General features: G+C 37.8%; 4 protein-coding genes, 3 long non-coding RNA genes and 2 pseudogenes across 13 annotated transcripts; 1 reads left to right on the plus strand and 8 right to left on the minus strand.

Moving 5' to 3' along the window:
* Positions 1 to 35,072: 35,072 nt before the first annotated feature.
* Positions 35,073 to 35,787, plus strand: LOC147506090 (uncharacterized). Its single transcript, XM_086605695.1, has 2 exons — positions 35,073 to 35,573; positions 35,713 to 35,787. Exons 1-2 carry the CDS (start codon positions 35,073 to 35,075, stop codon positions 35,785 to 35,787), a joined length of 576 nt encoding a protein of 191 aa, XP_086461821.1.
* A 2,058-nt stretch (positions 35,788 to 37,845) lies between these two features.
* LOC147506091 (cytochrome P450 94A2 pseudogene) lies at positions 37,846 to 39,874 on the minus strand (annotated as a pseudogene). The gene has a single exon (XR_015193575.1). The product of XR_015193575.1 is annotated as a cytochrome P450 94A2 pseudogene (transcript).
* A 1,532-nt stretch (positions 39,875 to 41,406) lies between these two features.
* Positions 41,407 to 42,914, minus strand: LOC147506092 (uncharacterized). The gene is made up of 2 exons (XM_086605696.1): positions 42,175 to 42,914; positions 41,407 to 42,061 (listed from the first exon to the last, which is right to left on the minus strand). The coding sequence occupies exons 1-2, from the start codon at positions 42,703 to 42,705 to the stop codon at positions 41,540 to 41,542; spliced, it is 1,053 nt and encodes a 350-aa protein (XP_086461822.1). The 5' UTR covers positions 42,706 to 42,914; the 3' UTR covers positions 41,407 to 41,539.
* A 5,163-nt stretch (positions 42,915 to 48,077) lies between these two features.
* LOC147506093 (uncharacterized) lies at positions 48,078 to 53,340 on the minus strand. The gene is made up of 2 exons (XR_015193578.1): positions 51,993 to 53,340; positions 48,078 to 48,554 (listed from the first exon to the last, which is right to left on the minus strand). It is a non-coding gene; the product is annotated as an uncharacterized LOC147506093 (long non-coding RNA).
* A 2,453-nt stretch (positions 53,341 to 55,793) lies between these two features.
* LOC147506094 (uncharacterized) lies at positions 55,794 to 75,255 on the minus strand. 2 transcript variants are annotated; one of them, XR_015193577.1, is made up of 2 exons: positions 75,061 to 75,255; positions 55,794 to 58,839 (listed from the first exon to the last, which is right to left on the minus strand). It is a non-coding gene; the product is annotated as an uncharacterized LOC147506094 (long non-coding RNA). The 2 variants fall into 2 exon arrangements; XR_015193576.1 differs by lacking the exon at positions 75,061 to 75,255 and adding an exon at positions 59,878 to 60,029.
* On the minus strand, positions 62,522 to 63,606 carry LOC147506095 (uncharacterized). Its single transcript, XR_015220735.1, has 3 exons — positions 63,188 to 63,606; positions 62,911 to 63,088; positions 62,522 to 62,553 (listed from the first exon to the last, which is right to left on the minus strand). It is a non-coding gene; the product is annotated as an uncharacterized LOC147506095 (long non-coding RNA).
* Positions 70,176 to 74,123, minus strand: LOC147506096 (cytochrome P450 94A2 pseudogene; annotated as a pseudogene).
* A 5,618-nt stretch (positions 75,256 to 80,873) lies between the features above and the next one.
* On the minus strand, positions 80,874 to 85,479 carry LOC147506097 (uncharacterized). 5 transcript variants are annotated; one of them, XM_086558404.1, is made up of 2 exons: positions 84,111 to 85,479; positions 80,874 to 81,274 (listed from the first exon to the last, which is right to left on the minus strand). In XM_086558404.1, exon 1 carries the CDS (start codon positions 85,290 to 85,292, stop codon positions 84,120 to 84,122), a length of 1,173 nt encoding a protein of 390 aa, XP_086414530.1. In that variant the 5' UTR covers positions 85,293 to 85,479; the 3' UTR covers positions 80,874 to 81,274; positions 84,111 to 84,119. The 5 variants fall into 5 exon arrangements, with proteins under 5 accessions (XP_086414530.1, XP_086414529.1, XP_086414528.1 ...); XM_086558403.1 differs by having other exon boundaries at positions 80,874 to 81,283; XM_086558402.1 differs by having other exon boundaries at positions 80,874 to 81,348.
* Positions 85,480 to 101,117: 15,638 nt separating this feature from the next.
* Positions 101,118 to 101,895, minus strand: LOC147506098 (T-complex protein 1 subunit eta-like). Its single transcript, XM_086604210.1, has 3 exons — positions 101,676 to 101,895; positions 101,278 to 101,401; positions 101,118 to 101,188 (listed from the first exon to the last, which is right to left on the minus strand). The coding sequence occupies exons 1-2, from the start codon at positions 101,808 to 101,810 to the stop codon at positions 101,300 to 101,302; spliced, it is 237 nt and encodes a 78-aa protein (XP_086460336.1). The 5' UTR covers positions 101,811 to 101,895; the 3' UTR covers positions 101,118 to 101,188; positions 101,278 to 101,299.
* Positions 101,896 to 128,979: the final 27,084 nt, after the last annotated feature.

The following is a 128,979-nucleotide window of genomic DNA, read 5'->3' on the forward strand; positions in this document are numbered from 1 at the left end:
ATACATGTAAGTCTACTACCTAACTATAATGACCAACCAGTTTTTAGTTAAAAGAAGAAGGTTCTTTTACCTGTGAACTGAAAAAACCAACACTCTATTATCCTCCCAAAACATCTGTTGGGTTCCATTCCTGTGATGGACATCCCAGTCCACAAGGAAGATCTTATTAATGTCATCATGAAATTTAGTAATATAAACAGTTAGTATAGATACTTGAAACTAATAAACATAAATCTTTGTTTCTGTGTAGAAATCCTAACCCTCTTGAGAAGATTCCTTGCAGCTACAGCTATATTATTAAAATAGCAAAAACCCATTGCAGCTTCGGGAGTTGCATGGTGCCCTGGAGGCCTCACCTCAGCTATAGCAGAGTTCCAATGCTGATCCACAACTTTTTGACATGCCGAAAAAAGAGAAACCATATGTCCATATTCATGACTGTATGTACTAGATAAAACCTTATTCACTTTCCGAACAAAAGTAAGTAACCAAGGATTCAAGGAAGAGGAAAAAAACAGACTATAGTATAATACAGTAGGAAATAGATTGCTGATAAAATTGACTCGTCATTTAGACTACAAAGTTGAAGTAATAACCCGTAATCAATATCTAGTGGATCCGGCCTTCCCAACGTGCAAGAAGTATATTACAGTCTCTACTATACCGCATGAGGGTTTAAAGCACTTAAAAGCAGTGTGACCCCTTTTCTTCTTCAACACTCAGCTCTACCATTAGTCCTAAAATTCCGATTCATGGCTGCTATTTTGAAATCACAACCAGTTACATGTACATGTACAACATATTATATTATACCATAGGAGAACACTTTATATCTTTACAACTGTCGCACGAAAGGTATAGATGGTTATAGGGGGTGAGTGTGGGGCAATGCGCACCTCCTGAGATTACAAAAGTTCCACTACTACATCGCTAATTGCCTAGAAAAATCTTCAAACTATAAGGACTCGCACCCCTCAATTTTTTTTGCAAACTTACACGCACCTCCAAAATTTTCACAACTATATTGAGAATATAATTAACAAAAAAAAAAAAATAGTATTAAAAAAAAACTAATAAAAAACATTTCAATAAACCGGCCAACTGTTTTTTTTTTTATTTCTCTTTTTACCTTTACAAAATTATCATTTATCATTTATTTTGAGTCCAAAACCATTAAAGAGAGACAAATCTGTATTTGAATGTTTGATTGGTTAATGAGACTAAAATAAAAAGCCAAAGGTCCAAAACCCAACCAGTTAGTTTTATAATTATAATCATCCATAACAAACTAAGTTCTCCCTCCTTTCTTTTACTCTCAATTCTTAAACAAGCGTCATCAACCAAAAACAAAAAACAAATTAAAAAAGACTTTGTGGCGTAGCTGTTGCACACTTGTCCTAATTATTTGTAAAACTCGTTATTTGTAAAAACTCCTAATCATTTCCACTTAACAAAAAAAAAAAAAACAACAACAATATAAGTTTTTACTTTTAATTAATGTTAATCTTTTATAGTTTTCTCTACATGATAGTAGGATTATATAGACTTATAGCATTATAGTAAGTTAATAATTTGTTGAATTGTTGTACACTTGTGGACTAGATTATATATATATATAATATATATATATATATATATATATATATATATATATATATATAGCATTATAGTATCAATTAATTGCTTAAGTAGTTAACTTCGTCAGTCCATATTAAATTCTTAATAGTCAATGCACTCTAGTTTTGTGAATTAAAATAAATGTATAATTTTGTTAATCTTTATTGTTTAGACTTTCTGACAAAAAAAATAAAAAATAAAAAAAAAATTGCCCCATATTTATTTTTTTGGGTGGGGTGGGGTGTGCACATAATCTCGCACCCCCTGGCATAGAATCCTGGCTCCGTGCGCTGGTGAATAGCATAAGGCGCAATCACTTTTCTTAGATATATTGAGTTGTATTTGTTTTCTAAAGGTTTTCCTCTCATTGTAACCCATAGAGGGAATCTGTTGTATTTCTTCAACATATTTTCTACTACGAACGAGGAGTAAATCATCCTTGTTTGCCGTTTGCCCAGGATTGACATCACATCTGCTTAAAAAAAAACGTTATCATGTAAGACACATACAACCAAATTAAACATGGAGTAGCAATAGTAAAAAACATAAAACCTTGATACTAAATCATCTTTGAGCAGTCTATTCCATATTGCATCCTAACTAGTTGCTCAGGTCATTCTATCTCGCCGCTTTTCTTATGTTCTAACATAACAACATCATACAAGATACCCACAAGCTTAGGCACATGATCTTCAACAATTCAGTCAAGATGACCTTAAACATATTCTTCCATAGCTGAAAATTTTACAAAACATGTTACAATGTTAATGCTGCGTGATGAAATTATGATTTATTTGAAAATAATATTCTTCTATTCATTTTTGCCAAACACAATAACTGATTCTGGGAGAAGATAACCCTAAATCCCCAAGTTAGAGTATTACAAAAATTGGAAGTTCGTTTAAAATCCTAAAATTAATTGCAATAATTGAATCAAAACAAACGTCTAATCAAAGTTTTCTTGAAATCAAGAAAATTGCTCTAAACCCTAGAACAATAATGGTTCATTAAAAACAATCGAAGTAAGAAATTCTACCTCCTAACTGCTGAGATTCCATTTAAAAAGAAGAAAATACAGCAGAGAAGGTGATCTTGGAGTAAAGAAAAGTGTTGATTCAAAACCGCATAAGCTTACTAAACATTATCCAATCAATAATAAGTACAACAGTTTCAGTTTGTTATAAATACTAAATATTATACGGCTGGGTACCCTTGATCATCTGAACCAAAGATTCATCATCTAAAAGCTATTTGTAACTACCACTGAGATCCAAAAACCTAAGAAACCACACAACCGACAAGAGCTGAAAAATCCAAAACCTTTGTCATTTCTATGAGTAAAAAACACAAAACTGACAAGAGATGAAACTGTCATTGATACTCTCAATCTTTTGGCTTTTGGTTTATAGTTAGAACACAGATCGGCTGTGCAGGGGCATCTAAAGTTTTGATTTACCATCTTTAAAATGAAAACCACATCAGCCAAAATCCTATGACATCTATGGAAAAAAATTGTGTTAGATGTGTGTATTTGAGAAGCTGTTGTTTAGCTGATAAGTAGTATTATAATTTCAGCTGAATATGAAAAATGAAGGACTCCTGCATTATGTGTAGGTAAAGATTAAAGTTTTTCTTTTGGACGATCAGTTACTGTTGAAGAATTCATAATCAGTCCACGCACGCATAAAGTTTGGTTTTATTTTTATATGAATTGATGATGTTTGATAATCGACCATGAAAGAATAGCTATTTTGACATAACGTACAGTGGTCTTGATATCACAACGTATTGTTAATTACAAAATTCAAGTTTACATATTGTTTGTGGTTACCACCGGTTCGATTCGGCGGTTTTCTGGCGATTTGGGTTTCTCATTGATTGTTTGTTACTATTATGTGATGGCGATGTCCATTGGTTATTAAAATTTTGGCACCTTTGGTGATTGGTGCTCTGTCCTTTGACATTTCGCATTTTTTAAAATCTATGTATAGTTTTTCGAAATAAAGGTCGCAATAAGAGTCTCCTTTTCTGTTCGTTAAAAATTGTTCGTTAAGTAGTTTCCTATTAGAAGTTGTTTTCGTACATTCCCTGAAAGACATGTTCTCTATTCATTAAAATTATTAGAAGTTGTTTTCGTACATTCCCTGAAAGACAAGTTCTTTGAAGCAAAAGTTGTCCCGCTTCCAACCATTCGCCACAAAATCACAAACCAACCCAAATTTCAAATTTTCGACATCATAGCTGACCATCTTCTAATCACTATAAAGGAAAAGAACTCAAGGATTTTGGGCGTGAAAAGTCATTATTTGGAAATTCAGCAATGAACATATGTTCGAGTATAGTTGCAACGGAATTCGGAATTCGTAGACTTACTTAACATCAAATACCAATCTCTTTTACATATATTCAAAACAATTGGGATTTGTAGTAGTTCCCTTAGTTGTATACAACACTCTAAAAAACCCACGTTAATACGAATTAGGTTTTGCTATTGCCTCGTGAAAAATCTATAGAGTTTTAGTGGAGAGATGAGTCTACAGGACAATTTTAGTAGATCCACGTAGGAGAGCTCTGTTATAAGAAATTGCCACCTAGGATAGTGATTGTCCACTTCAGCTGTATTCTCTTTTTAATATAAAGAGAGGTGATAGGTGATATATACAGATAGATTACCCATGGTTTATCTGTTACTTGGGCAGTAGGTGGCAACCACAAGAGAAACCGTCGGGTAAGATTTTATTTTATTATTATTATATTTTTTGTAGATTCACATCCACGCGTTTTGACCGTGGGCTTAGGGCTCGAAAAATTGGTCGGGCAAGCACTGTTGCTAAAACATACACTCAGTCGATCAGTTTACTGTATTCTATTTTCTTCTTTTTCCTTTTTAGGGTTTTGTTTGACAAAATTAGGATAACTAATTTTTCAATTTTTATTTTCAAATGATTTACTGAACGGGAAAGGGATTACAAGCTTTGTTTCTCATCTCCGAACACGATGATTCCCACATTACAAGTTGAAGGTGACGTAAAATCACTTATTATACTATTAAAGATTTTTGTTTTTTTTTTTTTTTTTTTGCTTTTAATGTAGCCCTGGGTTACTATATCACCATCTATGCTTATAGAATGCGCTGCCCACACTCGTTTCTAGCTCTTTTCCTTGGCTTCTGTTTAATTCGGCTTGAGGTGGTTCCACGGTCCAATATAATTCCCTACGCGGGGTTGATGAGCTGATCTATTATTTTGTTTTTGAATTCTATTGGGCTCCTTTGTTTTCGGCGTCTATTGGGCTTGGGCTTCATCCTCTGGCCCAGATGTAAAGATTGTAACCGGTTGATGGAGATATGTGCAGTGAATTTTGAACAGTGGATGGAACCGGTTGTAGATATCAAATTCCTACGACCAGGTTTATTCAATCTATTCTCAAACTGTTAGTTTCCGGGAAGTCGAAGTACGTGACATTTAAGTACGAAAAGGTAACTGTAATAACTGTAATAAGAAGTAAACTAAAATTGGTACTTCAACCCCCAAAACAGAAGTCACAGAACACACAACCAAATATAAAACCCATCCTCGTTCTGGCTACAATAATTTGTATTTATTATTTATTGTTAGGTAGGATTTGGAAGAAAAGGTTGATCAAGTGTGACTAATAAGACAAACTTTGTCTGTAAGTTGTTTTATTTTGAAATGATGCATCATATTGTATTTTTTTGTTTTTTTTTAAATAAATTTTGTGTATAGATAGTTTTGTTAAGGGTTTATTAGTGAAAACCCCCATTTTATGACATGTTTTTGTGTTTACCCCCCAAATTTTGAATCATCACAAAGTCCCCCACTCGTCCCTACCGCTTCGAAATCATCTATTTTTGCTCTATTGGCTAAAATACCTTCGGGAGTAAACACAAACTAAAAGAAATTGGCCCAAGCCCAACTAACTAAATTAAACAACGATCGGGTGTATATGATCACCATCATCCTCATCCACCAAACCAGCAAACCCTAAGCACTAACCCACCGATTTAATATATTAAACTTCATAATCACCCCCTACGAATAACAACCGCCCATCGACATTCGCAGAACCCAATCAATGACCATCACATCCTCACAAATAGGATTCACAATCCCTTTAACAACTCCCATATGTTCGGGTGGTTAGAATAATTAAACAACTCTTGTTTACTTGCATACCTGCCATGTAACATGTGAGTGAAGTCATAAAGAAGATGAACGGTTTTATAAATGGGCCCAAATTTGATGATAAGTGGAGTACATGGTCAAATGAGTTCAAACTGTTTAAGGAATTGATCATGGTAGTTATATTTTTGGTACTATTTGTTTGCAAGACTATGTGTTCTATATGACTCATTTTGATTGTTTGTGAAGATGAAGAAGAGGAGAGGAGAGGAGGGAGGAATTTGAAACAAAACCACTAACAGGGACCTTTTACTTTGCTTAGGATGTCAAGTGTGGGAACAAAACCCCTAAACAGTTAGACTAGGTACAATATATCCACCCAACCACCTCGATCTCTCACCTCTTGCTTTTCGAGGATGTCCATGATCAAATATCCGATATATCCGTAAGAACTACTTTGTAGTCAACAATTCAATTTTTTCAATTCACAATTTTATCTCTTTTCATCCTATTCTACTATACTTTCACCATTCCAATCATTTTAATTGAGTACTTTTTTTTGATGACCTCACGCTTTGGAATCACTATTGGAAAACCGAGTGATTGTTTTGGGCTCTAATGGTGTTCTTTTTCTTTTTGGGTTTTAATTGGGGAAGATGATGAGTCGACTCAATTTTCGGAATTTTGATGTTAAAAGATTTTGAAATTTCATTTGGGATATGATCATTTGGTGACATACATTTGTGTTTACCCCCAAGGGCATTTTAGCCAATAGAGCAAATATGGATGATTTCTGAACGGGCGAGGATGGAGTGGGGGGACTTTTGTGATGATTCAAAATTTGGGGGGTAAACACAAAAACATGTCATAAAATGGGGGGTTTTCACTAATAAACCCTAAAACACCCTTTTGTTAATGTAGTTTTGGTGATTTTGTTGCTATAGTTTCAATATTTGTTTTGTTGAGCTCTCTAATAGTTGTTTGATTTCTGCTTAAAGTTGCAATATTTATTGATACTGTGAGTATGGTTTTAGTTTAGTTTGATTTGTTTACCACTTTCCTTCTCCTTTGTGCCTTCATTCGGTGGTTTGCTGTTTTGTGCTACATCAAATTGCAACGAACTATCCCCTGATTCTGCCCATCACTTAATTTAAGATAAGTTTGGAAGGAAATTATGTTTGAATTTAAGATGACTTGTCACATGCAAATTGCAGCCAATTTTTAAAAAATATAGAAAAAAGTGTCATTGTAGCCATTTTCCCTGCTGCATATTATAGAATTTTCATTTCTATTTGTGGCCTCCAGATAATGTCAAAGGCTTCGTGCGTATTGTAGGGGAGTAATATCCTCATTAAGGAATATTGCACACGCGCAAAGCATAAGCGAACTCAGGACATCGACCTCCAAGACCAATCTGTGAGCAGCTCCCTTCATGTAGGTGGTATGCTTAAGCTCATTCAAGGATATCGCAGGACGAATAAACGACTGGAGACAGAACGCCTCAGATAAAAACACCACCAGGTGTAATCATTACCAAAATCTTACTTGTACTTCTCACCACCGGGAAATAGGGACTACCGCACCAACTTCCAATCAGCACACAACTCCTACTAAAACCAACCTAACACACATTCATAATCTCCATCCTACATGTGTACAAGAGGGTACATATGTCTCAAAGATCAACACTCCCTTAGGCCTATAAATACCACCTACTTGAACTACGTGAGACCTGATTCTTCTCTCCCCTCAAAATCAAGAGAAGATACGTAGGCAGCTTGCTCACTAGCGAACTCGGTCTCTCCAAAACCCAAACCCATCCTCCTCTCTTCCATTGCATGTAAAGTGAAACCAAAACCCACCTTTACATTGGCACCGTCTGTGGTCTCAATTTCTTGAGAAACCACCTAACAAATCCAAACTCCATAAACTAAAAGTCTCAAGCCCACGAAGCATGGCAAGCCTCGAAGCTCAAGTCCAGAGTTTAGTCAGTCACCTAGGCACAATGAACGGGCACATTACCCTGCTCCAGCGGGAAAAGTCTCCAAGTTAATAGTTTTTTGTTCTAATTTCTTTTGGATATTAGCTCGATCTAGTGCAGGTCAATCAAGCTCCGATGCACACTGGGGGCTAACCACAACCATATCCGGACTGGGGCTCATTGTTGCCATCTAAACAAGTTCAATTTTGTTATTATGATCCATGCATCTCCAAAATTACTACTGTTAGGTCGTACTAACTCTTTGGTGTTAGCTCGCATTTTGTACAGCTCGCATTTTGTATAGGTTCTTCAAGCTCCAAACTAGGGGCTAGCCACAGCCATCTCCGAACTGGGGCTAGTCAATGAAGCTCCAAAACTGGGGCTAACTATAGTCATGCCAATTCAAGGCTAGCTATTGACGACGATCTCCAAAGCAGGATGCCCATAGACTTACTCGGGTCACAACACCCAGCTGAATATAACGCTCACTTGAGCTCGAACGCTACATAGCGTCACCACTTCTCTCCCATTGACGAGACCCCAGAGGTCGTCTCAGCTCCTGTTGGCAAGACCCCAGAGGTCGCCTCAGCTCTTGTTGTCAAGACCCCAGAGGTCACACCAACTCCTGTTGCCAAGATCTCCATTCCTCCGGTTGAGAAACAATCACCCGAGACCAGCTCCGCTGAGGTCGCTTCATCTTCTACAGCAGTTCAGCATGAGGAAACCACTCACAACTCGGTCTCTACAGAACAAAACACTCTCAGGAGTTCAAACATGCTCAAGCACAAAACGCTCTCTTGAGCTCATACGCTCCAGAGCCTCTCCGAGTCTCGCTAGTTGAGGACCTATACTTCTAGGATCGACTCAGCGAGAACGCTCTCAGTGAGCAATACGCTTTCATAAGCTAACACACTCTCCGTGAGCATGCTCTCTTGAGCTTACAGGCTCCATAGCCTCTCCGAGTCTCGCTAGTTGAGGACCTATACTTCTAGGATCGACTCAGTGAGAACGCTCTCAGTGAGCAATACGCTTTCATAAGCTAACACGCTTTCTGCGAGCAGAACGCTCTCTTGAGCTTACAGGCTCCATAGCCTCTCCAATTCTCGCTAGTTGAGGAGTTACATCTTTAGGACCAACTCAGTGAGAACGTTCTCCGTGAGCAATACGCTTTCATAAGCTAATACGCTCTCCGTGAGCAGCACACTCTCTTGAGCTTACAGGCTCCATAACCTCTCCAATTCTCGCTAACTGAGGACCTACATCTCTAGGATCAACTCAGTGAGAATGCTCTCCATGAGCAATACGCGTTCATAAGCTAACACACTCTCCGTGAGCAGCACGCTCTCTTGAGCTTACAGGCTCCATAGCCTTTCCAATTCTCGCTAGTTGCGGACCTACATCTCTAGGATAAACTCAGTGATAACGCTTTCCGTGAGCAATATACTTTCTTAAGCTAGCACGCTTTCTGCGAGCAGAATGCTTCCATAAGTACTATAAGGTCCCTTGACCTACGCTTTCCGCGAGCAGAACGCTTCCATAAGCGCTACAAGGTCCCTTGACCTACGCTCTCCGCGAGCATAATACTTCCATAAGCGCTACAAGGTCCCTTGACCTATTGGAGCAACACACTTACATACGCTAGAACGAACACTCGAGCTCTCTAAGGGTCCCTCGACCTACGCTCAACTCAGTGCAGAACGCCCTTTACGAGCCAACCATTTATTCGAACTAAAAAACTCTCAGGAGTTCCAACGTTCTCCAGCACCATACACTTTCTGTAGCTCTAAGGCTACTTAACTCTCGCGCGCACTCTCAAAAGTTATGCTAAACACGTGCCAATCACGTGTTTGCTTCAATCCACCACTAGTTTGCTATATAATACAAAACGATCTCTCCAGCACGGTGAATATTTCTGTTCACATCCGTTCGCCTCCTCACATATGCTAAACACGTGGCACCATTCTTTCTCAGCAGATCACTTCTCCGTATAAAGCGACCCATTGAGAAGGGGCTGTGTAGGGGAGTAATATCCTCATTAAGGAATATTGCACACGCGCGAAACATAAGCGAACTCAGGACATCGACCTCCAAGACCGATCTGTGAGCAGCTCCCTTCATGTAGGTGGTACGCTTAAGCTCATTCAAGGATATCGCAAGACGAATAAACGACTGGAGACAGAACGCCTCAGATAAAAACACCACCAGGTATAATCATTACCAAAATCTTACTTGTACTTCCCACCACCGAGAAATAAGGACTACCGCACCAACTTCCAATCAGCACATAACTCCTACTAAAACCAACCTAACACACATTCATAATCTCCATCCTACATGTGTACAAGAGGGTACACGTGTCTCAAGGATCAACACTCTCTTAGGCCTATAAATACCACCTACTTGAACTACGTGAGACCTGATTCTTCTCTCCCCTCAAAATCAAGAGAAGATACGTAGGCAGCTCGCTCACTAGCGAACTCGGTCTCTCCAAAACCCAAACCCATCCTCCTCTCTTCCATTGCATGTAAAGTGAAACCAAAACCCACCTTTACACGTATTACTTTATATATAAACAGTGAATTAGCATGTTCTTGTATGGAGGTGTATGCGTGGAGTTAATTACAATCTTACACTGTCAGGTTTCACTCGAGTTCCTCATTGTTTAGCATAACATCTCTTTCTTTTGTGCATCCTCCATTGATGGCGTATATTAAGCGATCTAAGATCTTATATTAGTTTTGATTTCTTAACCCTTTTTTTTCATTATTTGTGGACTTGAGCTGATTTGTTAGTTTGTTTTGTTTGTTTACTGTCAAACTAGCTTGTACGCCTGTGTATATGCATCGGCTATATTGAAATTATTATTATTATATTATTATGAGGCCAGATCTTCTCCGCCCGGGTGGAATACTTAAGGTTTTACACCTCACAAAAATATATTGACACCTGTCCACTCATTTAACCCCAAAATTAATGCAACAAACAGAGTTAGATGAAAAAAAAAACACCTACAAATTAGGAAGATTCCTTACGTGGGTAGATAAAAGTAAAATGACATTGACGCCTGAAAGCAGCTTGGATTCCTCAACCAAAATATTAACTACAAAACTTCCCAAAATGTTAATAGAAAGTGGTGGCAAATAAAGCTTGACCACTCAAGTCAAACTTGCATAGATAAGTTTGTGTCATACTTGATGTTTGTTACCCTCACAGTCGTTATATTCCCATAGTTGGTTCTTTTTCGACCACCTTTATTTTGCTTTGAATCATGAAGATCTGTTTCATTGAACAAGTTGGTACAATTATTAGAGTCGGTCTAGCTGCAATCGCTTTTTTCGTTACCTTTTTCTTTTCTTTAAAGATTGTGGCCTTCAATTCATCAACTATTATTTCTTGATGGACTACAGGAAGATTCACAGAGATGTGGTATTGTGGATACACTCGTGAGTTAGACAAGACCTTCAAACTTATTTGGAAGTTTTGGCAAACTGTTCTTATTCTCATACTCTTTCCTTATTTTTAGTGATTTGTTTTTTGATTGTTTAACACCGTTACTACCCTTCAGTTTGGGTGTTAAATGAGTGGACATGTGTCGATTTATTTTTGTAAGGTGTTAAAACTTGAGTTTTCTACCCGGGCGGAGAAGATCTGGCCTCTATTATTATTATCTTAATAGAAACTTGTTTTAGTTGGAAGCTTTAACAAACCATTTTAATAGGAGGAGAAATCCTGTTTTAGTAGTTGACTTAATTTAGAACGAACTATGATTCCACTTTTACTTAATTTCCGTTTTCAATAGGGGTAGAGATTTCCGTTTTAGTAGGAGACGATGTGGATTTTTAATAGAGCTTGAAAAATACAATGAGTGTAAGCTTTAGTATTAAAACGTATAGATATATAGATTTGTGTTGATTGCATATTGTTTATATATTCAATCTTAGAGTAGGTCTTTCCAAATTGTTGTATATTGTTATTATTTATTGTGGATGAAGAGAGCAACAAAGACCCAGATCTGAGATTCCTGAAGGAGATGAAGAGTATGAGATTAGCTTGACACTTTATTACCTTCCGTAATATCAAGAAATTGGTCCCAAAATGAAGTCTAGAGGACACGGTTTTTTGTGAGTAACTCACAAGGATAAATTTTGGGAAAAAGTAACTCCCGAACCCACTATTTCAAAATTAGTAACCCTAAAAGACAAAATAAGTTGGCCCCGCCTTTTTACATTTTTTTAAATACCAATTATACCCTTCCGTGAAAATAACCCTCAAAGATAAATGACCCTGATTTAAAATAAATATTTTCCGATTTTATCCTTTCTGTCATTTTACTATGAACAATGAGTGTTCATACCTTCTGCTGGTGATGAACAATGATTGTTCATATTCAAATAGGTGAATGTACCTTATACAATATATTGATGTATGAACATTGAATGTTCATACCTAAAGGACTATGAACATTGAATGTTCATACCCAAAGACTATGAACATTGAATGTACCTTATACAATATATTGATGTATGAACATTGAATGTTCATACCCAAAGACTATGAACATTGAATGTTTATACCTAAATGACCAAGGACTATGAACATCGAATGTTCATACCCAAAGGACTATGAACATTGAATGTTTATACCCAATTAATGTTCATACCCAAGGACTATGAATATTGAATGTTCATATCCAAAGACTATGAACATCGAATGTTCATACTCAAGGACTATGAACATTGAATGTTCACTATGAACATCGAATCTTCATACCCAAAGGACTATGAACATTGAATGTTCATACCCAAAGACTATGAACAATCAATATTCATACCTACCAATTGAAGAAAATTTAAAAGTAGTCATGAACAATGATTGTTCATGTTTGATGTATGAACACTTTTGATGTATGAACAGTGATTTTTCATACTCCCAAATAGGTATGAACAATTCATGTTTATAACTGGATCAATGTTTATACCTATTGGACCATTGTTCATAGCTCCAATAGGTATGAACACTTAATGTTTGTAATTGGGGGTATGAACAATGAGTGTTCACACTTGCTTAAAGGTATGAACAATGAGTGTTCATACTAAATACACTAGGTCGTTTCGTCTGGTTAGGCCGTTAATTATTTCATGTTAGGGGTATACTTGACATTTCATCTACCCAATCCGTTTTTTATTTCGCGTCAAGTATACAAGGGTATACTTGACCTTTCATCTACCCGGTCTTTGTGAGTTACGGGAAAAAAAAAAAAAAAAAAGTGTCCTTGAGAGTTACTTTTTCGGCAGTTTTGTCCTTGAGAGTCACTCCCTGCCGTAATATAGTTTATTACTTAGAGGTTGTCTCGGTACATGGGATGTTTTTCCTTTTTTCGTGGGGAGGGAAAAAGGGGGGGATTGGTCATTTTGTTTATATAATTTGAGCATGAATGTTAGTTGTTGTTTTTTTGTCTTTTCCTTTTATCCTTTGATCCTAACATGTTTACCTGGCGTGCTTATGTCACTGCCCGAATTTCTAAACAATAACAAAGTGAATATTTGAGATAAAGAAAATCTCAAACATCACTAGGTTCACTTGTTTAAAAAACCAGACTATGACAGGGGATACTACACATACAAAACCCTAACAGCCATGTCATAAAAGAATCAACTTAAATAACAAAAATCCCAACAATTATCCGCAATTTCTTTATTAAGATAACATCCTTCCAAATAAAACATCAAACAAACTCTCCAAATAAATTCCTCACTTTATATGTTCTCATGCCATGAAAAAGATAAACTACGTTATTACATTCTTCCAATAAAGAATCGGACCTAAAAGAAAACTAATTGATTTGCTCCGGTCTTCTTTCTTCCCAATCACATCCTCCATTGATGACCTATGTTCCCAAGAACACACCCATATTTTTCAAAGCAAACATTTTTTTCATTAAATGGAATTTGATGGTATGAGTTAGACTAACTTTGTTTGTAAACATTTCAAACTTTACTTATCCAACTAACACTTTAAATCTATCATCACCTTATCATTCTCGGCATTGGAAGAAGCCGGTTTCATATCATCTCAACCGGCATAGTTTCTTCCCAAGCAAAACTTCCATTTTATTAACTCATTCTAATAACTTCTTTTATTATCTAAATAATTGAATTACACTTACCGATATCCGCAATTTGTATAAGGGTAGGACCCATCCAACCAAAATATCATTAAGTCCTACCTCTCCGCAAAAAAAGTTAGAGCTTGTATATATAACATATGTAGATATTCTATATGTATTCAAAGGTAAACCCAAGCATTTCATGATAAACAAATCAATTTCTCTTATCAATTAATCAATTACTTTTCTTATACACCCACCCTTTAGTACTACTCCACGATTTGCATCCACACATTTTTGCCAAATCAACATTCCCACATGCCTTCCCACCAATACCACAATATCATAGCCATCTCACGGGCTTTTTCATACACATATTTCTTTTGGGCACAAAACTTCGAGGTCATTCATGGCACATTCAATGAATACCTTAGGTCATTCCATACATTCAAGGAATACATATCATATCAAGCGGGCCATTCATGGCACATTCAATGAATGCCCCGGGTCATTCCCCGCCACATTCAAGGAATACCCAATCCTACATTCCCCACACACTCGAGGAATCTGACTAACCCATAAGGATTAATACCTTAGTTCCTCTTTAGGCATTTTTACAATCGGTCATTCATGGCACATTCAATGAATACCCTTCTATTCATTCATGGCACATTCAATGAATACCCTTATATAACACTAACGGGCCATTTATGGCACATTCAATAAATGCCCATTCTAACATATGACTTCATTACTCATAAATTCAATTCAAAACTAGAGAGGCGTGAGAGTTCTAAAAGGGTGCGGTAAAGTTTTGTTTCGTCGTTCTTTATTTTATGAGATTATTTCAAAACGTAGGAATATCTTGATTCAATTATTTTTGGTTTACGCGTTATTAATTTCATGAATGTATAAGTGTCATAACGCGATGTATATTTTTTGAAAATCACAAAGCAAAAATACACGCATTACGTAAGAGTATATTTATAAAGGTCCTAGCCTAAGGTCAAACACGTTAATAGTCCTAGACTTATCCTATTAGACCGAATCATAATTTTTAGGAAAAAGTCACATTTTTCAACTTTTGGTCAAAGTCAACCAAATGGTCAAAGTCAAATCTGGTCAACAATCAAAGTCAGAGTCCACTCTAGTCAATATCAAAGTCGAGTCCACTCGGTCAACAATCAAAGTCGAGTCCACAAACTCTTCTAACCCAAAGGCCCAAAGTCTAAGGCCCAAAAAATAAAAATCCAAAAGTAAAAGATATTAGCCCACTCGATTTTGGCCCCAACAAATTCGCTTTTTGCTCTTGTTCATCTTCTTCCCTCATTCAACTTCCAGTTCATATTCAAATAGGTGAATGTACCACCACCGCCATCCATGACAAAAGAACCCGGTGGTTTTATCCTCGCAAAACCCCTACACACCTATCCTAACAATTCATGATTATTATCTTGTAAAAATCACATCCCACGCCATTAACAACCTTTGGACATTCTCCTCTCCAAAGACCCAATCCACCTAACATATTCACCTCAACCCAACAACCATGTCCCAACAAAATCCAACAACAACAACATTCAAATGTTCATTACAAATCCGGACGGTTTGGGGTTTGGTCGAACGCCATTAATGGTCAAGTTTCAAGGCTTCCTCACCCGAATCAACCCAAAACACCAATTCGATACCCAACTCTTCATTACCATAACCAAACATCATCAATAACATTCAAATTTAACACTTCAACATTTCCACAAATCAAAAATGAAATATCATGTTTCAACCACAAAAACAGAATGACGGTTTGGTGCTTTTGGTCTTGATGGCGGTATTACCCACCGATGTCGGACTTATTCCTTTAAATGCCAAAATTAAGTCCTAGTTATTTAGCTCGCGGTGTTTCCAAATGGTATCTAACATAATGTTTGACACCATTAATAATCGGCACCCTTTAACAGAGTTTACCGGATATAAAAAAACCAACATTATCAGATACTAAATAAATATTTAAAAGATCGTCGGACTACTCCCGTATTAAAACCGAAACGGTATACTTCGACATTTCATCTAAAACCAACGCTTTTTATTTACGTCAAGTAACAAGACGATCTTTCTTGTTCAAACCCCCTTTTTTTCTCAAAAAAATAAAAATCTTTTTTTTTCTAAAACTCCCGTTTTGTTTTTCCCTAAAAACTCTCGTGAGAAACCCTATTTTAGGTTTTTAAAACCTCCCGAAAACAACGGTTTTAAACCTATCTACTTACTTTTTGCTTTTATCCAAAACTACTTTGGATATCTTATCTCTGTTATTTATTTACATTATTATTATTATTAATATTATTATTATAGGAAAAGCAAATAAAAGCCGGGGTGTTATAGGTTATGTCGATCTTCTCTCAGTACTGTGATTTTTGTTTTTCAGTCCGATTTTTTTTTTTTTTTTTTTTCTTAATATTGTTTCCTCTATTAACTATTACCAATAGCCATCTCTCTCTCTTCCCCAACTGTAATTATAAGTATAATGTTATCCATAATAATCTAGTTGGCTCTGCCTATCCTTTTGTATTAGCTTGTGGTCTAGTCTTGACTATATGTGCTCTTGTTTCCTAGTGATTTACGCATTTGAGATATTTTTAATTATTTTTTCCAAATTTAAGCACTTAGGGACCTGCTCATTCTTGATCGGTTTTTGTTTGCAGGTTAGAAATCGTGGTAATGCTGACAACTTGCTATATACAATCAGGTTCATATATAGGTTGTGCGTAAGAATGAGGAAAGGAAGAAGTACAATTTGTCAACGGGTGACAAAGATCAAAAGAAGAAGAACTTTGAAGGAAGAAGTGAGAAACTGGCTTGATTTGCCTCAAGATGTTATGATTATGATTTTTATGAAACTGGGTGTAGTTGAAATTCTAGTTAATGCTCAAAAGGTATGTTCTTCATGACGGAAACTTGCCAAAGATCCCCAACTCTTTCGTTCTATAGTAATCAGAGATCCAGAAAAATATTTTAGGTATCAAGGTCATTTTACGAAGTTTGCCAAGGAAGTAGTGGATAGAAGCTGCGGACAACTGGTAAAACTCTCGTGTACTTATGCGATTACCAAGGGGCTTGTGCATTACATTGTCGATCAATCGAATCGGTTGAAATCTCTTCGATTAGGGTTTGAGGCGGGTATCACAGGTAATGGATATATTGAAGTTTTCAAAAGACTTCAGCATCTGGAAGACCTTGAACTGTGCCTATGTGTTTTTAATAGCCAAGTGATTGAAGAATTAGGTCGTTCTTGTCAGAGTTTGAAGTATTTTCACTTAAATTTGAACAGAGGAACAAGGCATTGGAATGGCAGTTGGGATGAGGAGGCATTTGTTATTGCAAAATACCTGCCTCAGTTACGTCGCCTTTGCCTGGTTGAAAGTGCACTGTCAAATAAGGGATTGGAAGCCATTCTTGATGGATGTCCCCACATTGAATATCTTGATCTTCAAGACTGTGTTTACATGGATCTGAAGGGAGATTTGCTCAAGAGATGTGTATGGAGAAAAAGAAAATTGAAACATCCGGATGGAACCACTAAATCTTGCATCACCATCTTCAGAGGTAACCAAAAATTAGTTGGTAAGGTTCTTTTACCTTTATCATTTTCTGAGAATGGACTCGAATGAGTTCTCCAGCAGGTCTGTCTTTTTAGTTTATGATGTATTTTTATTTTTTTAAATTATCGAATAAAAATATTATGTATTTTTAAGGATGGTGATAACAACTTCTCATTTTACATTATCTGGTTATTAGATTATTTTCCATTTGAAGGAACTATTGCATAAAGTAATATATGGGTTTAAATCTTCCGCTTTCTTCCGTGCACTTATTTATTCCTTTATTTTTAAAATCTGTGTGCATTTCCCCCCTATATTTATGTGCATTAAACCGCGGATAATAAAGTAGTGAAGCAGCGGCAGTACACGATTGCCATTAAATTGGAACACATCGTTTTTAATTTTGATATATACGTAAATAATAACTCTATATGTAAGCTGAACATTTTATCCTAGATATCTGAAGTCTGAACGTATTAACTGATCAAGTGTATGAGTGATTAGCCGGCGAGTCCGGTCCCTCTATAACTGCGTACAGAGATGGGTTCTCTGTAACTGTTGTAAACTTTGTGCCACCTGTATACTTTTAAGTTTTAACAGCCCCAATAACTCCGTTATTTTTTCTTCTAATTTTAGGTATATTTTTTTTTTCCTTTAATATCTAACTAAGAAAAACCCACGTATCATAACTTAAAAAAAAAAACAGAGAGTGACTCTCCAGGACAGATTGGGGCAGAGAACCAATTTTTTTTTAATCACTCACAAGTACGGTATATGAAACTTGATGCGAAATTAGAAACGGCTTGGATAGATGAAATGTCAAGTATATTACTGATGCCAAAATAACCAATGTTTTTACCTACTGTGAGACTATTGTTCTCCTTTCCATCCTCTAATGGTGCTCTGTCCTTTGACATTTGGCATTTTTTAAAATTTATGTATAGTTTTTTGAAATAAAGGCCGCAATAAGAGTCTCCTTTTCTTGGTGCGCATCGTTGAAGATCTCAAACTAAGGTTTGTCATCCTTGTCTACTTTTTGCTTGTCAAGTCTAGCGATAGACTTGATTATGACATTCTGAGTTTGGCTCTTTCGATGATAGTCTTTGTAACTACTTATGTAGTTCTTATTCTTATTTCGTATGTCAATGTTGCAGACATTTATAAAAAATGTTATACCAGAAATGTTTAGATTCACCAAAAAAGTAGGCATGTTGAATTCATTCGTACCCAACAAATCTGCAACATTCCTAGCATATGAGTTTTATGTTATGGTGTTACTTAATTTTCACTAGGATGCAAGTATTCAGCCTAACTCACATGAAACAAAGACTCGTTTCAGCTACCTATGCTGTTTGTATAACTCATTCATTTCATCGTCTTCCTTAGTCTAATTACTCCATTCATCACAAACCTTCAACAACCACATACTGATCCATCTTTTCCAATTTATACACTGTCAATTGCACGCAACCTGTATCACAGAGTTGATTGCAAGCCTACAATCATAGCTCATCTTCCTAAGCTTGAATTCCTCAACATTGTTTATTCAACGATGGGATGAAGCTGTCCTGGTCATGCTGGGGAAGGTTCCGTTCTCCGGACCTAATGGTGATGGCTCGACATCCTGTTTGGTTGAATACAAGAAAAATGATTCGTGAACAACAGACAATGTACTTAGCGTTTAGATCTCCAATAAGTAAAACACCCTATTCGGTGAAAATTAAGTGATTGAATGGTTTTAAGTGTAAGCTTAAGTGTGTGACCTGTGAACTTGCCAGAATATTGAACTTTTATACATGGTTAAGATTCTTGCAAGTGATGCACATTTTTTACATAGGAGTTTGGAGAACCAAATCATTCCTTGTTTTTTCTTCGTCATTCACTTATACCAATTGTAAAGGTGTGATATGGTTTTCCCTTACAACAGTCACTGGGGGACTGGAATAGATTATTGGATGAGACCGAGTTCGACTTGAGAGCGAACGGGGACTGGAATAGATTATTGGATGAGACCGAGTTCGACTTGAGGAGCTTAACCCCCCACGATCTTATTCAGGTTGTATGGGGGAGAGTAGAATCAGGTCTGGCGTAGTTCATAGGAGAGGTATGTTAGAAAAATGATTTGCTCAAATCCATTTAAATATGAATGAGTTGCTCAAAATATGATGCCTTGGAATAGAATTGAAGTGCTAGCTTTCTATAGAAGGAAATCCGTTCTATCTTGGGAGATAGTTTCCCATCAACCTTCAAGGTATTTATAGAGATGGAGAGTGTATCCTTGCTCACCACGTGTAAAGGATGTCTCCAACGAGGGGTGGAGATTAGGATCACATGTGAGAACCGCCTCCTAGGTCCGGCCGAATGATGTGGAGTGGCACAGTCTGTACAAGTAGCTTGGCGGCCATGACCCGGTCGATTTGTCAAGATATGTGTAAGTACACCTTTAGTCATGATTGCTTCCGGATAAGGAACCCGTCACTTCCTCGTGTAGTTCGCGCGGATATCGCTGACCGGCTGCAGAGTGTTCTACTAGCTCATGGAGGCGACCTAGATCCATAGGTCGATGTGTCATTCCCACCATGTTAGGCGTGTGCTGGATAGAAAATATCACTCCCCTACACAGCCCCCTCTCAGTAGGTTGTGAGAACGACTGCCGAGAGATTGGTAGCGCGCGTGGAGTGTGTTAGAGGTGGAAATCTCCAACGACCTGTGAGGAATGGCTCGTGTTAACCATGTGAGCTAGTGGGTGCGAACGTTTGACGCGTGTGCGGCCGACGTGATGTGATCCGAAATTCTTGCGAGAAGAAAACGTGGCGCCCGTTTTCTGGATGTGAAAAGACATGACCCTTTGGTTGGAAGTCGTGGGCAGCCTAGGGCTAGGTGTAATCATGATGCCTTGAAACCGAGCGGGTTGCTCAAAAAATTTCACTTGCTCTGTTGAGACTTCATTTGGCTGCTTCGTCTGGTAGACAGAACTTTATTACCGCATCAACCTTTAGGTTAGTTCTCTGCCATTTTTGAACCTCTTCTTCTTGTTTAGTGCTAAGCCTCTGTTCTAGAGTTGTTAGGATACCCTGTTAGATACTAGTAGCTAGATTTGTTAGGGTTAGAAGAGAAAATGTCGGACTCGATGACACTTTCGATCTAATGAGGTTCGCCAAGTTTCTCTTTATTTGGGATGACGGCGCGATGAGAAAGATGAGTCTGTGTGTGAGATGGGTGAGAGTGATGATGAAGGCGAGGCGACTGAGGGGGGCTAGCAGTGAAGAAGATGTGGTAGCACTTCAGGTCGCGGTGAGGGTCGTCGCCGTCTTCCGCCCGCCGCCTAGAGGGCGTGGATAGACATGCTTTGAGGGCGCTCCCATATCTGAGGAAGAAATATGGGATAACCATAAGCGATCCGGATATCCATAAGCCCGACGTAACGCCTCGGTTTTTAGTGATAGGTACACCCCACCAAATCATGGGGTGATCATCCGTGAGGGATACCGAGGGCACATGACGATACCGTTCTCCAAGCCGTTTTGCGAAGTTCCCGAACCGCCAGGGTAAAGGCTCGCTCAGTTTGTGGGTAACACGTGGCGATTATTTAAGGTTTTGACCTCTTGAACGCCCCGATGGTGAGTACCAAATCGAGGTCGCCGATGTTATCGAGCACTACCTCGTGAAAGCGATCTAGGTCATCAACTTTAGCCTCAAAAAACTCGAAGCTACTGCTGTTGGGCATTCGATGGTAAAGAGTAACGAAGTCGTGGGACAAACGACCGCGCTTTGTAGGACGCCATCAGTGCTTAGCGGGTTCAATGAACCATAAAATATGCAACTTTATCGCGGTGGGTAGCAAGGGCGTTGTCCGACAGTCAATTTGGTTTTGTTGAACTTTTATCAAATCCGTTGTCTTGTTGCCTATCGCAGATATCCGCCAAAAAGGAGTCAAGTCGACAATTGATCAAGAAGTTCGCTAGCCCGGTCGCGAACTGAAAATGCAGCTGCTTACCGGAAGTCATGCGATTTCTTTAAAGAGCGGAGGACCCACGCCATCCGGGAAAAAGAGTAGAGCGTAATGCCCGAGCTGGGTAACTTGAGGGGAATACGCCGAAGAAAGCCGCGATGGAGAAGCGTAGAGCCGATCCGTGACGCTGGAAGACAGCAACGAAGGCCGCATCGCGAAGCGACCGTTGAAATGCCGGGCCTCTGGGGTCCGAGCGCGGGGCAAGGTCGAGGGACGCCCCTTTTGATGTGGGACGTTCTCTTCGACATTCCGTGAGTATCGACCGCTGGCTGGCGGTGGTGGCTGAAACCGCGACCGGGTGGTGAAGTCGCGAATCGGGAAGGGCGCTCGCCAAAACGAGGGCAAGGCCGATGCCCGACTTCAATGTCTAGGTGAGGGCCGAGGTTGCCCCGAGGTCGCCGACCTGGTTGTTGGAGATCCCTTGGCAAGATGAAGGGAAAGGTTGGTGCAAGAGATCGGTAAGGGCACTCTAGTCTTTGGAAAAGACGAAATGAGTGCAACCTGATGTACATCGATGATGTAACTGGGAAAAAACGCTATGTGAAGAGGTCGGACTGCAGCTACAAGTTTGCACCCATAGCTGCTTGCTTGTTGGAGGGGATGACCCTGGACGATGATAGGAAGGACCTGGATGGTAAGGAGCTGGAGTCGAACCTGAGGGGGATGGACAAAGCAATGTGCCTGGTGAGTAACCCTTTCGCTCTACTTTGATCGCGGTTATCGAAAGTTACATCCGCTTTGTTTGGTAATAACGTGATATGTTGTGTGATCTGTCGCAGCTGATCGCTGGGTACCAGAAGCTAAAGACGGCTGCGCAGATCGCTGAACTGGAGAAGGCGGACGTTGAGTCATTAAGGACGAAATTATCCGACCGCGAAATGCAAGAAAGAGGTCGGTGAAGGTCGAATCGATGCTAGGAGGCCTCACCACCGCCTTTGACTCGGGCGAAGACCTCTGCTGTGAAACGACTTCGATCGAGTTGAAGCATGAGGTGGAGGCGCTGAGGGCCAACTAGCAGCGGCTAACACTTTATGCCGAACGATGTAAGACTTCCACTCGCGCAAGCAAAAGAGGCCTATCTCACCATCCGTGTCTTTGAGGTGGAGGAGCCGGAAAGGAAGATGGACGACCCGCAGGAGGAGAGCGGAACGCCGGACTTCGAAATGAAGCTTGAAGCGCGAACTACCACCAAGATGCCGCCTGCTCCTCGCGCAGTCGTGTCACCTCCCTCGCCGGTTTGATGAGCGAAAGCAGCCTCGTGGGTCCAAATGATCTCCATGTGGTTGGTGCCGGCCGAGCGCCAGTGGCGCTCTTCCGTGATCCAAGCTCCGCTCTTTTTGAATGTCACTTTTGTGGAAGAAGATTTAGGCGAAAATGTTTAGAACATTTGTTTATTACACGCTGTTAGATCGGGCCTTCGGCCTTAAACAATAGAAATTTGGGTTTCTAGGTCAACTCGGTAGCTCGCTTTTTCTTTTTGTTATTGATTATGATACTAGATGTTTAATTCTTACCGGATTTCCGAAAGCATTCTCGCCAGAAGACGGTTAATCTGTGAACCGGGCCCTTCTTGTCGTCGTTAGGTCGCCCTTTGTATGAATGAATCTTGTTGTTCTTTCCCTTTATACTTGGCCTTGTGTATGAGAGGAATGTTTATATTTGTAAGCGCAGCATGCCGTTATGAACTAAATGGTGCAGTCGCTCATCTCGGTGAGGGCGGCGTTCGCACTCTCGCCGCCTGAAGCTATAAGCGCGTCGTGGCGGGCACGGCCGATGAAGGCGGGGGTATGAAATGATGGCCGCCAGTTATTGGCGCGTTTGGTCTCGATGTCATAATGGTGTGCCTTTGAGAAGAGACGCTTCGCGGGTATAAATACGACCGGTCTTCGGGAGAGCAATGGCATTTGCTCTTCTTGTTCTTCCTATCGCGTCGCTCCTCCTTCCTACTTGCTTCGCTCTCGCTTCTACTTTCGTGCATGTTTTTCTTGCTTTCGTTTAGATTGTGAGCGTAGAAGTTACTGGCCGCTCTGACCATCTTTGTTTTGTTTTCTGTGTGCAGCTTTCATTATGGCGCTGTGTTTGCCCTACGCCGAGGAGAAGCGGAGTGTAAGAGCGAGTTCCTCCCCTTTCATGGAGGAGATGGAGTTCCGGCCTCATGTGCATGGGGACCACGGTAAGAGGAAAGCTCGCTGTGTGCCGTGGCAAGAAGAGCAAGTGATCCAAGGGATCGCATATTTCGATGGCGGCATTGTGTTCCGTCGCCGCCGAAGGCGGAATGCTCCCATCGTCGCTTGATGGAAGTGACGACTGGGCAAGGTCGCCACGCCGCTAGTGAGAGTTCGCCCCCGTGTTGGGGACGTGGGAGCCGAATTCTACTACGGGGAGAACGGGAAGAAACGCGGTCAGAAAACGCTCGATTTAGCGCTTCCACTCGGCCCCATAAATGACTAGCCCCCGGGGGGATCGTGGTTAGATGGGGACCGAGCCGGGTCGAGGATGAGGACATGGACACGCTGGCGGGGACCATGGATATGGCGAAGTTGTTTGGTGAGTATTTCTCTGTCGGCTTTGTCGCTTTGTTTTTAAGTGATTCGATTATGACTTTGTCCTTGTAGTTTCGGGCCGGGTATGATAAACTCAAGAACGCCAAAGGTAACGGGCCGATATCGATGTCAACTCCCGTCGAAATGGATGCTTTGCGAGTCACCAATGACAAAAGGAAACTTGACGCGATGACGGGCGGCAACCGCGGTTCTTTGATGATGAGAATGCTAGCCGGTTGCCGCGATGGCGAGCTGCAAATGGAGGTAGCGTGGTCACCGAGTACGCTTAAGCGATGTCGGCGGGTTGCTCGCAAAGCTCAAAGCGCCGATACCACGGCCTCAGAGCGCAGTATGCCAAGCCGGACGAAGTACCGTCGGTGACAAAAGGCATATGGGCCTCGGGACGGCATGCTCGCCGCTGTTCATTACGCTGGTCATAGAGACATGTTCCTTCGACCCGAAGATCGCCCTCGGGACAAACATGTGGTTGGTGCCCCGCGATGTTGATTTCTCTTCTAAGAAACTTCGGTTCATGTTTGTAATGATCATGCTTGTTCTTTGCCCCTACGAGGGTTAAACATTGGAGCCGCGTTTTGCCCTTGCCCGAAGCGGTTCACCTTTTGATCTGAGAACCGGTGTCCACGAAAGTGGCGATTCGTTAATCCCCCTTTTTGTTGTTCATCGGTCCGACCGATTTCGGTAAACCCAGCCAGACGCTGGTTTGAACCGACACCAAACCGGTCGTAATTCGACGCGGTAACTTTATGCTTAATGTTTATCTTTTTCTTGGATCGCTTGTAGCTATTACTCTTTTACTCGCTCATTTGGTTTGTTTTCTGGATGTACTCTCGTGAAAGCCGCTATACTTGTGTAGTATTGCTTGGGAGAGCGATCTAGAGATGTAGGTGTCCGATTAGTGTAGACTTAGGGGCTCGTGGGCCCCGCGGATTTCCCGAAGCGTGTTGCCGCTGAGCCGTTCTACGTGAGTTGATTCTAGGAGTATAGGTTCTCAACGAGCGAGACTCGAGAGGCGATGAGCCCCGTAAGCTCCCCGAGAGCGCTCGCCGCTTGAGGCGTGTGTAGCCCCCGAGTCTTTGCCTCCCCCGGTAAGCTTTCGCCGAAGTTGATCCTAGGAGGTAGGTCCTCAACTTAGCAAGATTCGAGAGGCGATAAGCCGTAGCGACGCAGCGGCATATGGAGCTTTGCGCGAAAGGCGTGGTTTGGAGATGCGAAAAAACCGTAATTTATGATAACAATCTTGAGTGTCTTACACTTGAGATTGTAGTGAATGGAAACATGAATTACAATACATAATGCAACTATTGGTAAAACTGCTTTAGCAAGTATGTGTTCCAAGGTCGTGGGCGCAACAACTTCCCTTCGGGTTTTAATCCAATACGCCCATTGCCAACGACGCTGCTCCACTATGTAAGGGCCTTCCCACGCTGGCGCTTAGCTTAGAGTCATCTTGAGTTTTTCTTCAAAACTAGATCCCCGTGTTGAAAAGATCGAGGATGTACTTGTTTGTTGTAGGATCGCTTTAGGACTTGTTGGTAGGATGCTACTCGATAGTCGCTAGATCGCCCGTTCCTCGAGGGAGGTCGACCTCTCGAGCTAAAACCGAAATATTAAGGCGACTCGACAAGCTCGATCGGGTTGTCGGGATTGTCGTACCGGTGGGGATGACGGCTCGCATCTACAAGCATAAGGAAAATGGTGATTCACGGTGCCGGAGCTTTGGAAATAGAAAGCGATGAGCCCATAGTATGTTCTCGAAATGATTTGGCCATCGGCTCTTGTTCTTTTCAATTTTCTTCTTCGATTCTTTAGAATGGCTTTGTTGTCGGGCCTCCGCTTTGTCCATTGCTTTGGGGCGATCATCGCGCGAGAAGGCATGAACGATCTTCCACTTGGCCGTAAACTCTTTTGGTGCTTTGCCTTTGAATTGAGCCATTGTCCATCACCACCGCGTGGTAATCCAAACCGGTGATGATATGAGTCCAAATGAAATTCCCGACATGTGATTCTTTGACGCGTGCCAACGGAATTGCTTCACCCACTTAGTGAAATAATCTGCGGGCGCAAGAGCGACGGCGGAAGCCGGTGCTCTTCGAGGGATGAATGGTCCCATAATGTCCATGCCCCACATGTGGAACGCTAAGGGCTCGCGATGTTGATGGGTCACAGTTCGGCCAGATGATGTTGTGACCAAATGTTTGACATTTGACACACTTCGAGACATACGATTTGGCATCAATCTGCATAACGGGCCGAAGTATCTTTGGGAGATCACTTTGTGGGCCAATGAGCCAATTCCCAAGATGATTGTCACACTCTCCTTCATGGATCTCAAAAAAAAATTAACCGACCTTTGCTCGATCGATGCACCTCGGATGAGGTCCTCCCCGCAGACTTGAATAACCTCGTCATTCACCAAACAATAGCTACGTGCCCGGTGGGAACCTTTCCGGCTTTGGTACGCTTCATCCGAGTGTGCCGCGGCCGGATGTATCAGATAATAGGTTGCATCCATGTTTGACTCATCCGATCTTCGTGAGAGCCGGGCAATGTGTCGCCGACACCAAGACATGGTCCGCTTGGTAAGTCGGGTCGATCGACCACTTCAATAGTCGGTTGTCTAGGGGCACAATTCGATCCGAGTGGCTAGGTATGCTTGAAATTTATCTGCGTGGACGGTTCTCGCCACGCAAAAATGGTGTAATCGTAGCTCGCTTAAAAGAAGGAAGCAAATCATTAACAACTTGAAGGTACTTTGGAAATGTTACCTTCACCGGTAGTGTACTTTTTTGCGATCCGCTGAACGACCGGCGAAATCACTAAAGATTTGATCTCCCTTACGCCGAGCTGGATTGCCGCACGCATTCCCATTATTAGTGCTTCGTACTTTGCTTCGTTATTGGAAGTTGTGAAGTCTATGCGGACTGCTTTCTCTATCATAGCTCCCTCGGGGGATACTAAAACGACTCCGATACCGCTACCTCCTGGGTTGCTGGAACCATCGACGTAGAGGGACCAAACTGTTTTTATGTTCGCTTTTGTGGGTGCGACCTCTGTTTCTGACTCCCAATTAGGGTTGTCGACTGGAAAATCTGCGAGGAAATCTGCGACGACCTGACCCTTCTGCGACGTGCGGGGGACGAAGTCCATGTGGTGCTCGCCCAATTCTTCGGCCCATATTGCCATCCTAGTGGTCTTATTTTCTTTATGAAGGATCCTCTTCAACGGGAGATCGCTAAGTACTTTGATTGGATGGGCTTGAAAATAAGGTCTGAATTTTCTTGCCGAAAGTATAACAAAGCAAGGATCGCTCTCTATGTGGGAGTAATTCCTCTCCGGAGTGAAAGGTCTTACTTGTGAAGTAGATCGGCTTTTCTGAATCAGGTTCCTCTTTGAATAGAACCGAACCGATGGCGGTCCAATCACGCGATAGAGCCCCAGAGTTTCTCCTCCGCCTCATTTAGCTAAGACGAGGGTGTTTCAATGAGGTATTCCTTAAGAGTGGAGAATGCTTGGTGGCATTGATCGCTCCATGAAAACCGCCGCCTTTTTTAGTATCTGTAGAACGGGTCGACACTTATCCGATGCTCGATATGAATCGGTTGAGTCGCGTGACCATGCCCCGACAACTTTTGTATCCGTTTTTTGTTATGGCTCGGGCATGTCTAAGAACGCCTCGAATTTGATCCGGATTTGCTTCAATACCTCGCCATGCGAGACCCGATAATCGAAAATTTTCCCGGAGGACGCCCAAAAAGGCACTTCTCCGGGTTCAACTTCATTCCGGTTCGTCAGAGTCCGGAGAACGCTTTGCTCGAGGCGAGTAAGGTGGTCGCCGCTTTGCTTTTGACAACCATATCGCCGATGTAGACCTCCATGGTATCTCCTAACATGTCCCGAACATGTCGCCACAAGTCGTTGATATGTCGCCCGCATTCTTCAACCGAATCGGAGAACATTGTAACAATAAATTCCTTGCTCAGTGATGAATGGGGTCTTCTCCTGATCTTCTTCAGCAAGTGGTATTTGGTTGTACCCACTATATGCATCCATGAATGATAGCAGCTCGTGCCCACAAGTCTGGTCGACAAGTCGGTCGATTCTGGGTAGTGGGAAGCTATCCTTTGGAGTTTCTTGGTTGACGTTGGTGAAGTCGACGCACAGGCGGACTGTACCATTCTTTTTCGGAACTGCCACTATGTTTGCGACCCACTTTGGGTAATTGACCTTTCGGATGAAACCTACTTGTTTGAGTTTATCTACCTCATCGTTGACTGCTTTTTGAAAGCGTAATGACAATCTTCTAGGTCGTTGTCGAACTAGTTTGGCACTAGGGTTGACGTTTAACCGATGGCATGCAACGCTAGGGTCTATACCAGGTACGTCGATATACGACCAAGCGAACACATCTTTATTCATGGACAGAAAATTTACAAGATGAGCCTTAAGTGTGGGGTCGAGGTTAGCCCCGACATAGACGAAGTTTAGTGGTCGCCTTCGTTCCCGTGATTCACTTGCTTTTCTTTTCTTGGGTGCTTGATTCTATCGCGAGCGTGCTCTCTGGAGGATTGCATTTTGCAGATGCTGTGTTGGTCTGATGACTGGCTGGAGTAGCCGTAGGAGCTGGAGCGCGTTTTACGTGGTTACGACAAATGGTCGAGGGTGATCGCTTTCTTCGCGACAAATGTAAACCGGGTGGTTTCTTTACAACTCCCGGGGTTGTATGAGAGCTGGTGATGCGATCTCGATGCTTTATTTGTACGTGACGTTCTCCACTGGGGTGACCTCAAGGATTTGCAATGCTGGTACGACAGTTGCCTTGGTGGAGGTCGGGATCCGGGCTGGTGAAAGGAAGTTCTTGTTGGAGCCCCCACCTTCCGCTTTGAATTGCTACTGGCTCTCACCTCGCCACCAAGTCTTTGGCCATTGTATAGTTGGTGGGCTCTCGTTCTTCGACGGTGATGGGAGGTTCAGCGATCTTGTTTGTCGCGATGATCGGTTACAATGACGGGCCTCGAAATGGTTGCTTCAAGCTCCATCATTCCCCTCGAGTCTCAAAAAATGGATCATTTGGTACAAAGTGGATGGTAATCGCCTCAGATTTGATGGATCCACCGTCGCCCTAGAATGGCGCCAGAAGACGACTTGGTATCTAGGACGCCGAAAGACGGTTGAAGCCGACCTTTGTCTTATCGGGGAGCCCACCGAGATCGAGTATGATGTCTCCTATTGGGTCGGCCCCGGAGCCATTGAATCCAGAAGAGGGTGCGATTGGGTCTATGAAGACCGACTTTGGCAGTTCATCTCTTGGATCGTGTGGTAGAACAAAATATCGCAGAGCCGCCAGATCGATCAAAACTTCGCTTTGACGGTCCGGTCGCTGATTTTGACGTGGACCACGAGCGCCATTGTCGCGGGGAGGCAAACCTTTGTTGAGGTCGACCTCGAGAAGGTGATGTCTCCTATCCCCTCCTGGCCCGAATCGCGGCGCTGCAGTGCTTTTGTGAAGAAAAGTTGTAAACTTCATGAAGCGGCTTCAACGCTTCTTTCTCGCTAACTTGAGACGGAATCATCCCGAAGTGTGATCATGTGGATGGTTCTGTCATGCTCGTGACCTCTTGATGGCTGACGGCGATCTTGACGGGAGCGTTCTCTGGAACGTCCTCTGCTGTGAGGACGACTTTGGGACCGCGGATCGCTCCATCGGGGTGGGGATCGGCTTCGTATTTTGCGGGCCATGAGCTTGTGGCGCAGGTCGTCATCGGGTATATTGGTGTATTGCTTGATGTGGCCGGCTTCAACCAGGTCCTGCAAATAATGCTTGAGCCCCCAAAGACACGCCGGTCTCGCGGGCATCTAGCACGTGAAACGCACAAAGGTAGGGTCGGTCGGCGATCGGGTCGCCTTTATCTCCGGTTGGTAGAAGGCGTTCCGCGATCTTCTCTAGTATGTAGCTAGGAGATCCGGTGAGCACGGCTAATTCTCGGTTATTGCTTGGTTTGGGTTTGGAGGATTGCCCTTGTTGTTTCTGTCGCTTTTAGAGGATGATGTTACCTCGTAAACCTCTCCTTCTTTTTCTCCTTCTTCTTGGTTATGATCTTTCAAACCTTCTTGCGGTTTGATGTATTTATCAACTCGAAGCTGAGATACCGGCCGCTTCGGGTCGGTCTTCGAGAGCGATCCGGTGAGTCGCGCGGTATTGCGGCGCGGCAAAGCGGTTGTGAAAGCCACCTGCGAAAATGACTCTTTGAGGCCGCTTTCCATGTCCAAAAGTTCTGTTTTGAACCGGCTTAGAAAGGAGTCGTAGGTTTCGTCCCTTACCAAGAGCGAAATGGAAGAGTGAATTGAGATCACCCTTCTTACGCCCTGTTATGGACGATTGGCTTCGCCGAACGATCGGTGAGCCGCTCGCTTTTATTGAGTCTGCCTCGAGGGAGAAGAACCAATCGAGTGGGCCATCTTTTAGACTCACCGGAAATAGTCTGCAATGGAGATGGTCGAACTCTGGTGCACTGTAGAGTGCAAGACTTTGAACATATCGGGCTATATGCTGGCCTGGGCATGTGCGGCCGTCGTACATCGGGAACCGTGGTTGGACAAAGTCCGGAGGAGAGACTTTGTGAAGTATTTCAAAGAGAAATGGAGATGCGCCAGGTTTTTCGGCATCTTTTGCACTAACCGGGTGAAATCTTTCTTTACCGCGTTTTTGTCGAGCCTTTGGTTCACCGGTGATCCGTTGACGACGCTGATGACGCCGTCCCTCAAGCCAGTGACACCTAGTGGGTTCTGGTGGTATCCACCATTGCGTACGGAGTGTGACGCTTTTCTTGCCCGAGCTCGGCTATTTGCTCGCTCACCGTCCCCTAGTTGGCCCGCTAAAAGGTGGAGTTGAGCTTCGGGGCTTGCCATGCTTCGTGGGCTTGAGAGTTTTGGCTACTGATTTGTTTGGAAATGGTCCGGTTTCTCAAGTAATCGAGACCACGACGGCTTCAATGTAAAGGTGTGATATGGTTTTCCTTACAAATACCACCGGGACCGGAATAGATTATTGATGAGACCGAAGTTCGACTTGAGAGCTTAACCGCCTACGATCTTACTCGGGTTGTATGGGGAGAGTAGAATCAAAGTCCGGGCGAGTTCATAGGAGAGGTATTTATAGAGATGGAGAGTGTATCCTTGCTCACCACGTAAAGGATGTCCCCAACGAGGGTGGAGATTAGGATCACATGTGAGAACCGCCTCCCAGTCCGGCCAGAATGATGTGGAGTGGCAGTCTGTACAAGTAGCTTGGCGGCCGTGACCGATGGTCGATCACAAGATATGTGTAAGTACACCTTTAGTTATGATTGCTTCGGATAAGGAACCCGTGTCACTTCCTCGTAGTTCGCGTTGATATCGCGATCCGTCTCAGAAGCGTTCTACTAGCTCTCATGGAGGCTTACACGATCCATAGGTTGATGTGTCATTCCCACCATGTTAGGCGCGTGCTGGATAGAGAATATCACTCCCCTACACCAATGAAGATTTTCTTACCCTCTTGAATCGACCTTGGAAGTTTTTTTGGACAAACCTTGAGAAATATTGCAATATTGAGTGATCATGGTGTTCCGAAATGCAACATTATGAAATTGTTCATGAAAAATCCTTCAAGTTTGTCGTTGAGAAGTGATCGGTTTCACACAGTTGTTCAGGAGATTAAGGAAATGGGATTTGATTCGTCGAGTTCAATGTTTATTAATGCAATTGTAGCGATGTTGTCCTTGAGTAAATCAACCTGGCAAGAGAAATGGGAATCTTTTCGGAAATTGGGATTTTCTAATGAGGAGACTCTTTCAGTGTTTAAGAACCAATCCACTTGTTTGATATATTCAAAAGAGAAGATTCAGAGCGCGGTCGAGTTCTTCACTGTAAAGCAAAATTTTGAACTGTCATATATTGCTAAACATCCAGTGATACTTGGTCTTAATTTTTGACAAAAGTGTCATTTCTAGGTGTAATGTGTTGGAAGATTTGTACTCAAACTGTTTGATAGGGAGGCCGAATGCAAATTTAGTCAGTACAGCGTTGACAGTAAATGAAAAAAAAATATTGAAGTTTGTCATGAAGTCCCTGAGATGGTAAATGCATACAAAAGTAAGATTGGGCTTGCAGAATTGAAACAGAAACGGCGCTTTAGGAGATGTGGAAAGGTGAGTTATGTATTGATTTTCGTTTGTTCTTACCAACCAAATGCGTCACCTTGTTCAAAATGCTTTCTTCCATTGAGTTTATGTTACAAGAAACAAAGATGCATATACACTATACCAATCCATCAAACCCTAGTGATTTGAGTACCCTGCAGCTGCTTTACAGGTATCTACGAAATATATATATTTTCCCCCATTCTAATCTCCTTGTCGTTATGAATTTTGATGATATATCTTTGCAGAAGTGGTGGCGTCAATTACTGCATCATACAAATATCAATTCTGCTAATGTGTAATATCTTCTGCTGCCTGTAAGTCAGATTCTACTGATGTGTGGCTGCACTAATGCATTATGCTTTTGTCCTTGATCACAACATCAATTCTACCAAATTTTTGCATACAATAGCAGTTTTAAAAATAGAAACATGATATACCAGATTCCTGGGTAAAGAAAATTTAAGAGGTCCATTCGATCTAATCTCTTACAGAATTTTACATTTTTAATCTTTTGAGGAGATCTCTCACGGATTTATAATTTCTCCGGCTTTCAGCATCATCTTTAGCAATCTTGCACAAGACCATGTTATCAGCCTGCATAGAAACAAAATAAAGAATAAGATTAGCTACAACTAATGAAGAAATGGATGAGGTCCACCCTACGATCCTAGACAAATAGTCACAAATCTAGTTTGGAATAAAATTTTCTTTGATTCAGTTAAAAAATCTGCTTCTACAAACATGTCAACAAATAAGTAATACCTATGTCAGAAGCAACTAAGAAAGTGATGCGAGGCGGTTTAGCATACGCATATGCTCATTAAACAGTAGTATGGTTGAAAATGCTCCAATCAAACCACTTTGGAATATGAAAGCAGGTATCGGCTAATGAATCAGTCTCAAAACATTAAAAGATTATGAAAATTTGTTGTATTGAATGTAAATTTTCTTACCACCAATCCTGATCCACGTTGTACTATATATTCATGCATAATCCAATCTGTCTTTTCATCACCACTGTGCCTCCTCTATAAAAGCCGGAAGGGCTTCTTGTAATCCGACATTCCCATCTTTGCCATAAATTTTTGAAGTTCTTCCACTTATCTTCCAATATCCACCTTCACCAGCCCCACGAACTCGACGAAGTGATAATGGAAAATGTCGATGTCTTGGTGTGAAAAAGTATAATGCGTTATTTTTCCTCCCCTGCCATTTGGATCGCTCTACAAATTAACATGACACAATTTTTAATAAAAATTGTATATATACTTATGTTTTTTGTCAAAAATCATTCACCTAGAGCAGCCTAACTCAAAAGTTGCAGGAAGGTTTATTCCTCCTCATGGCCCATTGGTGATTGGTCTAAATCGTGTGCAGATGATTCTTTTTCTTTTTCTTTTTTCCTAATTCCCCTTAATATTGTTTAGTTAGATATATAATCGAAAGCGTCCAGTTGCTAATGACTGCAGGTTTACAGAATTGGTTTTTATGCTAAAAATACAAAATAACCAATGAAGCCGTTGAATATAAGAAATCGCATGCCATTAATCGTAGAACAAGTGAACTTTCTAAGACTTATGAGGCAACTAAAATTAAACGTACCTGCGAGGTCTTCAGGAGTATGCTTAGTAATATCCACATCTTGAATATTGTTAGTTGGTACTGGACGGTTCGAAATTTTGTTCATGAGATATCCTTCAATTAGCTCTTTGTCGCATGGATCAAAATCTTCATCACTATCATTATCAATATCCATGTCTAAGTCCATGTTTGAAGTTAGAAGAAAAAGCTGATCGAAGAAAACAACGAGCTTACTGAAAAAATCAGATGTTATATTCTTATATATTACGTGAGCAAAACTCTATTGTTATTAGGATTTCTACAGAGACTAGTTTTGGCAAAGCATAGTTCTTTTAGGGCTGTCAATGGGCTGGACTGCCGACCCTATAGATTCTACGGTTCTATCCACAGGCCCATTGGGCTATTAGTGGGCTTCTAACAATGGGCCAGAGGAATGCTTAAAAGTCCAAACAATCAATAGCCTGTAACTGTCTAAAACCCTGTAACTGTCTAAAACCCTTGTTTTATTTTCTGCCAATTCAAGCTGAAGTCTCTCTCTGATTTCAAAATCTATTCAAGGCAAATCCTCAAAACTATTTCTCACTCCTAAGTTCTTCTAACACTTGAACCTCTTTTCTGTTGCAATGTTGCATGCACTTGTTTATAGAACTTTGCAACAAACTAAACCAGTAACTACTGTACTTCAGCTTCAGTTTTACTGTCAGGGTTTTACATCAAGTTCATCAAACCCCAACACGTCTTTAACAGTAGAGTATCTTATGAACTCATGTGGATTACCACTTAAAACGGCTCTTATGGCATCCAAGAAACTCAACTTGAAAAGTACTGAAAACCCAGACTTAGTCCTGACTTTGTTGAAAAACAGTGGTTTGACTCAAAAACGCCATAACTAAACTCATTTCTAGATTGCCCACTATGCTAAAAGCTGATGTCAACAAAACAATCAAGCCCAAGATTGATTTTTTAACTAGTTTGGGTGTTTCTGGTTCTAGGCTAGTTAAGATTGTTACAAGTGATGCACAATTTCTACATAGGAGTTTGGAGAACCAAATCATTCCTTCTATCAATTTCATTAAGAAATTCACTGATACCGATGAAGAATTTCTTACCATTTTGAATCAACCGAGTAGGATTTTTCAGATTCAGCTTGAGAATGTAATGGAGCCTAATATTGCATTATTGAGTGATAATGGTGTTCCCAAACACAATATTATCAAGTTGTTCATGCTCAATCCTCGGACATTGGCTTCTAGAAACGATCGGTTTAGGACAATTGTTTAGGAGATTAAGGAAATGGGATTTGATTCGAGGAGTCCAATGTTTATTCAGGCAATTGTATCAAGGTCTGGTATGAGTAAAACTAGGTGGGAAGAGAGATGGGCTTTGATGCACAAATTGGGATTTTCTCATGCGGAGAGTCTTTCAATGTTTAAGAAGCATCCCAGAGGTTTCGTACTTTCAAAAGAGAATGTGGAGTGCAGGGTCGAGTTTTTCACTGTAAAACAAAAGTTTGAACTGTCGGATATTGCGAAAAATTCAGTGATACTTGCTCTTGCTCTCGAGAAGAGGATCATTCCTAGGTGTAATGTGCTGGAAGTCCTGTACTCAAACGGTTTGATAGGGAGTCGGAATGCAAGTTCAATCACTTCGGCGTTGAAACTAATTGAGAAGAAATTTGTAGAGAAGTTTGTCACTAAGTACCAAGACGTACTCCCTCAGCTTGTGAGTGCATACAAAAGTCAGATTCGGCTTGCAGAATTGAAAGAGGAAGATGGGATTACAAGATGTAGAAAGGTGAGGTTCGCATTGATTTTCTTTTCTGGTTTTTTGTCCTTCCCAACTAATATCATCCTGCTTTTTTAGTCTGGATAAATGTGAAGAATGAATGTCATTTTGTGTAATTGTACTTTCTCAAGTTGTACTTTGTTTGCAGTGTGATTATGTATCTCTTCCCTTCTTTATTGCTTATGTATTTCTTGTTGAACTGAAATTTAAGAGTCACCTATAGTAAAAAGAGGGCCACTGAAAACCACTAGGTAACAAAAAACCCGCAGGGAACTCGTTTGCAAAAGCCACATTTGAAAATCTCAAACTGAGGCTTGGCACTCTTGGTTACCTTTAGCTTGTCAAGTTCTAGTAATCGGCTTGATTATGAGATTCTGACTTTGGGTCGCTTTACTGATAGTCTTCGTAACTACTTCTTTAGTTCGTATGTCAGATATCAGTGTTACGGGTGTCCATAAGAAGAGTTGTACCAGAAACGGAAATAAAGGTCTAGATCGACTTACAGAAACAGGCCTATGCATTCACTCCCACTCAACAAGTTTGCACTTCTTTGCCTATGAGCTCCAAAGTATGCTGCTATGTAAATTGTCAGCCTAGGATGCAAGTCTTGAACTTACAAGTAAGAATGTAGTCCAGCTACCTCTCTTGTTTGTAAACCCTAGGATGTCTTGAACTTACATATAACTAAAACCCTAATCACGTATATGTTAAGTGATTGACACTTGACAGAATGAGTGTCTGTTGATGATGGCATAGTTGTTAGTGCAGGCATTACTGTGGTACTCGCCAGAAAATTGAACTTATGTAGAATTAGATGGTTGTGTTGTAACAAGTACATGTCTAAATGTTACTTACAGAAGATAGTAGCATTTTTTCTTAATGAACATATAACTGCCAATGCATGGCAGGTTGCTTTTGTATAGCTTCTGGGGAAATGCATTGTTCTTCTTTACAAGGTTTGTTTTCATGCTTTTCCCTTGTCACATTCTTACCACTTAATTCCATCAATTCAATAGTAAAAGCCGCAATCTACAGTAACTTTGCGGGATAACAGTATATTAGTTTGTCATTTCTTTTAAAGAAAATCTTTAGCTTCTTTCTCATTCGAATACTTAAGACAAATATAGACACAAATCTTCCTTCCCCCTGTAGGAACTATACTCAATTTATAGATATAGTTTAGAAATGGTTATGGACTTATGTTTAAAAGTAGAAACCTCAATTCATCTTGTAAGTCCACTTTTAGGAGTGGAGTAACTTTGGAGTCACGATAAGGTGGAGTTCATATAACCATTCCCGTTTTTTGAATCCTTATATTCTTCTCTTTTAGAGGAGTAGCTTAAAGGGTTTGCTTTAAAGGATTTGTGTGGTAACCAATAAAACCTTTCATCACAGTTTCCATCAGTGGTTAAGAAACTCACAATCATTGTAGAGAAGAGCTGGATTCTACAGAAATATGATACTTGTAGCAACTTGTTAGTAGAACAGATTGAAGTCTCTGGAGCACAAGTGATTCTCAATACCCAAAGATTCCAGTCTGCAGAAACGTATCCAATGATAGCACCTTGTCTTAGAAGCCACACTTTGAGTGCTCCCGCCAGCAAAATCACCAGGAGTCCCATCAATTCGCAGATGACTATTTTAATTTTAATTTTGTATATGCATAGTGCGTGGTAGGTTCACCAAGGCATCCTGGACTTTCTCGTTCTCCTTTTCCCTGTTAAGAGCATATTTCCCTTGTTGTCATCATCAATTTTACTCCATATCCATCTACGTTAAACTAAGAATCGTTGACGAGGCTTCATGGAAACCTATGTTTGTATGGAATCAAATGATCTTTGAATCTGAAAGTTTTCACAAACAAAAACGAAAAGCTTTCTTCTCTTTTATTTTTCTACACAGACGTGGTCCGACCAAATGGGACAACTATTCCTTCCCTGTAACAAAAGGATCATGGGTAACTATTACATTCAGAACGGCTCTACTGGTTTACGTAATTAAGCTCCCCTTTTTATAGTAGCAGATTTACTTCCCAGGAGAGCCAGAAGTGTTATGTGAACACTATGAATGAGGCAATTGCTTCCTTACATAGAACAAGTTCTTTCTACTCTAGTTGCACAAAGCCACAAACTAGTTACTGGTAAGTGAGAATACTTTACTTAGTACTAAGTAATACAATTGGGCAATGGAGGCATGTAGTGGAGAATGATAGAATTATATCTTCTAGTTTATCTTCCTTTTTAACTAGGTGTACTTCTGATATTTGTAATAGTAAAGCTAATGGACTAGCCAATGAACTGCAGAGTTTCATAAAAAATAAACGTACTAAGTTATATGTGTGACAGTTTAGAACTTTAGAACAATATGTTCACTCACCATGTCAACTACAACTCATTGACTTTACTACCCTCCCTAACCTCAATCCTCACTGGAAAACCACCTTTCATCTTAGAGGTCAGATGAGAAATGAACACAGGCTGGAAACCTTCACCTAACGCTGGCACTACTCGAAATTGACGCAAAACCCCAGCTACCACTCTCTTCATTTGCAAGAATGCCATCTCTTTACCGAGACAAATTCTAGGCCCAGCTTGGAACACTGGATATAGAAAATTATCCCTCCCTACAAATTTCAATTTACCTTCACTTTCATCCCTCTCCAGCCATCTCTCTGGCTTGAAATCTGCCCAGTCTTTACCCCACAAATTCTCCATTCTCCCCATTGCATAAGGATGATATGTGACCCTCATCCCCTTCTTTACAACAGTTCCATCTGGTAAAACATCGTCGCCTGTTGCCTCTTTCGTGTCTGCAGGGACTGGTGGGTACAGTCTCATGCTTTCGCATAGTGATGCATGAGTGTAAACCATGTCCTTTACTTCATCGTACATTGATCCTTTCAGGTTCTCCATCATAATCTCGTTAAGTATCTCTTTTTCTACATGAAAGTTGCAAGAGATTAACCAGAAAAACCATGTTAAGGCCGCTGAGGTTGTATCACGACCAGCTATAATGAAGCTTATAACCATATCAATCGCAAAAGCATCATCTGAATGGCCGGAATTCATGATCCTTGAAAGAAGATTGACGGTTTCTAGAGAGGACTTGTCTTTTAGTTCTTGCCTTCTTTTCTTTCACAATGTTTTGTGCAAACTCTCTGGTTTGAGAAATTGCTTGCTTCAGTTGCTTTTCAGATCCAAGGTTAAGTGCCCTTTTCAGCTTCCAGGTTGCTGGAAATATATAACCAAACCGTTCACTGCTAATCCTCACAGCATCCTCAAAAGCAGCTGCAAACGCTGGTTGTGGGAGTGATGGAGACAAGTACTCAGGGTCAAACCCAAAGGCAATCTTGCAAATGTTGTCAAAGGCAAATCGTTGGAGAATATCTTGAAGATCAAGTACTGAATTATTGGCTGCCGCGTCTGAGAGAATGGGGATAAGGCGATTGGAGAGCTCTGAATCAACTACAGTCTCAACAAAATTACGGAGGGACTTAGTGTTGAACTCATGGCTTGAAATTTGTCTTCCGAACTTCCAGTTAGCACCATCAGCATTGGATATGCCATTGCCAAGGAAATCGACTAAAGTAGTAGTAAAGAAGTCTCCTTTGGGGTAAAGAGAAAATTTAGTCTTGAGAATGTGTTGCACATTGGAAGGATTGGCAGTAACAATCTGACGTTTACCAAGAGCCCGATGAAACACAAATGTCCTAGTAGGACACTGACTCAGAATCTCTGCAAACCATTGGCTGTATCGCCCTTTATTCGCGATGATAGCAAGTGATGAGCCAATCAACGGGTACGACCTCGGCAGCTTAGAGACCCAACCGGAAGATGATTTTGGACAAATCCTTTTATTCTTGATGAAGATGAAGAAGTAAAGTGGAAGGATGAAGAGAAGAATAATAGCTAAGACCACAAAATGGAACATGATTCGTAATTTGGCATATACCAAGTTAAGTGGTTGTACTGTACTTGTACCTTTGTGAAATGTGTGCTGTTTGTCGTTGATATGGAATTGATAATGCTGGAAAGTGTATTTATATAGCTTATTCATTGCGTCTATTGACCCATAGAGCAAATACCGATAGAGAATTTTCTTTCCAAATGAACTGTTGCCCCTGGTACGCGGTTTGAATGTGCTGTTTGGCACATTCCTAACAGTACATAAGGGGCGGCTATTACTCCAGGCATATTATTCAAGATGGCGAATGTTAAGGTGACCAACAGAGATTGCCTGTCAGTAATAATATGAATATGAAGTTTCTTTGCCCCTTCGCCCCATCCCATACAATTGAAATAGCCTACGATGATGATTGTGATAACGATGTCAGCTTCGAGATGCTTTTAGACAATTGGCTGTTGCAGGAAAATGTTGTGTCAATTATATGTTGCAGTAAAGATGAAAGGAGATTGTCAGGTTATATTCGCTGGTGTAATCTCCTTGCTAGTGAATATGCCGGTTGCTATATGCTAATATGCAATTTCCACCTGGTACTATTTTTCGTAATTTTGTACTTAATAACAGAATTCTTTGTCATACAAGATTACAAGTTGAACACTGGAGTCTGGAACCCGTGATCATCTACAGTAAAAACAACTTACGTAATATAAAAAATATGCTGAAACCCCTATCAACTATCAACTATATGCCTATAACTATGCATACTTGTGTTCATTATACATAAATTTTGGTGGTTCTTCCATAAAAAAGTTGGTAAGTAAGGTTTCCTAATTTGTCTAAGTTCAAATGGGCCTCCAATCTTCTTGGATGAACTGATGAAGCCAGCATCAGGAGTATTTCAGCCACAATTTGGAAGAAGAATTGGAATTAGAAATGGTTATTTCCATTCAACAGTTAAAGCACCTAAATGGGTTCAACTTCATGACTTCTGCTGAAATTTCAATGACGCACACGAAGAAAGGAGACTAATATATGTGAGGATAAATTCTGGTTACCTCACAATCCCTGGACACCACTTCAAAGCAAAATGCACAAGTGCACACCTGAAGAAGAAGAAGCGAGCATTGGAGACCTAAACGAGATTAGGGTGGGAACAAACTGGGGAGGAATCACTACCTATCCTCTTGTTCGTAGTTCAGTGGTAGAGCCTTGGCCTTTAATATAGGCAGTGATCCTCCTTCCTATTTAGTTGAGGATCACTACAAATCAAGAAGTCTCTTTCAAAGAAAATATAGGATCGGACCTCATTGCCTACTTGAGCTGCTAGACTTCCATTGAGAGTCTGGTCGATGAGGAATAAGTCGGAGATTCTAATTTCAAGACACCTTCTACTACCTTAAGATTGTGTCAACCTAGTAGTGGATCTGTTTCAGCACTCATTGACTCAGTTCCAGTTCCTGCTAGGTTAGAATAATTAACCATCTCTCCTAGCCGTTAAGGGGCCTACCAGGTACATGGAGTCACTCGGACCACTTCCCGGTGTTTCATTGCCTATCAGAGAGCACATCTTTAGCGTTCATACTCTATCAAGTGTCCAAATGGGCACTGACCGAATAGTGCACAACTGCACACAAACCTAATTTTGCAACTTTTGTATTCAAATAATTATCCACCCTTAAGAAAGTTTATTCCTATATCCTCAAAGAGCATAAATGTCAAAGTCAAGCACCATATGAAGATGAAAAACAGATAACATGTCTTGCCCATTTACTGAAATGCTAATACTACATTTTTGTATGCTTCGAAAACCATTCCAGAAAGTGAGAATTCAAAAGAGAATTTCAGGGCCATTGATTATAAACACAATAAAGAAGAGGAGATAGTGAGACACATAATGACACTGCACACAAATTGCATAGCTTAAAAAATAATGTACAACTTGTGAAAGTAACCAAGTACGATTACATTAAATCACATTCATTCTTCACATTTACCCTAGCAACAAAAGTAGGATGGATATAGTTGTCAAGGACAAAAAACCACAAAAGAAAACGAATACATACCTCAACTTTCTACATCTTGTAAAACCCATCTCCCTCTTTCAAATCTGCAAGCCCAATCTGGCGTTTGTATGCATGTACCATCTCAGGGACTGTCACTTGATACTTAGTGACATACTTCTCTATGAATTTCACCTCATTTAATTTCAACGCTGTAGTGACTGAACCTGCATTCACTCTTCCTATCAAACCGTTTGAGTACAGAATTTCCAGCACATTACACCTAGGAATGATCCTTTTCTCAAGACTAAGAGCAAGTATTACTGGATTTTTCACAATATCCGACATTTCAAAATTTTGTTTTACAGTGAAAAACTCGACCCTGCTCTGCACTTTTTCTTTTGAAAGTCCGAAACTACAGGGATGCTTCTTAAACATTGAGAGACTCTCCGCATGAGAAAATCCCAAGTTGCGCATAAAAGCCCATCTCTCTTCCCAATTTGATTTACTCATATAAGACATTACTATAATTGCATGAACAAACATAGAACTAGACGAATCAAATCCCATTTCCTTAATCTCAGAACTATTGTCCTAAAACGATCGTTTTTTCAAAGACAGCGCCAAGGATTGGTCATGAACAACTTCAAAATATTGCATTTAGGAACACCATGATCCCGCAATATCGCAATATTAGACCCCATTACATTCTCAAGCTTATTCTGAAAAAGGTTCATAGGTCGATTCAAAATGGTAAGAAACTGTTTATCGGTATCAGTAAATTTCTTAATGAAATTGATAGAAGGAATGATTTGGTTCTCCAAACTATAATGTAGAAACTTTGGATCACTTGTAACAATCTTAACTAGCCTAGAGCCAGAAACACCCAAACTAGTTAAAAAATCAATCTTGGGCTTGATTGTTTTGTTGACATCAGCATTTAGTATAAGGGGGTTCCTTGAAATGAGTTTAGTAATGTAGTTTTGAGTCAACCCATGGTTTTTTAATAAACTTAGGACTAAGTCTGGGTTTTCAGTGGTTTTCAAGTTGAGTTTCTTGGATGTTAACAGAGCTGTTTTAAGTGGTAATCCACATGAGTTCATAAGATACTCTACTGTTAAAGACGTGCTGGGGTTTGGTGAATTTGATGTAAAACAATGGCAATGGAAATTAAAATGAAGTACAGTAGTTACTGGTCTAGTTTGTTGCAAAGTTCTATGAACAAGTGCATGCAACATTGCAAAAGAAAAGGGGAAGAATTGAACAGTTAGAACAACTTACAAAATATAATGAGTTTTGAGGAGCAGCGTGAATTGGTTTTGAAATCGATAGAGACAGTCCAGCATGAATCGCAAGACAAGAAGCCAACGAGGGCTTTACTGTAATTTTATAGGGATAGGGGTTTTGAGTAGGGCTGGAAATGGTACGGGATGCCACCAGAATCCGACAATATCCGAATCCATTTAACCGATATGGTTTCTATGTTTGTGACTAGAATCCAACCCGAATATCCGAAAACCCGAATCATTTTAACAAGATTTATATTTTGATGCCTAAAAATTAATTTATATCTTACATTTATAAATGAAAATCATTAAAATAGTGTATTTTTTAGTATTTTTTAATGGATATGGATATTCGAAATCCGGATGGATCTAAATATGGTAAAGAGTTTTGAATGAAAATCCGGCCCGAACCGGCTCCATTTCCATCCCTAGTTTTGAGCACCCCGTGTGCAATTTACTACCAAGAAATTGGGTTGCTTCAAAAATAAAATTACTTTTAAAGACTTGGAAATATTATTTTTGGGTTTTAATACCATTTTAGTTATTTTCATTACTAAAAGTCATTATTTTTCAAAATGTTTTCGAATTTGGGGATATGACTCGAGACCGCTGCAAAACCTTTTTTTTTTCAAACTTTTCCGTCTTCTCTTTTTACCCTTTAACCGTTTTTCAAAAAAAAAACACACAAAAAGTTTTGGTGGAAGCGTTCTATGGTAAGATTGTTGCTGGTCTTGAGAGGGAGTTTGAGTTATCTGCTTGTCAAAAAGCAGTCATTGGATGCTTGTAGTCAGAACACGCAAAAAAATTTCTACTTGTTATTCCGATGGAGGGACTTGGACAGCGTATGTCGCTGGTGGAGTATCGTTCTATTCTCTGGTACCGTCTCATGATTCCTTTGTACTCTGATGGTGGTCTATGCCCTGTTTGCAAAAAGAGTAGATTAGATGCTTTCAGGGATCATACAGCACATTGTTGACACTTCCCAGATTTCAAATATCGACATGATCATGTCAGAGATATTTTATGTGATGCATTTTAGAGGGCTGGGGTACAAGTGAAGAAGAAGGCTCTCGTCAATTTTCTCACTGATCCGAATGAGGGAAGATCGACACTTCGGCCTGCAGATGTATTGATTTACAGTTGGTCTGAGGGGAGGCATGCGTGTGTTGATGTAACTGGAGCCTCTTCATTGGTAGGGATTGGGAATGGAGTCTTTGGGGTGGGTGGCACAGCTAATAGAGCAGCGGCAGGAAAGATTGAAAAACACGAGGAGGCTTGTAGGGCTAACCAGCATTGTTTCATTCATTTCAGTTTCGACACATTTGGTTTCTTGGCACAACAGTCTGTTGAGCTCCTTAAGAGATTGCAGAAAGTTATGGATTGCAACGTAATGACAGCTGGTTCTAACGAGTTTGTATTTAGGAGGATAGGATTTGTCATTCAGAAAGGACTTGTGGCGCAGCTTGTTGCACGCTTGTCCTAGTTTCTAGTGGAACAATTTACAGTAATTCCAAACTTTCAAGTTCACATACATTATAAACTAAACTTGAAATCCAAAATCGAAACACTCAGTTTCAAGTGATTCATGCTTCCTTTCCAATCACCGCATTTTATTCAGGCTTTAAGCTCCAACTTCTTTTCTTGTCAGACAGGATCTTGTATGTCAACTTTGCACGAGCTTTTTGAATTTTTTCTCCACAATTGCTTGTTGTGAGACTGTGAATAAGAACACATTGTTTTGTTTATACGACTATTGCATGGACTTGCATACATAAATTGAACAGTCCACCCTAAAATTATAATTGATATTAGAGTCCTCATAATGAGTCAATAATTTACATAAACTTTAAAAGTATTGGGACTATAGGCATATGATGATTCTTGTTGGGGGCAGTCCATAACTTGAATCGGCGAATCAGTAGGCCACAGTTTTTTGCCTTTTTTACTACGATATTTGTTAACCAACTCGATCACTTTATTTCTCTGTAAATTCAATCATTTAGTTAGACTAGGGAAGAATAGCAAAGGCAGATTAACAATCAAGAAATTGGGTCAGGGAGCCTCTTTTAGAAAAGTTAACAAATAATTAATTATAACCATCTATTTTGCATTTTTAAATGCATATGCACAAATATACACCACCAGCATAGTAAATTTATTTTAAAATATTAATGCATTTTAAAATGTATATGCGTAATGATATGCATTTTTCACAAAATGTATTTTATTATTTAGTAGTTTCGACCAACTATTATGAAATGCAATGAGTTGGTTTAGGGTTTAGTGTCTAGAGGTTTAGGGTTTAGGCTTAGGGTCTAGTTTATAGGGGTTTAGGATTCGGTGTCTTGAGGTTTAGGGTTTATGCACTTAGGGTATAATGTCTAGAGGTTTTTAGGGTTCAGGCTTAGGGTCTAGTTTATTGGAGTTTAAAGTTTATTCTTAGGGTCTAATTTACAGGGATTTAGGGTTTAGTGTGTAGAGGTTTAGGGTCTAGTGTCGACAAGTTTAATTTGTGATACACCATATGCAATTTAAAATGCAAAGTCATTGTCAGCACTCTAGGGAAGGCAACAAAAATGAAATATGCATAATGCAAGCCCCCTTATATATAATGTGCCAGAACCAACACAGGTTGCTATGGAACTCCTATATACAATTTTTTGAAAAAAAAATAAAAGTTCTCCTATATACAAGGGGTTAAAAACATGTTTCTAGTGTGCCTCAAACTAACAATGAAAGCCCAATAAAACAGGCAAAGAACCGAGCCAAACACTAATATGTGCTACTACCTGCTGGACAGTCAAACTCTAGGTATGTTTTGAGCTAAAAAAACAAATTTTTTGAAAAACAATCAAAAACATTTTCAGCTTTCTGGTGGAGGGTGCCCCTGATGCATGTAAACAAAAGTGGAATCAATGGGTAGATGAAGATTGCTGCGTTGATGAAGACATCAAAGAACCTGATCGATTAACCAACTAAGTAGCAATTAATGAAGCATATGGTCAACAATTTTACTAAATGGTTTTGCAATACTGAAGCAATTATTACCAAACAGTGTAAAGAGTTTGTTTGTCACTTTATATTGGTGTTTATATTTTGAAATGCAAGTATTTGTGATGCATATAAAATCAAAGTCATACCATTGTTTCAGCATCTCTTATGTACTTGTTTGATCCACTTCTTAGCTTCACTGAATTGAAAACGAGCCATTCCCAAGTATCCCAATCCAATCTGAGTAGTGTCCAATGGTAGCCCTCTTTTAACTTAATGGTTTTCGGTGTGTTCATTGGAAAGAAACAGATCGAATATTTTTTCGTAGAACAACATGAAGAAACTCTCAAAAGGTGTACCTCTAAATAAGTACAAGTGGTGCTCATTGATTTTGTCCTGGATCCCATTGATTAAGTCGTATAGTCCCTTGAGATTGCATTGATATTCCCCAAATGAGCTACTTTCCGTATCTTCTTCAACTGGTTTTGGAATCTCCTTTTGAACTTTATGTTTTGGATCATCTTCAAAATCTGAGTCAGAGTTTTTCCCATCTGCACTGCTAAAATGAAATACAAAATGAATTTGCATTTTGAAATGTATGACCAATGAAGAGATTTTACATTTTTAAATGTTGCCATAGATTTCACATTTTAAAAAGTTGGCATATGCATTCCTAAAACAAATTGAAACCTTTATTTACTAATTACAAAGTAAGCAATGCTTGTAAACAATTAAGTTCTTTTTTTTTTCTCAATGACAGTTAATGTTAACCAATCAAATAAAAGCTTTATAAGGAAAGTGAGAGAAACATCTACCATATGCTCAAAAATGTTTTCGAAAATATGAATTCTGATTTTGGAAATAAATGAGAAATTAATGGAAGATGCTATACGTGGAATTCAGTAATTAATGAATTTCTATATATGATAATATTAATCTCTGTTAAAATTGGAAACAAATTTATTACATACCTTTGACCACGATTCGCAATTGAAGCCTTCTTCATTTTTTATCTCTCACAAACTTAATTTTCTCGAGAATTTAGTTGCCTAAATTGATCAACTTTTTATATCTAAATTTTTTGATTCAATTTCATTTTTTGTGTGAAATTCAAATTTTTGTTTTGCATCTCACTACGTTACTGGGTAGATAGTCGGTTCTGCTTGTTTCCAAGTGAGGATATTTTCGTCTATTCCTGGTAAAGTTGGGTAACAGGTGTTAGTTCCATATTCTGGTCAAATTGGAGTATTAAATTCTAAAAATATTTAAGAGGAGTCTTAAAACTACTAACTATTTATAACTAAGAGCATCTCTAGGTCGTAGTAGTATACTCTTCAAATTTGAAGAAAATTTTTAGAGAATTTGGTCGCAAATTTCGACCAACTCTAGGTGGTCACAAATATGGACCGCAAATGCAATTGTAGACCCTACCACGCCATTGGTACCGACGACGCCAAGAGATCAATGTCGCTAACATTACCAATCAATTGCCCCAAGTTCAAAAAAACTCACGCGATTTCCCATCGCCGCAACAAATTGAAAAAAAAAAAAAAAAAAAAAAAAAACTTACGCGACATTAGTAGTGGTGTGGTAATCGGGCGCTGTCTTTTGGTCAAAGTAAAAAAAAAAAATGGGGCGACATTACCAATGTCGCTCAAGATCTCCAGATTCAAATTGCCAAATTTATAACAAACAAAAGGTGATGCAAGACCAATTTGAGGCCACCTAGATATGGAATTCCCAGAAATTTCGAAGTTTTTCTTCAAATTTGAAGAATTTGAGCCTAGAGATGCTCTAACTCCTCTAGCCTAATTTTATGGTATTTACTACAGAATAAGTTTGTGGACAGGAAACTGTTTGCTGTCCACAAGACCTCAGCTTCTGATTGGTGAAATGGCTGCCCAAAAAAACTGTGTTACTGCCCAAAAATGGATTTAACTAATAGAAATGTACTGTTTGTGGACAAGTCTGTCCACAAATTCGGACTCTATTTACTACCCAGGTCTATATTACTACCGAGGATTTTACCCTTGTCCACTATGCAAATTTGATAGCCATTTTCTCATGTGTTCGAAACTCTTCAATGAAGAGCAAATAACAAACTCAAGCCTTTAGTTGATCCAAATTCTGAAGGGCATCATTTTGAACCATTGGCATCCCTAGAGACTTGAGATAAGCTTCAGTCAAGAGCATCAAAGACTTCATGTTACTTTCCTCTTCTTGAATATTTAATCTTGGGATTCCAACAAGGTGCTAGATATACTAGCAGTATTAGCAGTATTCGTCAGCAAAAAACGGACCATGGCCAGTGCCTTCAGGCACAGATCACGCTATTTTGTAAGAGTTCAATAAACTATGCTTTCATCAAGACAAAAGAATTACAAAGGTGATTTCACATGTACAAAAACATAAACAATATACGTAAGTATAGAAAAATCACAAACGCTACAGATGTAATACATTAGCTGCAGGCTCCTGCCCCAATCTTCTTTTACCATTTGATCCAGTAAACATAATCATGGCTCAAAGGGTCTGCAGCTATAGAGATACACAAGTTTGTTGACACGCATGAAAATGTCTCACATTTATTTTCAGTACCGCGAACCCAAACAATATCATACCATGACCGACTACTGCTAGCAAAGTTTATCCTACTTTAGGAGATTGGACAATCACTTCCATTCCAGTTTGAGCCTGCAGAAAAAGGAAAATGCCGCTGCTAGACATCTTGTGTTCCTGCAAACACTGTTGCTTCTTGTAATGACAGATTAGTTGGAATAATCAGCAGTACACACCATCCAAATCTGTTGCTAAAAAAAACCAGGAAGAGATGGTTTATCACCCAAGTCCAAATCCAATGCCTATAGCAAATCTGTTGCTAAAAAAAACCAGGAAGAGATGATTTATCACCCAAGTCCAAATCCAATGCCTAGCAGGTGTGATCCGAATATAAAATCTGACTCAAGTATCAACCAAGGACAAACATATTAATCTGACTTGAGTATGAATCTTACCCAACTCGTGCCCATAGGATGAATCCCAGTCGCCGAACTAAGGTGAGACACAAGAAAGAAGACAACTCATTGAAATTTAAAAACTGGGACGTGTATCATCAATTTGACACATGGCACATACCAAGCTGAACCCTACTAAAAGTCAGACACGAGGACACAACATATCAAAAAGAAAATTATTACTATTTTTTAGTTGCACTACTAATTTTTGGGCTGAAGACCTTAAAAATCTTCTCCTTACAAACATATAGCTACGAAAGTGGCATATCATGGAGTTGTAACTATGTTAATTGATTATATTCTTAGGCTTCAAAAGTGGCATATTAGGGTATCTGTGTTGTATGGGTACGGGACGGAGTGTCTGGTTTGGACACGGGTACGACGATTTGGACACGGCAAGATCTGAGAATTAGGGTACTGTTTTGCTTGTGTCCGGTGTCCAGTCCGCCAAGATCCGTCCAACGCACGACACGGGTAATGCAAATACGAGGAAATTAGGGCGTACCTATACAACAGAGCAGGATATAAAAGAAGCCTTAGTTAGAAATGGTATATGTACAATCCTTGAGCATTTCAAAACTCGTTTGTGTTAAAAGACTAGTGGTTACTCACTGATTTGTCACTTGGGAGACTCACTTTTCTGAGGACATTTATTATTAAAAAAGTCAATCTAGCATCACACAACAAACAGAGAGCAACTTCTTGTAACAAAATGTTGTTGCACCCACTCAGGGTTCAACCTTAGTAACAGGGAGACAGATAAGTGTGTCGGTGTCTGACACGACGACCTATATAAGTCAAACACGAGGACACAACATATCAAAAAGAAAATTATTACTATTTTTTAGTTGCACTACTAATTCTTGGGCTGAAGACCTTAAAAATCTCCTCCTTACAAACATATAGCTACGAAAGTGGCATATCATGGAGTTGTAACTGTGTTAATTGATTATATTCTTAAGCTTCAAAAGTGGCATATCAGGGTATAGAAGAAGCCTTAGTTAGAAATGGTATACGTACAATCCTTGAGCATTTCAAAACTCGATTGTGTTAAAAGACTAGTGGTTACTCGCTGATTTGTCACTTGGGAGACTCACTTTTCTGAGGACATTTATTATTAGAAAAGCCAATCTAGTATCACACAGCAAACAGAGAGCAACTTCTTGTAACAAAATGTTGTTGCACCCACTCAGGGTTCAACCTTAGTAACAGGGAGACAGATAAGTGTGTCAATGTCTGACACGACGACCTATATAAGTCAGACACGAGGACACAACATATCAAAAAGAAAATTATTACTATTTTTTAGTTGCACTACTAATTCTTGGGCTGAAGACCTTAAAATCTCCTCCTTACAAACATATAGCTACGAAAGTGGCATATCATGGAGTTGTAACTATGTTAATTGATTATATTCTTAGGCTTCAAAAGAAGCATATCAGGGTATAGAAGAAACCTTAGTTAGAAATGGTATATGTACAATCCTTGAGCATTTCAAAACTCGTTTGTGTTAAAAGACTAGTGGTTACTCGCTGATTTGTCACTTGGGAGACTCACTTTTCCGAGGACATTTATTATTAAAAAAGCCAATCTAGTATCAAACAGCAAACAGAGAGCAAAAGCTAAAGCGACGAGAACAATCAAACCTAATTACGTCCATATGCTGAAACAAAAATCATAGTGTACAATAAGAACTCAAATTACACTTAACAAAATGCAAACGTGAATCAATACGAAATGATCTGAGGTTCGATTTTTGCTGGATATAATCTCCTTGCTAGTCAAGTGTTCAAAATAGCAGTCACCGCAGTATAAAGAACAAAACCATACATACGGTGGTTGCTATTTTATAATATACAATTCCGTCTTCAGGGGCTAGTTTTTGTTATTCTTGTACTTAATAACATAATTATTTGTCATACAAGTTGAATACTGGAACCCGTAATCATCTAGAAAGGAAACAGCTTACCCGTAAAATCCCCATCAACTATAGTCTATAATCCTATACTATGCATACCCGTGTTCATGACTTCATGGAGCCTATACATTAAATTTTATTTCAGGAACTTTTCACTGAAGCTCTATTTGGGCTTTGCGCCACAATTTGGAAGAAGAAATGGAATTAAAAAAGGTTATTTCCATTCAATCGCCAAAAACACCTAAATGGGGTTCAACTTCATGACTTCGTGAATTTTCAATGATGCTACCAAGAAAGGAGACTAATGTGAGGATAAATTCTGGTTACCTCACAATCCCTGTACACCACCTGAAAGCAAAGTGCACAACTGACGAAGAAGAAGAGAACATAAGAGACCAAAAAGAGATTAGGGTGGGAACAAACTAGGGAGGAATCACTACCCATCCTCTTGTTCGTAGTTTAGTGGTAGAGCCTTGGCCTTTAATATAGGCAGTGACCCTCCTTCCTATTTAGTTGAGGATCACTACAAATTAAGAAGGTTCCTTCAGAGAGAATAGAGGATCGGACCTAATTGCCTACTTGAGCAGCTAGACTTCCATTGAGAGTATGGTCGATGAGGAATAAGTTGGAGATTCTAGCTTCTAGACACTTTCTAATATCTTAAGATTGTGTCAACCTAGTAGTGGATCTGTTTCAGCACTCATTGACTCAGTTCCAGTTCCTGCTAGGTTAGAATAACTAACCATCTCTCCTAGCTGGTGGTGCGTGCCAGGTACATGGAGTCACTGAGGCCTGATTCCAGTGTTTCATTGCATATTAGAGAGTGCATCTTTAGCGTTCAAACTCTATCATGTGTCCAAATGGGCACTGACCGAATAGTGCACAACTGCACACAAACCTAATTTTGCAACTTTTGTATTCAAATAATTATCCACCCTTGAGAAAGTTTATTCCTATAGCGTCAAGCACCATATGAAGATGAAAAACAGATAACATGTCTTGCCCATTTACTGAAATGCTAATAAAATGCTAATACTACATTTTAGTATGCTTTGAAAACCACTCCAGAAAGTCAGAATTTGAAAGAGAATTTCAGGGCCCATTAATTATAAACACAATTAAAGTAGAGGGGATAGTGAGATACATAGTGACACTGCACACAAATTGCAGAGCTTAAAATTTATAAGTACAATCTAGTGAAAACAAAGTAAGATTATATGAAATTACTTTCATTCTTCACATTTACCCTGGCAATTAAAAGTAGGATGGATATAGTTTGTTAAGGACAAAAAACCACAAAGAAAATGAATACATACCACAACTTTCTACATCTTGAAAATCCCATCTCACTCTTTCAATTCTGCAAGCCCAATCTGGATTTTGTATGCATTTACTATCTCAGGGACTGTCATTTGGTACTTAGTGACATACTTCTTTATGAATTTCTCCTCATTTAATTTCAACGCTCCAGTGACTGAACTTGCATTCAATCTCCCCATCAAACCGCTTGAGTACAGAACTTCCAGCACATTACACCTAGGAATGATCCTTTTCTCAAGACTAAGAGCAAGTATCACTGGATCTTTCGCAATATCCGACAGTTCAAAATTTTGTTTTACAGTGAAAAACTCGACCCTGCTTTGCACATTCTCTTTTGAAAGTACGAAAATACCAGGTTGCCTCTTAAACATTGAAAGACTCTCCGCATGAGAAAATCCCAATTTGCGCATAAATGCCCATTTCTCTTCCCAATTCAATTTACTTATACCAGACATTACAAAAATTGCACGAACGAACATAGAACTTGATAAATCAAATCCCATTTCCTTAACTTTGTAAACTATTGTCCTAAAACGATCGTTTTTCAAAGACAACGGCCAAGGATTGATCATGAACAGCTTCATAATATTGCATTTTGGAACACCATGATCCCGCAAAATCGCAATATTAGGCCCCATTACATTCTCAAGCTTAATATGAAAAATCCTACTCGGTCGATTCAAAATGGCAAGAAACTGTTCATTGGTATCAGTAAAACTCTTGATGAAATTGATAGAAGGAATGATTCGGTTCTCCAAACTATAATGTAGAAACTTTGGAACAGTTGTGAGAATCTTAACTAGCCTAGAGCCAGAAACACCCAAACTAGTTAAAAAATCAATCTTGGGCTTGATTGTTTTGTTGACATCAGCATTTAGTATAATAGGGTTTCTAGAAATGAGTTTAGTTATGGAGTTTTGAGTCAACCCATGGTTTTTTAATAAACTTAGGACTAAGTCTGGGTTTTCAGTGGTTTTCAAGTTGAGTTTCTTGGATGTTAACAGAGCTGTTTTAAGTGGTAATCCACATGAGTTCATAAGATACTCTACTGTTAAAGACGTGCTGGGGTTTGGTGAATTTGATGTAAAACAATGGCAATGGAAATTAAAATGAAGTACAGTAGTTACTGGTCTAGTTTGTTGCAAAGTTCTATGAACAAGTGCATGCAACATTGCAAAAGAAAAGGGGAAGAATTGAACAGTTAGAACAACTTACAAAATATAATGAGTTTTGAGGAGCAGCGTGAATTGCTTTTGAAATCGATAGAGACAGTCCAGCATGAATTGCAAGAAATGAAGCCAACGAGGGTTTTACTGTCATTTTATAGGGATATATGGGTTTAGAGCCACCCCGGAAAAATGGAAATATTAAGAGCACCCCAAAAAAATCAAGAAATTAGCCCGTAGGCCCAATTTAGTTTCAAAACGACTCTAGAGGACATGTTATTTTTTTTTTATCCCTTACAAACCCAATTTCCACGTTTAAATAGTCAACAAAATTTTTAAATTTTAATAACCCTTAAAGACAGAATAAATTGGCCCGACCCTTTTTATTGTTTTTAAATCACTTTGACACTTTCTTGTTAATAAACAAAATTACCGGTGGAAAAACCCAAAACCCCTTTCTTGCATGTGGAAATGTAAGTTGTACCTTAATCATAGCCAGACCAACTGCTACACAACTATACAATACATGAGTAATCCCAAGAACAAACAGAAAACGATGAAGTTGTTCCAGAACTTCTTGGGAAACAAATGGTTTGTGACCCTGCAAGAAGAAACTAGTAAACCAAGTGAAACTTGCTTAATTGAATCAACAACCAACTACAGTAGAAGGAAGCTAATAGTTACCTCTCCAAAGATGGGATGGCAAATTCTTGGGAGCAAAGGTTGTAGCCGTACAATTTGAACTAGATAACTTTGAATTAGTAATAAAGAAATGTTCAGTAAGGCCAAAATCCTCCTCTGAACAGAGATAAAATCAACTATTGAAAAGAGAATAATCAATGCAAATCTCATAAATCGATTTTGTCCATTGTCCCAACATTAAAGATATAAGTCCAAGCAACATCAGCTCTGAAATCCAAGCAAAGCAAGTTTCAACTTTCTCTACTAAAACTTCTTAAGAGCTATGAATATCGGGGAGTTTCCAATTGAGCTATGAACAATGAGATATTAGACTATGAACATTGATTTTTGGGAGTTCCTTTTGAGCTATGAACAATGAGTGTTCATAGTCCATACTGTACTATGAACAATGAATATTCATAGTCATGAACCATAAATATTCTTTGTTCATATTACAATTGGACTATGAACAATAATTGTTCATAGCTATGAGTTATAAATAATGAGTGTTCATAGTCTATACGTATTGTACTATGAACAATCAATGTTCATAGTCATAAGCTATGAATATTCTTTATTCATATCACAATTGGACTATGATTGTTCATAGTCATGAGCTATGAACATTTTTTATTCATATCACAATTGGACTATGAACAGTGATTGTTCATAGTTCGGTAGCTATGAACACTTGAGTGAATGGTGTTGTATTTTGCGGTTAAGTTGTCTTCAGAAAATGTTTCAATTCGAGGAATGAAAATACCATCGAAGTTCACAATACCAGCTAGAAGCTATCTTAATTTCTAAGAACACTTGTGCTATTGTGCATAATATAACTTGACCCGTAGTTTTCAGTTGCAACCTTTTTCTTTATACCAATCGGGGGCAATATGTTTAAGAAGAAAAGTGGCATATTGTAGCTTGTAGCCATCGTAGGGGACTATTGATGGCTATTGTCACATCCAATCAGAAAAGGAAGCAACAACAAATATTACAATACCGTGGACTCTTGAAGTGGATTTTGAGAAATTACAATAACGATTACCAGCTTTATCGAAATATTACGTGGTTAACTTGAACGCTACGTGGTTAACTTGAACGCAACCACTGGTTTTAGAGATACAAACGTCTGGAGAAGGAACTATCAACGAATTACAGTATCTTAGGGGCTGAGTGTGCAGTATATCAACACACAAAGGAGTTTGGGGTGGTAAAAGCGTGCGTGTTTAGCTCTCCTATGGACGTTCTACGCGTGAAAGGGTATAACAGAAAAAGAAGATTAAATCAGTTTGAAATGATGGAGCTCTGATATGTATTAAACCCAGTGATAAAGTGTCAAAACATTTTAAAGGTCAATCGTTATTGTGGAAGCAAAAGATGACCCATTAAGAACAAGCCACATCCTGAAAACTCTTATTTTGAACCACCAAGTTCAAGTTTTTGATAACCGTTCTTTTTGTGTTGTGCGTTCATTTTTTTTGGGGTGTGATCTCGGGTTTTTTGGGTTGTCTGTTTTGAGTGTTTTCTGAAGAACGAAATTGATGGTGGGCGCGGGTTCTTGCTTACAGGGGTAAACTTGAACTTTCACTAACCTGTCCTACAGAGGATTTTACCCTTGTCCAGTAAGCAAATTTGATATCCATTTTCTCATGTATGTTGAGGGAATAAATGACCATTCCCTCAGTGTTCGAAACTCTTCAATGAAGAGCAAATAACAAACTCAAGCCTTTAATTGATCCAAATACTGAAGGGCATCGTTTTGAACCATTGGCATCCCAAGAGACTTGAGATAAGCTTCAGTCAAGAGCATCAAAGACTTCATGTTACTTTCCTCTTCCTGAAAATTTAATCTTGGGATTCTAACAAGGTGCTTGATATACTAGCAGTATTCGTCAGCAAAAAACAGACCATGGCCAGTGACTTCAGGCACAGATCATGCTAGTTTGTAAGAGTTCAATAAACCATGCTTTCATCAAGACAAAAGAATTACAAAGGTGATTTCACATGTACAAAAACACAAACAATAAACCTAAGTATAGAAACATCACAGACTCTACAGATGTAATCTTCTTTATCATTTGATCCAGTAAACATAATCATGGCTCAAAGGGTCTGCAGCTATGGTGGTACACAAGTTTGTTGACATGCATGAAAATGTCTCACATTTATTTTTAGTACCACGAACACAAACAATAAGTATCATACCATGACCGACTACTGCTAGCAAATTTTATCCTACTTTAGGAGCTTGGACAATCACTTCCACAAGTTCCATTCCATTTTGAGCTTGCAGAAAAAAGGAAAATGCCGCTGCTAGACATCTTGTGTTCCTGCAAACACTGTTGCTTCTTGTAATGACAGATTAGTTGGAATAATCAGCAGTACGCACCATCCAAATCTGTTGCTAAAAAAACCCAGGAAGAGATGGTTTATCACCCAAGTCCAAATCCAATGCCTATAGCAGGTGTGATCCGAATATAAAATCTGACTCAAGTATCAACCAAAGGACAAACACATTAATCTGACTTGAGTATGAATCTTACCCAACTAGTGCCCATAGGATGAATCTCAGTCGCCGAACTAAGGTGAGACACAAGAAAGTAGACAACTCATTGAAATTTAAATGTGTCATCAAGCCAATTCTTACCAAAACTGGGACGTGTATCATCAATTTGACACATGGCTCATACCAAGTTGAACCCTACTAATTCCAGTCCTTTACATAATCAATCAACAATTCATTTGTATCAAGCACAGCCAAGGATGTAAAATTAACTTCTTGTAACAAAATGTTGTTGCACCCGCTGAGGGTTTCAACCTTAGTAACAGGGAGACAAATAAGTGTGTCAGTGTCTGACACGACGACCTATATAAGTCAGACACGAGGACACAACAGATCAAAAAGAAAATTATTACTATTTTTTAGTTGCACTACTAATTCTTGGGCTGAAGACCTTAAAAATCTCCTCCTTACAAACATATAGCTATGAAAGTGGCACATCATGGAGTTGTAACTATGTTAATTGATTATATTCTTAGGCTTCAAAAGTGGCATATCAGGGTGTAGAAGAAACCTTACTTAAAATGGTATATGTACAATCCTTGAGCATTTCAAAACTCGTTTGTGTTAAAAGACTAGTGGTTACCCGCTGATTTGTCACTTGGGAGACTGTCACTTTTCCGAGGACATTTATTATTAAAAAAGCCAATCTAGTATCACACAGCAAACATAGAACAAAAGCTAAAGTGACGAGAACAATCAAACCTAATTGCGTCCATATGCTGAAACAAAAATCATACAGTGTACAATAAGAACTCAAATTACACTTAACAAAATGCAAACATGAATCAATACGAAATGATCTGAGGTTCGATTTTTTCTGGATATAATCTCCTTGCTAGTCAAGTGTTCAAAATAGCATTCACCGCAGTACACAGCTCAAAACCATACATATGGTGGTTGCTATTTTCTAATATACAATTTCCTCTTCAGGGGCTAGTTTTTGTTATTATTGTACTTAATAACAGAATTATTTGTCATACAAGTTGAACACTGGAAGCCGTAATCATCTAGAAAGGAAACAGCTTACCCGTAAAATCCCCTTCAACTATAATGTATAGTCCTATAACTATGCCTACCGTGTTCATGGAGCCTATACATTAAATTTTATTTCAGGAACTTTTCACTGAAGCTCTATTTGGGCTTTGCGCCACAATTTGGAAGAAGAAATGGAATTAAAAAAGGTTATTTCCATTCGACTGTTAAAAAGCACCTAAATGCGGTTCAACTTCGTGACTTCTGGTGAATTTTCAATGATGCGCACCAAGAAAGGAGACTAATGTGACGATAAATTCTGGTTACCTCACATTCCCTGTACACCACCTGAAAGCAAAGTGCACAACTGAAGAAGAAGAAGAGAACATAAGAGACCTAAAAGAGATTAGGGTGGGAACAAACTAGGGAGGGAATCACTACCTATCCTCTTGTTCGTAGTTTAGTGGTAGAGCCTTGGCCTTAATATAGGCAGTGACCCTCCTTCCTATTTAGTTGAGGATCACTACAAATCAAGAAGATTCCTTCAGAGAGAATATAGGATAGGACCTAATTGCCTACTTGAGCTGCTAGACTTCCATTGAGAGTATGGTCGATGAGGAATAAGTCAGAGATTCTAGCTTCTAGACACTTTCTACTATCTTAAGATTGTGTTAACCTAGTATTGGATTTGTTTCAGCACTCATTGACTCAGTTCCAGTTCTTGCTAGGTTAGAATAACTAACCATCTCTCCTAGCCGTTATGGTGCATGCCAGGCACATGGAGTCACTGAGACCTCATTCTGGTGTTTCATTGCATATCAGAGAGCACATCTTTAGCGCTCACATTCTATCATGTGTCCAAATGGGTTAGTGCACACATAACTAATTCTGCAAAATTTGGTCTTCAAATAATCATCCACCCTTAAGAAAAATTATTCATATATCGAAGAAATGTCAAAGCACCAACCACCAATATGAAGATGAAAAAATAAGTGTGTCTTACCCATTTAATGAAATACTAATACTATGTATGCTTTGGAAACAGCTCCAGTCAGAATTTGAAAGAGAATTTCAGGGCCCATTAATTATAAACACAGTTAAAGTAGAGGGGATAGTGAGATACATAGTGACACTGCACACAAATTGCAGAGCTTAAAATTTATAAGTACAATCTAGTGAAAGTAACAAAGTAAGATTATATGAAATTACTTTCATTCTTCACATTTACCCTAGCAACAAAAGTAGGATGGATATAGTTGTCAAGGACAAAAAACCACAAAAGAAAATGAATACATACCTCAACTTTCTACATCTTGTAAAACCCATCTCCCTCTTTCAAATCTGCAAGCCCAATCTGGCATTTGTATGCATGTACCATCTCAGGGACTGTCACTTGATACTTAGTGACATACTTCTCTATGAATTTCTCCTCATTTAATTTCAACGCTGTAGTGACTGAACCTGCATTCACTCTTCCTATCAAACCGTTTGAGTACAGAACTTCCAACACATTACACCTAGGAATGACCCTCTTCTCAAGACTTAGAGCAAGTATCACTGGATTTTTCGCAATATCCGACAGTTCAAAATTTTGTTTTACAGTGAAAAACTCGACCCTGCTTTGCACATTCTCTTTTGAAAGTACGAAAATACAGGGTAGCCTCTTAAACATTGAAAGACTCTCCGCATGAGAAAATCCCAATTTGCACATAAAAGCCCATCTCTCTTCCCAATTCAATTTACTTATAGCAGACATTGCAAAAATTGCACGAACGAACATAGAACTTGACGAATCAAATCCCATTTCCTTAACTTCGTAAACTATTGTCCTAAAACGATCGTTTTTCAAAGACAGCGGCCAAGGATTGGTCATGAACAACTTCATAATATTGCATTTTGGAACACCATGATCCCGCAATATCGCAATATTAGACCCCATTACATTCTCAAGCTTAACATTAAAAATCGGACGCAGGTCGATTCAAAATGGTAAGAAACTGTTCATTGGTATCAGTAAAACTCTCGATGAAATTGATAGAAGGAATGATTCGGTTCTCCAAACTAATATGTAGAAACTTTGGAACACTTGTGAGAATCTTAACTAGCCTAGAACCAGAAACACCCAAACTAGTTAAATATTCAATCTTGGGCTTGATTGTTTTGTTGACATCAGCATTTAGTATAAGGGGGTTCCTTGAAATGAGTTTAGCTATGGATATTTGAGTCAACCCATGGTTTTTCAACAAAGTCAGCACTGAGTCTGGGTTTTCAGTGGTTTTCAAGTTGAGTTTCTTGGATGCCTTAAGAGCCGTTTTAAGTGGTAATCCACATGAGTTCATAAGATACTCTACTGTTGATGAACTTGATGTAAAACCATGGCAATGGAAATTGAGATGAAGATGAAGTACAGTAGTTACTGGTTTAGTTTGTTGTAAAGTTGTACGAACAAGTGCATGCAACATTGTAACAAAAAGGGGATGAATAATTAAAACAACTTACAGAGAAACTCCAGCATGAATTGCAAGAAACTGTAACGAACAAGGGTTTCATTGTTTTTTTAGTTTTAACTTTTGAGCACCCCCGGGTAGATGGAAATATGTTAAGGGCACCCCCATATATACAACACTTGAAAAGTGACTAGATTTACACTTTCTTTATTCTTAGTAAGAGAGAACTAGGAGAATTGATGAATAAGAATATCTATATACTAAAGCAGGGACCTTCAAGTGACTAGATTCACACTTTTTTTTATTCTTGGTAAGAGAGAATAATATCCCACTTTCAAACGTCATTCAAAGCAACGTCTACAATTATCTTGACTATCTATATAAAGCTAAAGTGTGTTGAAGACTTTTTAGTTAAAAGGAAGATTTTTTATTAACTAATATGTGGACTCTAATACGATAGTTAGTTTTTTTTTTCTCTCCCATGGAGATGCCCTCAAATATAAAAGAATAATATCTTTTCTAATAACCTACAATCCCACCTATATGGAACTTTTTTCTCTCCTATGGGAGAGTTTGATGTGGCACTCAATGTATTTTTCTAATTTTTATATTTGGAAACTTTGAATTTGAATATTTTCAATTCTTATATATTTGAATCAAATAAAAAAATTAAAAAATACTAAAAATAGGTGATTTGTAAAATGTCCTATTACTTAATCAAACACTTTTAGTGTTCAAATTCTTATATATTTGATCAAATAAAAAAATTACTAAAAAATAGGTGATTTGTATAAACTAATTCTCTATTACAAATAATACAATTTTAGTGTCTATGATAAAACACTAACTTATTTCGAATATATCCTTAACACGGCCTCAAAACATAGTTAAAAACAATTATACAAAAAATAACATCACAAAATATATAATAGAAAATGAAAAAAATAAATAACGACAAAGCAATAATGATAAATATTTTAAAAAATATATAATACTGAATGAAACTAACGTCAAAAAACAATTAATATGAAACCGAAAACTGGATGCAAATGTATCGAACTAATCTCAAATAATATTTAACTAGAAATCGGAAACTAGATGCAAATGCAAGCATTAAACTAATCTTAAAAAGTAATTAATAGAAAATTAGAATATGGATACAACTGCATTAAACTAACATCAAAGAATAATTAACGGAAAATCAAAACTTGGATGCAAATACATCAAACTATTATAAAAAAATAATTGTCAGAAAATTAGAAACTGGATGCAAATACATTGAGCTAACCCGCAAAGATTAAATTAACGGAAAATCGAAAACTGGATGCAACTGCATTGAACTAACCTCAAAGAAATATTAATTATAAATTGGAAACATGATGCAAATGTATGGAACTAATCTTAAAAAATAATTAACGGGAAATCGGAAAACCGGATGCAATTGCACTGAACTAATCTCAAAAAATAAACTGGATGCAAATGCATTGAACTAACCTCAATAAATAATTAAAGAGAAATCGAAAACTGGATGCAAATTCATTGAACTAACATCAAACAATAATTAATAGGAAATTAGAAACTATATGCAAATGCAAATTTATCAAATAATAAACGAGAAATCAGAAACTGGATGCAAATACATTAAACTAATCTCACAGAATAATTAACATGAAATCAGAAACTGGATGCAAATGCATTTAACTAACCTCAAAGAACAATTAATAGGAAATTGAAAATTGGATGCAAATGTATTGGACTAACCGAAAAGAATAATTAATGAGAAATCAAAACTGGATGCAACTGCATTGAACTGATCTCAAAAAGCACTACACCATAACATGTTATTTGCAACGGCAAAAAAGTGTTGCTAATAATTTTCGCAATGCTTTTTAAACGTTACAAATATGGCGTGGATAAAGTGTTGGAAATATTTACAACGCTTAAAAAGTGTTGCAAACAGAAATTTCCAACGGTTATTAACCGTTGCAAGCGGAACTTTCCAGCACTTATTATAACTATTTTGTGCACAAATTTAAAATCTTTGCAATGGTTTTTTATTTCACAAACGCTTTTTAAGCGTTGGTAATTTGTTAAAAAATTTACCAACGGTTTGTAACCGTTGCAAAAATGTTAGTTAATTTAAAAAAAAATAATTTAAAATTCGTTTGTAACGGTTATAAACCGTTGCTGATGGGTTGCTAATAAAAAAAAAATTATCATATTTTGTAGCGAGACCAGCTAAACTTACAATAAACAATGAATACAAGAATACAATAAACAATGTATCATCGTTGCCAATTGAAATAACTAAGTTCACAACCATAGATGTGAAAATTTCTTTTTCACCACCAATCAGCTTTGAAGAGAGTGAGGTCTTTCCTATAATAAAAAATAAAAAAATAAAAAAAATGCTTTGAAGAGAGTGTGGTAGCAGCACACTTTGCCAACAAACTCTTCTTTTCTTCCATACTTTTCCCCTCTATACCTGCAAAGAAGTTCCTTAATTTTGTTAATTGCACCAAATACAAGTAGCAAACTCATGGCTTCTAGAACAATTTGTCATGAACATATCCATCCAATCAAACCAAAATATCCAAATTCCTTACCAAATTGGAAGCATCTCAAAAACTACGATAAGACTTTTGAGTGGACACCATCCTCAAAAAGGCTTGACCTCCTTTAAAAACTCTCCCACAAAAAGAACTACTCTAGTGGTTCCATCACCAACCTGTAGACAATAAATCCGATCATTAAAATTACAAGTGAATTCCAAATTTATCCCTAAAACCTAACCAATACAATTATTAATGATACCCTCTCAACTTTCTCTTAGACAATGTCCTTGTTAATGTCATTATCTTCTTTAAAGTATAAGTTGTTAAATGTTGTAGTAATGCAACCATCATAACCCACTCTAAGATAAATATAAACTTTAACTTAAAAATTTCACTCTTTTTAGTCACCAATCACTAAAATTAGTAAATTTGTTTTCTATTGTATACCTCGAATCTTGAGACTTGGCAATATCGACAAGAATCTTAGCAATCAGGATGAACAACATCAAGAAGTTTCATAATAGTAGCACCATCATTAGAAATAGTAGCATTGCCCTTGTCATCATGAATCAATTTATCCATTCCTCTCGGACCCAGTGTTGTTCGGACGACATCTGCAATTCCTGTACTAGCATTTATATTGCTTATTATTTGTGGCTTTCCTTGCGATGTGTCTGTTCCTTCTTTCAATAATATTATCTGCGGTTGCTGTATTCAGATTCAAACTTAACATTAGTACTCCACACAGTTCTCATGCAACATAAATAACCATGAGATAAGCACAACCTAGGACTTGTCAGAGGTTACCTTATTAGGCAAATAGGAAGGATCACATACAACTTTCTTACATTTAGCAGTTTCCCCTTCAGATGTCACCCCAAAGGCTTTACCATTTGCATCAAACTCCACCTACAGCCATAGAAGGTCAATGCAATTCATCTAAAAATCGCATGACTTATTACGACAGTAATTGGAGAACATCACAGTTCAGTTGTTTAACTAAATTTAGTGTTAAGACTTAGCAGATTTCATAAAGCTAGAGGTGAGTCAAGTATTACTAGCATAAGAAATTTAGGGGATTGAGATGCTAATGACGTCCTAAATTCGACTTGGATGAAAGTGAGCTACAACAAGTAACATAGACTTGCTAGATTTGTGGACAAACAATCACCTTTTTTCTGTACAGAAAACTACCTAAAAGGATAAGGCCACTCAAATCTGCCACTATCCAATCCATCTCATTCAAGTGGGAGCAATTTGCTAAACATACTCCACATTGATTGCTAGTGGATCTCGATGAGAGTCACAGGAGAGTGCTTTGAGTTAAATGTCTCCCAAGAATCTAAGGAAACTTCGGGCTATGAAAAATGTACCATACTCAGCCTTGATCGGAGACTTATGTCTGCATGTTGTGTACAAGGCCGGACATCTGCTATGCGATTGGGTTAGCAATATCAAGGTTCCAAACAAATCACAGGTCGCATGGAATCGGAAGGTCCAAGAAGATAATGAGGTATCTAAAAGGCAAATGGACTACTCAATTTGTCTACCAAGGAAGATCTTAAGTCGATTGGGTACTCCGATGCGGTAGGGTTGGAGGACCTTGATGAGGAAAGGAAGTCAACTTGGGATATACCTACATAATGAATGGAGGTGCTATATCCTGGGCGGCAAAAACAAACTTCCATAGCTTTCAACCATGGAAGTCGAGTATACTATGATTGCCGGTTCTGCCACCGCGAGGGAAGGTATGTGGCTCGAGCAATTCATCAAACACTTCCCGATTGTTCTCAAGAGTCAACGGTTCAATATCGGATGGACGGATGGGCACTCTGCATATGCTAAAGATCCAGTACCATGGAAGAACCAAGCGTATAGAAAGTTAAAATACCACTACGTCACGACAAATGATGCGAAAAGAAAGTGGTTCTCTGACATATATCCACCGTGGATGGTTTAGCGGATCCACTGACCAAAACCTATTCCAAAGGAACTTCTTCCCTTGCACATGTAAAAATGCTTTAAGTTAAAGAGGATGTGGATTATGTTAAGAACAACTTTGATGGTTTTAATGAATAAAAGTGCATTCTTTCCAGATCGATTGCATTCTCATTATCTTTGTTTATCATCTCATATGTATGTCGTTAGGGTTGATTGGTTCACTCACATGAACAGTCAACTTCCATTTTAAATAGTGGGAGTTTAGCCTTGACAAGTCACTAAACCTTATAGGAAGGGTGGACTGAGTGCGAGTCATACCCCTTCTTATAATTGGATAAGAAGAAACAGAACTCATAGGGGAAGATTCTGCCTAAAACCTACAAATTGTTGCCAGTGGGAGCATAGTATCCTTGAATTGTCATTAGGGATGACAACACTTGCATGGTATGGGGACATACAGATATCTATTGTTGAGTAAACAAATTAGATATTCTTGCCATGACATGTTTTTCACACAAACATGTGTATAGTTGACCACGAGAGCAAGAAAAGAAATATCCCTAAAATTCTTGCTATGTGAGCTCTATTGATATATTTTTGTTTAAAACATATCGAATGGTACCTCCTTGAACTTTTGACCTTGTCAAGAAAAATAAGAGGACTACTCGTAACTTTGGTTTGCTCCCCCACAAGCTCTTACTAAAAGCGTCAATTGGATGCATCTTTGGGAAGTTAGTAGAGAACTCGGCGAATAATGACTTAAGGTCGGAAAGAGGGTAAAAGAACCCGAAGGTTTATCACACAATCAATCGGATTCTACCCGGCCAGACAATTGATGATAATTGTGAATCATGTGATACGTTTTGACTTTATGGTGTGGACTCATAGGGATGAGTGCTATTTTGTCAAAGTGATGAAACAAACAGATCTTGGGGGTATACACACACTCTCGGATATTAGGTTTTCGGATTCATCTTCTTTAAGATCACTTTTCATGGTAGATCAATGGCGTATTTGTGCTTTTCATTGCGACTTTGCTACTTTGAGATATCATGATACGTGTGCTGTGGTCACACGAACCATTTGCCGTGTGAGACACACAAATGGCTAAAGCATTCTACTTAAATGCTTCTCTTAGAAACCTTCTTCGTTGTGGGGCGAGTGGGAGATGTTGGAAATAAGGTTGGATAGGCGTAATGAGATAAGGATAAACCATTGAGTATAGGACTCATCCTATCGATATTAGATGAGTATAGGACTCATCTGTCGGATATTAGATGAGTATAGATTCTATCTATCAGATATTAGATGAGTATATGACTTCTATCCTATCCTCGATATTAGATAGTATAGGACTCTATCCTATCGGATATTAGATGAGTATATAACTCTATCCTATCGATATTAGATGAAGTATGGGGCTCTATCCTATCCATTATTGAGGAGGTGGGAACATATAAATAGACCCCCCCTCTCACATATTAATCATCTCAACAACAAAAGAAAAGCTCTCTCTCCTTTAATGGCACCTCCAACATTTTCTAAAGTAGAAGCCCGGTAATTTGTGGAGATTCCATAGGTGGTATCCTCCCTAGCCATTATCGATTCTTGGTTGCCCCGTGAAAAAAGGTTGCTTCCCGTTAAATTGGTTGGAACTTGGCTTTCGAAACCAAAGTTAAGAAGAAGAAGATCTTGAGTGTGTCAAGAACATCTTCTCCTCAGATCAAAGCTTGGAACTTGAAATTGAAAACTTGACCCGATCTTCTGTCTTACATTTTTCGCGCTATTTTATGCACGTGGTATAACGTAATTGTATATATCATAGGAATCATGCATGTGGATAAAATATACCAATGTAGGATTTTATCGATATCCATGCATGATTCCTATGATATCATAGAATTAGCTCTTTGTCGCATGGATCAAAATCTTCATCACTATCATTATCAATATCCATGTCTAAGTCCATGTTTGAAGTTAGAAGAAAAAAGCTGATCGAAGAAAACAACGAGCTTACTGAAAAAATCAGATGTTATATTCTTATATATTACGTGAGCAAAACTTCTATTGTTATTAGGATTTCTACAGAGACTAGTATTTGGCAAAGCATAGTTCTTTTAGGACTGTCAATGGGCTGGACTGCCGACCCCTATAGATTCTACAGTTCTATCCACAGGCCCATTGGGCTATTAGTGGACTTCTAACAATGGGCCAGAGGAATGCTTAAAAGTCCAAACAATCAATAGCCAAAACTGTCTAAAACCCCTGTAAACTGTCTAAAACCCTTGCTTTATTTTCTGCCAATTCAAGCTGAAGTCTCTCTCTGATTTCAAAAATCTATTCAAGGCAAATCCTCAAAAACTATTTCTCACTCCTAAGTTCTTCTAACACTTGAACCTCTTTTCTGTTGCAATGTTGCATGCACTTGTTTATAGAACTTTGCAACAAACTAAACCAGTAACTACTGTACTTCAGCTTCAGTTTTACTGTCAGGGTTTTACATCAAGTTCATCAAACCCCAACACGTCTTTAACAGTAGAGTATCTTATGAACTCATGTGGATTACCACTTAAAACGGCTCTTATGGCATCCAAGAAACTCAACTTGAAAAGTACTGAAAACCCAGACTTAGTCCTGACTTTGTTGAAAAACAGTGGTTTGACTCAAAACGCCATAACTAAACTCATTTCTAGATTGCCCACTATGCTAAAAGCTGATGTCAACAAAACAATCAAGCCCAAGATTGATTTTTTAACTAGTTTGGGTGTTTCTGGTTCTAGGCTAGTTAAGATTGTTACAAGTGATGCACAATTTCTACATAGGAGTTTGGAGAACCAAATCATTCCTTCTATCAATTTCATTAAGAAATTCACTGATACCGATGAAGAATTTCTTACCATTTTGAATCAACCGAGTAGGATTTTTCAGATTCAGCTTGGGAATGTAATGGAGCCTAATATTGCATTATTGAGTGATAATGGTGTTCGCAAAACACAATATTATCAAGTTGTTCATGCTCAATCCTTGGACATTGGCTTCTAGAAACGATCGGTTTAGGACAATTGTTGAGGAGATTAAGGAAATGGGATTTGATTCGAGGAGTCTAATGTTTATTCAGGCAATTGTATCAAGGTCTGGTATGAGTAAAACTAGGTGGGAGAGAGATGGGCTTTTTGATGCACAAATTGGGATTTTCTCATGCGGAGAGTCTTTCAATGTTTAAGAAGCATCCCAGAGGTTTCTGTACTTTCAAAAGAGAATGTGGAGTGCAGGGTCGAGTTTTTCACTGTAAAACAAAAGTTTGAACTGTCGGATATTGCGAAAAATTCAGTGATACTTGCTCTTGCTCTCGAGAAGAGGATCATTCCTAGGTGTAATGTGCTGGAAGAACTGTACTCAAACGGTTTGATAGGAGTCGGAATGCAAGTTCAATCACTTCGGCGTTGAAACTAATTGAGAAGAAATTTGTAGAAGTTTGTCACTAAGTACCAAGACGTACTCCCTCAGATTGTGAGTGCATACAAAAGTCAGATTCGGCTTGCAGAATTGAAAGAGGAAGATGGGATTACAAGATGTAGAAAGGTGAGGTTCGCATTGATTTTCTTTTCTGGTTTTGTCCTTCCCAACTAATATCATCCTGCTTTTTAGTCTGGATAAATGTGAAGAATGAATGTCATTTTTGTAATTGTACTTTCTCAAGTTGTACTTTGTTTGCAGTGTGATTATGTATCTCTTCCCTTCTTTATTGCTTATGTATTTCTTGTTGAACTGAAATTTAAGAGTCACCTATAGTAAAAAAGAGGGCCACTGAAAACCACTAGGTAACAAAAACCCGCAGGGAACTCGTTTGCAAAAGCCACATTTGAAAATCTCAAACTGAGGCTTGGCACTCTTGGTTACCTTTAGCTTGTCAAGTTCTAGTAATCGGCTTGATTATGAGATTCTGACTTTGGGTCGCTTTACTGATAGTCTTCGTAACTACTTCTTTAGTTCGTATGTCAGATATCAGTGTTACGGGTGTCCATAAGAAGAGTTGTACCAGAAACGGAAATAAAGGTCTAGATCGACTTACAGAAACAGGCCTATGCATTCACTCCCACTCAACAAGTTTGCACTTCTTTGCCTATGAGCTCCAAAGTATGCTGCTATGTAAATTGTCAGCCTAGGATGCAAGTCTTGAACTTACAAGTAAGAATGTAGTCCAGCTACCTCTCTTGTTTGTAAACCCTAGGATGTCTTGAACTTACATATAACTAAAACCCTAATCACGTATATGTTAAGTGATTGACACTTGACAGAATGAGTGTCTGTTGATGATGGCATAGTTGTTAGTGCAGGCATTACTGTGGTACTCGCCAGAAAAATTGAACTTACGTAGAATTAGATGGTTGTGTTGTAACAAGTACATGTCTAAATGTTACTTACAGAAGATAGTAGCATTTTCTTAATGAACATATAACTGCCAATGCATGGCAGGTTGCTTTTTGTATAGCTTCTGGGGAAATGCATTGTTCTTCTTTACAAGGTTTGTTTTCATGCTTTTCCTTGTCACATTCTTACCACTTAATTCCATCAATTCAATAGTAAAAGCCGCAATCTACAGTAACTTTGCGGGATAACAGTATATTAGTTTGTCATTTCTTTTTAAAGAAAATCTTTAGCTTCTTTCTCATTCGAATACTTAAGACAAATATAGACACAAATCTTCCTTCCCCTGTAGGAACTATACTCAATTTATAGATATAGTTTAGAAATGGTTATGGACTTATGTTTAAAAGTAGAAACCTCAATTCATCTTGTAAGTCCACTTTTAGGAGTGGAGTAACTTTGGAGTCACGATAAGGTGGAGTTCATATAACCATTCCCGTTTTTGAATCCTTATATTCTTCTCTTTTTAGAGGAGTAGCTTAAAGGGTTTGCTTTAAAGGATTTGTGTGGTAACCAATAAAACCTTTCATCACAGTTTCCATCAGTGGTTAAGAAACTCACAATCATTGTAGAGAAGAGCTGGATTCTACAGAAATATGATACTTGTAGCAACTTGTTAGTAGAACAGATTGAAGTCTCTGGAGCACAAGTGATTCTCAATACCCAAAGATTCCAGTCTGCAGAAACGTATCCAATGATAGCACCTTGTCTTAGAAGCCACACTTTGAGTGCTCCCGCCAGCAAAATCACCAGGAGTCCCATCAATTCGCAGATGACTATTTTAATTTTAATTTTGTATATGCATAGTGCGTGGTAGGTTCACCAAGGCATCCTGGACTTTCTCGTTCTCCTTTTCCCTGTTAAGAGCATATTTCCCTTGTTGTCATCATCAATTTTACTCCATATCCATCTACGTTAAACTAAGAATCGTTGACGAGGCTTCATGGAAACCTATGTTTGTATGGAATCAAATGATCTTTGAATCTGAAAGTTTTAAAAAAAAAAACGAAAAGCTTTTCTTCTTTTATTTTTCTACACAGACGTGGTCCGACCAAATGGGACAACTATTCCTTCCCTGTAACAAAAGGATCATGGGTAACTATTACATTCAGAACGGCTCTACTGGTTTACGTAATTAAGCTCCCCTTTTTATAGTAGCAGATTTACTTCCCAGGAGAGCCAGAAGTGTTATGTGAACACAATATGAATGAGGCAATTGCTTCCTTACATAGAACAAGTTCTTTCTACTCTAGTTGCACAAAGCCACAAACTAGTTACTGGTAAGTGAGAATACTTTACTTAGTACTAAGTAATACAATTGGGCAATGGAGGCCTGTAGTGGAGAATGATAGAATTATATCTTCTAGTTTATCTTCCTTTTTAACTAGGTGTACTTCTGATATTTGTAATAGTAAAGCTAATGGACTAGCCAATGAACTGCAGAGTTTCATAAAAAAAAAACGTACTAAGTTATATGTGTGACAGTTTAGAACTTTAGAACAATATGTTCACTCACCATGTCAACTACAACTCATTGACTTTACTACCCTCCCTAACCTCAATCCTCACTGGAAAACCACCTTTCATCTTAGAGGTCAGATGAGAAATGAACACAGGCTGGAAACCTTCACCTAACGCTGGCACTATTCGAAATTGACGCAAAACCCCAGCTACCACTCTCTTCATTTGCAAGAATGCCATCTCTTTACCGAGACAAATTCTAGGCCCAGCTTGGAACACTGGATATAGAAAATTATCCCTCCCTACAAATTTCAATTTACCTTCACTTTCATCCCTCTCCAGCCATCTCTGGCTTGAAATCTGCCCAGTCTTTACCCCACAAATTCTCCATTCTCCCCATTGCATAAGGATGATATGTGACCCTCATCCCCTTCTTTACAACAGTTCCATCTGGTAAAACATCGTCGCCTGTTGCCTCTTTCGTGTCTGCAGGGACTGGTGGGTACAGTCTCATGCTTTCGCATAGTGATGCATGAGTGTAAACCATGTCCTTTACTTCATCGTACATTGATCCTTTCAGGTTCTCCATCATAATCTCGTTAAGTATCTCTTTTTCTACATGAAAGTTGCAAGAGATTAACCAGAAAAACCATGTTAAGGCCGCTGAGGTTGTATCACGACCAGCTATAATGAAGCTTATAACCATATCAATCACAAAAGCATCATCTGAATGGCCGGAATTCATGATCCTTGAAAGAAGATCGACGGTTTCTAAAGAGGACTTGTCTTTTAGTTTTTGCTTCTTTTCTTTCACAATGGGTCTGAGAAATTGCTTGCTTCAGTTGCTTTTCAGATCCAAGGTTAAGTGCCATTTTCAGCTTCCAGGTGCTGGAAATATATAACCAAACCGTTCACTGATAATCTTCACAGCATCCTCAAAAGCAACTGCAAACGGTGCTTGTGGGAGTGATGGAGACAAGTACTCGGGATCAAACCCAAAGGCAATCTTGCAAATGTTGTCGAAGGCAAATCATTGGAGAATATCTTGAAGATCAAGTACTGAATTATTGGCTGCCGCGTCTGAGAGAATGGGATAAGGCGATTGGAGAGCTCTGAATCAACTACAGTCTCAACAAACTTACGGAGGGACTTAGTGTTGAACTCATGGCTTAAAATTTGTCTTCCGAACTTCCAGTTATCACCATCAGCATTGAATATGCCATTGCCATGGAAATCGACTAAAGTAGTAGTAAAGAAGTCTCCTTTGGGGTAAAGAGAAAATTTAGTCTTGAGAATGTGTTGCACATTGGAAGGATTGGCAGTAACAATCTGACGTTTACCAAGAGCCCGATGAAACACAAATGTCCTAGTAGGACACTGACTCAGAATCTCTGCAAACCATTGGCTGTATCGCCCTTTTATTCGCGATGATAGCAAGTGATGAGCCAATCAACGGGTAATGACCTCGGCAGCTTAGAGACACAACCGGTAGATGATTTTGGACAAATCCTTTTTATTCTTGATGAAGATGAAGAAGTAAAGTGGAAGGATGAAGAGAAGAAAAATAGCTAAGAGCACAAAATGGAACACGATTCGTAATTTGGCATATACCAAGTTAAGTGGTTGTACTGTACTTGTACCTTTGTGAAATGTGTGCTGTTTGTCGTTGATATGGAATTGATAATGCTGGAAAGTGTATTTATAGCTTATTCATTGCGTCTATTGACCCATAGAGCAAATACCGATAGAGAATTTTCTTTCCAAATGAACTGTTGCCCCTGGTACGCGGTTTGAATGTGCTGTTTGGCACATTCCTAACAGTACATAAGGGGCGGCTATTACTCCAGGCATATTATTCAAGATGGCGAATGTTAAGGTGACCAACAGAGATTGCCTGTCAGTAATAATATGAATATGAAGATTCTTTGGCCCTTCGCCCCATCCCATACAATTGAAATAGCCTATGATGATGATTGTGATAACGATGTCAGCTTCGAGATGCTTTTAGACAATTGGCTGTTGCAGGAAAATGTTGTGTCAATTATATGTTGCAGTAAAGATGAAAGGAGATTGTCAGGTTATATTCGCAGGTGTAATCTCCTTGCTAGTGAATATGCCGGTTGCTATATGCTAATATGCAATTTCCACTCCGGGTACTATTTTTCGTAATTCTTGTACTTAATAACAGAATTCTTTGTCATACAAGATTACAAGTTGAACACTGGAGTCTGGAACCCGTGATCATCTACAGTAAAAACAACTTGCGTAATATAAAAAAATATGCTGAAACCCTATCAACTATCAACTATATGCCTATAACTATGCATACTTGTGTTCATTATACATAAATTTTGGTGGTTCTTCCATAAAAAAGTTGGTAAGTAAGGTTTCCTAATTTGTCTAAGTTCAAATGGGCCTCCAATCTTCTTGGATGAACTGATGAAGCCAGCATCAGGAGTATTTCAGCCACAATTTGGAAGAAGAATTGGAATTAGAAATGGTTATTTCCATTCAACAGTTAAAGCACCTAAATGGGTTCAACTTCATGACTTCTGCTGAAATTTCAATGATGCACACGAAGAAAGGAGACTAATATATGTGAGGATAAATTCTGGTTACCTCACAATCCCTGTACACCACTTCAAAGCAAAATGCACAAGTGCACACCTGAAGAAGAAGAAGCGAGCATAGGAGACCTAAACGAGATTAGGGTGGGAACAAACTGGGGAGGAATCACTACCTATCCTCTTGCTCGTAGTTCAGTGGTAGAGCCTTGGCCTTTAATATAGGCAGTGATCCTCCTTCCTATTTAGTTGAGGATCACTACAAATCAAGAAGTCTCTTTCAAAGAAAATATAGGATCGGACCTAATTGCCTACTTGAGCTGCTAGACTTCCATTGAGAGTCTGGTCGATGAGGAATAAGTCGGAGATTCTAGTTTCAAGACACCTTCTACTACCTTAAGATTGTGTCAACCTAGTAGTGGATCTGTTTCAGCACTCATTGACTCAGTTCCAGTTCCTGCTAGGTTAGAATAATTAACCATCTCTCCTAGCCGTTAAGGGGCCTACCAGGTACATGGAGTCACTTTCGGACCACTTTCGGTGTTTCATTGCCTATCGAGAGCACATCTTTAGCGTTCATACTCTATCAAGTGTCCAAATGGGCACTGACCGAATAGTGCACAACTGCACACAAACCTAATTTTGCAACTTTTGTATTCAAATAATTATCCACCCTCAAGAAAGTTTATTCCTATATCCTCAAAGAGCATAAATGTCAAAGTCAAGCACCATATGAAGATGAAAAACAGATAACATGTCTTGCCCATTTACTGAAATGCTAATACTACATTTTTTTGTATGCTTCAAAACCATTCCAGAAAGTGAGAATTCAAAAGAGAATTTCAGGGCCATTGATTATAAACACAATAAAGAAGAGGAGATAGTGAGACACATAGTGACACTGCACACAAATTGCAGAGCTTAAAAAATAATGTACAACTTGTGAAAGTAACCAAGTACGATTACATTAAATCACATTCATTCTTCACATTTACCCTAGCAACAAAAGTAGGATGGATATAGTTGTCAAGGACAAAAAACCACAAAAGAAAACGAATACATACCTCAACTTTCTACATCTTGTAAAACCCATCTCCCTCTTTCAAATCTGCAAGCCCAATCTGGCGTTTGTATGCATGTACCATCTCAGGGACTGTCACTTGATACTTAGTGACATACTTCTCTATGAATTTCACCTCATTTAATTTTAACGCTGTAGTGACTGAACCTGCATTCACTCTTCCTATCAAACCGTTTGAGTACAGAATTTCCAGCACATTACACCTAGGAATGATCCTTTTCTCAAGACTAAGAGCAAGTATTACTGGATTTTTCACAATATCCGACATTTCAAAATTTTGTTTTACAGTGAAAAACTTCGACCCTGCTCTGCACTTTTTTTTTTTGAAAGTCCAAACTACAGGGATGCTTCTTAAACATTGAGAGACTCTCCGCATGAGAAAATCCCAAGTTACGCATAAAAGCCCATCTCTCTTCCCAATTTGATTTACTCATATAAGACATTACTATAATTGCATGAACAAACATAGAACTAGACGAATCAAATCCCATTTCCTTAATCTCGTAAACTATTGTCCTAAAACGATCGTTTTTCAAAGACAGCGTCCAAGGATTGGTCATGAACAACTTCAAAATATTGCATTTAGGAACACCATGATCCCTCAATATCGCAATATTAGACCCCATTACATTCTCAAGCTTATTCTGAAAAAGGTTCATAGGTCGATTCAAAATGGTAAGAAACTGTTTATCGGTATCAGTAAATTTCTTAATGAAATTGATAGAAGGAATGATTTGGTTCTCCAAACTATAATGTAGAAACTTTGGATCACTTGTAACAATCTTAACTAGCCTAGAACCAGAAACACCTTCAAACTAGTTAAAAAATCAATCTTGGGCTTGATTGTTTTGTTGACATCAGCATTTAGTATAATAGGGTTTCTAGAAATGAGTTTAGTTATGGAGTTTTGAGTCAACCCATGGTTTTTTAATAAACTTAGGACTAAGTCTGGGTTTTGAGTGGTTTTCAAGTTGAGTTTCTTGGATGTTAACAGAGCTGTTTTAAGTGGTAATCCACATGAGTTCATAAGATACTCTACTGTTAAAGACGTGCTGGGGATTGGTGAATTTGATGTAAAACAATGGCAATGGAAATTAAAATGAAGTACAGTAGTTACTGGTCTAGTTTGTTGCAAAGTTCTATGAACAAGTGCATGCAACATTGCAAAAGAAAAGGGGAAGAATTGAACAGTTAGAACAACTTACAAAATATAATGAGTTTTGAGGAGCAGCGTGAATTGGTTTTGAAATCGATAGAGACAGTCAAGCATGAATCGCAAGACAAGAAGCCAACGAGGGCTTTACTGTCATTTTATAGGGATAGGGGTTTTGAGTAGGGCTGGAAATGGTACGGGATGACACCCGAATCCGACCATATCCGAATCTATTTAACGGATATGGTTTCTATGTTTGTGACTAGAATCCGACCCGAATATCTGAAAACCCAAATAATTTTAACCAGATTTATATTTTGATGTCTAAAATTAATTTATATCTTACATTTATATATGAAAATCATTAAAATAGTGTATTTTTTAATATTTTTTAATAGATATGGATATCCGAAATCCGAATGGATCTAAATATGGTAAAGAGTTTTGAATGAAAATCCAACCCGAACCGGCTCCATTTCCATCCCTAGTTTTGAGCACCCCGTGTGCAATTTGCTACCAAGAAATTGGGCTGCTGGAAGTATTATTTTTGGGTTTTAATACCATTTTAGTTATTTTCATTACTAAAAGTCGTTATTTTTTAAAATGTTTTCGAATTTGGGGATATGACTCGAGACCACTGCGAAACTTTTTTTTTCAAACTTTTCCGTCTTCTCTTTTTACCCTTTAACCGTTTTTCAAAAAAAAAAAAAAAAAAACAAAACAAAATTTTTTGGCGGAAGCGTTCTACGTTAAGGTTGTTACTGGTCTTGAGAGGGAGTTTGAGTTATCTGCTCGTCAAAAAGCAGTTATTGGATGCTTGCAGTCAGAACACGCAAATAATTTTCTACTTGCTATTCCGATGGAGGGACTTGGACAGTAGAGCAGGGAATCATGTCGGGTTTGACCCGAATCGGACTCGACCCGAACCCGAATAGTTTGAGTTCGGCTCGATTTTTATATCTGTTTATTTATTTGGGTCGGGTTTGGGTCTATCGGGTTCGGGTTTGGATATATTTTTTGGGCTTTTTTGAATTTTTAGTGTTATCCGATCGGGTTAGTCGGGTTCGGGTCAGGTTCGGATATTAAATTTCGGATATAATCGGGTTGGATATTATGAAACTATTCGATTCAATATAGCCATATCCGACCCGATCCCCCGCCTATTGGACAACCGTATGTCAACGGTGGAGTATCGTTTTATTCTTCTGCATGCGCCTCATGATTTTTTGTACTCGGACGGTGGTCTATGCCCCGCTTTGCAAAAAGAGTAGACTAGATGCTTTCGGGACCATCGCGCATTGTCAACACTTCCTGTTTTCAAATATCGACATGATCATGTCGAGATATTTTATGTGATGCATTTTGGAGGTCGTGGTACAAGTGAAGAAGGAGGCTCTCGTCAATTTTCTCAATTGATCCGAATGAGGGAAGATCGACACCGGTCTGCGGATGTATTGATTCTGATTGGTCCGAGGGAGGCATCGTGTGTTGATGTAACCGGAGCCTCTCCATTGGTAGGGATTGGGAATGGAGTCTTTGGGGGGGTGACGCAGCTAATAGAAGCGTGGCGCAAAAGATTGAGAAACACGGGGAGGCTTGTAGGGCTAACTAACATTGTTTCATTCATTCGGTTCGACACATTTGGTTTCTTAGCACAACAAATCGCTGAGCTCCTTAAGAGATTGCAGAAAGTTATGGACTGCAACGTAATGACAACTGGTTCTAACGAGTTTGTATTTAGGAGGATAGGATTTGCCATTCAGAAAGGACTTGCGGTGTAGCTTGTTGCACGCTTGTCCTAATTATTTGTAAAACTCGTTATCATTATTAATAAAATAAAATTAGAAAAAAATAAATAAAAAACAACTAATTCACATTTTATGTGATTCATATTCTTCACTTAAATTCCTTCTTTTTATTTCTTCCACAATCTCAGTGGTCAGAAATTCCGTCAGTACTCCGGTATTAATAAGGTCAGATTCTTTTCTCATTTTAAAATGCATTATATTGTTATTTCACTCATATTTCATATAAGTGCATATTGTATTGAAATGGAATTGTTTTGAATTGTTAATTCACTCATATTTCATCTGGACATAATAAGAACGTTTTTTTTTAAATCGCAAGGTTGAAATGGAAAATACTTAAGGGTTTACCGTGAATGCATTTTAAAATGTGCAAGAAAAATGTGAATTGCGAGCATTGTCTAGGTGTCTTTGAAGGGTTTATTGTTTACTAGGTTTAGAGTTTAGGATCTAGGTTTTTAGTTGGTTTATGGTTTAGTGTTTAGGATTTATGGGTGTTTAGTGGGTTTGGGGAGTAGTAATGGCGTTGTCATGTTGCTTAGCATTTTGAAATGCATAGCTTGTTTTGACCTCCATTACTTTTGATTTATAGTTTGAATTGCATCCGAGATAAAAATAAATAAATGTGAACCTTTTCAAAATACTGCAAATCGATATTTATAGGTATTATAAGTAAACATGTATAGTTTTAACGTATGTAGCTTTGGAATGTAGGATATTTTCTCATTGAGTTAATTGTCTTCTTTGTGTATATTAGCTAACTATATGTTGGTAGTTTATAGATTATTCAAGAATGCCAACAATTATCTTTTAATTGCAAAAAAATGCAGCAGATCCTATATAAACAATGACAAAGTCCGCGGCAGATCGAAATGATTCCCTAGTATAACAGCAAAGTGTGTTTTTGTCAGAAGCATCGATGTAGGATTCAAATTTCTAGTGGAACAATTTACAGTAATTCCAAATTTTCAAGTTCACATACATTATAAACTAAACTTGAAATCCAAAATTGAAACACTCAGTTTCAAGTGATTCATTCTTCCTTTCCAATCACCGCATTTTATTCAGGCTTTAAGCTCCAACTTCTTTTCTTATCAGACAGGATCTTAAATGTCAACTTTGCACGAGCTTTTTGAATTTTTTCTCCACAATTGCTTGCTGTGAGCCTGTGAATAAGAAGGCATTGTTTTGTTTATACGACCATTGCATGAACTTGCATACATAAATTGCACAGTCCACCTTGAAATCATAATTGATATTAGAGTCCTCATAATGAATCAATAATTTACATAAATTTTAAAAGTATTGGGACTATGGGCATACGATGAATCGGCGAATCAGTAGGCCACAGTTTTTTGCCTTCTTTACTACGATGTTTGTTAACCAACTCAGTCACTTTATTTCTCTGTAAATTCAATCATTTAGTTAGACTAGGGAAGAATAACAAAGGCAGATTAACAATCAATAAATTGGGTCAGGGAGCCTCTTTTAGAAAAGTTAACAAATAATCAATTATAACCACCTATTTTGTATTTTTAAATGCATATGCACAAATATAAACCACCAGCATAGTAAATTTATTTTAAAATACTAATGCATTTTAAAATGTATATGCGTAATAATATGCATTTTTCACAAAATGCATTTTATTATTTAGTAGTTTCGACCAACTATTATGAAATGCAATAAGTTGGTTTAGGGTTTAGTGTCTAGAGGTTTAGGGTCTAGTTTATAGGGGTTTAGGATTCAGTGTCTTGAGGTTTAGGGTTTATGCACTTAGGGTATATTGTTTAGAGGTTTTTAGGGTTCAGGTTTAGGGTCTAGTTTATTGGGGTTTAAAGTTTATTATTAGGGTCTAATTTACAGGGATTTAGGGTTTAGTGTGTAGAGGTTTAGGGTCTAGTGTTGACAAGTTTAATTTGTGATACACCATATGCAATTTAAAATGCAAAGTCATTGTCAGCACTCTAGGGAAGGCAACAAAAATGAAATATGCATAATACAAGCCCCCTTATATATAAGGTGCCAGAACCAACACAGGTTGCTATGGAACTCCTATATACAATTTTTTGAAAAAAAAAAAAAATCTCCTATATACAAGGGGCTAAAAACATGTTTATAGTGTGCCTCAAACTAACAATGAAAGCCCAATAAAACAGGCAAAGAGCCAAGCCAAACACTAATATGTGCTACTACCTATTGGACAGTTAAACTCTAAGTATGTTTTGAGCTAAAAAAACAATTTTTTTGAAAAGCAATCAAAAACATTTTCAGTTTTCTGGTGGAGGGTGCCCCTAATGCATGTAAACAAAAGCGGAATCAATGGCTAGATGAATCCTAAGATGAAGATTGCTGCGTTGATGAAGACATCAAAGAAACTGATTAACCAACTAAGTAGCAATTAATGAAGCAATCTGGTCAACAATTTTACTAAATGGTTTTGCAATACTGAAGCAATTATTACCAAGTAGTGTAAAGAGTTTGTTTGTCACTTCATATTAGTGTTTATATTTTGAAATGCAAGTATTTGTGATGCATATAAAATCAAAGTCATACCATTGTTTCAGCATCTCTTATGTACTTGTTTGATCCATTTCTTGGCTTCACTGAATTGAAAATGAGCCATTCCCAAGTATCCCAATCCAATCTGAGTAGTGTCCAATGGTAGCCCTCTTTCGACTTAATGGTTTTCGGTGTGTTCATTGGAAAGAAACAAATCGAATTTTTTTTCGTAGAACAACATGAAGAAACTCCCAAAAGGTGTACCTCTAAATAAGTACAAGTGGTGCTCATTGATTTTGTCCCGGATCCCATTGATTAAGTCGTATAGTCCCTTGAGATTGCATCGATATTCCCCAAATGAGCTACTTTCCGTATTTTCTTCAACTGGTTTTGGAATCTCCTTTTGAACTTTATTTTTTGAATCATCTTCAAAATCTGAGTCAGAGTTTTTCCCATTTGTACTGCTAAAATGAAATACAAAATGAATTTGCATTTTGAAATGTATGACCAATGAAGAGATTTTATATTTTTAAATGTTGCCATAGATTTCACATTTTAAAAAGTTGGCATACACATTCCTAAAACAAATTGAAACCTTTATTTACCAATTACAAAGTAAGCAATGCTTGTAAACAATTAAGTTTTTTTTTTTTTTTTTTTTTTTTTTTTTTCACAATGACAGTTAATGTTAACCAATCAAATAAAAGCTTTATAAGGAAAGTGAGAGAAACATCTACCATATGCTCAAAAATGTTTTCGAAAATATGAATTCTGATTTTGGAAATAAATGAGAAATTAATGGAAGATGCTATACATTGAATTCAGTAATTAATGAATTTCTATATATGATAAGTTTAATCTTTGTTAAAATTGGAAACAAATTTATTACATACCTTTGACCACAATTCGCAATTGACGTCTTCTTCATTTTTTATCTCTCACAAACTTAATTTTCTCGAGAATTTAGTTGCCTAAATTGAACAACTTTTCATATCTAAATTTTTTTATTCAATTTCCTTTTTTGTGTGAAATTCAAAATTTTGTTTTGCATCCCACTACGTTACTGGGTAGATAGTCAGTTCTGCTTGTTTCCAAGTGAAGATATTTTCGTCTATTCTGGTCAAATTGGAGTATTAAATTCTAAAAAAATTTAAGAGGATTCTTAGGACTACTAAATATTTATAATTAACTCTTCTAGCCTAATTTTCTGGTATTTACTAGCCATGTCTGTATTACTACCGAGGATTTTACCCTTGTCCAGTACGCAAATTTGATAGCCATTTTCCCATGTGTGTTCGAAACTCTTCAATGAAGAGCAAATAACAAACTCAAGCCTTTAGTTGATCCAAATTCTGAAGGGCATCATTTTGAACCATTGGCATCCCTAGAGACTTGAGATAAGCTTCCGTCAAGAGCATCAAAGACTTCATGTTACTTTCCTCTTCCTGAATATTTAATCTTGGGATTCCAACAAGGTGCTTGATATACTAGCAGTATTAGCAGTATTCGTCAGCCAAAAACGGACCATGGCCAGTGCCTTCAGGCACAGATCACGCTATTTTGTAAGAGTTCAATAAACTATGCTTTCATCAAGACAAGAATTACAAAGGTGATTTCACATGTACAAAAACATAAACAATAAACGTAAGTATAGAAACATCACAGACTCTACAGATGTAATAAATTAGCTGCAGGCTCCTACCCCAATCTTCTTTTACCATTTGATCCAGTAAACATAATCATGGCTCAAAGGGTCTGCAGCTACAGTGATACACAAGTTTGTTGACACGCATGAAAATGTCTCACACTTATTTTCAGTACCGCGAACCCAAACAATATCATACCATGACCAACTACTGCTAGCAAAGTTTATCCTACTTTAGGAGCTTGGACAATCACTTCCATTCCAGTCTGAGCCTGCAGAAAAAGGAAAATGCCGCTGCTAGACATCTTGTGTTCCTGCAAACACTGCTGTTTCTTGTACTGACAGATTAGTTGGAATAATCAGCAGTACAGACCATCCAAATCCATTGCTAAAAAAAACCAGGAAGAGATGGTTTATCACCCAAGTCCAAATCCAATGCCTATAGCAAATCAGTTGCTAAAAAAAACCAGGAAGATCCAATGCCTATAGCAGGTGTGATCCGAATATAAAATCTGAGTCAAGTATCAACCAAGGACAAACACATTAATCTGACTTGAGTATGAATCTTACCCAACTCGTGCCCATAGGATGAATCCCAGTCGCCGAACTAAGGTGAGACACAAGAAAGAAGACAACTCATTGAAATTTAAAAACTGGGACGTGTATCATCAATTTGACACATGGCTCATACCAAGTTGAACCCTACTAAAAGTCAGACACGAGGACACAACATATCAAAAAGAAAATTATTACTATTTTTTAGTTGCACTACTAATTCTTGGGCTGAAGACCTTAAAAATCTCCTCCTTACAAACATATAGCTACGAAAGTAGCATATCATGGAGTTGTAACTATGTTAATTGATTATATTCTTAGGCTTCAAAAGTGGCATATCAGGGTATAGAAGAAGCCTTAGTTAGAAATGGTATATGTACAATCCTTGAGCATTTCAAAACTCGTTTGTGTTAAAAGACTAGTGGTTACTCGCTGATTTGTCACTTGAGAGACTCACTTTTCTGAGGACATTTATTATTAAAAAAGCCAATCTAGTATCACACAGCAAACAGAGAGCAACTTCTTGTAATAAAATGTTGTTGCACGCACTCAGGGTTCAACCTTAGTAACAGGGAGACAGATAAGTGTGTTGGTGTCTGACACGACGACCTATATAAGTCAGACACAAGGACACAACATATCAAAAAGAAAATTATTACTATTTTTTAGTTGCCTACTAATTCTTGGGCTGAAGACCTTAAAATCTCCTCCTTACAAACATATAGCTACGAAAGTGGCATATCATGGAGTTGTAACTATGTTAATTGATTATATTCTTAGGCTTCAAAAGTGGCATATCAGGGTACAGAAGAAGCCTTAGTTAGAAATGGTATATGTACAATCCTTGAGCATTTCAAAACTCGTTTGTGTTAAAAGACTAGTGGTTACTCGCTGATTTGTCACTTGGGAGACTCACTTTTCCGAGGACATTTATTATTAAAAAAGCCAATCTAGTATCAAACAGCAAGCAGAGAGCAAAAGCTAAAGCGACAAGAACAATCAAACCTAATTACATCCATATGCTGAAACAAAAATCATACAGTGTACAATAAGAACTCAAATTACACTTAACAAAATGCAAATGTGAATCAATACGAAATGATCTGAGGTTTGATTTTTGCTGGATATTCCTTGCTAGTCAAGTGTTCAAAATAGCAGTCACCGCAGTATAAAGATCAAAACCATACATACGGTGGTTGCTATTTTCTAATATACAATTTCCTCTTCAGGGGCTAGTTTTTGTTATTCTGGTACTTAATAACATAATTATTTGTCATACAAGTTGAATACTGGAACCCGTAATCATCTAGAAAGGAAACAGCTTACCCGTAAAATCCCCATCAACTATAGTCTATAATCCTATAACTATGCATACCCGTGTTCATGACTTCATGGAGCCTATACATTAAATTTTATTTCAGGAACTTTTCACTGAAGCTCTATTTGGGCTTTGCGCCACAATTTGGAAGAAGAAATGGAATTAAAAAAGGTTATTTCCATTCGACTGTTAAAAAGCACCTAAATGGGGTTCAACTTCGTGACTTCTGGTGAATTTTCAATGATGCGCACCAAGAAAGGAGACTAATGTGACGATAAATTCTGGTTACCTTACATTCCCTGTACACCACCTGAAAGCAAAGTGCACAACTGACGAAGAAGAAGAGAACATAAGAGACCTAAAAGAGATTAGGGTGGGAACAAACTAGGGAGGAATCACTACCTATCCTCTTGTTCGTAGTTTAGTGGTAGAGCCTTGGCCTTTAATATAGGCAGTGACCCTCCTTCCTATTTAGTTGAGGATCACTACAAATCAAGAAGATTCCTTCAGAGAGAATATAGGATAGGACCTAATTGCCTACTTGAGCTGCTGGACTTCCATTGAGAGTATGGCTGATGAGGAATAAGTCGGAGATTCTAGCTTCTAGACACTTTCTACTACCTTAAGATTGTGTCAACCTAGTGGTGGATCTGTTTCAGCACTCATTGACTCAGTTCCAGTTCCTGCTAGGTTAGAATAACTAACCATCTCTCCTGCCAGGTACATGGAGTCACTTTCGGACCACTTTCCCGGTGTTTCATTGCCTATTAGAGAGCACATCTTTAGCGTTCAGACTCTATCATGTGTCCAAATGGGCACTGACCAAATAGTGCACAACTGCACAGAAACATAATTTTGCAACTTTTGTATTCAAATAATTATCCACCCTTAAGAAAGTTTATTCCTATATCCTCAAAGAGCATAAATGTCAAAGCGTCAAGCACCATATGAAGATGAAAAACAGATAACATGTCTTGCCCATTTACTGAAATGCTAATACTACATTTTTGTATGCTTCGAAAACCACTCCAGAAAGTGAGAATTCAAAAGAGAATTTCAGGGCCATTGATTATAAACACAATTAAAGCAGAGGAGATAGTGAGACACAGTGACACTGCAAACAAATTGCAGAGCTTAAAAAATAATGTACAATTTGTGAAAGTAACCAAGTACGATTACATTAAATCACATTCATTCTTCACGTTTACCCTAGCAACAAAAGTAGGATGGATATAGTTGTCAAGGACGAAAAACCACAAAAGAAAACGAATACATACCTCAACTTTCTACATCTTGTAAAGCCCATCTCCCTCTTTCAAATCTGCAAGCCCAATCTGGCGTTTGTATGTATGTACCATCTCAGGGACTGCCACTTGATACTTAGTGACATACTTCTCTATGAATTTCTCCTCTTTTAATTTCAACGCTGTAGTGACTGAACCTGCATTCACTCTTCCTATCAAACCGTTTGAGTACAGAATTTCCAGCACATTACACCTAGGAATGATCCTTTTCTCAAGACTAAGAGTAAGTATCACTGGATTTTTCGCAATATCCGACAGTTCAAAATTTTGTTTTACAGTGAAAAACTCAACCCTGCTTTGCATATTCTCTTTTGAAAGTACGAAAATACAGGGTTGCCTCTTAAACATTGAAAGACTCTCCGCATGAGAAAATCCCAAGTTGCGCATAAAAGCCCGTCTCTCTTCCCAATTCAATTTACTTATACCAGACATTGTAAAAATTGCACGAACGAACATAGAACTTGACGAATCAAATCCCATTTCCTTAACTTCGTAAACTATTGTCTTAAAACGGTTGTTTTTCAAAGACAGTGTCCAAGGATTGGTCATGAACAACTTCATAATATTGCATTTTGGAACACCATATTCCCGCAATATCGCAATATTAGGCTCCATTACATTCTGAAGCTTAATATGAAAAATCCTACTCGGTTTATTCAAAATGGTAAGAAACTGTTCATTGGTATCAGTAAAACTCTCGATGAAATTGATAGAAGGAATGATTCGGTTCTCCAAACTAATATGTAGAAACTTTGGAACACTTGTGAGAATCTTAACTAGCCTAGAACCAGAAACACCCAAACTAGTTAAATATTCAATCTTGGGCTTGATTGTTTTGTTGACATCAGCATTTAGTATAAGGGGGTTCCTTGAAATGAGTTTAGCTATGGATATTTGAGTCAACCCATGGTTTTTCAACAAAGTCAGCACTGAGTCTGGGTTTTCAGTGGTTTTCAAGTTGAGTTTCTTGGATGCCTTAAGAGCCGTTTTAAGTGGTAATCCACATGAGTTCATAAGATACTCTACTGTTAAAGATGTGTTGGGGTTTGATGAACTTGATGTAAAACCATGGCAATGGAAATTGAGATGAAGATGAAGTACAGTAGTTACTGGTTTAGTTTGTTGTAAAGTTGTACGAACAAGTGCATGCAACATTGTAACAAAAAGGGGATGAATAATTAAAACAACTTACAGAGACACTCCAGCTTGAATTGCAAGAAACTGTAGCGAACAAGGGTTTGAATGTTTTTTTAGTTTTAACTTTTGAGCATCCCCGGGTAGATGGAAATATGTTAAGGGCACCCCCATATATACAGCACTTGAAAAGTGACTAGATTCACACTTTCTTTATTCTTAGTAGGAGAGAACTAGGAGAATTGATGAATAAGAATATCTTTATATATATATATTATAGCTCTACCCTCTTCAATTGATGAAGCGTTTCTAGGGTGTTCACGTGTCATGGCTAATTAAGAAAAAATATGAGATAAAATAGGAAACAAATATTTATCTTTATCTTTAGATATACTAGCCATTTGGCCCGGCCTATGGCCGGACTTGCTACATAAATAGCTAATGACTCAAAAGCCTAAAATCTACTTGAATAAATAATATATGTATATTGATAGCTAATGATTCATTGTATACTTTATTTGAAGGGTTTATGTTTTTCTAATTTTTTTAGAAGGGTTTTGACAAAAGGTTTTATTTCTATTTTTGGGTTATTATTATCCTAAATAACAATTCTTATCATCCACCTATATAAACTATATCAAAATATAAAACAAACAATCAAGAAATATAACACGACTCAAAACATACCATATGTTGGAATATAACACGCATACTCAAAACATACCATATGTTTAGCGATAACCTAATTATATTCATTACGCACAATGCTTCATTCTCAGATTTGAAGTTCTTCTACTTGAATATTTGGCTTCAGAGAGCTCTTCACGCCTAGTCATGAGTTCGTTGTAGTTCACATCTAGTACTTCAAACTTGTATATCGATCTGTTGTAGATAGCGTATGACATTTCCTGCAACAACATTTTTGAGTCAACTTTCTTGGTTTGGTATGTTCCAAATGATGTTTGTATGCTAGGATAATTTGGATCTTGATGGTATTCTCTTAGTATAGGCACATTGATTAAGAACATCCGCTCACGTCTTGATAGTTCTCAAATATTGAACTGTAAAACCGGTTCTTCATAAATATTTTTCTTTTTGAAAATTTCTCTAAGTGCACTCTTCAATGAAACATTGTGTTTTGTTTTGTACTCCACGATCTTCTTGTTGTATGTTTGATTCTTGTTGAATGTTTGATTATCTTATTTTTTTTTATTATAGTAGTTTAATAAAAAAAAAACATATATTGTCATGGAATAAATTGTGTTTAGCATGTATGTGGTTGGTATATATATATTTCATAGGGTGAAGAGTCCATTTTGTTTTGTAATTTGACCAGTAATTAGAAGTTTTTTAATTACATCCGGAAAAGGACTGATGTGAGATAATGATACTATCCTAAAATATATAGTTATATGAATCTTATCACGATTTTATTGCAACATTACTTTTTCCACGCCGATTAATAACTATTTTAAGCATAAAAGGGTCATATCTCGCGAGCTTCTCCATTTGGACTTGCAAATGGCACTATTGTAACCGGCTTTACAAAGACCGTTAGAAATGTCGCCGTCAAACATTTGCGGCATTCCCTGTGCCATCGGTCTCACAAATGCATATTGTTCCGAAATAATTTTGTTGTCTTGAGTGCTTTTTTTTTCCGAATTAGTCCTACTTAAGGTCTCCCCGTAAGAATTATCACCAAGTAGAATAGAGTCACCATGTCGCCTTATTAAATTCCTCGTCCTAGACCATGGGCGATGTGTCCATTATATATATAGTAATGAACCGTGAAGCGAATGTTCTCAGATAGAAGACATGAAACTTACATGGAGAACTTCTTGTTATCTCCCAGAAAACTTTTCTTTCTTCCACATGTTTGATGATATTACCATAATTAATGCTGTTACAGACTAAGGCTGAGTCCAATGGCTCTCTATCCCTTTAAAAGTAGTGTTAAAGTCAATAAAGTAGAGCTAAAGTCAATAAAGTAGAGCTAAAATAGAGCTAAAGTAGAGCTAAAGTCAATAAAGTAGAGCTAAAGTCAACATATTTCACTCTCTATCTCTATTTTACTCTCTATAATTCAAACTCGGGAGCCTTTATACGTCCCACTCAGGGAATTCGTTAGTTATATCCTGTTCCAATTCAGGCAAGTGAAGATTCTTCGTGTCATCCGAAGATTTCAGGACTAAACCGCGTTACCACCAAACATGGGGTTGATATTAGCCGAGGTCTTAAAGTCGTTGTTCCTATTCTCGCATCTCATTGATAATACCGCCCGGAGCATTATCTTTGTTCCTATTCGCATCCCAACCATGCATGTAGAAGCACCCGCCTCATTTGGCGGACCTCCATTTGTGGCCCCATTTAATACATTAAAGGTTGCCTCACCTCTGAGTCCATTTGCATTATGCCCACCAGTGATTGTTGTTGCACCCTTCCTCCATCGTTATTCATCATCTCATGAAGCAACCTATTTGATCATGTCTTCTTGCAAAATTCGGGCCGCCTTGAGAAGACGTGAATGGTTCTGGCGTAGTGCACCGCTTATTGGGTCTTCTTTGCTTGAAATTGGGCGTGGGGTTGACAATCCATTAACCGGTATGTTTTGCATTGATCCCCGAATCGAAGATTCATGACCTTGAAATGGAGAAGTTTGTGTCCGAATTGGAGTATTGAAGGGAGAAGCCTCTTGTTGAAGCGCGTTAGGATTCAATTCATGGAGTTCTCCACGCAAGTTCGATAATTGCCGAGAGCCAATGCGGTTTGTCTTTGAAGTATTCAAGACTCCACTTCCAACCATGTGGTTGTTATTGTTCATATGACTACTAAGACCGGGATGAATTGACATAACATTACTTTCGGTGTGTTGCGATCATTTGGTAGACCATGAGCACCACCAACCTGCTGCCCATTTCTCGGTGTGGAATCCAAAGAAAACCAAAAGTTGAGACTCTCTCTTACCTTCCCCACTTTCAGCCGAGTCTTTGGCGGAATAGCACCAAGTAAAATCTCGCCATCATCCATATAAACAAAAGCAAATCCTATAACATAAACAAAAGGAAATAAAATCTGGTAGATACCACACAACTACCAAAGAGGAATAATACAAAATCCGGGATCTCTATGTAACATACGGAATTAAACAACAACAACAACATGAAAATGATAAAATAGTATACCTTTTATATACCCGACCAAAGGTACCACCCATTACGAAACAATCCATCAAAGACACCGATGACCTTCCCAAAGTTCAAGTCCACCAAGAACAATTTCAATCCACGAAAACAACCGGATGGTTCGCTCTCAAACCTTCTTTCTGCAATTTAACACCGTGTATCCGGTAATGGACCTGTAATTGCTTCGGTTACATATTGAGGAAACGGCGGACTTCAAAGTTCAAACCGATGGCATGTAAATATATAATATCGGTAATGGTACTTTACAAAATGTTAATTTCTACATTTATAATCTATGCAATTATCAGAATAAAAGGAAAGTTACATAAGGCAACCTAATTCACGTATAATAGACTAATAAACATGCAACATGCATCATAGATTTCTCACTCATACCTACAACAAATAAAAAGGAGTGAGCGGCCACCGATAAATGAAATAAAAGGAGATGAATATTAAGAGTGGATTATTAATGACATGTGCAAATTAGTTATCAATGGCTCGCAATTTCATCATAATTATAACAACTTGTAGTGGTCCAACACTCCAACCATTATTTTAGGAGACTATGGTTTGTCTATCAGACGAAATAAAAAATTCTAAACTAAACATTGAAGATGTAAAACATGATCTCCGTTGTCAGGTGAACATGGAAATGTTCCTCTGTTTTCAGCAAAAATCAGTAATAAGGACAAAAGTGCATCTCCTGAACATTATTACACTTTGCTTTGGATTTAAATAAATCAGATGAATATAACTAAAAGTGATAGGAGAGGGCAAGAAAACTCCAAAGTTTCACGTAGTGTTCCACTTCTTGGAAGAAGATTCAAGAACTGATTTTTCTGTCTAAATAAAATCAGTTCTTTACCAATACATAATCCTAATTCCAAAATACTCTATAAAATTATACTACCTTAAAGAGAAAAAGCTTCAAAACCATATATAACTTTGATGAGCAAAGCGAGAGTTCTCGATAACCGGTCTTCATGAGTGTCCCCAAACCTTGTGAAACTGAAAAGGAAAAGCAGAAATTGTAAATCCGGTATGAGTGATCGCTCCGGTGTCGTTTTCATGCGAGAGACTCAAGGACAAACGATGTTTAAATAGATCAAGGAGAGAAAAGCTTTGTATTTCATGGTTCGAACCCTACAAATTTACCACCTCAACAGGGCGTGTACATCCTAACGTAGCATGTTCATTAGGCGTACTCATGAGATTGTAGTTCTTTGGTACCAATTACTTTTGAATTATTTACCTCAACACACTCACAAATTTGCTTACAAAGCAGAAACAACGATATCTGAGAATGGTAAATGCATCCAATGCCCGACTATCTCAAACATGCATGATGTCAACACAATGCGCAAAAAGCACATGGAATTTCTTTCTTCCAATTAAATGTAATTCGTGTAAACGATGTTAATGACTTAATGACCTTTAAATCAGATAATCATAAACAATAACCACACACCTGTTTAGCGACGAATTCAGGATAATTGTCTTGAAGAATAGAGAGAGCTTGATTAGTAGCATGACGAAGTTCCGTCTTCAAAGGTCCAGGTGAGTTCTTCAAGTCGTTAACCTGAACAATCTGGACTAAAATCAAGCTTCTAAATACTCTTCTCCAAAACTGAATCCTCCACCTCAAACGGTTTTTACTCTTCTCTTCATCGAGAGAAAGTCTTACGATACAATTCCTTGTTCGGAACTCCCCATAAACATTATAACAAACCGGGTGTCCTTCTTTATCAAAACCATTCATGAAAACAACTTTTCAAGATCAGTACCAAGATCTTCATCAAGAATCCTTCGATACCAAACTCCTTTCTCCACAAAGACGTGTTCTTCACCATAGTGAATGCATCCTTGACCTTGAAATCGCGACCTCACAAGAACTTCAAGAGAATAGTATCACTCTTCTCCCCAAGTGAAGACTTCTTCCGGTGGTACTTGTTCTTCTTCAACAATTGGCGTTGGCGTTGGCGTAGTCTCTTCTTCCTTGGTTTCTTCAACAACGGTTTCAGTTTTTGGTTCTTCTTCTTCTTTGGCGACAGCCATACTTATTGTTATTTTGTTTCTAGGCAAATTATTTGTAAATCTAAGAGCTCAACAATAAAAATGTAACCTAGTTATTTCAATAGAAGCTAAACTTCAAAATAAGACCAACAAAGAGTAAAACAAAGCCTCTACGGGATACGGGAGCGATGGGCTACTAACAGTTTAGTAGCCTAAATGCAACATATGAAACTACCTTAATTTCCAACCTGATTATCAAGTGGCTAGAAACTGTCAAAGACACCAAAAGCAAATGACAATGGCAGCAAAATACTTGGCTCATCAAGTTAGTAATGCTTGCCACATTAAATTGAATTTCCGTAAAAAGCTTAACAAAGGTGTAGATGCTTTTCTCTAAAAACAAATCAAAACCGATGAGAGCATCTTTAATAAGATTAATACAAACCATTCTAGTGTTATGAGACACTTTCGGGATGACATTTGCAAATACAAAGTAACACCATCAATATATTGTACGAATCCGCATCAGGAACCTCACTACTCCGAATCATCATACAAATGGCATTCCATGTGCTTCCACAACCCTCCCTTCTTTGCAAAGAGCATGCATCAACGTGTTATATGTTATCACGTTTGGCGGAACTCATTGCTCCATCATTTCACGGAAAAATTCTAATAGCATCATTCATATAGCCTCCGATAAAATACCCATGAATAATAGAACTGTAAGTGGTGACATTAGGGAATACATTTTTATCCCTCATTTCTCCAAACAACTTAAGTGCCTCACCCATAACTCCCTCCTTAACAAACCCATTAATAACTATATTATACGCAACCACATTAGGCTTACAATTCTTCTCCTCCATTTTCCTAAGCAAACCATTAGCATCCATTACCTTACCCGTCCTACAAAACCCATTAATAACAAAACCATAAGTAGGCTTCAAAGGGCATTTCAACATTCTCATCTTCTCAAAATAGCGTTCACGATCCGATAACCTATTCTCCACACAAAGACCCTTAATCAAAGAACCAAAAATAATCGTATCCGGATTATGCCCTCTTTTAATCCTCTCCCCAAAAACCGCAAACCCGCAATCAACAAAATTCAAATGACAATAACAATGTATCAATATAGTCAATGTATAGTTATCCAGGATCGGCCAATCAAACCTATCTTCCTATACAAGTTAATAACTTCCAAAACCTCTTCAGTCTATATCGTTACATTGCTTTTAATAACATATTAAAAGTGTAAACGAAGGTGTGGGGCATATTTCGATTCTTGATTAAAGTAACCCAATGCATGTTCATATGTCTTTAGATAAACATTGGTCGGTTATGAAGTGTTCTAATTGGGCTTTAGTGTTTGGTGTGTTTAAGGTGATGAGTGATATGGTTTGTGAATCTGTTAATGAGTGTTTTGAGAATGAAGAAAAGAAGAAATATAACGTGATGAGAAAGTACCACTACCCTTTGGAGATAAACAACAACGACATGAAGTTATGGCTGCTCTTATTGTTTGCTGCTGCTGCCATTTATGTATTGACCAATTTTTGAGAAGGCGAGATGGGTGTAAACACTTTTTGCTTCTCACATGTAATGGTGTTATGGAATATGAGATATGGGTGTTGTGATATTTGCACCCATTGAATTAGGAATGGTTATATTTTTTCGGATGGATTGATTGGTCTGGGGTTTTGACGAAGAGTCTTTTGCTCTCCTCTTTCTCTCTCTCTATTTTTTTTTTAAGGTTCGGTGAGAAGAAGAAGTATGGGTTTATTTGTTTTGTTTTGTTTTTATTTATTTGGCATTGGATCCAATCTGAAATATAGACGATGGTTCCATTAATGAAAAAAAACTTGTTTTGTTTGGAGATAAGATTTAAGAACGGAGTAAGAATGGAGATAAAATTTAAGAATGAGATAAGATTTAAGAAAGAGGTTTTTATCTACTTATCTATTTTGGGTTTCTATGTATTTTGGGCTACGAACAATTGAAATCGCAAAAAAAGGGCGTAGAATTCATTTTTTTAAGTAAAATCTGATGTGTTAGTCCTAGAGAAAAAAAGGGGGCTGACGTGGGTGCCTGGGAGCATTCTCAACTACTGAGTATTAATGGTCTTTGATATTATAGTTATACCCTCATAGAGACTCCAGTTTTTCCTAAACTCTATTACTAAATATAAAAAAGTATGATATAAATAAGGAAACAATCTCATCTAGAGTTTCACTAACTCTTCAACTTTTCCTAAACACTATAGCTAATTACGAAAAAACAATCTCATCTAGAGTTTCACAGAATCTCCAACTTTTCTTAAACAATATTACTAATATAATTACGAAAACAAAATAGGAGACAAAAAACTAAATTGCTAAAAACAATAATTTTCACCGAAAACGATTTTCCTAAAACCCTTTCGATTTGATGCGTCATCCACTGTGTGATTTAGACATTTATTCAGTTAAGGATTCAAAAAATCACAATTACGGACACAATAATTACGACATATTTCAATTCCTTAGATATATATTATAGTTATACCCTCACCAATCTATTTTTTGGAACACTTGCAGGGACTCCAGTTTTTTCTAAACTCTATTACTACTTATAAAAAAGTATGATATAAATAAGAAAACAATTCCATCTAAAGTTTCAGAAAGTCTCTAACTTTTCCTAAACACTATAACTAATTACGAAAAAAATTAATCTCATCTAGAGTTTCACAGAGTTTCCAACTTTTCCTAAACAATATAGCTAATTACGAAAAAAAAAAAAAAAATACTAAAAGCAATAGTTTCCACCGAAAACGATTTTCCTAAAACCCTTTCGATTTGATGCGTCATTCACAATGGGATTTAAACAATTATTCATAGTTAAAGATTCTAAAAATCACAATTCTGGCCACAATAATTACGATATATTCCAATTAAATTTATAAATTTATAAATTTTCAACACTTATATATATATATATATATATATATATATATATATATATATATATATATATATATATATCTTGAAATAATGAGATTCAGTAAAATTAAATTCTGGCCACAATATATATATATATAACAAATTACATGTGTAAAATTAAATTATACAAAAAATAACATCACAAAATATATAATAGAAAATGAAAAAAAAAAAATAACGGCAAAGCAATAATGACAAATATTTTAAAACATATATAATACTGAATAAAACTAACGTCAAAGAACAATTAATGGGGAACCGAAAACTGGATGCATTTCCATCCATCAAACTAACCTCAAATAATATTTAGCAGAAAATCGGAAACTGGATGCAAATGCAAGCATTAAACTAATCTTAAAAATTAATTAATAGAAAATCAGAATATGGTTACAATTGCATTAAACTAACCTCAAAAAATAATTAACGGAAAATCAAAACTTGGATGCAAATACATCAAACTAATATCAAAAAATAATTGTCGACAAATCGGAAACTGGATGCAAATGAATTGAACTAACCTTCAAAGATTAAATTAACGGGAAATCGAAAACTGGATGCAACTGCATTGAACTAACCTCAAAGAAAAATTAATTATAAATTAGAAACATGATGCAAATGCGTGGAACTAATCTTAAAGAATAATTAATGGGAAATCGGAAACCGGATGCAACTACACTGAACTAATTAATCTTAAAAAATAAACTGGATGCAAATGCATTGAACTAACCTCAAGAACTAATTAACGAAAAATTAGAAACTTGATGCAAATTCATTGAATTAACCTCAAACAATAATTAACAGGAAATCGGAAACTAGATGCAAATGCAACCTTATAAAATAATAAACGAGAAATTAGAAATTGTATGCAAATGTATTAAACTAATCTTACAGACTAATTAACGGGAAATCAGAAACTGGATGCAAATGTATTGAGATGACCTCAAAGAACAATTAACAGGGAATTGGAAATGGGATGCAAATGTATTGAACTAACTACAAAGAGTAATTAATGAAAAATCGGAAACTAGATGCAACTGCATTGAAGTAACCTAAAAAAAATAACGGAAATCGGAAATTGGATTCAATTGCATTGAACTAACCTCAAAATATAAATAACGAAAAATCAGAAACTTGATGCAAATGCATTGAACTAACCTCAAAACATAGTTGGATTATATATTGTGAGAATGTCTCGATAAGTATAATTTTGCATTTAAAATTGTGTTTATCTTATCTCTTTCCGTATGATTGGTAACTATTTACTATTCAAGTAGCTTCAATATATATAAACTTCGCCTTATTAAGCAATCTCGCAAAACTTCAATTAAACTTCTATTATTAAACAACAAAATAAAGTTGAAGGGTTTTATCAAATATAAGTTTTTTTTTTTTTTTTTTTTTAATGAAGAGTGAGGTTTTCACGTTATAAGAAATTTGGATGAGTGATCAATATAATATTAATATATAATAGTTATGCATATTTGCAAATATTTTTTAGAATAATTAATATAATAACACCCGTTCGTAGATAATCTTTGCAGATTCCACATAGTGAGTCATGCATAATTTAAAGAATAATTAACGGGGAATTGTGAACTGAATAATCTTTGATAATCCAACATAGTAAATCAAACATAATATATTTTTTATGTCATGTTTGCAAGGACACTGCAGATGGATCAGTAGAAGTTGGTATTACACACCACATTGAATAATTAAAAAAAAAAATCGAAAATTGGATTCAAATACATAACTAAGTTTAAAGAGTAATTAACGGGAAATCGAAAACTTTATGCAAATGCAATAAACTAAACTCAAAAAGTAATTAACTAGAAATCGGAAACTGGATGCAATTGCATTAAACTAACGTCAGAGAATAACTAACGGAAAATTAGAAATTGGATGCAAATCCTTGAAAAATATTTAATGGGAAATCGTAAACGGTATGAAAATACATCAAACAAACCTCAAATAATAATTAATGGGAAACCAGAAACTGGATGCAAATGCATTGAACTAAACTCAAAAAATAATTAACAGAAAATCAAAAACCGGATGCAACTGCATTGAACTAACCTCATAGAATAATTGGTGGGAAATCAGAAACTAAATGCAAATATGCATTGAAATAACCTCAAAGAATAGTTAACGGGAAATCAGAAACCAGATGTAATTGCATCGAACTAACCTCAAAGCATAAATAATAAATTGGATGCAAATGCATTGAACTAACCTCAAGAAATAATTAACATAAAATTGGAAACTGGATGCAAATTCATTGAACTAACCTCAATCAATAATTAACTGGAAATCGGGACCTAGATGCAAATGCAATATTATCAAATAATAAACGAGAAATTGGAAACTGGATGCAATTGCATTGAACTGACCTCAAAGAACAAATAACATGAAATTGAAAATTAGATGCAAATATATTGAACTAACCACAAATAATAATTAACGAGAAATCGGAAATTGGATGCAACTGTATTGAACTAACCTCAAAAAATAAATAACGGGAATCGAAAATTGGATGCAACAGCATTCAACTAACCTCAAAATATAAATAAAGAAAAATCAGAAACTGGATGCAGATGTATTGAACTAATCTCAAAAAGTAATTAACGGGAGATTGGAACTTGGATGCAAATGCATTGAACTAATCTCAAAGACTAATTAACGAAACATCAAAAACTGGATGCAATTATACTGAATTAACCTTAATGAATAACTAACGGAAAATTATAAAGTGGATGCAATTGCTCTAAACTAACCTCAAATAATAATTAACGGGAAATCGGAAACTTGATGCAACTGTATTGAACTAACCTCAAAGAATATTTAATGAGAAATTAGAAACTGAATGCAATGTACTACATTGAACTAACCTCAAAGAATAATTAATGAAAAATCAGAAACTTGATGCAAATGCATTGAACTAATAACCCTAAAACATGTTTGTATTATATGTAGGGGGAATAAATGTCACGACAAATATAGCTTTGCATTTTAAGTAGTGTTTATCATAATTTTTTTATTATGATTAAAAATGTCATGCTATTCAAGTAGTTTCAATATTATTTTCATCACATTGGGTATTTTCACAAAACTTCAATCAAACTTCTATTATTAAACTTAACAACAAAAAGAAATCGATGAGTTTTATCAAGGTTTGATACTTCATTTTTATAGAGAGTGGTGTAAGAAATTTGAATGACTGTTTAATATAATTTTCATATCTCATAGCTATGCATAGTTGCTAATATTTTTTACAATAATTTAATACGATGACACCCGTTCGTAGGACGGGTTTGAAAGCTAGTCTATATACTAAAGCAGAGACCTTCAATTAGGGGTGGGCAATGGGCCGGGTCGGGCTAGCCCAGCCCTAAACATTTAAAGCCCTTCAAATATTAGATTCGGATTAAGCCCGCCCTAAAGTCAACATAGGGTCGGGTCGGGGGCGGTCACAAGTCTAAACCTCGATCCCTTACCCCACCCTAAGCCCTCTTTAAAGGCTTTTAGGCGGGGCCTATATATTTTCTTTTTTTTACTACATCAGTTTTAAAACTCATTTATATTACAAAAATGTACAATAATCTACAAACTCAAAGTCCAACCAATCTAGTAATAATCCCCAGATAAGTCCAAAAATTTAAAATGCACATCCACAATCTAATGAAAATTAAGTACATCGAGAGTTGAATTTGTTCTTCCTTGTACTCAAACCTCACTAAAATTACATTTTAAATTGAAATATATAGACAAATAATCATATTATCATTTTAAAGGAAGAAGTAATAGATATAAAGAAGAAACATAATAGTTTTGGTTAAGGGTCATGGAAGTTGTTAAACTATTTGTAATATCATAAATTATTTCTATAATAGATTCAAACAAATATAATATTACCTTTCTTCTAATTTAAAAGTGATTCAAGCTTTGTATATGGAAATAAAAATATTGGCTTTTGAACAAGTGATGGAGAAATGTTTGAGATTACAAATGTCATTTTTCTGACAAAGGTTGTTTTTTGGTTTCTATGTTACAAATGTATGCTCTGTATTTTGCTTTAATGGTGTGGAAGGAAATCTTTAGTTTTAGACTTGGCTTGGATGTGAATAAAAATATAATTTATAAGAAATAAGTGAGAAAAGAAATTGAGAATAATAAGTTATGGACTTTGACTTGATGATCAAAGGAATAAAGTCTTATTTTTTATTAGGCTAGTGCTCATTGTTCTTCATGGCTGTTAAGTTGACAAGTTTTTGTTATATAAGACAAGTTATTGGAAGTACCCTTGGGTGTAAGTGATAAATTACAAAGGACAATGTTATTTTAATTGAAAATATTTAACAAAGAGTTGGACAATTATGGTATGTGTATTTATAGTGAAAGTGTGAAACAGGGCCGGTTAGGGCTTGGTTAGGGTCGGGCCTATGTTTTAGAATCTTAGCCCTAGCCCCCCCGCCCTAAACTCTGTGAGGGCTTTATAGGGCTTAGGGTCGGGTCGGTCAGGGCCGGGTTAGGGTCGTTAGGGCCAAATTCCCACCCCTACCTTCAAGTGACTAGATTCACACTTTTTTTATTCTTGGTAAGAGAGAATTAGGATGATTGATGAATAAGAATATCCTATGCAATAGGGGTGGGCAATGGGCGGGTCGGGCTAACGCGGCCCTAAACATTTAAAGTCTTTCAATTATTAGGGTCGGGCCAGCCCGGCCCTAAAGTCCCCATAGGGCCGGGTCATAAGTCTAAATTTCAAGCCCTGACCCTACCCTAAGCCCTATTTAACATTTTAGGGTCGGGCCTATATATTTTCTTCTTTTTACTGCATCAGTTTTAAAACTCATTTATATTATAAAAAAAATTCAAAGATTTGCAAACTCAAAGTCCCACCACTTTGAAATTTGAATAACAACCAATTTAGTAATAATTCTTGATAAGTCCAACAATTTAAAATGCATATCCACAATCTAATAAACTGAAGTACATAGAGACTCATATTTATATTTCAAAATTACAGTTAAAATGCACAAGACACATTTTGGAATGAGCTTTCACTGACATAAATCCGTTATTTCTTGTACTCAAATCTCACCAAAATTACATTTAGCATTGAAGAACACAAAGACAAATAAGAGTATGGAATGAGGTTTTACTGACGTCAACCTATTTTTCATTAGGCTAGTGCCCAGTGCTCATTATTGTTCTTGGCGACTAGGTTAGACGGGGAGTTGTAAGGTGTACGTGAGTTGTGAGATAGAAACAATTAGGTTTACAAGTTTTTATGATATAAGACAAGTTATTAGAAGTACCCATACGGTAAGTGATAAATTACAAAGGGCCGGTGTTATTTTAATTGAAAATATGTAACAAGGAGTTGGATAGTTTTAGTTGTGTATTTTATAGTGAAATTATAACTAGGGCTTGGTTAGGGCTTAGTTAGGGTCGGGCCTATGTTTCAGAACCTTAGCCCTGACCCTGCCTTAGAAGGCATTAGGGCCGGGTCGGCCCTGCCCTAAACTCTGTGAGGGCTTTAGTTGTAAGGGCTTTATAGGGCTTAGGGTCCGGTCGGTCAGGGCCGGGTTAGGGTCGTTAGGGCCAAATTCCCACCCCTATTATGTAATCTACTATCTACTATCTATATACTAAAGCAGAGACTTCTAATGGAAGATTTTCTCTCTCCTATGTAGCACTCTAATATGATAGTTAGTTTTTTTTTCTCTCCTATGTGGCACTCAAATATAAAAGATAATCTTTTCTAATAGCCTACAATCCAACGTACATGTAACTTTTTTGGAGAGTTTGAGTGTATTTCTAATTCTTATATTTGGAGAGTTTGAATGTATTTTCAATTCTTATATATTTGATCAAACAAAAAAAAATACTAAAAAATAGGTGATTTGTAAAAGGTCCTATTACGAATCAAACACTTTTAGTGTTCAAATTCTTATATATTTGATCAAATAAAAAAATTACTAAAAAATAGGTGATTTGTAGAAACTAATTCTCTATTACAAATCATACAATTTTAGTGTCTATGATAAAACACTGACTTATTTCGAATATATCCTTAACACGGCCTCAAAACATAGTTAAAAACAATTATACAAAAATAACATCACAAAATATATAATAGAAAATAAAAAAAATAAATAATGACAAAGCAATAATGATAAATATTTTAAAAAATATATAATACTGAATGAAACTAACGTCAAAAAACAATTAATATGGAACCGAAAACTGGATGCAAATGTATCGAACTAATCTCAAATAATATTTAACTAGAAATCGGAAACTGGATGCAAATGTAAACATTAAACTAATCTTAAAAAGTAATTAATAGAAAATTGGAATATGGATACAACTGCATTAAACTAACCTCAAAGAATAATTAACGGAAAATCAAAACTTGGATGCAAATACATCAAACTATTATAAAAAAATAATTGTCAGAAAATTGGAAACTGGATGCAAATACATTGAGCTAACCCGCAAAGATTAAATTAACGGAAGATCGGAAACTGGATGCAACTGCATTGAACTAACCTCAAAGAAAAATTAATTATAAATTGGAAACATGATGTAAATGTATGGAACTAATCTTAAAAAATAATTAACGGGAAATCGGAAATCGAAAACCGGATACAATTGCACTGAACTAATCTCAAAAAATAAACTGGATGCAAATGCATTGAACTAACCTCAAGAAATAATTAACGAGAAATCGAAAACTGGATGCAAATTCATTGAACTAACCTCAAACAATAATTAATAGGAAATTGGAAACTATATGCAAATGCAACTTTATCAAATAATAAATGAGAAATCAGAAACTGGATGCAAATACATTAAACTAATCTCACAGAATAATTAACAAGAAATCAGAAACTGGATGCAAATACATTTAACTAACCTCAAATAACAATTAATAGGAAATTGGAAATTGGAAATTGGATGCAAATGTATTGGACTAACCGAAAATAATAATTAACGAGAAATCAGAAAATGGATGCAACTGCATTGAACTGATCTAAAAAAGCACTACACCATAACAGGTTATTTGCAACGGCAAAAAAGTGTTGCTAATAATTTTCGCAATGCTTTTTAAGCGTTGCAAATATGGTGTGGATAAAGTGTTGGAAATATTTGCAACGCTTAAAAAGTGTTGCAAACAGAAATTTCCAACGGTTATTAACCGTTGCAAACAGAACTTTCCAGCGCTTATTATAACTATTTCGTGCACAAATTTAAAATCTTTGCAACAGTTTTTTATTTCACAAACGCTTTTTAAGCGTTGGTAATTTGTTAAAAAATTTACCAACGGTTTGTAACCGTTGCAAAAATGTTAGTTAATTTTAAAAAAATAATTTAAAATTCGTTTGTAACGATTATAAACCGTTGCTGATGGGTTGCTAATAAAAAAAAAATCTCATATTTTGTAGCGAGACCAGCTAAACCTACAATAAACAATGAATACAAGAATACAATAAACAATGTATCATCGTTGCCAATTGAAATAAGTAAGTCCACAACCATAGATGTGAAAAATTCTTTTTCACCACCAATCAGCTTTGAAGAGAGTGAGGTCTTTCCTGGAAAAAAAAAAAAAAAAAAAAAAAAAAAAAAGAAGAGAGTGTGGTAGCGGCCTGACACTTTGCCAACAAACTCTTCTTTTCTTCCATACTTTTCCCTCTATACTACAAAGAAGTTCCTTAATTTTGCTAATTGCCTGAAATACAAATAGCAAACTCATGGCTTCTAGAACAATTTGTCATGAACATATCCATCCAATCAAACCAAAAGATCCAAATTCCTTACTAAATTGGAAGCATCTCGAAAACTACATATAAGACTTTGAGTGGACACCATCCTCAATGAAAGGCTTGGCCTCCTTTAAAAACTCTCCCGCAAAAAGAACTACTCTAGTGGTTCCATCACCAACCTGTAGACAATAAATCCGGTCATTAAAATTACAAGTGAATTCTAAATTTATCCCTAAAACCTAACCAATACAATTATTAATGATACCCTCTCAACTTTCTCTAAGACAATGTCCTTGTTAATGTCATTATCTTCTCTAAAGTATAAGCTGTTAAATGTTGTAGTAATGCAACCATCATAACCCACTCTAAGATAAATATAAACTTTAGCTTAAAAATTTCACTTTTTTAGTCAGCCAATCACTAAAATTAGTAAATTTGTTTTCTATTGTATACCTCAGAATCTTGAGACTTGGCAATATCGACAAGAATCTTAGCAACAGGATGAACAACATCAAGAAGTTTCATAATAGTAACACCATCATTAGAAATAGTAGCATTGCCCTTGTCATCATGAATCAATTTATCCATTCCTCTCGGACCCAGTGTTGTTCGGACGACATCTGCAATTCACTGTACTAGCATTTATATTGCTTATTATTTGTGGCTTTCCTTGCAATGTAATGCATTCCTTCTTTCAATAATATTATCTGCGGTTCTTTGTATTCAGATTCAAACATTAGTACTCCACACGGTTCTCATGCAACATAAATTAACCATGAGATAAGCCTGACCTAGGACTTGTCGAGGTTACCTTATCGAGCAAATAGGAAGGATCACATACAACTTTCTTACATTTAGCGGTTTCCCCTTCCGGATGTCACCCCAAAGGCTTTACCATTTGCATCAAACTCCACCTACAGCCATAGAAGGTCAATGCGATTCATCTAAAAATCGCATGACTTATTACGACGATGGCGGGAGGACATCACAGTTCGATTGTTTAACTAAATTTAGTGTTAAGACTCGGCAGATTTCATAAAGCTAGAGGTGAGTCAAGTATTACTAGCATAAGAAATTTAGGCGATTGAGATGCTAATGGCGTCCTAAATTCGACTTGGATGAAAGTGAGCTACAACAAGTAACATAGACTTGCTAGATTTGTGGACAAACAATCACCTTTTTCTGTCTTTAAAACTACCTAAAAGGATAAGGCCACTCAAATCTGCCACTATCCAATCCATCTCATTCAAGTGGGAGCAATTTGCTAAACATACTCCACGGGACTATAAGGGGTGGTTTGTATATGGCGCTTATAGATAGGAACTGAGGCACATATAAGTTTTTGGATATCATGATCTGTAAGAAACTTACTTTGCACTCTCGGCTTGTTAAGCATGTAGGTGCCACCATAAACAACACTTAGGCGAGCAAATGCCTGAAATTTCCATGTATACAATGTCAAAATTTTAAAAATAAGAAAGAAAAGAAAAGGAAGAAGGCTCTTCATCTATCCAGAGTAGTGAATGAAACAAACACCGGGTAGTTCTCCTAATCCGTCATATGGATAAATATAAGGAGATCCTCCTTCAAATCGAGCCAAAGACTCTGCATAAAGCTTTTTGTGAAACGAGACGAGTTAGTTATTGAATATCAATTTTCATCACTATAAAACAAAGACATGGAAATGATAAAATACAATTGTGAACAAAATATAGATTTAAACACCAACAAAATAGGCAAAATAAGAATAAAACTGAAACTAAAAAAGATGCAATAATGCAGTCATTTCAGTCCTATGAGTTTGAGAATAGGAAGAAATTTTAAAATAAAGTTTATTTGATCAAGAATATATATACCATCTGCTCTATCAATATGAGGTTCAAATGAAGCAGCAGGTTGCCCTTTTATATAAATATTATGAGCCCTTATCGAATGTTCCATCAATAGTGGTTAGGACGGAGGAAGGACTTCAGACTCATCCAAGTAGCTGTCATCTATATGGAGTGCCAAGGGATGACTAATGAAATCAACTGTATTGTCATCTAGCCTATATTTTCTACATTGAAACAAACATTAATACATCTGATTTAACTATCTATGCGTAAACACAAATAATCAATTAACTAAATAAGTATTTAGATCAATATTCCTACTCTCAATTCATTATGCAATATATAAAGAGTACGGATTCGTTCCACTATCAAGACATAAATAAAATTCAACTAATCAAACAAAAGGAACAATTATGAGAGTAATATATGATGTGAAAACAGTAAATAAGATGTCAAAACAGTAGATATAATGATGATAAAAGGGTATAGAGAAGATTCAATCCACCACGCAATTCGATTGACCATTAGGTTGATTATCGAATTGCCTATTGATCCCTAGTGAACACCAAGTCCTCTCGGATCAACGCTTCACTAGCATGAGAGTTTAGCTCCACCACAAATCTCTTTGGCGGTGGCTCTAAACTTTAGTTTAACTCTTATGATCTTTATCTCTAAACAATCATAAGAATCAAACTTAAAACGCTAATACAAATCCACAACCATACTAATTACCAATCATCCTCACATGGCTTCATAAACCTCCTCTAATTGAGGTTTAGCCTTGTATCATAGGAATCATCTTAACTAAAGATTGAATAGAAGACATAATTTAAAGATACTTGAATTGAAAGTAAACTAAAGCTTTTATTAATAATTCTAATGGAGGCTACAAACTAAACTTATAAACTAAAACTAAAAAGGAGAGAAAGAGAGAGAGAGAGAACCCTAATTTATTCTAAACTAAAGAGGGAGTAGACAATCTTTGTTTTAGCCTTAACCCTCTTTTTATAGGAGAGGGTTGGGTTATAATTTCGTGCATGGGCTTTTAGGCTAGGTTATGGACCCATAAATCAAGTCCATAACCTAATTGGGTAAATCCAAGACTTTTAATTCTGGTTGTGTTACTGTAGCACGCATTTTCACCAACTTATACTACTCTGATCGGGTCAAGGATTAGACCATTAGAAATCTCTTTCCAAGCCGGTCGTTTTGGCATAAGGTAGGCCCAATTCCGAGGACTGAGTCCAAAGATACGACCTTCAAAAGTTCTGTTGACTTTTGTGCGCTATTTCTGCCCGCGTTGACTTTGACTTTTCAGCTTTGACCGGGATTTAAAAAGGCTTTTTCTCCTTGAATCTTGGCCTTTAATCATAGAACTTTTTAGCAACCAACCTTTGCTCCTTTATCTCGTAAAAGGGACGCATTTCTATACATATTCGACTCCAATGCCTGAAATACATAAGAACACGATAACAGTGATAAACCTATATTATTAATAACACAATTGGCTAAATATAAATACTATTAAAGGGTTTAAACTACAGTTTTGGGCTCTTATCATCTACCAATATGTTAATTCTTGGAAAAGGAAAGTTGTCCTTGGGGCAATGTTTGTTGACGTTAAATGGAAGTCTATATTGAGGAGTCGTACTGGCGTTCTTCTTAGGAACGGCTACGATGTTAGCTAGCCAGGTTGGGTACTCGACTTCTCTGATAAATCTCACATTTTTGAGCTTTTCTATCTCTTCATTGGTGGCTTTCTAAAATTTGAGAGCTAGTTTGCGAGGTTGTTGTTTGATAGGCTTTACATTTGGATTGACATTTAATTTGTGGCAAGCGACCTGAGGGTCGATTCCAGGCATATCGATATACGACCAAGCAAAAACATCTTTATTGAGAGATAGAAATTTGACAAGTTGCTCCTTGAGCTTGGGGTCTAGATAAGCCCCTACATAAACATTTTTTGGGTCATCATTTGTGCCCAAATTAACTTTTTCTCCTAGTTATATTTGTGCTTGCTGCTTCCCTTTGAGCTTGTCTACTTCTGACGTTGGAAGGCTGGAAGCTTGAGGATCTTGCAACTTTGGGCTTTCTTTTGCTTGGACGACATGAGGTTTGGTCATGGTTGTTGTGCTTATTTGATTACATCTATGAGCCTCTAGTTGGTTGCTTCTGAGCTCCATGATGCCTCGGATTCCAGGGAACCGCAACACTTGGTGCAAGGTGGATGGAACTGCTTGGATCTTGTGGATCCACCTACGCCCTAGGATGGCTGTGTAGGATGACTTGACATCAATTACGCTGAAACGTGTTGAGATTTTGACCATGTCCTCTTTTTCGCCAATGAAGACTGGTAGGGTGATGTCTCTAATGGCATCTGTGCGGTTTCCGTTGAACCCATAGAGTGGTGTGTTTGATTCTATCATAACCGAGTCTGGCAGGTGCAAATCTTTGTACGTTTGATAGAAAAGGATGTTGCAGGAGCTGCCTGGATCGATAAGGATTCTTTTGATTGTCCACCTATTGATTTTGACGTGCACTACCAGGGCATCATTGTGGGGTAGGCACACCTTGTTCAGATCGTCCTCTGTGAATGCTATGGAGGTCGTTGACTGAGAGCTGGTAGTGATGACTTCAGCCTTGTGGGAGAGGTGGTAGATTTCTTGCAGCGCGCCTACACGACTGCGCTTTTCCCGACCTGACGTTTCATCGTTGGAGGTGTCTGTAATCATATTGATTCTTTTTTCCTCGTTGTGGTTGGAGGAGTGTTGTCTCCTGTTGTGCCTCGACCGACCTGGAGATTTAGATCGTCAGGCTATTATGCTCCTGCTCCTGTTGTTAGTAGGTCGTTCATGGCTTTGGCTCCTGCTTCTGTGGCGATTGGCATTCAACTTATACCTGAGGGCGCTTTCCGGTTGGAACTCTTTCAGTTTTCCCTCCTCGACTAAGTCTTGGAGGTAATGCTTGAGGCTCCAACACTCATCTGTGTCATGGTGTTGGAGTTTGTGAAAGTGGCAGTATAGACGTCCTTGGAGTGATATTACTTTGTTGATGTTGGGCTTGAAGTACGGTGCTGTATAAATCTTCTTCAGGATCTGGCCTGGTGTCCTAGAGAAGTTGGAGAATTCCCGTTTTATGTAGGAGGGCTTGTGGGAGTTGGAGCCCTTGTTGTTGTTGTTGCCTGAGTAGTGGTTGTTTTCTTTGGGTCCTCGCTTGTCGCTGATTGCGAGGACTTCTTTGCCCTTGCACTGGGCCAACCATTCTTCGTTTCGCTATGTGCTTGCTTGAGTTGAAACAAGGAGTCCAGGTCGACTTGTTTCTTCCTGTTGTGGACGAACTCCGCTGCGAACGTCTCAGCTAGCTTGTCAAAGTTGCTGATTAAATCAGGAGTGAGCGTGTAGAACCACTCTAAGGCTCCGTCCTTCAGGCTGGTTGGAAAGAGTTTGCACTTCAGGTAGTCGTACTCTGAGGCGCTGTATAGTGTGAGGATCTGGGTGAAACAAGCTACGTGCTGGCCTAGACACGAGCTACCATCGTACAACGGGAACTTTGGTTGGATGAATTCTGAGGGGGGCTGCTTGTCCCTGATTTCAGTGGTGAATAGTGATGCCTTGTACGTCTGGAATATCTTCTGAGCGATCTGGATCGTGCTGGCTTTGTCGTTTAACTTCTCCAACCTTTGGGCAAAGTCTTCTAGTCTTTGATTGGTGGTGGTGGTGAGGGTTGTGACGGTGTTGTTCTCCAATGCGTCTGGAGTGTCGTTGTTGGCGTTGGAGGTGGCCTGTTCGTGCATCGTTTGGTTATCTTATTGTAGGGTGATGAAGGCCTCCTGGAGTGTCTTCATCTGGTCTGCTAACATTTGAAGTGATGGGTCCATGGTGGTTTTTCTTACCAGTTTCGTGGGCTTGAGAAAAGAGTGTGTGTTCTTTTCTTAAGGAAATGAATCGGTAGACGGTGCCAATGTAAAGGTTTGGTGTTTCGGGGTGAACGACCTGATGTTATGTTTGATAGGGAATGGCTGCACTCTTCTCGGGACAAGAGTTGCGTACATATCAAGTTTCTAGGGGTAAACTTGAATCAAGCCTTACGTAGTTCATCTCTCTCTACTTATAGATGTTTGAGCTGACCTTCCTTATTTGCTTCAGGCCATTATCAGGTATAGATCCACATTGTGTGCTATCTTGATGATTCGCCATTACTCTTGATGTTACAAATTTAATGTCTCCTTGATTGGTGCATTGACTGATCTCCAGGATTGCGCTAGATGATTTGCTTCCATATATGGTATGTAATGGAGATTTGGGACGACACGAAGTCCGGGCCGTTCGACATACTAGCCTTGTGGTAATGAAGCCGATAGAGATCTGGCCGGGGTTGTGAAAGCGTGTCTTTGTAGTGATATGAAATGTAGAACGGAGGGTACTTACAACATCACTTTGGAGTAGATCAAATTGAAGAGCAACTCCTTCCAAGGAAACAATGGTATCCCTAGCGGTGACTTGAGATGAGCTTCCGAAGAAGAGCATCGAAGACTTCATGTTAGTTTCCTCTCCTGAGAAAATTTTATCTTGGGATTCCAACAAGGTGCTTGATATTCTAGCGGTATTTGTCAACCAAAAACACATAATAGCAAAGCTTTTCGGGCCGCAGATTACAATTGTTTTGTAAAAATTCAAGAAACTATACTTTCATTAAGACAAAAGAATTACATAAGTGATTTCACATGTACAGAAACACAAACAATAAACATAAGCTAGTAGAGAAACATCACAGACTATACAGATGTAGCACATTAGCTGCAGGCCGCTGCCCTAGTCTTCTTTACCATTTGATATAGTAAACATATGGCTCCAAGCTAGGTGTTGGAGTTATCCCTCACATGAGGAAGAAGAAGAGAATCCGGTGATGTTTACGTAAAGAAGTTTGAGCGAGAGAACGCTCGAAACTAGTCTAGCCCAAAGAGCCTTGGAGAAAAAGAAGATAGTTTTTTTTCCTCAGCTTTTTCCGAAACAAGTCTATTGGACTTTTTTTTTTCTGAAATTCAAAGAAGGCGCGCGCGCTTGAAATGGCCTATCTAAGGGCGCGCCCGCGCTCAAGTCTATTTTAGTCAGAATTTCTATTTCTGAGAACCGCGAGTTTGCAGCATAAGAAAGGGGTTTTTGGCAAAACCTAAGAAACGAACCAAGCAACACAAGAGAGAGAAAAGCCCAATTTTGAGAGCTATCAAAATTGAGAGGTGACCTTTGTAGAGAAAAAAGTCTGTAGAGAGAGAGGAGTGATCTAGTAAGGTGAGAGACTGGAAGGAGTGATTGTAATCTTCCTTCCCACTTTATAAAAGGACTAGCTATTGTGGAAGTAAACACCATTTGCCGAACCATGGTATATCTTTGCGTTGTGGTATGATTTTACTTCTTTGCATTATTATTTGTTGTTAATAGTTGTTTAGAGAGTTGGGCATGTTAGGTTGGTTGTAGTGGATATTTAGAATTTGTCTAGAGTTGTAGTGTTTCATATTACAAGTTATCTGTGTAATGGGGATCGATTGGTATCGTTATTCCCCAACAAGTTGTATCAGAGCCAGGTTAGATTAACCTAAGTTGTTATCCGAATTTTTCTCGGAAGATGTTTGACAAAATTCCTGAGAGAAGATTTGAGTTTAAATAACTTGTAGAAATGGACCATTCTATGAACACTCGCATGATTAGTCTGAGTAAAGCAACTACACTATTTGGAAAGCCAAGATGGAAGACTTGCTATACTGCAAGGACTTGGCACAACCCATTGAGAATGGGAGAGAAAAACCGAAAACGAATCCTTTGGCTAAGTGGAGCAAGCTTGACAGAAAAGCAAAATGGTACATTAGACAGTGTCTTTCACCATGTATCCCAAGAGACTACTGCTTTTGGCTTGTGCAAGAAACTCGAAGACCTCAATGAGAAGAAGTCGGCCGGAAACAAAGTGTTGCTCATTAAGAAATTTGCCAACATGAAGTACAAAGATGGTTCTTCAATGTCTGAGCATCTTAATGAACTACAGAATACCATCAATCAGTTGCATTTGATGAAGATTAATATGGGTGACGAAGTTGAGACTTTGTTCCTATTAACCTCTCTACCTGATAATTCGGATACGTTAGCAGCTTCTCTTAACGGAGCCGCTAAAGATGGAGTTATTTCCATGGAGATAGCTACCGAGGCATTGTTGAATGAGGAGACAAGAAGGGGTTCAATAAGCATCTCCTCTCACTCAGAGATCCTTGTCACAGAGAAGGGGGGGGAAATGTAAGAGCAGAAAACCATCTCATTCTAGAGGTGATGACAGAAGCAAATCTAGGGGTGAAGCTAAAACCCCTAAGGCAGAGAGACAATGTTACTATTGTGCCACCAAGGGTCACTTCAAGTATGAGTGCAGAACACTGAAGAGGGATGAGAAGAATAACTGTGTACATGAAAACATGGTACAGAGGAATGGAAACACAGGCAGAGATACTATCGCACTAGTCGACGATGGTCTGGTGGGAATTATGTCAGAATGTGGTGTGTACTGTCTTAGTACCTCATGCTAGGATATATAGTGGGTAATAGATACATGAGCATCTTATCACGTCACACCGCATAGGGGATTCTTCACTACCTACAGCTGTGGTGAGTTTGGTGAGGTAAAGATGGGTAATAGTGGAGTCTCAAAGATTGTAGGCATTGGAGGTGTCCATATAGAAACCAATGTCGGCTACACCTTGACACTCAAGGATGTAAGACATGTCCCTGACATTCGGTTAAGCCTAATTTCCGCTGGGAAGTTAGATGATGATGACTTTCTAAACTCGTTTGGTAATGGGGTATGGAAAATGAGCAAAGGTTCCATTGTAGCAGCTAAAGGAAAGAAAACTTGCTCTCTTTACAAGACACAAGGTAGTTTGTGTAAAGCAGAAGTAAATACGGCAGAAGAAGAAGCTTCCTCCGAGCTATGGCATAAGAGACTATGTCATATGGGAGAAAAAGGCATGAAATTTCTTGCCAAGCAAAAGGCCTTGCCAGACATTAAAGGTACATATTTAAATAGATGCACTCACTATTTGGTAGGAAAGCAACACAGGGTGTCTTTCCAAAGATTCCCGTCTGACAGAAAGGATAATGTCCTTGAGCTAGTTCACACTGACTTATGTGGTCCTATGAAAGTAAATTCCCACGGGGGAGCTTTGTACTTCTTGACTCTCATTGATGATGCATTAAGAAAGATATGGGTATATAGTCTGAAGACTAAGGATGAAGTACTTGGTGTGTTCAAGATTTTCTATAGCATGGTGGAAAGAGAGACAAGGAAGCCTCTGAAGTGTATTCACTCAGATAATGGGGGGTGTGTACATTAGGCCGTTTGAAGAGTATTGCCAGAGTCATAGGATTCGTCATGAGCAGACCGTTCCCAAGACTCTGTAACACAATGGTATAGCCGAGAAAATGAATCGGACCATTGTAGAAGATGAGATGCATGATGTCTTACTCTAAGTTACCGAGAAGTTACTGGGTAGAAGCAATGTGCACATTCGTACATGTGATCAACCTATCGCCGTCAAAGCCTCTGAATAGTGATTATCCAGAGAGAGTATGGTTAGGCAAAGATGTTGATTATGGATACTTGAGGGAATTTGGGACCAGGGCATTTGTTCATATTCCCAAGGATGAGATATCCAAGCTAGATGACAAAGCCAAGCAGGGCATTTTTTTGGGTTATGGAGATGAGAAGTTTGGCTACAAACTCTATGATCTGATTAACAAGAAGGTAATCCAAAGTCAAGATGTTGTGTACTTAGAAGACCAAACCATAGCAGATTTCGAGAAGGGTGAGAAGCTACAAGCTTTCAATAATGATCTTGTTGATTCAGAACCAGAAGTTCCTACTGTGGAACATGCAAAAGGCATTGAGAATGCAGAGAACTATGGGTTTGAAGCTCATGATGATGATCTAATTGCTCATGATGGGATAGAACCTATTGATATAGAAGATGCAGATGAAGTACATGAACCACCACCAGAGCAAGCAGAAGTGCATCCTCTGAGCCATAAAAAGATGGGGTAAGAAGGTCTGACAGAGAGAGACAAGCTTCAACTAGGTATCCACCACATACGTATGTTTTATTATCTGATGGTGGAGAACCTATGTACTAGCAAGAGGCTCTTGAAGGTACAGACAAATAAAAGTGGTTGAAGGCCATGCATGATGAGATGGATTCTTTGCATAAGAATCATACTTAAGAGTTAGTTGAGAAACCGAAAGGAAGAAAAATTCTCAAGAATAAGTGGATCTACAAAGTCAAGCATGAGAAGAATAATCCACACCCAAGGCACAAAGCTCGCCTTATTGTGAAGGGATTCAGTCAAAGGAAAGGTATTGACTTTGATGAAATTTTCTCTTCTGTAGTTAAGATGACTTCTATCAGGGTGGTATTGGGTTTGACTGCAAGTATGAACCTAGAGGTTGAGCAACTAGATGTCAAGATAACTTTTCTTCATGGAGACCTTGAATAATAAGTCTACATGGACCAGCCATAGGGGTTTGAGGTCAAAGGCAAGGAACACCTAGTATGCAAGCTGATAAAGAGCTTATATGGGTTGAAGCAGGTATCGAGACAGTAGTACATAAAGTTTGATTCCTTTATGGTGAAGCAAGGATACAAGAAGTCTGCTTCCAATCATTGTGTGTTTGTTCAGAAATTTCTAGATGGGGATTTCATAATGCTCCTATTGTATGTGGATGATATGTTGATAGTTGGCCCGAACATCAACAAGATATCCAAACTGAAGAAAGACTTGAGTAAGTCCTTAGAGATGAAGGATTTGGGTTAAGCAAAGCAGATACTTGGGATGCGGATCACTCGTGACAGAAAGAGTGGGAAGTTGTGTCTTTCTCAAGAAAGCTACATTGAGAAGGTGTTGAAGAGATTCAACATGGATCAAGCGAAGCCAGTTAGTTGTCCGCTTGGTGGCCAGTTCTGTATGACCAAAGAGATAAGTTCTGCATGAGCAGAGTCAGATGGAAAATAAACCCTTATGCATCCACAGTGGGCAACTTGATGTATGCAATGGTGTGTACAAGATCGGATATTGCTTTTGCCGTTGGTGTTGTAAGTCGATTTCTGTCAAATCCGGGTAAGGAGCATTGGGAAGGTGTTAAGTGGATATTGAGATATCTCAAGGGCACTTTCCAAATCATGTTTGTATTTTGGTGGGAGTAAACCCTTACTTGAAGGCTACACTAATGCAGACATGGCAGGTGATGTTGACTCGATGAAGTCCACCTCCGATTATCTGGTTACTTTTACAGGGGGAGCAGTTTCTTGGCAATCTAAGTTGCAAATGTATGTTGCCTTCTCCACTACAGAAGCCGAGTATATTGTAGCCACTGAGTGTTGCAAAGAGATGTTATGGATGAAGAGGTTCTTTGATGAACTAGGGCTAAAGCAAAAACAGTTTGTAGTTCTATGTGATAGTCAGAGCGCCATCCATTTGAGCAAGAATCCAAGTTTTCATTCTAGATCCAAGCACATACATGTGTGTTACCATTGGATTAGAGAAGTACTTGAAGACAAGCATTTGTGCATTGAGAATATCCATACCGACAAGAACGGGTCGGATATGATGACCAAAGTCTTACCGAAAGATAAGTTTGATGTTTGTTGTGTTACCGCCAGAATGGTAGCACACTCCTCCTGTTGATTTGGAAATTGCATGGAGGTATCCCCCCTCACTGTTCGGGAGGGGGAGATTGTTGGAGTTATCCCTCACATGAGGAAGAGGGAGAGAATCTGGTGATGTTTGCGTAAAGAAGTTTGAGCGAGCGAATGCTCGAAACTAGTCTTGCCCAAGGAGTCTTGGAGAAAAAGAAGATAGTTTTTTTTCCTCATCTTTTTCCGAAACAAGTCTACTAGACCTTTTTTTTTTTCTGAAATTCAAAGAGGGCGCGCGCGCGCTTGAAATGGCCTGTCTGAATGCGCACCCACTCTCAAGTCTATTTTCGTTAGAATTTCTATTTCTGAGAACCGCGAGTTTGCAGCATAAGAAACAGGTTTTTGGCAAAACCTAAGAGACGAACCAAGCAACACAAGAGAAAGAAAAACCCAATTTTGAGAGATGTCAAAATTGAGAGATAACCTTTGTAGAGAAAAAAGCCTATAGAGAGAGAGAGGAGTGATATAGTAAGGTGAGAGACTGAAAAGAGTGATTGTAATCTTCATTCCCACTTTATAAAATGATTAGCTCTTGTGGAGGTAGGCACCATTAGCCGAACCATGGTATATCTTTGTGTTATGGTATGCTTTTACTTATTTGCATTATTATTTGTTGTTGATAGTTGTTTAGAGAGTTGGGTATGTTAGGTTGGTTGTAGTGGATATTTAGAATTTGTCTAAAGTTGTAGTGTTTCATATTACAAGTTATCTATGTAGTGGGGATCAATTGGTATCGTTATTCCCCAACACTAGGGTCTGCAGCTATGGTGGTACACAAGTTTGCTGATATACTTGAAAATGTTACACGTTTATTTTCAGTACCACGAACACAAACAAATACGTATATATCATTCCATGACCGATAACTGCTAGCAAAGTTTAACATACTTTAGGAGCTTGGACAATCATTCGATTCCTTTTTTAGCCTGCAGAAAAAGGAAAATGTTGTTGCTAGACATATTGTGTTCCTACAAACATTGTTGCTTATTGCAAAGACAACTTAGTTTGAATAATTAGGAGTACATACCATCCAAATCTGTTGCAAATAAAAACATCTCATGGTCTTCCAAGAAGCAAGACATTGTCACCCTGTCTACTACGGAAGCGAAATATGTCGCTGCTGCCTCTTGTGCTTGCCAAGCTATTTGATTCAGGAACATCCTCACTGAACTACATTATCCTCTTGATGGTCACATGACAATTTTCTGTGACAATAGCTCCACAATTAAGCTGTTGAAGAATCTGGTTTTACATGGGTGCAGTAAACATATTGAAGTGAGATTCCATTTCTTACGGCATCATGTCCAAGCACAAACAATTGATCTAAAGTACTGCAGGAGTGAAGATCAAGTTGTAGACATTTTGACTAAGCCTCTCAAACTTGCTCAGTTTATAAAGTTGCGACGATTACTTGGTGTCTGCTCGATGGCAAATCCAGTTTGAGGGAGGGAAGTTGTAGCTCACTTGTTACCTTTCTAAACTGAAAGTTTCTACAACACACTTCAGTTTAAAGGAGGGAATGTTATGATTTAAGAAGTTAGCATAAGCCTATGCTTATGCACTTAAACATGTGCCAAGCTTATGTCCATTGAGTTGTCTGTTGAGTTTGTTTAGTTGTTGACTGAGTCTAGGTAGTTGCTATTGTTATGGTCATGCATTGAAGAGTGGCGTTAGTTTTACTTCACTAGCTTGTATTTAGAGCTGCTACTTTCTCATTCAATAAACATAGTTTTACACCATTACTTTTTGTTATTGTTAAGCTCTCAAATCTCACAGGTTATCAATATTGCATGGTTTTAACTGTAGGAGTAAGTGTGTGACCTGTGAACTTGCCAGAACATTGAACTTTTATACATGGTTAAGATTCTTGCAAGTGATGCACATTTTTTACATAGGAGTTTGGAGAACCAAATCATTCCTTTTTTATTCTTTGTCATTCACTGATACCAATGAAGATTTTCTTACCCTCTTGAATCGACCTTGGAAGTTTTTTTGGACAAACTTTGAGAAATATTGCAATATTGAGTGATCATGGTGTTCCGAAATGCAACATTATGAAATTGTTTATGAAAAATCCTTCAAGTTTGTCGTTGAGAACTGATCGGTTTTAGACAGTTGTTCAGGAGATTAAGGAAATGGGATTTGATTCGTCGAGTTCAATGTTTATTCATGCAATTATAGCTATGTTGTCCTTGAGTAAATCAACCTAGGAAGAGAAATGGGAATCTTTTCGGAAATTGGGATTTTCTAATGAGGAGAATCTTTCAGTGTTTAAGAACCAACCCACTTGTTTGATATATTCAAAAGAGAAGATTCAGAGCGCGGCCGAGTTTTTCACTGTAAAGCAAAATTTTAAACTGTCATATATTGCTAAACATCCAATGATACATGGTCTTAATCTTTGACAAAAGTGTCATTCCTAGGTGTAATGTGTTGGAAGATCTGTACTCAAACTGTTTGATAGGGAGGCCGAATGCAAGTTCAGTTAGTACATCGTTGACAGTAAATGAAAAAAAATCTTGAAGTTTGTCATTAAGTCTCTGACTCCCTGAGATGGTAAATGCATACAAAAGTAAGATTGGGCTTGCAGAATTGAAACAGGTGTTGGAGTTATCCCTCACATGAGGAAAAAGGAGAGAATCTGGTGATGTTTACGTAAAGAAGTTTGAGCTAGCAAACGCTCGAAACTAGTATTGCCCAAGGAACCTTGGAGAAAAAGAAAGTTTTTTCCTCAGCTTTTTCCAAAGCAAGTCTACTGGACTTTTCCTGCAAAAATCAAAGAGGGCGCGCGTGCTATTTTTGGCCTATCTGAGGGCGTGCTTGCACTCATGCCTATTTTCCTCAAAATTTCTATTTCTGAGAACTGTGAGTTTGCAGCCTAAGAAAGGGGTTTTTGGCAAAACCTATGAGATGAACCAAGCAACACAAGAGAGAGAAAAACCCAATTTTGAGAGCTATCAAAATTGAGAGATAATCTTTGTAGAGACAAAAGCCTGTAAAGAGAGAGGAGTGATCTAGTAAGGTGAGAGACTGAAAGGAGTGATTGTAATCGTCTTTCCCGCTTTATAAAAGGATTAGCTTTTGTGGAAGTAGGCACCATTGGCCAAACCACGGTAAATCTTTGTGTTGTGGTATATTTTACTTTCTCTGCATTATTATTTGTTTTTGTGATAGTTGTTTTAGAGAGTTGGGCATGCTAGGTTGGTTGTAGTGATAGTTAGATTGTTGTCCGAGATTGTTGTTAGTCCTAGAACAAGTTATCGTGTAGTGGGGATCAATTGGTATATCGGTACTAACCCTAACAAGTTGTATCAGAGCCAAGTTAGATTAACCTAGGTTACTATCCAAATCTTGCTCGGAAGGTGTTTGACAAAACTCCTGAGAGAATGTTTGAGTTAAAAATAACTTGTAGAGATGGACCATTCCGTGAACACTCGCATGACTAGTTTGGATAGAGCTAACTACACCATTTGGAAAGCCAAGATGGAAGACTTGTTCTATTGCAAGGACTTAGCACAACCCATTGAGAATGGGGGAGAAAAACTGAAAGCGATTCCTTTGGCAGAGTGGAGCAAGCTTGACAGAAAAGCTATTGGGTACATTCGATAATGGATTGACAACAGTGTCTTCCACCATGTATCCCAAGAGACTACAACTTTTGGCTTGTGGAAGAACTCGAAGACCTCTATGAGAGGAAGTCGGCCGGAAACAAAGTGCTGCTCATTAAGAAGTTTGTCAACACGAAGTACAAAGAAGGTTATTCAATGTCTGAGCATCTTAATGAAGTACAGAATACATCAACCAACAGATTTGATGATGAAGATTAATATGGGAGACAAAGTTGAGGCTTTGTTCCTATTAAACTCTCTACCCGACAATTGGGAGACGTTAGCAGTTTCTCTTAACGGAGTTGCTAAAGATGGAGTTATTTCCATGGAGATGGTTACCGAGGCATTGTTGAATGAGGAAACAAGAAGGGGTTCAAGAAGCAGCTCCTCTCACTCAGAGATACTTGTCACAAAAAAGCAGGGGAAAGGTAAGAGCAGAAAACCATCTCACTCTAGAGGTGATGACAAAAGCAAATCTAGGGGTGATACTAGAACTCCTAAGGCAGAGAGACAATGTTACTATTGTGCCACCAAGGGTCACTTCAGGTATAAATGCAGAACACTTAAGAGGGATGAGAAGAATAACTGTGTACATGAAGACATGGTAAATAGGAACGGAAACACAGGTAGAGATATTACCACACTAGTAGACGATGATCTAGTGGGAATTGTGTCAGAATGTGGTGTGTGTTGTCTTAGTACCTCATGCCAGGATACAGAGTGGGTGATAGATATTGGAGCATCCTATCACGTCATACCACACAGGGGATTCTTCACTACCTGTAGCCGGGGTGAATTTGGTGAGGTAAAAATGGGTAACAGTGGCGTCTCGATGATTGAAGGCACTGGTGATGTTCATGTAGAAACTAATGTCGGCTACACCTTGACACTCAAGGATGTAAGAAATGTCATTGACATTCGGCTAAACCTAATTTCCGCTGGGAAGTTAGATGATGATGGCTTTCTAAACTCGTTTGGTAACGGGGTATGGAAACTGAGCAGAGGTTCCATTGTAGCAGCCAAAGGGAAGAAAACTTGCTATCTTTACAAGACACAGGCTACTCTGTGTAAAGCAGAAGTAAATGCGGCAGAAGAAGAAGCTTCCTCCGAACTATGGCACAAGAGACTGTGTCATATGGGCGAAAAAGGCATGGACGTTCTTGTCAAGAAAAAGGCATTGCCAGACATTAAAGGTACACATTTAAATAGATGCACTCACTGTTTGGTAGAAAACCAACACAAAGTATCTTTCTAAAGATTCCCGTCTCACAGAAAGGACAATGTCCTTGAGCTAGTTCACACTAACTTATGTGGTCCTATGAGAGTAAAATCCCATGGGGGAGCTTTGTACTTCTTGACTCTCATTGATAATGCGTCAAGAAAGATATGGGCATATAGTCTAAAGACAAAGGATGAAGTACTTGGCGTATTCAAGATTTTCCATAGCATGGTGGAAAGAGAGACATGGAAGCCTTTGAAGTGTATTCACTCAGATAATGGGGGTGAGTACATAAGGCCGTTTGAAGAGTATTACAAGAGTCATGGGATTCGTCATGAGCAGACCGTTCCTAAGACACCGCAACAGAATGGTATAGCCGAGAGAATAAACCGGACCATTGTAGAGAGGATGAGATTCATGTTGTCTCACTCTAAATTACCTAGAAGTTACTGGGTAGAAGTAATGTGTACATTCGTGCATGTGATCAACCTATTGCCGTTAAAGCCTCTAAATAGTGATTATCAAAAGAGTATGGTCGCATAGATGTTGATTATAGATACTTGAGGTATTTGGGTGCGGGGGCATTTGTTCATATTCTCGAGGATGAGAGATCCAAGCTTGATGACAAAGCCAAGCAAAGGCAATTTTCTGGGTTATGGGGATGAGAAATTTGGTACACAAACTCTATGATCCGATTAACAAGAAAGTAATCCGAAGCCGAGATGTTGTGTTCTTGAAAGACCAAACCATAGCAGATTTCGAGGAGGGTAAGAAGCTACAAGCTTTCACTAATAATCTTGTTGATTCGTAACTGTAAGTTCCTACCGTAGAACGTCATGTAAGGCATTGGGAATATAGAAAACTATGAGTTTGAAGCTCATGATGATGATCCTATTGCTCATGATGGGATAGAACCTATTGATATAGAAGATACAGATGAAGTGCATGAACCACCACCAAAGCAAGCAGAAGTGCATCCTCCTGAGCCACAAGAAGCTTGGGTAAGGAGGTCTGATAGAGAGAGACAAGCTTCAACCAGGTATCCACCACATACGTATGTTTTACTATCTGATGGTGGAGAACCTATGTACTATCAAGATGCTCTTGAAGGTATAGACAAACATAATTGGTTGAAGGTCAAGCATTATGAGATGGATTCTTTGCATAAGAATCACACTTATGAGTTAGTTGAGAAACCGAAAGGAAGAAAAATTCTCAAGAATAAGTAGATCTACAAAGTCAAGCATGAGGAGAATAATCTACACCCAAGGCAGAAAGCTTGCCTTGTTGTGAAGGGATTCGGTCAAAGGAAAGGTATTGGCTTTGATGAACTTTTCTCTCCTGTAGTGAAGATGACTTCTATCCGGGTGGTATTGGTCTGACCGCAAGTATGAACCTAGAGGTTGAACAACTAGATGTTAAGACAACTTTTCTTCATAAAGACCTTGAAGAAGATATCTACATGGACCCGCCAGAGGGTTTGAGGTCAAAGGCAAGGAGCACCTAGTATGCAAGTTGATAAAGATCTTGTATGGGTTGAAGCAGGCACCGAGATAGTGGTACATAAAGTTTAATTCCTTTATGGTGAAACAAGGATACAAGAAGTCTATTTCCAATCATTGTGTGTTTGTTCAGAAATTTTCAGATGGAGATTTCATAGTGCTCTTGTTGTATGTTAATGATATGTTGATAGTTGGCCCGAACATCAACAAGATATCCAAGCAGAAGAAAGACTTGAGTAAGTCCTTAGAAATGAAGGATTTGGGTCAAGCAAAGCAAATAGTTGGGATGCGGATCACTCGTGATAGAAAGAGTGGGAAGTTGTGTCTTTCTCAAGAAAGCTACATTGAGAAGGTGTTGAAGAGATTCAACATGGATCAAGCGAAGCCAGTCAGTTATCCGCTTGGTGGCCAGTTCTGCATGACCAAAGAGATGTGTTCAAAGAGTGAGTATGAGCAGAGTCAGATGGAAAAGATTTCTTATGCATCCACAGTGGGCAACTTAATATATGTAATGGTGTGTACAAGACCAGATATTGCTTTCACCATTGGTTGTGGGCCGATTTCTGTCAAATCCGGGTAAGGAGCATTGGGAAGGTGTTAAGTAGATATTGAAATATCTCAAAGGCACTTCCAAATCGTGTTTGCGCTTTGGTGGAAGTAAACCCTTACTTGAAGGCTACACTAATGCAGACATGGCAGGTGATGTTGACTCGATGAAGTCTATCTCCGGTTATCTGGATAATTTTGCAGGGAGAGCAGTTTTTTGGCAATCTAAGTTGCAAAAGTGTGTTTCTCTCTCCACGACAAAAGTTGAGTATATTACAGCCACTGAATGTTGCAAAGAGATGTTATAGATGAAGATGTTCTTCGATAAACTAAGGCTAAAGCCGAAACAGTTTGTAGATCTATGTGACAGTCAGACCGCCATCCATTTGAGCAAGAATTCGAGTTTTCATTCTAGATCCAAGCACATACATGTGCATTATCATTGGATTAGAGAAGTTCTTGAAGACAAGCATTGTATATTGAGAAGATCCATAACGACAAGAATGGGTCGGATATGATGGCCAAAGTCTTACTGAAAGGTAAGTTTGATGTTTGTTGTGCTACCACCGGAATGGTAGCATATTCCTCCCCGCCGATTTGAAATTGCATGGAGGTATCCCCCCATTTGTTCGAGGGGAGATTGTTAGAGTTATCTCTCACATGAGGAAGAGGGAGAGAATTCGATGATGTTTGCGTAAAGAAGTTTGAGCGAGCGAACGCTCAAAACTAGTCTTGCCCAAGGAGCCTTGGAGAAAAAGAAGATAGTTTTTTTTCCTCGGCTTTTTTCCTCAAAACAAGTCTCATCGGACTTTTTCTGAAATTAAGAGGGATGCCGCGCCGCTTGAAATGGCTGTCTAAAACCTTCAAGTCTATTTTTGTCAAAATTTCTATTTTTGAGAACCGCGAGTTTGCAGCATAAGAAAGGGGTTTTTGGCAAAACCTAAGAGACGAACCAAGCAACACAAGAGAGAGAAAACCCAATTTTGAGAGCTATGAAGTAAGTTTACAAGTAAGTTTTAAATTTTTAGTATTATATATAACTTTATGATAGTATTATAATTTTTAAATTACGTACAAATTTGATTTTGATATTTGTTTTTATGATAGTATTGGTGGCATGAGTCCGTACCTACCATGGCTCCTCTTCTGAGACCGAACATGGACCGTGATATTGTCCCACGGATTAGAGTATGGATGAATGACTTTAAAGATCGCTGAAGTGGTCAAGGGCACCACAACATTCACTTAGATCGTAACCAACTCGAGACTAGGTCGGCATTGGGGATACAGTGGATACCATGGTTTCATACTCGATATATGCAATTAAATGTTGATGATGTGGAGAGAGATACTATGGATGATGTTTGGTTACGTGAGGCGATTCAACGTGTACGTCGTTCGTATAATCTTACAATGCGCCAAATCATCTTTAAGTTTGGAGGTATCATCGTGTGGTACATGGGTGATAGGTGTTGGCACCAAATCATTGGGACACCTTTCATCCCACACCCTCCTCCGAAGAATATGTCCCCATTGGGAAGAGCCAGTCAGTGGAGGTCCTATCTTAGAATGCATGAAGACTTGTGGCCACAAGCTTATCTATATTTAGATGTGAATGGTGACTATGATAGTTACTGGGATCGCGTCTCAAGGGGTCTTATATTGCCTGCTAACATGTACAGAGCTACTAACATGGACTTTGTGGGACATAAGGATATTATAAGTGATTTGTATATCCCACACCCTGCTGAGCCCTACTCTTCATCTCAAGGTCCTTACGAGGCTTTTGTTCCAGTTCCTTCCGATCCGGATAACCTATGGAGCTATGGCATAGTTACATCTCAGGGAATGCATATCATCATACCTATACCTCATGTTGATCAAAGTTATCTTCCGAACTTTGTCCCGGATTTTGACACTCTAGATGAGGTTAGTATTTGGTTTACATTTTGAAACTTAAATTATATTTGGTTTATAGTGATGATTTTTCTTAAAATTATTGATTTTTTTGTAGGCTACACTTAGAGCGCGATATGCCGAGTCGCAGCTAATGATGCATGGGATGCGCGATTCGTTTATGATTACAACAGACGAATAAGTACTATCATTATTTGGTGGCCGAGCGCGATAGAGTCGCGGAGTTAGAAGCGCAGGTGCTAGAACTGACATTGCAAGAATCACGACGAGCGAGTAAATCAAAGAAGAGGCAAGCCGGCGAAAATTAGTTTAGAATTTATTTTTATATGTGTTTTGATTTACTTCTATGGATTTTGTTTAGTTGAATGAATTGAATTATATTTGTTTAATGAATAAATTTTGGTTAGTTGAATGGATGTGTAGATTGTTAAGTTGTGGAATGAATGGTAATGGATTGTGGAGTGAGTGGAATGGAATGAATGGAGTGGAATGGATATAAATTTGTATATGAAAAGAAGAACAAGATTTCTCAGTTTTTGCGTCTGCCAGGTACAGACGGCATAGTTTCTGCCGTTTGTACATAAATAACCAACAGACGGTAGAAACTATGCAATCCGTATCCCGGAACTTATTATAGCAGCTGCTAGCAAAGGTCTTAACTTTGGCTTCCAAATTTAAGACCCTTTTAACAGTCCCATTGGAATGACATTTTTGTGGATGGGTGCTATATTTGCCTTTTAGCAGCCCATATAGCCTCCCATTGGACCTGCTCTAACTGTCTAAAACCCTTGTTTTATTTTCTACCAATTCAACCTGAAGTGTCTCTCTGATTTCAAACTCTATTCAAGGCAAATCCTCAAAACTATTTCTCACTCGTAAGTTCTTCCAACACTTGAACCTCTTTTCTATTGCAATGTTGCATGCACTTGTTTATAGAACTTTGCAACAAACTAAACCAAGAATCTCAGTACTTCATCTTCAGTTTATCACAGGTTTTACATCAAGTTCATCAAACCCCAACACTTCTTTAACAGTAGAGTATCTTATGAACTCATGTGGATTACCACTTAAAACTACTCTTATGGCATCCAAGAAACTCAACTTGAAAAGTAAAAAAACCCGGACTTAGGGTTGTTTGTTTTTCCGAGCCTATGAATCTTTGAATCTTTGAATGGCTCATCCTCCTCAATGCTAAATCTTTGATTGTGAATTCTAAAAACATGTTTGTTTTCTGTTAGAATAACCTGGCTCTGAAAGCTGAATATAAATCATTCTGACAATTTTACTCATGTTATCTATTTTAAACACTAACTTGATTTCTTGTTAAACAAAATATATATTATATTTGAGGAGAAGAGATGGATTATCGAAAAAAATAAATGATAAATAAATTTATTTAAAATATGCTTTCACAAATATATTTTAACGGTTTATTTTCATATTTTGTTTATTTTCAGAATATATATATGTAATTCTATTTTTAACAAAGTGGATATCATTCACACAAAAAAAAATGAAAAAACCCATGACGCCAACATCAAATTTTGAAGAACCTATTTTGAAACCATAAAAGTCAAGGTAGGAAAGTAGATGGGTTCTTAAGATTGGGTTCTTAAGAAAGGGCAAGAAGGGACTTTTTTGTTTCAAATATTAGAATTCAAAGATTCAAGAAATTTTGTGTAATTGAATGCTAAAAGTACCACTTAATGCTTAAACTACTTAAAAAAAACAAACAAGTTTTCACCCTCCTCAATGCTTAAAACTTAAGTTTAAGAGGCTCAATCTGTGAATTCAAAAAAAACCCCTTAGTCCTAGGGGTGGGCAATGAGCTCGATTCCGCTAGCCCTTCCTAAACATTTAAAGCCCTTCTTCAGATATTAGAGGCCGGGGCGGCCCTACCTAAAGTCAAGATATATGGCTGGAAGTCTAAATCTCAAGTTCGACCACGACCCTAGCCCTCTTTAAAGGGCTTTAGGTCGGGCTTTAGGGTCTGCCTATATATTTTCTTTTTTTACTACATCACGCTTTAAAACTCATTTATATTACAAAATGTACAATAATCTACAAACTCAAAGTCCAACCAATCTAGTAATAATCCTGTATAAGTCCAAAAATTTAAAATGCACATCCACAATCTAATGAACTCAAGACATCGAGAGTTCGAATTTGTTCTTCCTTGACTAAACCTCACTAAAATTACATTTAACATTGAAATACATAGACAAATAATTATATTATCATTTTAAATGAAGAAGTAATAGATATAAAGAAGAAAACATAATAGTTTTGGTTAAAGTGGTCATGGAAGTTGTTAAACTATTTGTAATATCATAAATTATTTCTATAATAGATTCAAACAAATATAATATTACCTTTCTTCTAATTTAAAAGTGATTCAAGCTTTGTATATGGAAATGAAAATATTGGCTTTTGAACAAGTGATGGAGAAAGGTTTGAGATTACAAATGTCATTTTTCCGACAAAGGGTGTTTTTGGTTTCTATGTTACAAATGTCCGCTCAGATTTTGCTTTTTAATGGTGTGGAAGGAAACCTTTAGTTTTAGACTTGGCTTGGATGTGAATAAAAATATAATTTATAAGAAATAAGTGAGAAAAGAAATTGAGAATAATAAGTTATGACTTTGACTTGATGATCAAATAATAAAGTATTTTATTTTTATTTAAGCAATTTCATTGTACTTCTTGTCACACTAAAGTTGACAAGTTTTGTTATATAAAACAAGTTATGGAAGTACCCAAAGTGTAGTTCTATAAATTACAAATTCTGAAACAATGTTATTTTAATTGAAAATATTTAACAAAGAGTTGGACAATTACATGATATGTGTATTTATAGTGAAAGTATGAAATAGGGGCGGTTAGGGCTTGGTTAGGATTCGGCCTATGTTTTAGAATCTTAGCCCTAGCCCTTGCCTCTGAAGCATTAGGCCGGGCGCCCGCCCTAAACTCTCTGGAGGCTTTAGTTGGCGGCTTTATATAGGGCTTTGGATCGGTCGGTCGGGTTTAGGGTCGTTAGGGCCAAATTCCCACCCCTAGTCCTGACTTTGTTGAAAAACAATGGTTTGACTCAAAACTCCATAACTAAACTCATTTCTAGAAACCCTTTTATACTAAATGCTGATGTCAACAAAACAATCAAGCCCAAGATTGATTTTTTAACTAGTTTGGGTGTTTCTGGTTCTAGGCTAGTTAAGATTGTTACAACTGATGCACAATTTCTACAGAGGAGTTTGGAGAACCAAATCATTCCTTCTATCAATTTCATTAAGAAATTCACTGATACCGATGAAGAATTTCTTACCATTTTGAATCAACCGAGTAGGTTTTTTCAGATTCAGCTTGAGAATGTAATGGAGCCTAATATTGCATTATTGAGTGATAATGGTGTTCCCAAACACAATATTATCAAGTTGTTCATGCTCAATCCTCGGACATTGGCTTCTAGAAACGATCGGTTTAGGACAATTGTTGAGGAGATTAAGGAAATGGGATTTGATTCGAGGAGTCCTATGTTTATCCAGGCATTTGTATCAAGGTTTGGTATGAGTAAAACTAGGTGGGAAGAGAGATGGGCTTTTATGCACAAATTGGGATTTTCTCATGCGGAGAGTCTTTCAATGTTTAAGAAGCATCCCAGTGGTTTCGAACTTTCAAAAGAAAAAATTCAAAGCAGGGTCGAGTTTTTCACTGTAAAACAAAAGTTTGAACTGTCGGATATTGCGAAAAATCCAGTGATACTTGCTCTTGCTCTCGAGAAGAGGAACATTCCTAGGTGTAATGTGCTGGAAGTCCTGTACTCAAACGGTTTGATAGGGAGTCGGAATGCAAGTTCAATCACTTCTGCGTTGAAACTAATTGAGAAGAAATTTGGAGAGAAGTTTGCCACTAAGTACCAAGACGTACTCCCTCAGATTGTGAGTGCATACAAAAGTCAGATTCGGCTTGCAGAATTGAAAGAGGAAGATGGGATTTACGAGATGTAGAAAGGTGAGGTTCGCATTGATTTTCTTTTCGGGTTTTTGTCCTTCCCAACTAATATCATCCTGCTTTTTAAGTCTGGATAAATGTGAAGAATGAATGTCATTTTGTGTAATCGTACTTTTTCAAGTTGTACTTTGTTTGCAGTGTGATTATGTATCTCTTCCCTTCTTTATTACTTATGTATTTCTTGTTGAACTGAAATTTAAGAGAGTCACCTATAGTAAAAAGACGGCCACTGAAAACCACTAGGTAACAAAAAACCCGCAGGGAACTCGTTTGCAAAAGCCACAGTTGAAAATCTCAAACTGAAGTTTGGCACTCTTGGTTACCTTTAGCTTGTCAAGTTCTAGTAATCAGCTTGATTATGAGATTCTGACTTTGGGTCGCTTTACTGATAGTCTTCGTAACTACTTCTTTAGTTCGTATGTCAGATATCAGTGTTACGGGTGTCCATAAGAAGAGTTCTACCAGAAACAGAAATAGAGGTCTAGATCAACTTACAGAAACAGGCCTGTTCATTCACTAACTTTCCGCCTGAACTAAAAGGCCTTGCAATCAACAATAGTGAAGCCATACGTTCTGCCCATAATAGCTTTGCCAGGCCTGAGCCATTTGTTCCTGAGGAGCAGAAGGTTGCAACCAAAGATGATGATGTATACCATTTTATAAGTTATATACCTGTTGATGGGGTCTTGTATGAGCTTGATGGGCTGAAGGAAGGGCCCGTTAGCCTGGGGCAATGCCCTGGTGGGCAAGGTGACTTAGATTGGTTGCAGATGGTGCAACCGGTGATCCAGGAACGTATAGAAAGGTGCTCTAGAAGTGAGATAAGATTCAACCTCATGGCATTAATTAAGAACATGAAGGAGATGTATACTGCCGAACTGAAGGAACTCCAAAAGAAGAGGGAACATATCTTGCAGCAGCTGACTGCTGCACAAGGAGAGAGGAAGGTAGATAGCAGCATTGACGCACTTAACAAATCGCTCTCTGAAGTGAATTCTGGTATTCAGGGTGCTACTGAGAAGATATTGATGGAGGAAGAAAAATTCAAGAAGTGGAGAACAGAAAATATCCGTAGGAAACACAATTACATACCATTCTTGTTCAATTTCCTCAAGCTTCTGGCCGAGAAAAAACAGTTGAAACCCTTAATCGAGAAGGCAAAGGAGAAATCAAGCAAAAACACAGTCGTAGGTGAATAATCTAATTTTGTTGGTTAGGTGCGGTGGTGAAAAACAATTTCAACTTTTAAGAATATGGAATATCTGGTGCTTGCATTTACTTAATATTTTATGTATCTCCAGATCTATCAGTTAGACAGTTGAGAACTAATGTCAAGTTACAATAAGACAGGTAAAACTCAGTTGAAACTTGATGGTTGGTTTTCTTATATGCTTGTTTATGTATTTCTTTGTTCAGGAATTTACACCATCGAAGTCTCCGGACTTACGTTGCCATCTGCCGCTAATATCCAGCACATCTGCTGCGCCATACATCTGCCGCTATGGCGCAGAAATCTGGAGACCATATCAGCAAATGAATGCCTGAGTGATATGGATTTAAGTGTAACTAGCTTTCGAACCCGTCCTACGAACGGGTGTCGTTATATTAAACTATTCTAAAAAATATTAGCAACTATAGAGAGTTATGAGATAGGAAAATTATATTAATCACTCATTCAAATTTCTTGCTCCACTCTCTATAAAAAGAAAGCATCAAATCTTAATAAAACTCATCGACTTATTTTTGTTGTTAGATTTAATAATAGAAGATTGATTGAAATTTTGTGAGAATGCTCAATGTGGCGAATATGATATTGAATATACTTGAATAGTAAGACATTCTCAATCATAATAAAAAAAAATTATAATAAACACTACTTAAAATGTAAAACTATACTTGTTAAGACATTATATTCTCCCTACATATAATACAACTATGGTTCGGGGTTAGTTCAATGCATTTGCATCAAGTTTTCGATTTTACGTTAATTATTATTTGATGTTAGTTCAATAGTTGTATCTAGTTTCCAATTTTCCATTAATTATTCTTTGAGGTTAATTCAATGTAGTTGTATCAAGTTTCTGATTTCCCATTAATTATTCATTAAGGTTAATTCAGTGCAGTTGCATATAGTTTTCAATGTTTCGCTAATTACTCTTTGAGATTAGTTCATTACATTTACATCCAGGTTCTAATTTCTTGTTAATTACTCTTTGAGGTTAGTTCAATAGATCTGCATCCAGTTTCTGATTTTCCGTTAATTATTTTTCGAGATTAGTTCGCATCTAACTTCTAATTTCCGGTTATTTATGCTTTGAGGGTAGTTCGATGCAATTACATCTGGTTTCTGATTTTCAGTTAACTATTCTTTGAGGTTATTTCAATGCATCTATATCCAGTTTTCGATTTTCTGTTAAATATTCATCAAGGATATTACATCCAATTTCGATTTCCTACCTATTAGTTAATCTATGATTTTAGTTTAATGCAAGTTGCATCAAGTTTCCGATTTTTTAATAATATTATTTGAGGTTAGTTCAACGCAACAGATCCATTTTCTTATTTTCCGTTAATTAGTTAGTTCAATGCATTTGCAGCAAGTTTTTGATTTCTCATTAATTATTTTTTGAGGTTTGTTCAATGCAGTTGTATCAAATTTATGATTTCCCGTTAATTATTCATTCATTGAGGTTATATTAGTTCAGTACAGTTGCATCCATTTTTCGATGCTTCGTTAATTAGTCTTTAGATTAGTTCATTGCATTTGCATCCAGTTTTCGATTTCTCATTAATAACTCTTTGAGGTTAGTTCAATATATCTGCAACTAGTTTATGATTTCTGATTATTTATGCTTTGAGGTTAGTTCGATGCAATTTCATTCGGTTTCTGATTTCTCGTTAACTATTCTTTGAAGTTATTTTAATGCATTTGCATCTAGTTTCTTATTTTCTGCCAATTATTCTATAAGGTTAGTTCAATAAAATTGCATTCGGTTTTTTATTTCCTGTTAATTATTTTTTGAGGTTAGTTCAATGCATTTGCATCAAGTTTCCGATTCCCCATTAATTATTATGTGAGGTTTGTTTGATGCATTTTTGCATACCGTTTCCGATTTCCCTTTAAATATTTTTCAAGGATTTGCATCATATCCAATTTCTAATTTTCCGTTAGTTATTATCTAACATTAGTTTAATGCAGTTGCAGCAGTTTTCAATTTCTACTTAATTACTTTTTGAGTTTAGTTTATCGTATATGCATAAAATTTCCGATTTCCTGTTAATTACTCTTTGAGCTCAGTTAAATGTATTTGAATCCAGTTTTCGATTTTCTTTTAATTATTTAATGTGGTGTGTAATACCAACTTTCTACTGATCCATCTGTAGCGTCCTTAATTGCAAAC

The sequence above is a fragment of the Coptis chinensis genome, chromosome 4 (assembly GCF_015680905.1).
Source record: "Coptis chinensis isolate HL-2020 chromosome 4, ASM1568090v1, whole genome shotgun sequence".
NCBI classification, from domain to species: Eukaryota; Viridiplantae; Streptophyta; class Magnoliopsida; order Ranunculales; family Ranunculaceae; genus Coptis; species Coptis chinensis.

Coding starts and splice junctions, on each gene's coding strand:
- LOC147506090 (XM_086605695.1), top strand. CDS start 35,073: ATGGGATTTGATTCGAGGAGTCCAATGTTTATTCAGGCAATTGTATCA. Junction 35,574..35,712: donor GGATTACAAGATGTAGAAAG/GTGAGGTTCGCA, acceptor CTTTGTTTGCAG/TGTGATTATGTATCTCTTCC.
- LOC147506097 (XM_086558404.1), bottom strand. CDS start 85,292: ATGTTGCATGCACTTGTTCGTACAACTTTACAACAAACTAAACCAGTA.
- LOC147506098 (XM_086604210.1), bottom strand. CDS start 101,810: ATGGATAAATTGATTCATGATGACAAGGGCAATGCTACTATTTCTAAT. Junction 101,402..101,675: donor CCAAGTCTCAAGATTCTGAG/GTATACAATAGA, acceptor TATTGTCTACAG/GTTGGTGATGGAACCACTAG.
- LOC147506092 (XM_086605696.1), bottom strand. CDS start 42,705: ATGTTGCATGCACTTGTTCATAGAACTTTGCAACAAACTAGACCAGTA. Junction 42,062..42,174: donor TTCAGAATAAGCTTGAGAAT/GTAATGGGGTCT, acceptor CGATCGTTTTAG/GACAATAGTTCTGAGATTAA.